At 38.6% G+C, this 129,356-nt stretch overlaps 1 protein-coding gene across 3 annotated transcripts; it reads right to left on the reverse strand.

Annotated features, from left to right (window-relative positions):
* Positions 1 to 53,370: 53,370 nt before the first annotated feature.
* On the reverse strand, positions 53,371 to 116,574 carry HSD17B4 (hydroxysteroid 17-beta dehydrogenase 4). 3 transcript variants are annotated; one of them, XM_027709425.1, is made up of 24 exons: positions 116,480 to 116,574; positions 113,592 to 113,645; positions 109,327 to 109,434; positions 108,904 to 108,963; positions 107,879 to 107,900; positions 107,727 to 107,773; positions 106,971 to 107,055; positions 105,087 to 105,274; positions 101,060 to 101,151; positions 100,470 to 100,494; positions 98,753 to 98,881; positions 91,897 to 92,003; positions 90,978 to 91,211; positions 90,496 to 90,547; positions 89,060 to 89,131; positions 87,667 to 87,770; positions 85,313 to 85,378; positions 75,720 to 75,789; positions 71,674 to 71,780; positions 71,279 to 71,365; positions 68,859 to 68,948; positions 66,218 to 66,356; positions 55,433 to 55,560; positions 53,371 to 53,803 (listed from the first exon to the last, which is right to left on the reverse strand). In XM_027709425.1, the coding sequence occupies exons 1-24, from the start codon at positions 116,538 to 116,540 to the stop codon at positions 53,714 to 53,716; spliced, it is 2,217 nt and encodes a 738-aa protein (XP_027565226.1). In that variant the 5' UTR covers positions 116,541 to 116,574; the 3' UTR covers positions 53,371 to 53,713. The 3 variants fall into 3 exon arrangements, with proteins under 3 accessions (XP_027565226.1, XP_027565228.1, XP_027565227.1); XM_027709427.1 differs by lacking the exon at positions 116,480 to 116,574 and adding an exon at positions 113,894 to 114,009; XM_027709426.1 differs by lacking the exon at positions 116,480 to 116,574 and adding an exon at positions 113,885 to 113,936.
* Between the last annotated feature and the right edge of the window lie 12,782 nt (positions 116,575 to 129,356).

Here is a 129,356-nt window from a genome sequence, read left to right on the forward strand (position 1 = left end):
GGAAGTCTTAAATAATCTGAATAAGCACTTCCTTTTTCCTCTTTTTCTAGGTCAGACATGTCAAACTATCAAGGTCCTATAATTCTATAGCAGCCTGCAGTTCTCAAATACATTTCCAATTTTAACAGTATTTTGTGTCATTCTGAAGATTTGTTTACAGTCCACATTATCTCCATGAAGCAAGTTGATCAAGCTAGGAAATATGGTCAACAATGATGCAAAATAAGCAAAATATTTTTTTTTTTATTACTTTAATGTATCTATTACGACATCCTAAAATTTTACAAATGTCTTTTGAAACCAAGCTTCACACTTGAAGGTCATCTTTTGCTGATATACTATAAGAAACACAATCATAAATGTGAGGTAGTGGGTGAAATGCTAAAGAGGAAATAAATCAAATATATTCATACCACATTTCATGTTCTCACAGAAAATCAAATTGTTCTGAAAAAATATGAAATGTGCCAAGAAAGAAAAAGAATTATTGCAATAACACAGTTCATTAATACCTGGCCTTAGAGGTCATTACAAAAAATGTAATAGAAAATGAAAGTAATTTTCTAGAATTAAATTCTCTTTTTGCAAAATATGAGCCAATACGTACAGATTTAAAAATGTTTAATTTCACAGGCTATAAATCTTGGAGTGAATTGCTCTGCATTGCTCTTGACAGAAGGACTGAGAAAATATATAACATTGAGTTTTTTGATTACTAGTAATGAACTATTTTTAGACTATGTGCAAAATTTTATTTCCATGACTTACACTACAAGCTTCAATCTAGATCAGCAATTGGATGCAAGAGCTGCTCTGATTTCATAAGTGTCAGTAATTTAAAAATACATGACAGAAAGTCATATAAAAAGTTTAAAATTATGACAGTGTTCATACAAAGATGCATAAAAAGATTATGGAAACTTCACAGCTATTTATACTGTCTTTTTGTCATTTAAACTTGCTGAATATAATGGACATTTACATAGTAAGATATTTAGAAATCTTACAGAACCTTTCTGTAGTTATTTCACTATAATTTCAGTTCTTATGCTTTGCCTAAACCATAATTTCATGAAGCAAAACCATTTCACAGGACCACCAAGCCATGTTTGCAAGATCCTTGTCTCCTTTGTTATACTTGCACAGAGAACCTAAGTCTTGTATTTTCTGTTGGCCTTCCTGTCAATGCTTTAACCTGCATGCAAATATTGTATTTTACCAACATTTTTGCAATCTGTACCACACAGCAACCCATTACAAGCAATTGCTTTTGTAGAGTATCCTTTTCAAAGCAATAGGTAGATGTCCATTGAGTCAAAAATTTTCATCACTAGCAGTGACTTTGGGTGTTGAAATTCAGTGAGAGACGAGACTTAGAATCTTCAAAGGAAAATAGACATGGGACTCTACAGAAAGTGATTATTACTGATTTTGTCCTAAAGCTCTGTTTCAGGCTGTAGGGCTTTGGTACACCACAAAGGTTTAAAGCAAGGCTCTACAAACAAGATCCACAAATGTGTTGGCAGGTTTTTTTAGGTGTTGAATCAGCTAGAAATGTTGGGAGTCTTATGTCTACTATGGAATCACCATCTGTCGTGGTTTGAAAGCCCCCCCCCGGGAGATGAAGATGGGTAGCTCCAGGGGGGTGGTTTTGGTGCTCAGCCAATTGAAAGCTTAATACGCCTCTGCAGAAATGGCATATTACACAGAACCGGAAAAGCAGATTGTTGGCATAGTTGGAATTAGAGCCATGAGGTGAGCGAGAGAGAGACTTGGGAAAGGAGGGGTGGCCTCAGACTTAGGGGACCCCCCAAAACTCCCGTGGAAGGAACCTCCATGAAGCAGGGGATAAAGACTTTAAGCTTTAACTCCTTGCACTCCGTGGTGAAGACATGGTGAAACGGGTGTTCCCCCGAAGTCCATGGTAAGACCCTCCGTAATTGTGGTCAAGGGGAGAGAAGTGGGGATAGACCCCCCTGCATTCCGAAGAAGAGAGAAAGAGAAAAGATTTTCCAACTACTGCGAATTAGAGTTGTGGCCTTGAGAATAAAGGACTGCTTCTTTTCCTCCTGAAATTTGTGGGGGAGGGAGGGATAGTCTGTGTAAATACATTGTTTCATCATAGGAAAATTAGTTAGGATTGTTGTATATACATTACTTCATAGTTTTCATTCTGTTAGCAATAAATTTTTATATAATTCCCCATGCTGAGTTTGTGCCTGTGAGAAACTTCTCTCACGTTTGGGCGAATTTGTGGGGGATTTGAAAAATTGGCTTTTGGGGCTCAAACCACGTCACCATCACAAACCTTGCCATGGAAATAGGCTAGCAATTTTATTCCATATGTCCTAAAATGTTTTTGCAATTCCTTTGACTTGCCTTCATAGTTCATTATGTTTGGTTGTCTGCTTGTGTTCAGACTATTTGGGAAATTTGACCTGAATTCCCACAATATTTCAGCTACTCGGAAACATCATTTTTCAAGATATAAATGACCAACCAAAAGTATTGGTGCATTATCAGCTTTACATGTGAGAATATTAACCATGCAGGCCAAAGCAGGAATAGACATCTTTTATTTCATAGCCTCATTAGCCACACAGGAGTGCTAAATGAATCTGAGATGCATTTTTCCCAGAGATGCAGTGGATGATAATTCTGAGAACAGTGGGGAGAACTGTAAAGCGTGTACACAAAACCTCCTTATGTTTTTGTACTGGAAGGAGTCTCTATCTCTTCCAATAAATGCAGGTTTAAAAGCACTACATTTTTTTTCAAATGCTTATCTTTGACATGTGTAACCCAAAACGTGTAACCCAAAACATATAACCGTGGATATGCATCATATGCATGATGAGGGAAGACCTCATCACTGTCTACAACTCCCTGAAAGGAGGCTGTAGCCAGGTGGGCATCGGTCTCTTATCCCAGGCAACCGGTAGCAGGACAAGAGGGCATGGTCTTAAGCTGTGCCAAGGGAGGTTTAGGTTGGATATTAAGAAGAAATTTTTTACAGAGGGAGTAACCAGACATTGGAATGGGCTGCCCACGGAAGTGATGGATTCACTATCCCTGGATGTTTTTAAGATAAGACTGGATGTGGCACTTAGTGCCATGGTCTAGCAACCACGGTGGTGTTGGAGCAAGGGTTGGACTTGATGATCCTGGAGGTCTTTTCCAACCTTGTTGATTCCATGATTCTGTGATTCTATGATTACCTATCACATGGTTCAATTTTCACTGTTCACTGAAAGTCGCTTTATATTATTATATCAGCAATAATATTACGTCACCGTACACAATATACTGAAATGAAATATTGTTCCTTCCAAAAATAAATTGCATTAAAACTGAATATGGAATGAGGATGTTTTCCAAAATGGCACACATGAGGTTTTCCTACTTGCAACCCAAATGCTATTTTTAACATTCTTTGTATTTCCATCTAGCATGTTCTATTGAGACACAGAACTAAAATCCAATCCAGCATTTGCAACACTATCTTTGGTAAATAATGAAGTCTCAGGATGGTTGTAGATTAGCCTGAATTACAGTTAATCTTAGATTATATGACAAGGATCTTCATTCAACTAAATTCAAAACAAAATTAAAAAGTTTGAAATCTGAATGGGAGCCTTACTAATTACTATCTGAACTCAATAATACAGGGACAACCAATAACACCAGCACTCAATAGTAGCATCGACCAGCACACCTATAACAGTACCGGTTACAACAAAATTAGCACCATTAAAAAGTTGTATCAACGATGTAAGAGCAAATATACTCATAATAAAATACTTATATGTATACATATGGCACCAAGCACAGTAAACAGAATCCAGACAAGGGCCAAAACATCTCAAAGGGAAGGACAGACATAACTGACCCCAGAATTAGACGCAAAGGAGGACAAATAAATAACAAAGTGTCATTTCAAGGTGATCTAAGTCATGGAGTTTGGAGTTAGACAGGCACCCCTAGTAGTTGTTCAGAATCTCATAAGAGAGGTCATGCAGAAAGCTCAACCTGTTTATAATAGGAAAACCATGTGCACTAGGGAAAATTCTCAGGGAGAGAAGTTCCATTTTGAATAAAAATTAGGGCATTTTTATGCAATAGAGAAATAAGAGGGAATAAGATACCACCACTTAAAAGCATCCAACAGATGTTAATTTAACCTGAGACATCCAATAGATAATGATTTCTTCTATGCTCTTGGACAAGTTTTTAAATTTCCAGACTGTTCTCCTGTTTTTCCAGTTACAACAGCCAATGGCAGCTACCTATTGCTGCTTCCTCAGAACATTTTTACCTTTTCAGGTGATAAGTAGCCATTACAGTTCTGTGGGTTTGTGTTTATCCATGGTGCCTTACAATGTGTCCAGTTTCCTGGTAGATAGTTGTTGGAAACCTACAAACCTCACTAAATTGTTGAAGATGTACAAGATGGGTTAGAATCCACCTTATTTTCTCCTGGCTGCGCTCACATTGCCTTGTTAGACGGAGTAAATGCAGCATATTTTACTTTTATAACTGAAGTCAGCAGATATGTCACTGAATACAGAAAAGGACACATTTGTTGAATAATAAAACACTTTTCACAGTAGTGAGACATGTTAAGCACAGAGACAGAACTTAAAGGGGTTTCTAGTGGAAGTCAGCCATGAAGGGCGTTGAACTTGAAGGATGTGGTTACAAACTCAAAGGCAGAACACATAAGACTCAGGAATAGTCTGGGACTTTCAGATCTGAACCCAAAGCAAAACCTGGCTTTTGATATATCTCTTTCATCTACACCTCTTATTTGTGGTTGCTCATATAAATGAGTGCCACTAAGAGAGTGTTAACTCTCAGCATGGAAACCTGCCAGGTGTGCTATACAGTACAATTCTGTTTCCCCACAGCAAGTTCCCACAACAGAAATGCAACAGTGGAAAATGAAAAACTGCCTTCAGGAAAAGGACTAACACATAAAGGAATGACCAGTAAAACTAGAAAAGGTCAGCTATGCTGAAAAAATGAGACCGTATCAGTAAAATGCCCAGCAATAAATCAATAGCAGCTGCTGCAAATTGAATTAAAAATGCAGCTCTCTATACAATCTGTCAACAACCAGACAACCAAATTTGGCAGTTCATACCAGCTGAACCACTGTGGTCCCTTCCAACCTACCTTTTCTGTGATTCTGGGATTCAGAAGCTACCAATGTTCTTCTTTGCAAAGCAGGAAAACCAAGCATGACCTAAGCCCAAAAGAAGTACTCTGGGTATAGCAAATGAATAAAAACAAATTGCTACATGATATGAAAAGTTTGTTATTATCTTCCACTAGTATTTCAGAGAGAGAAGTAAACATCTGTTCTCATATAACCTTACCAGCAGCTTTTTCTTTTTCTGTACATACCAATTAAAAAAAAATTATTTAAAAAAATCAATTAAGGATTTGAAGCTGTCAAAATGGCTGTAGCTGTTACAACTAGAGCTATCTAACTTGCTGACAAAGCCGATTCATTATTGTCATACAAAGGAGAAGGCATAATTAACTGCCTCTTGAAGATCCATGGAATACCTTGCAGAGCTCCACGTCTGACAGCTAACCTCAGCAGCAGGTATCAATGTGCCGCAGTCAGAGTTGATACATAACAGCAGCTCACAAAATGGCCAGTTGCCATGTAAAGGGGCACAAAGGAGTATGTTGTTCCTTCTCAGATCCTGTTGGTTCCCGCAGCTTCCTTCACTGGAGGATTTCAGGTGGGCTTAATGCATGTGTCTGTTGGCAAGGCAGACTTCAGTCTCAGCAGAAGTCAATGGCTACAGCTGGGAGCTCAGAAAAGCTGCTCGTGTGAAGCCCCCAAAAGAATTTTAAAATTAATATAATTACTTGGTGCTTGTCCTCTGGGTTAGTAGAAATAATTTGACTGTCTCATAAAACACCTTTATGAATTTTCTTTAAAATATTGTGATTTACACATTATTTAATTGAACAAAAATTACAAGGATCAACTGAGCTTTAAATGTGTTCAGATTAATTCCCTTAACACCTAAGTTCCCTTAAATGATTCAGAGAAAAGTAGAATTTAGGAAAGAAAAACAATACTTACTACAAATGAAATGGGGTTAGAGACTCAGCAAAATTCGATTAGAAGTGCTGTAGAAGTAAAAATAGAATCTCTTCCTCTGCAAACCTACCATGCATAAAATCAGTGGAGAAATACAATGATAATGCAGCTCCCCTCATGTAATTATTTATCTTGAGGATATTTTCACTGTTCTAAAAGAGCAATTCTTTTATTTCCTAAATAAATATTCTTAGCTCATGTGATCTGATCAATCCATCTTGCATTTTGAAGAAAACTACTTCCGTAACCTTAGCTTTTTCTGTCAGACACACTTTTTATCAATATTACTGTGTATCTAGAGATATGGGGTATATGTGTACACATATCAGCATCCATAACAAAAAAAATCTGTTAGAGGTATAATGTGAAAGAAAACAAAAAGCTCGAATACGCATAATTCAACAATTATAATTCAATGCTTATAATCCATAAGAATGGTGATTTCATGGTCTTTATGTAAGAAAGGAAATTTTATTATGAATGGAACATCTTTCCTTAACTGTGCAGACAATCAAAGCAATTGTTGTTGCATCTTATTTTCAGCAGATGAAAGAAAATAGGTAAGCCATTTGAACTCATTTCCCTTGGTGCCTTAACTTTTTTTCTGCCAGCAGCTTTAAAGACTTCTTGCTTATGCAGCAAGGGCTGGAATTCTCTTGCAGCTAAACTTTGGTATTAAAATCCTGGCAAGAAACTGGGATTTTTTTTTCATGCCCATGTTCTGGTGAAAGGGCAGGAGAGGGAGTTTCATGTTTGCTACTAATTTCATCCAAATAGCAAAGGTCGAGAATTACAACGTTCTTGAATTCATTCTAATCAATTCCTCCAGAACTTTTTATTTGTCCATTTTACCACTTATTAGAATTCTTGTAAAATTTAAAACTATTTGAAGTCAGTCTTACTACAATCACAGCTGTCTGGCAAAATGTTGTTTAAACGCTAATGTCATGTTTATTCAGACACTTCAGAGTTCCTACTTCTAAGAGCCTCTCATTTTAATTTTTAAAAAAAGTGAACAACAACAACAAAAAACCCTTTCTTATATTTTGCTGCATTTTAGCATTTTCCATCATGATGACTTTGTTGTTAACTTCTGTATTTCAATAAATGTAGTAAATTAAATAACAAATATATTTGCATGTGTAAAAGGCTATGGATTAGAACTATCAAATTATAATTTAAACAGAGATTATGAGTATTTAAGACAATGGTCAAATGAATATGGCATTCACTCAAGTAAATATTCTGTTTCTCTAAAACGGTTGCTCTCAGAGCAATGAAGCAAAGCAAGTCCTGCCAGGAAGCTTATTTTTTCAGCCTCCTGGGGAGAAAAAAGGATAAAATCTTTTCCAACACAATAAATTTGACTTATCCTGTAAATTTAGGATCCATCCCTGCAGGCTTTAGTTTTCTTTTTCCATTTAGTTACATACAAAACTGAAACAAAAATATTTGCCTTTTATATGTTTATCAGATTTGCACACTGTACTGGAAATTCAGTGATGTTGGTCATAATATAAGAAAAAAAGCCCATCTTCCTGTTTTTCTGTAGGGCTATAAACTCTTTAAAACATGGTCCACCAACATACCTCAAACAAAATAAAATCAGGCATTTCTACAGAATGTCACTGCTGTGCTGCCGGTCAAAATCACCATCCTTCCTGTGAGAAAGAAAGGAAGATTTTATATGTAAAAGAGGAAAAAAATAAGAAAGCTAGAGATTAAAGAAGCAAACTAAAAGAAAAGAAGATACTTTAACATATCAAAACTAGATAATGCTTAGTGGCATAGAGAAATTGCCATGGCTAAACATTTTGTCAATATAAAAAATTCAGTAATAAAACTATTGGATTTTAACAATTAATTTTATTTAAAAGAATCAGTTAATAAGCACAGAGTTTGTTACTAAAAGTTTCTAATATGTCAACAGCTGCAGTCCATACTTTTTTCCAAAAAAGATGTTACCTTGCCATGGATGCAGATGAAGTAACAGCACATCAGTAATTTCATACCACCATCAACATATGGTCATCTTTATGACCAATAAGGTTCTTCTTTCCCCCACTGAAAACTTTCTGACATTGCATGTAGATTCAGTGGATTCCTACAATAGACAAAAATTTACATTTTCACAGAAAGAGCAATTTCTTTCCTGTGTAGGCATACCACAACTATTGCAAATGACTCCTGCCTCTCAGCTGCCTCTGTACTTCCAAAAGGCAGACTGGAGATAATAGCACAACTGTGATTGTTTCTGTGTTGACTTCAATATTCAGTGTGAAAACAGACTTTGACAAAACCTGCAATAGAGACTAATGAGACTAACAAATTCCAAAGACATTAAAATAAATTTGTTTTTTTAAAAAAACTCTCTCTTCAATTCTCCAAATGGGTAACTGGAAAAAAAAATAATCTACCTATAAAAAAATATTTTACCAAAGGAATAGCAGAAACATAAAGAACTAATAGTTAATGGCAAGTTGCCAACTTATAAATCATACAATTAGAATTTTCTACTAGGAGATTAATCATTAATGATACAGATTACCTTAAGTTTGAATTAAGCAAAAATCAAGAGCAGAAGGGATATTGTTTCTGTGTAATTATGACAGTCAGAGGGGGGGTCAAAAAGTTAATATAAGTTAAAATAAGATAAATAACCACAAAGGTTCTAGATACAGCAAAGAATTTTAAATAAGTGTACATAAAAAAGGTCATTTCACTTTTCAAAGATGAATGCAACTTTAAAGAGAAAACACAGAAAGTGATAAGATGCAAAATATTCCATTTTTTTTCCTCTTTGTCCTTTTTTTTCCTGCAAGCCAGTAAATTGCAGCCTGAGCTTCTGTAAACAAAAATCAGGCTTACAATAATGAAAGCTGAGTACTTAGGAAACATTGACATCACACCTATGAACATTTTTGAAAGGTTACAGAACGTTACACTTTATAAGGTTTCAAAACCAGACAACATAAAATCAAGAGTGCTAAATGCCACAGGCGCTATACGGACATTAACAGATATTTCATTGCATATTAGGTGTGGGAGATCTTTGGTACTGAGGTCTCCAGGTAGTAAGAAGATATCATTTGCCTTTGCGTCATCTGTCCTCTTAACCTTTCTGCTCCAAGAAGTGAGACAGGAATTTAACTAGTCTGTATTGATTAGTCAGTTAGTTTTAAGTTCAGTTCAAAATCATGATTGAGAGAGCAAAGAAAAAGCTGGGGAAAACTTTACTTGATTTATAACCAAAATGAATTCCATAGAAAGTCTCACTTTATACTAATCAGGTATATCCATGTCAGGACTTAAAATAAGCAATATATATACATTTATTAATGACATGGCATGCATTATTTTTACTTTATTAGTTAGATAAGAAGAATTTCACATAGGTCCACCTGTATAATTCCTAAAAAAACCAGAGTTTTCTAACTAAAAAAGAAAACCAACAAAACAAACAAAAAAACCCAACACCCTGTGTGAGGAAGCTTAAAATGAAAAACGAACATTTTAGCATGTTACAAGGAAACCAAGGGAGACATAATCCTGTATATTCTGCCTGCCTTTAAAGCAAAAATATGCCAAAACTACTCTACCCAAGATGAAATGAAGAGTTGCTGGAGCAAGGAAGTTTGTCCAGACTTGATTTCACGGAAGCCATGGCTAGATAAAAAGGCAAAGATTAGAAATACATCTACATATAGGCACCACAGTATTTTTAAGTATTTCAGAAACATGAGCAAGCAAATAAGTATCTAGATGTTGATGTATTTTCCTATATCTGAAGAATTAAAGGACTTCTCTATGACACAGCTATCAAGTCAACATAGATCTTACAAAGACAGGAAATGGTATTTGCTGTGTCTGCAGAAGCTTCAGGGGTGTAAAATCATTTTTGATCTCTATCTGTTTCTGGGATATCACCTGGGATAACATGAGCAGGGATATCACCTGGGATAACAAGAACCTCTTTTATGCTCTTGCTCTTCTTTATGAGCACCAGCTGAGCTGGCTGGATTTTATAAATCATCAGCTGACAGCATCCTTCTACTTTGATCCTGCACTAACAAAATTGTGCTTGAGCATTTTCCAGGATACAGCAATTTTCTAGTTTAACAGCAACAAAGATGTGGCTAGCTGCAGTCAAGTCTACACTGGGGAGAACTGCTTCAAACTGCCTCACAAATGAAAGTGGAAGAAATGCACTTAATAGCTTTAAACAAGTCTCGGCAGACAAGCCAATCCACTTGATAAAGACAAGGAAAGGTTGCCAAAGAGCACTCTTCCGGCTGATGAAGAGATTTAAGGGTGTTTGTTAGAGTTACAGTTAGTTCAGGATGTTTTTACAAAGGCAGTTTGAAATTAAGGAAAGGTGTCAGAGAATAGAGGGTCAAAATGCCTGCCTGCCCCACCAACAGCAGTATGTTTTCATCTTAGCCTGAACTATTCTCAAAATTACAGAAACAGAGGATAAATATCAAAGTGTGATGTGGATTTCTCAGAAGTCAGAAGAAAGAATTTTTATTTTTGCATGTGTCCTTTTATTTATTTGCCTGTTTCTCTGAGCTATAATGAGAGGTTAACCTGGCTTTACACTTCAGAAGCCAAAATGGGTTTGGTTTATTCTGGGCTTGTTTGTTCTTTATGAATGATATAATTCAGGTCTGCAAAGAAACTGCCTTTTATAGAATTGTCAGATCAGGATGAACAAAAAGAAAATTACTAAGAAAAATATTAAGTCTTCAGTACCTCATATGCGAAGAACAAAGTCATGTATTTTTGAATTAAATTTCCACTGAAAGAAAAGAGGAAGGAGACAAAACATGCCATAAAGAGATTTAAGGTTCAGTATTGCCTAACTTACACAATTCAGCTGCGAATTCTCTCTCTATACAGTCATCATTGTGTTATCAAACCACAAAACAGCAGAGAATTCATTTACTTCAGAACATTAACAGTACATGAGCTTTAAGCTAATATAGGGTGCCTTGAGGACAGCAACGAAACTATTCAGTCCATCCTGTTATGCAAAAGAAAGAGTAGGAATGAATAGAGGGCTGATTATCTGAGGGCACAAAGCTAGATAATAAATGACCTGCAGGGAGTGTAGGCTGCATCACCCTGCAGTCTTACTGAAGTCAAAGACATCCATTAGGGATTCAAACCAGAGCCTTGCCACATGGCTTGCAGACGGTGATCACAGCCAGGATTTTGTCTCTTGGTTTATGTATAATTTCTTTACTACACTAATAGTAATGAGGACTTCTTCAATAAATCTGATTACTGCTCATAGCACAAGATGCTAATACATATATGTGTGTATATATGTATACGTGTGTATATATATATATGAGAAATTACAATGGAAGAAGTAATTCTGTTTAAACTTCCTATTTCTTCATAAAATGCTTTCAAAATATAATATATTATGAGAATGGGGAGACTGATAGTAAAATATAAAAGTGATAAATGAAAAAGTGAACAAATTTGCTTTTTTTCAGTAAATTTAAGAGCATGTTAAACAGGGGAGGAAAATGGTTCTTTTGAGGAACACACATTCAACTAATATTAAAAAATAAGACAGAATCATTTCATAACTTCGTGTCCTGAAAGATTCTAAGGAAGAAAACAAATTCTATTGTTCTAAAAGCAACCAGTCACAGGTTTACATATATTTGACTTGTTGAAACTCCATAAATGAAAGTGAAACATTTTTGTCACAAGAAATACAGTGCTTCTTTTCACTTATGTCTAACAATATCACCAACATCTTTTCTTTATTTTCGTTTTGTTTCCCTTCTTCTATAAAAAAGCTCATTTCAGTACATATTCCACCTTTTTTTTTTCACCACCAAAGGGAAAAGCTCACTTTTACACTTCATTGAAAAGCTAACTCTTCAGGTTTTCCTTCAAAACTTATTTGATGTACACATTGTTGTAAAAAGTTTCTTCTGTCCTTCTTGGATCCACACATGCAGAAGCTTATTCCATTCTCAATCTGGTTAAGGGAGAGCCTACAATTATCACATCATACAAAGATAACTTCTGCCAAAGAAATTCAAGTATACATGTCATTCATTTTTAGAAGTCATAAATTCAGTCATTTTTCTTTCAACCACGTCTCTCTTAGGTTCACGCTTTTTCCAAATGTCTCATCAATAAGCATCAAAAGCTCCGGTTTTAATTATTATGATTAAACAAGACGTGGTATGTCTATTGTTAAATATTTAGATACTCTGAAAATCACACTGGTAGTATCCAATAGACTATTTTCACAGATTTATTTTGTTTTGGGCTTTTTTTTAATCTTAGTATATCCAAAAATATTTAAATTCTTATATTCAGTGTAGTTAAGAATGATACATAATGAGAGAAAGTAGCTAGCCATACCTTCATATTCCTAAATCTTAACTGTTTCTGAAATTGTCTACTACAGACTTTGTTTTACTTTGTCAGTATAAAAAAAAAAGCACTGTGGAGGATAAGGAAACAATTTCCCAGGGCTAGAAATAACAATGCCATAAGAATGGCAGCAAACAAATGTTAGTAATTGGAATTTAAAAATATTAAATATGATTAACAAAATAATTGTTTAGACGGGTTCAAATACTGTATTTCAGTTGTGAGATGCTTTCTTTATATAACATGGCGTTTATAACTCATAGCAGTCAAATCAAATCTTTTTTTGTTGGGTTATGTGTTTATTTTGTTTTAAACAGCTACAAGGAAAAATTTGCAAAGAAACAACACACCAAACATTTCTGCAAGGACACAGCAAGGTCGAGAAAAGCCATTCACTCAGCCTTTTCATATAGTACATAAGGTTAAATTTCACTCAGCTCTTGGTATGAAGAAAAGGTAATGAGCATGCCAATTATTTTCTCAGGCTCTATGGGAGAGGTTGAAGATTTATTGATGTTTTCAGACATGATGGAGGTGGTCTGAACTGCCCAGAATGTTCATACTCAAGCTGCCTTCTTGAATCCAGTTATTATCTGCCAGAAAAAAAATCCAATTTCTGTAGGGAAATGCACTGTAATCACAGGTGAGAAATTCTAGGCCACATCCCGGAGCACATGTATCACATCCTCATCTTAGGAATAGTAGAGCAAAATCCAATTACATATAGATTGTATAGCACAGTAAGTACCTTTGCCATAATAACTAACCTTTTAATTGCCTGGTGGCTGTATATTTGATCTCTGCTCACAAAACTATGAACGATTTCAGACCCAAGTAACAGGCTACAGGTATTAATTTTTTAAATTCATGTAAAGCCAATCTCAGATGAATTGCCATAAACTGAATTATGTATCATTGCATGGATGTTAATACATTTCTTGTTTTTCTGGGCTAGTTTTTAAACTCAGACATATTAAATAAAAGTTTTCTTCTAGCAAGTGCCTTTTAACTAGACTAAGCTCTTCAGTGCTTCAAAAATATAAGCTAGCATACTACAGTACACAGATTTTTCATCTAGGCACTTGTGACATAAAATAGCAATATAACTGCTTAAATCTATCAATTAAGCATAAGTAGCTGTATCTATCAGCATAAGATTATGAGGCTTTTTATAATGCAAATTATGCAAATTTGCTAACTCCTTTTAAAAAAAACACTAAAATTTTCACTGAAAGACATGAAAGTGACCCAGCTATATCTATGGTTTTCTGCAGTTTCTCAAGAGCAAAAGTTAGGGCTAGAAAACTGGGCTGGCTTTGACAAATTCTTTCACTAGTTTAAAACCTCCTTCTGATAAAAGGATGCATATTCCCTGGGGCCAAGTACTAATTCAAAAGGCACAGTAGCATACAGTGCTTGTACAGTGCCATGCTCAGGTCAGCAAGTCCTCCACTTGAAATGCTCTCAAGCTGCTCTTACATCTTTTAACATCAAAATTTGCAGAGGTTTTTCTTCTCCTTAGACATGGCACCTAGACAACATAGACACGTGTAGCCAGCTATGGCAGAGTCCTTCAGATAATTGAATTGCAACATATGGTAATGTTGTTGTTGCAGATATTTAGCTCCTTCACATCATCCTAAAAACAAGTCAGGAAGGTCCTCTCAGTCAATGCTAGGGTGCCATCTCTGCCTGTATACTGTACTTTCTGCTCCTCCTCCAGTCCTCTGAGCTGCTGAAAAACAATTATAACTGGATTTTTAGTTTCTCCAAAAACTGTTAAGAGATAAACTGTCTGTCAAGGAGAAGTTTTCTAACCTAATAAACTTATTGGTGACTCATTCAATGAAGCAAAGTACTTTTTATGTGCTATGAAAAAAAAAAGCCGAAAGATTTACTATGCTGATAAATACATTTAAAAAAAAAAAAAAAGAAAACACAAACAGCAAACTCCTTAATTCTTATGTAAAACAATATTTTGAAGTAAAGAATTTCAAAGATTAATATGTAAAAATAACTCCAAATTGATTTTCTTCTTTCTGTCCTACTTCAAGGGGTTTGCATGCCAACATACAAAAACATATTAGATTACGGAATCTGTCAATATTTGATTCTCTTTCAAAATCAAGGATGGAAACAGAGGAAATATGTCAGACAAATTAAGGACAAAACTGAGTCAAGCGACATCAACTGTGTTTTATTTTTGAATACATAGCTGAAGTCAGTCTGCTTGGTTTGTTTATGGTAACAAAATTCACAACAAAATTCAGGAAGAGAAATGCTGTATATGGAGCACCACAATTAGGAAAAGTAAATAAACCTTTCCAAACTTCAGAATGAATCTCAGATTTTGAAATTAAGTCACCTGTTGATAATGAAAACTTACAGCAATTTGCAGATTCATTAAGCAAACCTATAAATCTTTAGATGTCTACCAAAACATGTCTATCATCTCAGATCTTTTTCCTATGAAAGAAACCTACTTCAAGAGAGAAATTTGATCTTACTTGTGTGAGAAATTGTCTCCCCCTGGAGGCCAAGGCATTATATCATACTGATAAGAGCACTCCAGCTGTATCATTACATTAATAAAGGACAACCAGGCTATAGAGAACCCCTAAGATAAAATTTCCCTTTCTACAAAACCCTCATGGCCCACTGGACATGAGTATAGCAGAACATACATAATCATGTACTATGCAAGGCAGTCAAGTTTAGCTAATTCAAAACCAGTTCTAGCACCAGATATATTTTAGTGTCTTGCCAAGTCCTAACCATCAACAGATTTACCAGCCTCAGCTTTCAGCAACCTAGTCCAAGCACCATACATTTGGACTCAGCTTGGACACCTGCCCAGAGCAATTTGTCCTGGCTTTCAGATCCCATCAAAAACACAGTGATCATCTAGTCCTCCATTTCATCATACTATTGCCAGGATCCAACTGCGCTGTTGGTGAGATGCAATGCTCCATCACAAACCTGCAGTTTACCAGGCTTAGATTTCCCTCCATTTGAGATCCTACCATTCAGCCAAACAGTCCCAGCCTTTTCTGCCATCAAAGTGGGGGAAGTTTTTCCCAAACAACCCCAGCCTGGTCTTCTTCCTAATCATTACAAGAACATTTTAACTTAGAGCAAGATTTTTCTTTCACTCACACACCACTTGGCATCTCACTAGATTTTTTTGTCCTAACTAATTTTTGCTCTGCTCTAATTTTTTTCCTAAATTCTGTTCCCTTTTCTTTGCTCTTCTTGAACCTGGATGTTGAACACAGTACCGCTCCATGCGGTAGGAAAAGGGTCATGGTTAAGTTGCCAAACTCTCTTCACTTTAATAGCCATTTGAAAGAAAATCATGTTAGTCATACTCAGTCACTGTGTGATAACACTACAGGGGCTTTCTGGAAAATATTCAGAGCTAGGAAAAACCTCGGATGAACAAAGTTGTGAAGTCTCTCTGGAAAACACCATTTGTGGCACTTAAGAAGACAAATCTGGACAGATTTTTGCAGTTATGGCAAATGTCAAATCTGAATCAATAATGCACTCAGTATTTTCTGCTCGACCCCCTGCACAGCTCTTTCAGGAGTCACATGCATTTACTGAGACTTCCCCAGGCAGTGCTGCCACAGTGCCACAAGCAGATTCTGAGGCACTTTTGTATGCTCTGCAGCTTAGAGCTGAGACAAAATTATTATTTGTTCCAAGTGCTTAGGAGACTGTAGGCAGAAAGGCAGGTAGTAACAGCCTGCCAGTGGTAACCCTCCTGGCCTGGGCACAGAGGACCAGAAGTCCATCCCCGCCTTGGGCAATCGACCTCTCTTGGCTGTCAACTGCACCCATCACTCTCCACCACCATGCTTGCCTCTTTATCAGTCTTTTCTTATAACTAGTGTCTTTCCCATTATTCAGTCTGCTTGTTCCCAAGAAACAGCTCTCAGTTCTCTTCCTCATGCTGTTTACAAGCTCAGACTTTCTCCAGGGTGTAGTACTATGGCCTCAAAGTACCGTATGAGGGAATGAATCTGCTCCTGGCTCCAGAAAACCTAAGTGACAGCCAGCCTCCCATTCCAGCATGACACAGCAGGCTAGAAGGGTCTTCTCAAGCACATCTGCTCATTAGTGGTGACAACTATATAAGAGAAGAATAAATTCCTCCATTAATCATTCTGCCTTCACAGTTTCATTTTATATATATTTTTATCTTTGAGAGTTGTTTCCCATATTTTTTGCATATAGCAGAAAGCTGTAATTTGCATAATAAAATTAGACTTTCCATTACTGACTAAGGAACAATAGGAATAAAACAGTAATAAAAGATTTTTTATTCCTATTTGTTGTTATTAATGATCATTGAAGCAAATATAAAAGAGAATGAGGCAACAGATTAAAGTAGCACATTATGTTGACTAATTTAAGTTCTTGGACAATAAAGAAAATTAATGTCAGCTTCAAATTTTAGTGACTTTTTTTAAAGTAATTTCATTAGGGTGTTAAGGGACAGTAAAATGTTTGTCTTAATAGAATCCTGATTAGAGTAATAGAAGAAATATTGATATAACAGCAAAAATACGCAATTACACAGGTTTCTGAGGTTTTCTACAAACTTTGACAGCCCTCCAAGATGCGATATTCTTCACATCATACCCCCTGGACTTTTAAAAGTAAAGGAATTAGTGTTTGTAAGGCTATCCCAGTTGCATTTTTCTATTAATGAGGATAAAATATTGTGGCTAGTGTGCAGTCTCTGTTAATCCTGCTTAAACACAGCAATATGCAATGGGTACATTATGCAAGGGCAGAGCAAAGTAACCTACAGTTACCCAATTTTTTCAGAATTATTTTCAGCATACAATTAATTACCAAGATAAAATTCTATCAGGGAAAAAAGAGAGACTAGCAATACACTTTACACAAATTCTTCCAGGGTGAAGTAAAAATTATTTCTCACCTACTCTGTTATGATTGCTGTTTGATTGTTCAGTGAAGACACAGAATACTAGATGTTATTGGGTGAACGTGATCTAACAAATTCTCCTACATTATATGTAAGAGAATAATACAGTATAATTAGAACTTGAGTTGTGCAGAACTGTCATATAATATCAGCAATATTAAGTGCATATATGGACTTTGCAGGAAAATTTTTATCAAAGAATGTGGCAGTGCTCATTTGAGAGCTAAACTTCTTTCTGTAGTTCGAATTTCATTCTTACTTCTGTAAAATATTAATTTTAATCCATCAAATTTTATTCTTGAACTGTTAGTTAAGTCTTTATAGTTTTCCTACCAAACAAAAAAAGTTTTTATCACTAATGGAATTCCACAGAGCTCCATCTTGGGCCCCGTGCTCTTCAACATCTTCATAAATAACTTGGAGGCAGGACTGGAAGGGATACTAAGCAAGTTTGCAAATGACACAAAACTGGGAGGAGCTGTTGACTACTTCAAAGGCAGTGTGGCCCTGCAGAGAGACCTCGACAAATGAGAGGACTGGGCAATCACCAACCATACGAAGTTCAACAAGGGAAAGTGCCACATTCTGCACCTGGGATGGGGCAACCCTGGTACAGATTGGGGAATGAGATACTGGAAAGCAGTGCCATGGAAAGGGACCTGGATGTCCTGGTCGATGGCAAGTTGAATATGAGTCAGCAGTGCCCTGGCAGCCAGGAGGGCCAACTGTGTCCTGGGGGGCATCAGGCAAAGCATCGCCAGCCGGTCGAGGGAGGGGATTGTCCCGCTCTGCTCTGCACCGTGAATATCATGTGCAGTTTTGGGCACCACGGTATAGGGAAGATATTAAGCTCTTAGAGACCTTCCGAAGGAGGGCAATGAAGATGGTGAAGGGCCTTGAGGGGAAGCGTATGAGGAGCGACTGAGGGCACTTGGTCTGTTCAGCCTGGAGAAGAGGAGACTGAGGGGAGACCTCATTGCAGTCCACAGCTCCCTGGTGAGGGGAAGAGGAGGGGCAGGCACCAATCTCTTCTCTGTGGTGGCCAGTGACAGGACCCGAGGGAATGGCCTGAAGTTGTGTCAGGAGAGGTTTAGGCTGAATATTAGAAAAAGGTTCCTCACCCAGAGGGTGGTTGGGCATGGGAACAGGCTCCCCAGAGAAGTGGTCACAGCATCAAGCCTGGCAGAGTTCAAGAAGCATTTGAATTATACTCTCAGGCACATGGTGTGATTCTTGGAAATGGATACAGGGTCAGAGGTTGGACTCAATGATCCTTGTGGGTCCCTTCCAACTCAGCATATTCTGTCAATCTGTGATTCTTACTCCTTGGTTTATTGCTCTGAGGTTTGGGAAAGCCAAAAGGACTAGAGAAGTGCTTTACCCAAGAATTCCTTCTCCATTTTTAAAACCCTTGCACATACGTTTCCTAACTTTGTTCTTCCCACAATATTTGTATAACCGGCATGGACACTTCAATTCTCTATCTTCAGTTTTATAAAGTATGGAAAATAGAGGTGCAGTTATAGCTTGGGAGAAACCAGACTGAAACTGATAAACCGAAACAGCTTTCATCTGAATCCAAAGGGAATAGCAAAATGTCCCTTTGGATGGTAAAAAAATAAAAGCCATCACACATACCACAAGGTTGTGGTGATGTTAAATGCCAAAGTGGGAGGACTGACTTGGACTTTTCACATTTGTGCACATATGTGGAGAAACTACATGAGAATCAGTAAGGAAAGAATAAGGTGCAAGATATATCAAAATAGACAGGTGGAGTAACTGAGGAAAGTCAGGAGAGGGTTCTGGTGCTGAATACTGGCTAACTTAAAACATTGAACTATGAGAAAAATTGAGCTATTAACTAACTGTTTCATTCCCACCTGTTTAGAGGCACTCAATTGTATTTATTTTTTAAATGAATAGGGTTGCTTTTAATACCTGAGTACATCACCAAATTCTCTTAGCCAGTAACATATTTGACCACATCTTCCAGGCTGTGTGTCAGATCAGATTTTAAAAAGCTTCCTCTCCTCATCACTTTTAAGACCCCCTCTGGAACAAAATGAAGGTCAAGTCATAGAAAGCAACAGCTGCCAAGCACTTTCCTAACTCCTTAATGTCCATAAACCAGAAGTAATGGTGTGAAGAACACAGACTAAAGTGCCAATGAAGAAAGGGCAACCTCTTCAGAGAGCAGTGACAGTCTGCAAGAGATGTCCAGAACTGACAAAGCAGAAATAAGAGGATGTGAGTTTTCACGTTTTCACAAATTCAAAGTATTAAATTATTCCATTACAGAAAAGAGTGCAATGGTACCCAAACAAAGTAAAAGTGGGGGGAAAAAATCAGGTTGGGGTATCACACTATAACTCTGATGCAGAATCTTTTAGGAATTTGACATACCCTTTGGAAAATATTTTGCAAATTTTCAAGTGCTCAGAGCAATTCAAGATTTAAGTCAGGCTTTCCTTACATAAGTTTATTGCAGTACAAAACATTACATCAATGGGTTGCATTTTGTTACTAGAAATTTCAAAATGTTCTGCAAATTGCATTTCTGCCATGATACAAAGAATTACTGCCAAGTAAACAAATGCACTGACATACTTAATTTCCATTTTTTTCTCCTGCAAAGTGAAATACATCTTACTCCTCAACAAAAGAGTAGGGTTGTTTTGTGTACTTTTGTCCTTCCTTACCGTGACTTTCTGTGCCCAGCATTTCTAACAGGGAAAAGAGCATGGACATTTACAGGCTATACAGCTTGATCTGAACTCCGTAAACTGCAACCAATTTACCCCATGGCACTTGCTCTTTGTGGTCTATTTCTAATCTCTCCTGCCAGACTCCTTGCTCAAATCCCCTCCAACTTCTCAACAAAGTCTTTTTTTGTTAGCCTACCCTTTCAACATGCAGTCATTGCTCCAGTAAGCCCCAAAATTACTCCTTTACTTTTCTCTCCCTCTTGCCTGTGTCTTTGCTTCGCTAGGATCTCCTACACCCTGCTGTTGATTTCCAACCATCTTTCTCCCCCAATACAGCATATACTTTTCCAGAAAATGACAGTGATATGATACAAACAGCCTCCTCCTGGTCAGTATGTCCTCTTTTGAAAAAACTACTGATTAGTCCTGTTAAAAGGCCCAAAGAAGCCTAAGCAGTTAGCTCTTCACTATATGAAAAAAATAGTCATAGAAATGTCAGTTTCATTTTCTACAAGCTATGACCATTTCTAAAACTAGAGCAGATGATCCCTTCTGATCATGTTGGCATGTTTTAACAAGGCTGTTATTGCACAAAAAAAAGGCTTAAACCACTGACCTAAGTAGACCAAATTAAGTCCCACTCAATCAGTGTGATCTCACTTTATTCAAGCTTGTTCAGAACATTTTGAAAGAGTTTTGACAAAATGATTGCTTGACAAGTACTTTCTTCCAGCACATATTGCCTCTCCCACAAACATCATGGTGTTACTTGAATTTTTGCATAACTTACAGGAATGCTGTCATGGGTTTAGGGTTGATATAAACCCGATAGTGAAATAAGATGATCTACTAATGCACAAACATAGTATTGATAAGCATAGAATTGTAGCCTGTAGCACCCTTATACCAAAATGCAGTGACAAAGTTTTGCATACTGTTGTGCATTGCAACACAACCAAAACTGAACTAAATTAGTAAAAGGAACTGACTGTGCCATTAAACTAAACTCAGAATAGTTCTGCAATAATACAAGTCAATGTTGTTACTTCTCTAATTTACAGCTGGTTTAAGGCCAATATTGAAATACCAGCAAGAAGAAACCCACAACCATTTCTTGGAACTGTGTATAGGTTTTATTAGTTCTTTTGTATAGAACACATATTTCTAATGTTTTCCCATGTCATCATACAATGAACATTATACCATAAACATCATGCAATAATTAAAATCTACCAGAAACAAGTTCCAACAAAGGTGAGAGAAAGACACAACACCTAAAGATGAAATTCTACTTTGATTTTGTACACTAAATATAACATTAAATATCTCTTGAAAGAGGGTTAGGAAAATGGACTGATAGTAAAAGCCATATTTAGAAAATGGAAATGGATTCCAGAGTGAAAGCAGCAAATGATCAAAGGAATTCACAGTATAATGTTAACAGGGAGTAAAAGGAACAAATTGCTCTTTCAAACAAATGCAAACAGTATCCCATTAAGGGTTAGCCCTGTTACAATATTATAACTTTCTGTGCCCTTGGTACAAATCGATCATAGTGGTTTGAGCATCCTTCACAGGGCTCAGATAAAATGTGTGGAAAATGGAGGGCTGTAAAAATGATAGTGTGATAATTCAAAGCATCTGTGACTGAAGATGCATAAACAACAGTAAAATGGCTTAAGAAACTGGGGCTGCCAAGTAGCTCTGAAGCCAAGAGAGAGGAGGAAAAATCTCAAAAATATGACATTGTCTTTTTTTGTATCTCATTGTAGGGACTCAAATGTTCTGCATACAGCTGTACTCCTCAAAGTCTGAGAGCACACTGTACTTTAAGGAGCTGAGAAATGTCACTGAACTCAAAATAATGGATTCACTAACCTGGACATTATTTAATCAAAGGGCAAAAAAAACCCCCTACAACTACAAACACATCTTGACTTATAATATTACATATACAACTGATGTAATTGTAGAATCAAAGAATGGTTTGAGTTGGAAAGATTACCTAGTTCCAACCCCTAGGGCCACCTCTCGCTAGACCAGGTTGCTTAGAGTCCCATATGCTTGATCGCCCCATAAGCCTTGAACACTTCCAGGGATGGGGCATCCACAGCTTCTCTGGGCAGGTAGTTCCAGGGCCTCACCACCCTCAAAGCAAAGAACTTCCTCCTAACAACGAATCCAAATCTGCTCTTTTAGTTTGAATCCATTCCCCCTTGTCCTGTCACCACATGCTCTTGTAAATGCTCTCCATCTTTCCTGTAGGTTCCCCTCAGGTACTGGAATGCCACAATTAGGTTACCCTGAAGCCTTCTTTATTCCAGGCTCAACAAAACCAATTCTCTCAGCCCTTCCTCATACGAGAGGTGCTCCATCCCCCTAATTATCTTGATGGCCCTCCTATGGACTTATTCCAGTAGGTCCATATCCTTCTTATGCGGAGGACCCCAGAGCTGGGTGCAGTACTCCAGGTGGGGTCTCATCAGAAGGGAGTAGAGGGGGAGAATCCCATCTCTTGCCCTGCTGGCCACACTGCTTTTGATGCAGACGAGGACACGTTTGGCTTTCTGGCCTGCAAGCTGGCACATTGCCAGCTCATGTCCAGTCTCTTATCCACCAGCAATAAGTATATAATAGGTATGTCTTGGGTTTTTGTTGCAAGGTTCCCATAACAGGGGGCTGCAAAGGTGGCTTCCATGGGAACATGCCAGAAGCTGGTGCCACTGGTTAAAGCTGAGCCCATCAGCAATAGTGGAAGCATATGTGTAGTAACATATTTAAGAACAGGGTAAAAATACCTACACAGCAGGAGCTGGGAGAGAAGAGTGAGAAAAACAAGTATGAGAAACAGACCTGCAGACACCAAGGTCAGTAAAGAAAGAAGGGTAGGAAGTGCTTCAGGCACCTGAGCAGAGATTCCCCTGCAGCCCATGGAGTCCCACACTGGAGCAGGGTCCTGGTAGCACCTGTGGACCCGTGTCCATGAAGGAGAAGTTGTGGTGCCAAGACCTGTGACCCCATGTGGGACCCATGTTGGAATAGCCTATTCCTGAAGGCCTCCACCCCCATTGGAGCAGTGGAAGAACACCAGCAGGAAGGAGCAGCTGCGACATGAGTGATGAACTGACTGCAAGCCCCATTCCCCACCCCTCAGTACCGCTCAGTGGGGGAGGAGGTAGAAGATTTGGAAGGGGAGGGTGAGTGGCAGTCAAGGTGGTTTTTAGATTTGTCCATTATTCTGTTCTGATTTTGACTGGCAATAGATTAATTTCCCCAAGGTGAGTTCGTTTTGACTGTGACAGGAATTGGTAAGTGACCTCCCTGTTTCTATCTTGACCCACGAGCTTTTTGTCATATTTTTCTCCCCTGTGCTGTTGATGAGGGGGGAGTGATAGAGTGGCTTGGTGGGCACTGACAGCCAGTCAAGGTCAACCTACCACAAAGTAATCAATGTACTATAATCAGACCTTTATAGTCTGATTATAATACTGAACATAATAATACTGATTATAATATCACTGAACATAACACTAAAAAAAATACAAATTAAAAACTAGAAGGCTACAAAATACAATAATAGAAATTAAATAGATGAAAAAATGAATGACAGCTCATAACATTACAGAGAAAACACTGTTCTGTAGGAATGCTTCACTTCGGATTGCATGAAATCACAGACTGGCTTTTTGCTGCCACAGAGCAGCTACAGTCTGTATTTTATGCTGGCCCAAACTGAAGTAATATGAGAGTGCAGTAAATATTTGTACAACGGGGCACTGTGCTGGGAAGTTGCAACTCCAAATAGGACTTAGGAATCACAGCTAGTAAAAAGCTGAGCACCAGTTCCTAGGTCAAGAGGACAACTGGTCTTCCTGATTGGGTAAACAGAGAGGTCCTGAGGGCTTCAATCACCCACTACAAGCACTCTATATTTTTGTTCAAAGTTGGTGTCAATACTTTAGGAGGAAAATTGGTAAATCAAAGGGAAATTGAAAAGTCCAGCAAAAATAATTAAGTTGTAAAGCAAGCTTTATGAGAAATCACAGTATTTCAGTCTCCTTTACTTCTCAAACAGAAGGGTGAAACGTTGTAAGTACCTAACAAAACTTACATACTCTCCACATAACATTAGTAATATAAACATAACATTATCAAGGGGATGGAAGCTGTTTAAAGTCAGATCACACTGTGCAAAACTGTGTTACAGATCATAATAGAACCTCCCTGACTGACCTTTTTAACTTAGGATGATGTCTTTTCCTCTAATATTTAATTTCTAATTCAGAAAATATGTTAGTCTACTACTGTTCAGACTAGATGATCACATTTTCCAAGGCCTTACAGGCTGTAAATTTACAAGTCAGTGTGGGTAGCTTTGAGTTTTCAATATGTTAACATTTAGGATCCCCCAAAAAGTGGAAGAATATGCTAAGAAAACAGCTATTTATTTCAAGACATTTTCACATAAGCTTTTCTCAAGGATGTTACATGCAGGCCTGACAAAATACATCTCCCACTTAAATTTTCTTACAGACAAACACAACAATACGGGCTTTCACATAATAAATGTGTTTCATTCTATTTGCAGTTCTTGCTCATCTTAAAGCACAAACTCCAAAGATTTTGCCTCTAGAAAAAGGTTCATTAAAATTGCAATGTGGCATATTGTAGTCTCTTTTTTTTTTCTTTGTTTCTTATTTTCTCTTCTGTGGTTATGAACCCCTGAAAAGAAGAACAATCAGAGTGAGCACTTGAAGGTGATAGTTTCTAGACTGGCAAGATGCAGTGAGCAAAGACTTTGAAATGAGGGGAAAATGTGTCAGTTGCAGGTTTCTCTGATAGCAAGTAAGAAGGAGCAGAGGTGACTGAAACTCCTGAGGCTGCTAATATTCTGCTTGGCACACCCTTCTGCTGCTCTGGCTGGACAGAATCTGGCATCAGCAAATTGACCAAAATACTGAAAGCAGAATAAAACACATGGAGTTCAAATTAAAAGAACAGCTATTTAACAATATGCATTTCCAGATTGGAACAAAGCATGAATGAGTCTTTCCTGCCTGGCACATATCTTCATTGATTCTTAAAGAAAGTTTGACAGAATAATGGTTCCTTTTATATGCTTTTAAATGGGTTTAAATTTACATCATAAGCTTGGAGTGCAAGAGAATTATTACAGGCATCTGGTGTTGGTCAAGCAGTTAAGCGAAAAGATAGCTTAAACCAGCTCTCCCTCGATGAAAGTTCGCATACAAAATACATCAGGCACTGCTCGGTCTCAGGAGTTGAAAAGAGAAATCTGGCAGAAAAAAAGCAGTTATGAGTCAGATTTCTTTTGTCCAGCTTCAGCCATCACGCTTGCAGTTGCTTAGATTGAGGATCTTCAAAGCTCTTCTAGGGCTTTAGAGGACAATATTTTGATGAGCAGCACAGCATAAACAGATTTTTTCCTGACTTCTTAGTTGATGGGTTATCAACTATCATTTACCACTAAAACTAATAAATCAGTGCTGATGAAGTTATTTAAATGAGTGAGAATATTGAGAAGCACTACCGGCAAGACAAGGTAGAGAATCAATATAGAAAGATTGCTCAGATTGGCCAAGGATATGATTTTTAAAGACAAACCAGACAGTGGCAGAGATTAGAGGTGGAGAAGGTGAACAAAAGGCAAAAACTAAAGAAAGCTTCAATCCTTTACAAGAAACTGATTGCAGTAAATTATGAAGTCCCCCAAGAACCAATAAACAAATATCTGGCAGGAGATCAAGTTCCATTTAGAAGTCAATGAAGCCAAATTAAAAAAAGCAAAATGATGGAGGCTTTGCTCCCCTAAAATACTTTCCATGGTTCAAAGCGGTTCTTCCCAAAACCATTGATTAAAAGCTACACACACATCTGCTACTAAGCTCAATGAGTAAAGGGTCACTAGGCTACAGTTGATTGATATTCTTCGCTCTCTCCTGCAAAAATCCAATCTCCTCAGAAAAAAAAATGGCTGACATTTAGAGTATACACATACCATGGTATTTGCTAAGGTTTTAAACAGTTGTATCAAATTCTGAGAAAGTGGCTTTTTTTTTTTCTGAATGTCTGATTAGCATAGAGAGGAAAACCCATATTCTGAGAACTCTTGAACACTCTTAACATATTCCAGACCTCACGTATTATACAAAGGAAACCTGATTGCTGCAGCATTTAAGCTCAGAGCTGCATCCTTCCCCCTCTGCACAGAAGTCTAAAAGGCCAGATGTTGAGAAGCACTTCTCGCCCTAGGACTTGAGTGACAAATCTAGGACTTGGAATGGAGCCAGAGGTAAAGTTGGAAGACACTTCTTTTCTTTCATGTGGCTTTAGGTAGTTCTCCTAACAGATGAAAGTAGTAGAAAGGTGAGGGTTTTTTCCCAACAGCATTGGCATTCAAAAAAACCATAGTCAGACACTTAGCTTTATTTTTCTTCAATGGCTGTAAAGCTATTTTATGTAGCTTAGGAAGCATATTTGATCCACTTAAAGAGAGCTTTCAATACACAGATCTCTTAAACTTCACAAATTGTTATATAGTATTGTTAAACTAAGCCTCATAAAACTAAAGCTATTGAATTGTAAATCCGTTATGCCCAGGAATAGCAGTCAATGGAAAGCAGGCAGTGATGCAAAGTTGCCTTCCCTAACTGTGGATGGTGGGAGCTCCTGTACCTTCCCCTTCACTCCAAATTATATTCTTCCAAGCACAGCCCCACAGAGAGCATTAATTACAGTGTATTTGTCCCAGCTGACAGAGAAGGAGCATGTCATGAAAAATGATAATTGAGAGGGAAGGGAAAAGAGAGAGAAAACAAATGGATACTGTGTCCATGGATTTTAAGGCTTTGCTATAGGAGAGAGACAGAGTTCATGTTATGAGATAACTAAAGCAATCACACTTTTTCTCCAGAGTGCTCCTCAGAATTTGATCACGCAATTTAGCAGTTTTTCTCTCTTTGTCCCATTGGTTTTTGCTGTTGTTTTAAACACTTTTTTGTCTCTAATGTCTTCAATCTTGTTTCCTATTTACTCATTCCGATTACTTTATTTCAGTTTATTTGAATAAAAGACTATCATTGCAGCATAGATCTAGAAATACCCCTTATAAAAGTGCAGACTAAAACAAAACCAATTGTCATGGTTTGAGCAGGCCCAAAATCCAATTCTGATTCCTAGCCCCCCACCCACATCTCAACCCCATGTGAGATGGGTTTTCCAGACAAAAACACGAGACTCAATATGGGGGAAGGAATATATTGCAAAGACTATACACATAAATAAATACTATAATACATTGCATACAATCTTAACTCTATATCTATCTCTACCATGACAATAATGTTTACAATGGGCCCAATCTCTTCTCCCTCCAAATAAAAGTCCAGGAGAGAAGAAGAAGAAAAGACCCCTTCCAGTCTGTCAGCAGCAGGCTCTCTCTAGGCAGCAGGCTCTCTTCTTCTCTTCCAGGCAGCAGAAGCAGTTGCTGGCTCTCTGCCAGCACACACGAGGGGGTCTCCAAGCCCCTCGGCCCTCCGTCTTCAAACGGGGGTCTTTCCGTGGACTACGTAACCCCAGACAAGGTCGTTCCACCACGGTCATATCACGAAGCACAGGGGTCTTCGTGACAGTCTGGTATCTTCAGGGGAAATCAAGCCCCTGTGCAGAGCTCCCATGCTCTGACTCAAAGATGGCTGCCAGCTTCTCTGAAGCTGCAGCAAGGAGGGGGGGGAAAGCCCAAGGTCACCCCCTCCACACACATTCCTTTGGCCATCCTGGCTGAGCTCTCAGGAGGCCGGAGCTTCTTAGCTCCTCTCTGTAGTGCATACTGCACTTTAGGACTCCACTCAGTCCACCACCCCCTCTTCTTTCTCGGAGGGGTCTCTAGCGAGTTTGGGGGTTTTGGTTTGTCCAGTTCTTACCCTCCGAAACTCTCTTCCTGCTGCTAGCTCGGGTCTCTTGTCTTGCTTTCTGCTGCTGGCTCTTTTAGTTTCCTCAGACAGCTCTCTGTCTGCTTCAGTTGCATACCAGCATCTGCTGCTTCTCTTGGTTCTTATCAGTTGGCTCTTTGCCACTGCTCTTCGGACACTGCTGTTCTGCTGCTGCTCCGTCACTGCTCCCAGCGTCTCTTACTTCTACTTACAGGGGAGAAACTCTCCCAGTTCCTAGCCACAGGCACTCAGTCCAGTCTGACACTGTTCCGAGTCCCTGCAGCCCCCAACCGGGGCTGGGGGGGGCAAAGGCCCCCAAGGGGCCGGAGCCCCTTCTCCTCGTGGCTCACCACAACATGGCCACCTCTTCTTCTCACAACAAGTACCACTGCTTCTTTTCCGGTCTCCAGAAATATGTTTATATTTTGCAGGAGCACTGATTGGTCAAGCCCCAAGGGTCACCACCCCCTGGGGGTTACCACTTTCTTAGTTTCAGGGGGAAAACCTGGTTCAAACCACTACACCAATCTACAACCTTCTAAATCTAAGGAGAGACTATGTTTAAGGTTCCCAGACAGTTAGATAATAATTTCAGGGAGTAACACTCTGAATATCTCCTAATTTATAGCTCAGAATTGATTGAGTGAAAATTAAAACCTGAAGATTGTTTCTGTTTTACAATATCTTTTAAGTTCCACTGAATTTCCTCTCTTATGTATGTGACTTAATAACACAGTATGATTATTTATAGGGAATGCAAGGACAGAGACATCTTGTGGTAACAAGAAGAGGTTTGCAAACAAATGCGTTCTTGTATACTAAAAATTCACTTTAGATACATGAAATAAGCTGTGGTCCAACTTTTTAAAGTAATTTCAAAACAAAAACTTTAAAATATTAAAATTCTTCACTAATAAAAATGTTTATTATTTTAAAGAATTGTTTGGAGGTTTTATTGACCAAAACAACATTGTTGAAATTGTACATATGGTAAAAGTTTCTGTTGAAAAAGACTCAGCTCTAATTTCAGTAAACACTAGCAGCTGCTAAAAGTTCAGACCACCTAGAAAAGAAATTTGACCAAACAAATATAAATTAAATCACTATCTCCTTACAGAAGAATACTTATAAAAATCTCTAGTAGACAGGAAATTAAACGGTGAATCTAAAGTCCAGCAATGAAAAGTCAGGACATTGTTTCTCTCTGTGGTGGTTAACAAAAAAGAGGAAGTTAACATTAGAAGTGATGGTTGGAAATTACACAGGTTTGTCAAGAATGTGGACTTTCCTCCTATGGTTGGTCTCCATGCTGGACTTCTTTCATTCAGTTTCTTCAACTTAAAATGAAAGATACTTCTTATTCTCTGTGAAACATTTGGAGTTTCTGCAGACAGTATCATCCTCTGCTTTCAATACAAGTTGGATGCAGAGCAATATGAAAAATATATTTTCACTGTTGAGAGGCTCCAGTGAGGTTTATCATGTAAAAATGACTACATTGAAAAAGGCATTAGTGTTACTGATCGATGACAACACTGAATGCCCTAGAAATGGGAACAATTACAGCATTTGTAAATCTTCAGAAATCTAGATGTGTCTATCCTGTTGGTAAATAAATGCCATTGATCAATATTCTTCTAAGTGGAAGGAAGAAAATTAATAAATTAAACCTAGAGGATTACAGGAAAATGTTTCAGTGCTACAAAATATTGCCTAATGCTGAATGACTGAGGGGTCATGAAGTTCAGGGAGATTAAACACTTCAGCTATGACCACAAATCAAGGTCAGACGCCAGCTTTGGAAAAACGCTTCACACCCCAAGCTGCAGCTTTTATCAGCAGCTGACATAGTCTTATATAGCCATATTATCCCTTCGTTTACTGGCATAAAAGTATCCATGCATAAGATGTTAATCATTACAAGCTACCATAAAAATAGAAAGAACTTTCTCAAAAAATATTTGAAACAGATATAGGTCTATGTTTCCCCTGGAATGTGAGAAAACAAATATGCTAGTATTTTCAAGTAGAGTACTAAATTTCTGTGAGTAGATTTATCACACTACATCAAAACAAGATCTCTTGCCCGATACCATGTTAAAGAACAGCAATATTGGTTCTGAAATGCTGAATGGGTTTGCAGAGTTACAATTGAGATTTCTCTTAACTGACCTGGAAGACATCACAGGCTGTTTTGCCAGCCATCTAGAAAGTCAGATATTTACGGAACAGGCAGCATAGAGTCCAGAAAGTTTGTTGTTCCTATTGCCATTTTTTTATTGGTATTATTTCCTGTCTTTTGGAGACCCAAAATCCCATCCTAATGCAGCTTTCCAAAAATTACAGAGGAGGGAGAGAGCAGATACAGACAAGATTACTCACTTCCGCTTTCACAAAGTTGTACCACAGCTATTTATAATGTTTAAAATACAGGTAAAGGAAATATTTTGTTTCACCTCTAAACAGGATATAGACATTTTTCATATCAACAGCCAGATAGTTTGATAGTTTTAACCAAACTCTTGTTTATGAGTACAGCTTTAAGTCAGAACACATTGATTTTTTTTTTTTTAATTAAATGTAACAGCTTTAAAAAAGATGAAACTTTGTAAAGAGAAGGCAAATATTCTGTCACCTACTTCGGCTTGCAAACTATGATAAAAAGGAAGAATGAAACATAACAAAAAGTTCTGAGATCCATCATCAAATTGATAATTAGTAAGGAAAGAAAGCCAAACTAAACACTGCACTTGGCAACACAAGCAGTTTTTGGAGTCATGGCCTCCTTCTTTCTCACAATTGTTTTCAGCTAAATCACACCTTTCAAATTAATCTTAAACCAAAATAATACTGCCTAAAAAAAATGGATATGAATAAGGAGAAAAATAAATGATTAATGAAAGGGCTAGGGAAGTCAAAAAGTTCCTGAGGAGCTCTGACTGCCAGTGCTGCCCACAGCCAAGGAAGCTAGAATTCAAAGGTTTTGCCAGGGAGCACTGCAGAGATGCCTGGTGATAATGAGCTTACCTGGCGTGTATGTAAGTACAAAGTTTCACCAAAGTGGGTTAAGAATAACGATGCTTGTGTTAGAGACAGAAACATCATAAGCCTGTGAGTTTGAAAACTCAGAATACAGTATACACGTCCTGCAAGGGAGTTAAAACAGTAGCTAGTAACTCAGACACATTGAGATGCTCTAAAATTGATGTAATTGGAGTGTTCTGGCTTTCTACTTTCCTCCTGCAGAGATAATCAAGGACAGGAAAATAGCTCATCACTCTTTCAAAGTGTCAGAACAATTTATTTGTGTAACAGAATCACAGAAACACAGTTTGCATAGTGGAAGACAGTGTAACTCAGACCACAGATGAGATCCAAATGTGCACAGCTGAACACAGAGGTACACACACAGCCAGTCAACCTTCATGGGGTGGTTGTGACTCATGTGTGACCATAAGTAATACCCTGAGGGCACCTCAGGTGTGAAACAGTCTCTATCATCCCACCTTGCTCACCAAAATAATCCTTGTCTTTGCTGTGGGGTTACGAGCGAGTTAATACGGGATGCTTGTTGCATAATGGTCATGGTGTATGCTGGGAGTTGAAGTTCTGATGGAAGCCCACGAAAAGTTGACCAATTAGAAGTGGCCCGGGAGGACAGGACTGTGCTGGTCCCCCCGTGTTTTGTTACCGTGCCTTTTTCAAATACAAGACCTTGTTCAGCCATTAATAAAGGATTCTCTGTTGTCCATCATCCCAAGAGTTTCTCATTTATATTCACTGCCACATTTACCTTCAAGAAACAAAGCAGCTTCTTTAGGATGGTGGAGAGTGACCCGGAGAATGGAGACACACTTACCGCTCTTTGGACTATTGTCCTGTTACTGCTTGTGTTGCATGCCCCATTCAAATCACCCTATGTCCACCTGCATTTTGCATCTCTGCAAATCTGCATCTGCAGATTTGTCTGCATCTCTGTCCTGGGTTGCACAAAGACTCTGGTATCCACCTTTTCTTTTCTCTTTTCTCCAAATATGCCTACTAATTTAGACTGTGGAAAGGGACTTAAGATAAGGGTGGTACTCACCTAGGAGAAGGATGTATCCACCAGTGTGAAAAGACTGGAAGGCGGATGACTCAGAGGTCCACTCAGAGGGCGTGCACACCTGCCACCTCAGGCTACGAGCTGGGTGCTGTTTCTTTGTCCTTACACAAATGACTCAGCTGTGATAACTCCCCTGGGGAGACATCAGGACAACTCACTCACATGGCCTGAAGATATTTGTCTCTGCTGATGGCCATAATGGATCCACCTGTGCTTAGAAGGTGTCAAAGACTCTTGAAATGTCCTGTGATCCAGTATTAATCATCCAGTGAAGAACTCCTTGCCCCAGGGGAGGTACCAGAGGTGTTCCCACCCACCCTGAGCCCAATAAAAGACCACACTTGGACTTCACTCAGTTGGTCAAGAGTCTCCTTCCCTCACTCCATGGGACTTGTACCAGCCAGGCCCCTACCACCACCACCACCACCACCACCACCACCACCACCACCACCACCACCACCTCAGTGGATCAGGAGTACAACCACCATCAGAGTTACAGTGACCAGGTCTCATCACTGGACCCAGCGAGTGTCTTGTGGGTCCTTCCAGTCACAGCCCTGCTCCAATTGCCTGTGCCAGCACTGTAGCCTCACTCCAGCACCGACCCTCCAAACCATTCCTGCCAGGTTTTAATGGGGGGGGGGGGGGGAGGCCAGCTGCCATCTCATTTTGGTCTGGTGGGTGGGAGCTTGGGAATTTTTCTGGTTAGCTCAATCCAGTCTTATCAGTATTGTTTAGCATTCTTCTTGATAAAGAGTTTTGTGGGTTTTTTTCACTTACATTTGGACATATGTGATATCTCTCTCTCTCTCTCTCTGTATTGGAGAGAAGCAGGGATATTGAATCAGAGGAAGGAGACTTCTATTTGAGGTCTCTGCACCTCCAAATTCTCTCAAACCACGACAGCCTCCTAGAAATGTTGAGCCTCTCTTTGCTTGTGAATCATCTCCTTCAATGACTGTGTCTCAGGTTAGCAGTCTCTTTCCTCCCCTTGCACCAATAGAAATCCAGAGGGACTAACTTCTTGCTTCTGCTTGAACACAGATTTAAGAGTAAATGATCTGTGTCCTTTCACTACTCTCTCCTTTCCAAGAAATAATATTCACAGCAACAGGCCAGCTGCCTTGAATATTTTTCAGATCAGCAGGGAGAACAGTATCATGCTGCAAGAACTGGACTTACTGAACAGGATTCAGAAGTCAACTTAAAATGTTCTTCACTCAGAATTGATTACATTTACATTTTACTGTAGATAAAAATCTCCTTTTATGTAATCTCTCAGAAATAACTAAAGCACAAGGCAAAAAAGGCTCTGAAAGAACATAATAGAGTCATCCATACACTTCTGCAATGGTTGTAGAGGAACACAAAGTCGTCCTTGAAAAGGGTATATAGGTCTGCAGCTGGACCTATATTGAAAGAAATATTTCCATGCTGATATTTGTGCTGTCACAGATATGCTACTGAAAACCGAATATTTTAACAGGAAATGCAACAGTATTCTGTGTCATCATCTTCCTTAAGCACACCTAATAAAATCTTTGCAGGATCTTTTTGCAGGCATGACAGATGGAAAAAAATTCTGAAATCTGATTATGGACCTCAACAACTTAGGTAAGTACTAATAGTGCTAAGTCCCTCAGAACTGGTGATCAGGTATGTTTAAATTAAAAAAAATAAACCAAATAGCATTTCACCAAATGCATACATGGAACAAAATCATAGCACTGTCAAGGCTGGAGGAAGTAAGAGAAGATGGAGGGAAAAAATGCTTCAGGCAAGAGAGAAAAGCAGAAGACATGAAGAATAATATAGAGGTTAAAACAAACTAACTCTGCCAAGAAAAAATATCTTCCCCCAAACATACTCATTGCTGTTGGCCTTCAGGTAGTGTGTCAATATTAAAAGTAACCTACCAATACCTTTTTCTCCTCAAAGCAGTATTTTATCATTAATGCATCTCTTGCAAATATTGCCCAATATATAATCCCTATGCTAAGCTTTTCATTAAAATATTGTCCATTCTGGTTGAGAATTGGCTCAGTTGGTTGGAGCCTGGTGCCCATTTTGAGAGTTCAATCCCTGTAGGGGCCTTTGGACTCGATGATCCTTGTAGGTCCCTTCCAACTCAGAGTATTCTGCGATTCTGTGGTTCTGAGGAATTAACAAAACTAGTGTCACAGCTATCACGGTAATCCTACAGTCAGCACAAACTTACACACCACCCTTACTGAGGCTTTACAGGAGTCAAGATGTACACAGTCTAACAAGCTGCTTACCCATCCAGGGTTCCCAGTTACCTTTATACAGCAGCATCACCTTGTTGCCTAATATTTGGCTAATATCCTACTTTATCTAACTTCTTTTATGCCGTTTTATGCCTGGCGCTGAGTTTAGAGACAAACAAAGCAGAGGACTGCTGGCTCTGGCTATACACCACAGCCCCTCTCACCTTTTGTTGCCTTGCAAAGGAAAGGATGACTGCACATTCCAATGCACCCAGGAATTATGGATGATTGTATTTGTATACAAAATCAACCCTAACCATCCACAAATATTTTAGAGGGTGATTAGTGAAAAGGCAGCAAAAATAAGAGTGTCTTTCATTCAAAACAGACGTGCAGTGGAAACAGCAGTAAATGCAGCAGCTGGCCCAGTTACCATCTGCCACAGAATGCCTTCTACAGCCTCTGCAACTGTGTAAGAGTCCTCAGGCAGAGGTGTGTAACCCCAAGCTTTTGCACAAGATGTATTATCTGAACCTTGTCATTCCATATACCAGAGAAGGTAAAATGGTGTATCAGGAAAGGATCTGGTTTCCACTTCCGCACTCAGATCCTTCCTCCAGGTTGAAACATGCTGCTTTGCTGCTGGCTGAACAAATTGACCAAGATATGAATGGCACAGAACTAAACAAGCACCACCACCTCTCTGCTGTAAACAAAGTAAAACCTGCCATTCAGGCTGTGGGCAGACTTTCCTCCACAAACCGATTAGAGTAACTGCACATTCTTCATATCACTAGACTTCATCTATCACATTGTATGTAAATCATTGGCTACTGAAGTGCAACTCATTAAGAAAAATACAGAGAAAACTACAAGTATAAAACTGCTCTCCCATTGTAAAAAGCAAATTTTTAAGAAATTAAAAGGATCCCTGCTCATTTTTCCCCAAGCACTTAAGTTGTTGTTGAGCAAATGTCATTATCTAGAAACATTTAAATGCTAGTTTATCCCATATATCACTCCAAATTCCTTGTTAAAATGTTTTGTAACCTTCAAGTGCTTAACATGCACTTTTGTTTTGTAAACAATTACCACAGTCCAGATAATTCTTGACTATTTTTGACAGAGAAGCAAAATAACTGTGTCAACCTACATGCTTTTATAGATCCTTTATAATTAAGAACCTGTGTTTAACTACTGTCAAAAAGCACGGCCACACTATGGTAGGCACAATATAGATAAATATTAAATTACAATCCCTCAATAAATGCATTTAATTTTAACTCAGTTAAATATAGAAGATAAAAGACTTAATTATTCTTCACTTCCTTTCTTAGAAGCTCTTTATGTTGTTCTACAAATACTACTGACAAAATTGCTACATGTTGTACTTAATTTCATGACATAAACTGTTGCACAGGACTACTCATATAAATGTAGATATTTCACAAGACTTGAAATTTCACAAATTAATTTAAATAATTTTTATTATGTGCATTTGACTTCAAGAGCAAAGGTCTGAAGTCTAAAGTATCCACACCTCCTGCTCCCAAACAAACAAAGAAGAGACAGTTTTGGATAAAACTATTTTGGAGGACAGAAAGAGAAAGTAAACAACCATATCAAAAATTTCAACATGAAAACAAGAGATGCCACTAATATCACTCATTTTGGTTTATATTGGGTTTCACACAATCCCCAGACATGGGTAGCTGTTGCTTTAATCATCAGTTTTCGGATCCAAGCATCACAAGCCTGAGACCAAAAGCAACAGGACACACATGGGGAAGACCTAATAGTATAACCACACCTTTTATTTAGTCATGAGGTTTAGCAGCACTAAGCTGGAAGTAGCAAGGTGGGATCACAAAGGCATAGGCAGCAAACAAATCCAGGAAAAGCAAGTCTAGAGGAGCTGACAATCCTGACGGGAATATGGGTGGCACTAACTACAGCTGCCAGCACTCTGCTCTGCTTCACTAAGGTGAAAGGGGCCAAGGTTTTCAAGCAGTATTTATTCTCAGGGCAGTAGTCTGATCATAAATTTAGAGGCTACTTAAACTATCTTTGGCTATCTGAGTAAGTACAGTTTGATGATAATGCATATCAATTAACAACTAGAAAATATGCTGTATATTGTTGACACTGTTGCCACAATTAGAAATATTTCTAATTGTTTCTAAATCAAAAGACGTTATCTAGGCTCACAAAAAAGCAACAGTAGTACATTCTATTTGTTATTATTAAGTACCTCCAACCTAGAATTACATTGAACTCAACGTGCTATCATTTCTTTAATTTAGAGGAAACAAATTTCCACCAAACTGCATTAAACTGAGCAATATTCAAAGACCAATGTGACCAGTGTGAACTAGTCATTATGTCTGTTGGGCATACCTCAAATGTTTTGACAATTATATCAACATCTCTCAGAGTACATTGTCATAGTTAACCATTTTTCTTGATACTGTTCAAGGTTTCTACAATTTAGTTCAGCAGCAGTGCTGCTGGAATGTTTTACACCTACTGCTCCCAAAAAAAGGTGACATTTTCCTCTCCACTGTTTGAAGATCAGAAGACCAAAAGAGACCTTTACATTTATGAGGCTAGCAGAAGGAATTTTCCCCCAGTCCTACCAAAGGTTTCCTCCTTTATGGTTAACATCAAGGAAATAACTAAGAAAAAATTTGGATAGTTAAAAGGCTATGAAAAATAATACAAATAACATAATAAAAACCAACACATTTTTCCCCCATTTTCAGGTCTCTGAACAAATCCCCAACTGCCAGATGCCATATTCACTATTTTGTCCTCCAAGCAGCAAGTAGTAAGTACAGCCCAGTTATCAGGTTAAAGCCTTGCGTTGTTAGTTCACAGACACATGGCTAGTATTTCAGATTCAGATGCATTAATGCCGAATGGATAAAACAGCAGTTTCCACAGTCAAGTGGGAGAGCAGAGCCAAACCACACAGCTAATGCGTGTAAATCTCATTGCTTCCACAGAGAAAAGCTTCATTGTGTTTTCAGAACAAGCCTCCACCGTAGCCAGCATAGTGACCACAGTTTGGCAAACAGACACCAGGTTAGTTTTAACTGAGCTGCCACGGATGCTAGCAGAAGTACAGAGGTCAGCAGAAGCTGCACAGCCCACTCTGAGCTCTGCTTCCCACCAACTCCCACATGCCACTCTGAAGTCCCTGGAAATCCCTCTGCCAAGCTGCTCTGTGGCTGCAGGAATGTCTGCAAAGCTTCACTCACTAAAACCGAATTTGGCTTCCCACATTCCTAGTAGTTCAAACAGAAAATGCAGAAGAAAAGGTTGCTTTGAATGAAAGATATTAAAGGACATAAGGAAGTCTGGGGCAGCTAACGCCAATCTTACTAAGGCTCCCTCCCAGTATCAAATAGCATTAAAATTTCAAAGATGTTTTCTACAAATTCCCTAACTCAAATTTCAGAGTCTCCTCCTGTCTGGCAAATTGACCAACCTAATCTCTTCCTATGACAGAGTGACCCACTTAGTGGATGAAGGGTTATGAATGTAGTCTACCTAGACTTTAGTAAAGACTTAGAAACCATTTTCCACAGAATTGTCCTGGAGAAACTGGCTTCCCATGGTGTGGACACATGTACTCTTCGCTGGGTTACAAACAACAGGAAGGCTGGGCCCAGACAGTGCTGGTGAATGGAATTACATTCAATTTGCAGATGGTCATTAGTGCCCCCTGAGGAAATTTTCAGATGACACAGGCAGAAGAATTCATCTGTTGAAGGCTCTGCAGAGGGATCTGGACTGGCTGGATTGCTGGGTCAAGGCCAGTTGGATGAGGTTCAACAAGGTGAAATGCCAAATTCTGCATTGGGTCATAACCACCCCATGCAGCATTATAGGCTGGGGGTCTTAGCACTTACATCATAGGGGAAAACCCACTTTAACTGGGGGGTTTTACAGGGGCAGTTGGGTATTGGATATACATATGCAAAGGGTTACAGAGTATACACATGCAAGAGGGGAACACGATGGGTTTTATGCAGAGGTCTGATGAGATTAGGATGTAGATTCTTTGACTGTGGCAGGACATGTGATAACATCATGCAAGGAGTCTCTTCCATTCTGCTGGAGAAGGCAGGAAGAATCCACAGTGATGAGGATTGAAAAGGATTTTTCCCCAGCTTTCGTAGTTCATGACTTTTTGCAGAGACTGCTCAAATCCCTCTCTGCAGATATTATATTTTTAAATCCTACATGGGCCCCTCACCACAAGAAAGACTTTGAGGTGCTGGAGCGTGTCTAGAGAAAGGCAACAGAGCTGGTGAAAAGTCTGTAGCACAAGTCTCTCTTCACTCTCTATACAACTACCTCAAAGGAAGTTGTAATGAGGTTGTTACAACTCTTCTCCCAGGTAACAAGTGATATTACAAGAGGAAATTTCCTCAAGTGGCACCAGGAAAGGTTTAGATCGGCTGTTTGGGAAAATTTCTTCACCAAAAGCACTGTCAAGCCCTGGAACAGGCTGCCCAGGGAGGTGGTTGAGCCTTCATCCCTGGAGGTATTTAAACGTTGTGTAGATGTGTCACTTAAAGGCAAATTCTAGTGCATTTGGCAGTGGTAGGTGTACAGCTGAACTTGGTAATTTGAAAGGTCTCCTCCAAGCTAAATTATTCTATGATTTTATTCATATTTTAAAAATGCAAAAACATTAATAAATGCTGAAAAAGAGTCACTAAAAAATTGATTGGTAATCCAGATCAATATCTTAAAAAACCATTTCTAGTGGCTTCTGAATTTTTAACCAAACTGGGAACACCTCTCTGCATTTGAATATGATTCATTCATAAAGATCACTATTTTATACAACCTCGTGTTTTTAAAAAATCCTGCATTAAATATAGAAAATCTATTACACAAAGGGTTTTAAATGATAGAGTAGGAAAGCATGCATAATACTGCAATAAAAATATGCCTGTCATCTAAAGACTTCAAGGCCGCCTTCATGGCTTCTTGATTTTCACAGCAGTTATGAATCATATACATTTTTCCAAAATAAAAACCAGGAGATTTTTCCCTTAGCTGTTAGGAGCTCTGACAGGTATAATTTAATCATACCACCCCGTCCGTGACACACAGTAGAACAAATCTGACCATGTCTACTACAGAAAAGTTCATCATGACCAGCCAGGTTCAGGTTGAGTAATACTTCAGATGAAAAATACAATACCCTAATGGAAATATTTCAAATATGAAGGAGAAAAGCATTCTGAGGGAGCACATAAATTTCATGGTTTCTTACTCCTTCAGACAAGCACCTTTTCTTTCAAGCAATGATGATTCAAGCAATTTAACAGTTAACATAAAAGTAATATTCTATACTTCACTTTGAATCAAAGATATGGCAGAATGTAACTGTTTCTCTATCCTCTGATATGGTCAGCTATGGGAACAGTAGTGCTTTTAGTAAATGGGAGTATAGAAAAACAGGATGATAATAGCACAGATTTTGTTACTATAAAGCCACAAACAATTTCAATTTGATTGTTTCCATTTGCTCAATACATAAGTCAATTAAATTGTTGTTACTGGAGTCAGGGAATATTAATAATTGTCATGTTAGAAGAACAGCACTGTACAGATAACACCAACATGATGTGGCTGCACCTAGCAACTAAACACCATCTCACAACAGCTCATATTGTTATATCCTCCTCTAGTTTACTCTTGGGGTTCTGTAATTTAATTCAAATTTAGGTCTTTCTCTCCTTCTTAATGTAAGATGCTGTCTTGATACAGTCCTCTGACAGCCATGAACTTCCAATGACTTTAAAGTCATCAACATATTTCTTAATCATTGACTTTTAAAACGATGAGAGAAGCCTTCTATAAAAATATATCAATGAGAAAAGCAATGATTTAAAAGGTTCCTTGCAGTTTCATGAGTCTGAGAATCTCCAACCTGGATTTTGCTCTGGAGACATCTCAGCAGGACAAAAAAGTGCATCATTATTCTCCCTTTTCACAAAGAATAAATATCACTACAAAAGGGTAGTGCTAAATGTTGGCAAGATACCTTCAGAACTTATTGGAATACCTTGGGACAGGTAAAGCACCTGATCACATGATTTGCATTGTTCACTCTAGGAATAACAGGGGCATATCTCAAGTTCTCCCAGTTAGGACATAAAAGGGAAGCAAAAACCCAGTCCCGTTCTGGAGATTAAGACACCGTGGTTTTTCATACATCATGGGTTTAGTAAGACATTCATAATTCTGCAACAGAAAGGAGTGCTGCTGTTAACAAAAGATATTTGGAAAAGCATAAGGTTACACGTTTGTTTGTTTTCAGGGCAAGATTACTCATTCCCCAGTGCAGCTTCTACTGTTCTCAGCTTAGTGTAATAAAATTACAGACTGGTCAGCAGATTTCTCTCATACACGCAATGAATCTCAAATAGAAAAAAACAGATGCCTAAGAAGACAAAAACAGAAACATCACAGACTTTGTAAAGGACACTATAAAAGTGAAAATCTTCCCTCTGATCACAAAGCATGTAACCTGTGGCAACTCATCTAGATCTAACAGGAAATTTTTCTGAGTTCATCATTGTGCCAGCTCCGGTTTGACCAGATTACCTAAATTTTATTTGCTTTGGGTGAATGCATATGGTGTTAGTGCACTACTACTGTTCACTGAAGTCCAGGGAAGAGTGAGATATGTTGAATTTCCTGTTGGTATACAGAAGGACTTGCTAATATCCTGATAAAATTTGCATAAACTGCACATCTCAGTGCACCATTTTAACTGTTGTAAAATTGAATAATAATAATAATCAATGACTGCTTCAGTGATAAACCAACAAAGTTTTTATTATCATCCACACATGGCACCTATGATACCACTTGAGTGAGGAGAATCCAGAAATTATATATGCATGAGGAAGAAATCTTGCAGCTCTTTAGCACTAAGACAAAACAGTCATCTTCACTAATACATGTAGATTTTTGCATGTCAATCTATTATTTAAATTACTCTTGAATTATTAAAAAATTAGTCTTTCCAACAAGGTATGTATCATCTTTTCCTTTGCTAAATAAACACTACATTCTTGCCTAACAAGAGAATTTCCATTTAAGCTCTTAGAGGAGATTTAACATACTTGTGTTATTAATGATTTGTAGCTCTTTCCCTCAGATTTCACTCATTCTGCTGCTGAAGATTCTTTTGTAAATTAGTTCTTCTGTGACAGATATCTATCTGCAATTTATAGAGACATTTATACAGGGCACTGTCATCAGCGTATTGGGGACATATTTTAAATATTCAAGAGATTATTACTAATGTAGCAAGAACACCAGAGTAATGAATGAAGAAACACAGCATTGAAACCAAAGCTTATTTTTGCATTATTAGAAAAAAATTGCAGTCCAAGAATTTCTGATATTTTCAGATATTCTAGACCCAGTTTTATAGAAGTTGTTACATACTTTTAGTCTTAAAAGACTGGAATTCTTACACAATTCTGGTTTCAGTATCATTAGACTAACTCTCCTGAGGAAATGGGAAATTGAAAGAGAAAACAAACTCCCAGTTCTTTTCACAGTAGAGAAGGATTTTGTAAACTGAGTTTAAGAACCTGTTCCACTCATCAGTTACACGGCTATGAGCAAATCAGGTAGCTTCCATGTACCAAATTTGTCCATTATTCTGAGGAGTATAAAAGTTGAGAAAATGGAGGCTACATAAACAATACTAGAAGGAAGATAAGTACTTGGTAAGTACTGTCCAAGGAAAGTATTAGTACGTAATCAAAACTGGAATCCCCATGCAAGACCTTTTTAAAAAGAATCACCAAAAAAACCTCTAGACATCGCTCCTTTTCAAGATCTTCTGAAGCCAAATACTGCAGAAAATTCAGGGTCTAAAATAGTTGCTCTAACCAACAGTAACTTTAACCCAGAAAAATAATATTGTGGGTTTAATCACTTCAAGTTAAGAGGTATGCATCTGCACCTTTTTATTTTTGAACTTTTATCTTGCCATGTATGAATGAAAATTAAATTTATCATCATCACATAGAGGTGTGCTGGAGGAACATACTAACATTTGAGCCTCCCAAGGAAAGCTTTCCATGTGGCTGTATTGCCTTACGAATCTGTAAGAAGCACCCTACAGCACTGATGATGATTTTTTTCTCCTTCCAATCTCACTGAATTTTTAATTAAACAAAAACTTCCAAGGAACTTACTATCAGAGCTTATTCTTCTGGTTCTGTGAAACAATTGATTAGCATCACTCCACTTATTTTGTAATAGTACTGGCAATCAATGAAACCAATTACACTCAGACTACAAAGAGACACACAAGATTTGATGACCCTTTAAAACTTCAGTTGTGCCTGTAGCTAAAATAATATTGCTAAAACATTCCATCTATACTAAAGATTTATACTGCTGACCAGTCCTACTGTGCTTAACCACTTACTGCACTAATTAGACAGGCTATCTAGAGTGTCTGGCTTTTCCCTCATTTTGGATTACAGAGCATTGCCTTCACAGGTTTTTTGGTGGGTAACAACGGGTAGTATTGTGCCTGTAGGTAGGGGATTTTTTTTATGAACATTGTGTTCATTATTGGCCATAAAGAATACCATGAAAGCAATATTGATATTCCAATTACATAAGACATAAACAACATTTCTGCACAAGCAGCATCTTCATTTAAATGTGAAGAAGTGATTACACAGAAGGCAGCACTGAGATCTGTGTTCATCTGAAAGATCTATGTCTACCTTTATGGTGGTTTTTTCCACATGGATCTCAAAAGTTCAAGCAATGTATTTGATGCTTTCCATACATCATGAAACAGTGAGAGGACCACAGTAGAGGCACTTAATTTCATGCAGACAATAGATGTCTGCCTGAAATAACTAAACTTCAGCCTCAATTTTTGGTAGAGCCTCCTCCTCCTCCTCTCACCCTCCTCCTCTCCTGCTCCTTCCCCATGCCTTGAATAGATGAACCAGAATGAGTTTTAATTGGCAACCTGGAAATTGCCTGGAGATTATCAGGACTCTTTATATATATTTGAATGCCACTTCTTCATATTAGAAGCATCAAAGAAGGAATTAGTGATTTCAAGATGCAGGATGCACACGAAGTTAATGTGTTGTTTAATTAATTCCAGTCTACATAACAATGCTTGTTACGTGTTAATCAAATCAGAATTTTGAGCTGTGTATATATTTGCATATTCCTTCATGACCAACAAAAGAAAGTAAAAAGTAGACTGTTCAAAAGTGTTGAATATTGTTTCTTGGAGTTAATGAGTGATGATACAGTGTTTGTGATGAGCAAGCCAAGCATTATTTACAGCAGTGAGTTTATTAATTACTGATAACATCCATGCCCATCTTTGTATCAGCAAAATTTCACTAACTGCTAATTACGTTACAGAATTGTCAACTAAGAAGTTCTAAATTGATGTTTCCAAAGTGTGTTTTGTACTGCCACGGTGACTTCAGCTCCTGACACAATGTTTACCTTGCTCCAAAATAACCTTAAAAATCCCACTTAAATGCTAAAAATCCAATCAAGAAGCATTAGAAGTTTCATACTACTATTATGAAGAAGAAACCAAACAGAACAACTTCTGTATCTGTTAAAATCACTGATTACAAGCAGGAAAGAGTGGCATAGCAAAGCTGCTCTTAGAAAGACAGTTCCTGACAGGGAGACAAGGAGGCTGAAATGCATACACAGCATGTCTGGAAACACAATATGTGCTTGAAACACCAATTCACAGCCAGGAACAGAGGGGACTATTGCAACAACTGTGTTGACACAGTGTATGGATAGCATCATTTTTTTCCCCAGGAGAGCTTTCAATCTTTATTGAAGGTCTGTTGCAAAAGGTAGTTATAATTGCTAAAATTCATAGATGAGTTTTCCCTAAGAATAAGATATTATTTGTTCCATATAACATAGGACACTACTCCTTCTGAAAAAGAATTTCAATAAGCAAAACAGTGCAATAATTCCACAAGTCCACCTATGCTGAAACTAATAAATGCAAAGGATTGAAATAGGAAATTAACCATCATTTGATAACTAAGGTTACTAGGAACGTTACATTAGCCAACTAGTATCTGTAGTAAAAGCCAGAAATGCGTCCAAGTATATTTTGTTACCTCATATACAAACCAGCAGTAATTTCATGATAAATGCAGAACATGAATAATTATTCTGAGCTAATGGAACCATGATAATTAGAGCACTTGAAAAAGAATGGTGATTGGCACTAGCAGAGCATAAAGGGGTGCTAGTAAAAAATATTATCTCTGGTGGGAGGGAAAGACACAAGCAATTACTACCTGCAGATCACCGAGGAGTTGTTTGAGCTATATTATGAGGGACATCTCAATGTATTACAAAACCAGTGCTTTTATTAAATCTTTAATTTCAGTATCCAGGTCTGGATACTCCAGTCTGGCTAAAGTAAGGCTCTACACTCCCAAGGGGGGATGTGAAAAGTACTGCCTGCCCAAGGTCTTCTGGGGGAGTAGAAGTAAGGGGCCAGGAACCCCAGAGAAGATTTGAAGAGAAGTGTTTCTTCAGTCCATTATCAGTCCTTCGCAAATTCATTAGAGTCATTATATTTTGCGGTCTGCTTTTAGTTTCCTTTCGTACAACAACTCTAAGGCAATCAAACCAGGGACTACGCCATTGAAGTACAGCCTGATTCTTTCTGCAGTTGCTTAAAAATAAGTGAAAAAACCCATAATGTAGCATGTCTTTTGGTTGTCTCTGTCAATCACCTAGCAACAGAGTGACAGAGTGCTCCATTAAATATACATGTTAAAACTCTTGGAGTACAGAGAATAGCAAAGATGTTTACAGGCTTTTTTTCATGATGGCTAAATTTATATATAAAGAACAGATTTTGCACCTACCACCCAGCAGTGTTTCAAGACCCAGGACCCTAATACAGCTTTCATTTTTGGCCTCTTCTGAAGGGAATGGTTTGGTAAGAGTGAATTGTGTGGGAGTACTGTTCTTCACAGCTCATTACGGGTTAATGTCTCCATTTTGGTCTACTTACAAATAGTATTTTATGAGCCCCCAAACCCAATCATTTATGTAATTTTTCACCTAGCTACAAAATCTCAGAAACCATGAAAGCTTCTTAAAGACTTCTGACATTGAGAAGGCACCCAACATAAATTAGTAATTGGCTGTAGCAATATGGTTACTACTGGAGCTTGGAGTTGAAACACAGTTAGATATATTTTATTCTAAGTTCAAAGCTACCTTATGGTTCTATTATATGAGAGCTATGTAATATCAGATATATTATAGCCTCTGGTGTCTAAACTACTGGAAAAAAAATTTTCTTAGGTCTCCTTGACCTTCACTAGAAAGTTTCCCTGTGTGCTGCAGACTCTCAAGTCTAGCTTAGTAAGAGTGTCTACTATGCTTACAAGAACTGCCATAAATAAATGAAAATTTCTTCACTAATCACAGTCCTGCTAGGAGATAGCAAGAGGCCATCACATGATCTCACACCATCAAGCAGGGACTTGATTAACAAAGCGCTTGACCTCTGGTGAGTGGTTTCAGCAGTTCTTTTTGAAATACTGAAAAATTAAATAAAAGCATGCCATTTGGGCTGTAAATTGGTATCTCCTTGTAAAATATGGTATTTTGATAATAGGCAACATTGGCATCAGATTTTGACAATGAAAACTACTGAAACTGCAGGCTCATTAAGTGGCCTGGAATTAATCACCACACTCCAAGTTGCAAAAGGCATGCATATAAACACATCTTGTTTGGAAACAAAACAAAAACCCCCAAAACACATTCACATGAATTCACACGAAACGCCACATTCAACTACGAATGACCACAAGTGATCAAATGTTTGATTTTCCTTCACACATGAATACAGTCATCCATAAGAAGAATTTTGTAAAGCCAAACTGGACCTTAGTGTTGACCATTGCCAGTCTCAGAGATACATGACTTCTGGGCATTTGCTTAAGCCACCTGAATCAGTGTGGTCACAGATCACACGAGGCACATATCTCCTCATTCAAAACTTTTCTTTTTTTCCTCAGAAAAGGAAAAATAACAGACAAGAGGAGTTTGGTTGGTTGTTGTTTTTACCTTCTTTTCTACATTAATAGTTTTCTTTGTTATGCTTGGTCACATATGTAAAAAACAGCACTGAAGAACCAAATAATCAAAAATTTATTTAAAGTATGTTTTGAGCTAGGAAGGTTGTATTTTCCCTGATATAGTCCTCAGGTGGACTTATTTTATCTTCATGAAAAAAAGAAACACCTAAAAAAATGTTTTACATTCAGTCAAAAACTCTACTACCTTTTATTACAATTCCCTAACAAGATTACAATGCTCTCAGCACCAAAGCTATCATGAGCTCAGATAAGGCTACAGTAGATATCTGGAACTGCATTGCCCATTGTTCATGAAAATCAGACTGAGATTCACACAGCAGAAGGCTGAACTGTGCAGAGCACAGATCAGTTCTGACCACAAATGAAGCAGATGTTGGGGAGCAGGGAACAGAAGGGTCAAGAAGCTTCATGAAAAGGTCAGGTAGCTTCACAAGTCTCATGCGCTTCATCTCAGTGGAGAGACCAGTACGAGTAAAGAACAATTCACTGTGATTGTTTTTTTAGCATTTATAGTAACATACTCTTTTTTTCAGTGGGCTGCAGATAAAAACACGGACCTATATCAATTTATTCCATTTTTTACTTAGTTCACAGTAGTTCTGGAATCCTAACTGCGAGACTTTTATGGCAGCTTCACTTGTTATGACTCAAAATTGAGTGAGATCCAGATGAAATCTAGGTTACCACAATGGACTCTTCTTTCCCATTTCAAATCCAAGTCTTCATAAACCACTGACTGCTACGATAACCTATGCTTGTGCTCCTTCTGACATGTCTTCACAAGAGAACTGGCAAAATGCAAGAGGGCAGAGGCAGTGAAGGGGAAAGAGGAAGTATTTGTTAAAAAAGATGACATATTCAGTATACTGACATGCTGAAACTTTTTATGATTGTATGAGATTATATGCTTCTATAATTAGAAATTTTAAAACATTTATTCTTAACCTAAATATTTATTTAAATGTGAGTGCTCTCAGTTTTTCTTCCAGATTATGTGATGCCCATTTTTGATTGAAATAGTATTAGTTCCAGTGAAAAAAGGCACTTGACATGATCAGGGCATTAGTACCACAGGGAAACATAAAAGGATTAATGTTCTAAAATGGCTCTTAGCAAGATGCATACACCCCCACACCATTAATTTGGACAACTTTAGATATTACTGAATCTTTCTTAGTTCCATCTTTGAGACACAGTGAGCTTTCAATATGTGATTTAACTTAGCAGACTAAGGGAACTTTGATAGTACTCACTGAGACCCACAAAGAGATCCACCTCTTACAGAGCTCAGCCTACTCACTCATCTAAGATCCTAACATGCCACTTCAGTGAACTGATTTTTAGAAAGACTAAACATTTGAATTGTATCACGAGGGTAATATAGAAGTCATAAAAATGCAACTACATTCATAGTCTACTTTATTTTCCCTAATTGACTTCATATCTGCTGATGTCCGATGCTTTCTAGGTCAGTCTGCTGGAGATACAGCCGGTGGCCTAAAGGACAAAATTTCTTTCTGCAGATGAATTATCATGGAGAAGTCGTTCTCACGCGAGTAGAAAGATATCTTCACCAACTAAAGCAGAAGAAAAAAAAATTGTGGAAATTGGGAGATACAGATATTTCCTTTTCTCTTTTTACCCTTTCACAATTATGACCATAAAGAAAACACTGCAATGAGACTTAACCTTTCTTTACACAGATCTTCATTCATGCTAGATGGAGGCAATGTTATATAAAAACAAAGTCATCATCTTCTGAATGCCGCTCTGCCCCCAAGGCTTGTGGAACGAAATAGAAGACATAATTTCAGTGACATAAACCTCTGTCAGGGTATATTGCATTATACTAGAGAACCTTATTAAAAATAAAAGTACATTAAACAATTTAAAAAGGCTTACTTATCCAACTTGGAATACTTTATTTGTAATACCACTGACTTCTTCCATTTTACAAAGCATTTTAATTTATCATGGTGACTCTTGGGCGATAAATACTCCCCAACACAAGTGCTACAAGTTGCACCAACAAACTAGAATACAAATAACTCTCAGAAGTGAGGTCCTTGTAGGGAGGTGGGAATAAGCCTTAGAGGAGACAGCATCTGAGTTCCGCTGTCTGAGGTTCCTCAAGTTTACCACTCTCTCATGCTTCTGTTCCTTCCCCTTTTTACTCATTTAATATTCTCTGACTATGAATGCACTTGTCAACATCTAAAGAGCTGTTAACTGTAATTATTGATGACAGCTGGAAGGTGTATTGAACTCCTCTCAAATAAACTAATTAAGAACAATTCCAGTGACTAGAAAGCATAAAATTCAGCATAGGCTTCTCTGAAGCCAATACTAACAGACAGGAAGCTTATATAACTTTTCTCATCTGTTATTGCTGCTCTCCGCCTTTAATCAGAGGACCCATAAATGACCGAAGAGGACAAATATAAGTGGAACTGCAATTTATTTCTTAAAGGATGGACATAATTGCAGCCAGCAGGAAGACTGTAATGAATATAAGGAGAAGGAAAATGAGATATAAAATAATAGTGAGCCATGATTAAAAATCACACCAATTTACAATGTTTACCAATTTACCATGTTTAGCAGTAACTCAGTTATTCCAGAAGGGCAAACAACTGAATTCGTACCTCCAATGGTAAAAAATCTGGAGTCCAGACAGCACCTTATTTAAATATATTCAGAATTAATCTAAACCCTACGAAGCACATATTTCAATAAAGGACAATCTTCCTCTCCTCTACGTTAAATAGAGTATATGCAGTGCTAAGATGCTTGCAAAAGCCTCCTTATTTTCTACTAAATTTATCAATATCACTAAGGAGCTATCTGAGATGTTTGGTAAACAGGTGTGGCTTTGCAATCCAAGATAAGGGCACTTATCCGTGGCAAAGAAAAAACATTCAAAGCAGCAGCTACCCTGAAAAAAAAAGGATGTAGTGTGTTGCTATTGTCAGTCTGTAGGTCCTGCCACTGTATTGGTATTGTTGCTGCTGCATGACAAGAAAGGTCCCCAAAATGACTCCAGATAAAATAGATGTGGATGGGTTTGAAACACAACATTCCAAAACAGTCTGTTCTAGATGAAAGCAGCTGAGAATGCTTCAGATCCAATCAACCACCTTCCAAGCTGGCTAACATTCCTTTGCATGGATTCTTGTAAAGACACATGGGTTTATTACTCATTTCTGAGAATACTACTCCTAAAAGCTAGCAACCATGAACAGAAGGTTTCCAAGTAGCAGGAAGAAAACAAAACCTAAAACCTCCAAATGAATTCATGTGTATATTCAACACAGCAAACTGACCTTACCTTCAAAAGAAAATAGGTTGTTACTAGTTGGCATCAACTAACTAGAATATTCTTAAGGTAAATACATTGGAGTAGAAACAAAATCAACATGCCAAAATCATCAATAATGGCTTTACAGGCCACAAAGCAGATGAAAGAATTAAACACCTGAATTATGCTCCTACAAAACAGTCTGCCACAATACTGAGAGGCATGTTCAGTTAGCCTAGGTACCGAGAGCAAAAGGAAGAGCTTTTTGCAGTAGAGAAGACTTTCTGTTCCACTCAAGATTAATATCTATGACCAGTGCATGGTGTAGGAAAAAGTCAATGTCAGAGTAAAGTCTTGGATGTACAGATGTAAAAGACTATGTAAGACCCCAAATCTCAAAGTATGAGCTCACTAAGAGAGTTTTACTTTAAAAATATACAGGCTCCTCTACATTATCTGCTCTCTGGACATATTAGAAGAGCCTTCAGTTCTTTTAACACCTTAAGAGAGAGTGCAAATGAGAAACTGCACACATTTTCTCAGGGGATACTTTACTGGTAAACTTTAGGAAATAAGAGATCTTGGCAAAAGTTAAAAGGCCACTCGGGCTCTAGGGTGGGGTGAGGGGTAGTGGTCCCACTGTGTCATCCAATTAGAGGCTGGGTTTGTAAAGGTATTTAGTAAAATGATGTTCTTGAGTAATCTCCAACCTGTTAAATCGCAACAGGTTTCAATATTACCAATTTTCCCTGCCTGAGTATTTTTGCTTCTCACTTAAATATAGGAGGGGAAAAAAAATCTTATTAGTACTCTGTTCCCTCCGGGTGGAGCAGTATTTTCAGATTTCAGATTATCTATGGGGCTGAGGAAAAGAAATCATCTGTTGTGAAGTATCAAGACCACGTAACCTACAATAAATATGCCATTCTTAAATGGTTGTATTGGTACTTCCTAGTCTCAAAGTTAGTTCTTCACAGTTCCTTTTTTTTAATACACATATTTTTTAGCATTATATATACAGATTTATGGGCAGGAAAGATACATGTAGAAAACTGGGGGTTTATGGTGTACCATTGTAGTGGGTTGACCCTGACCGGATGCCAGGTACCAACTAAAGTCACTCTCACTCTCCCTCTGCAACTGGACAGAGGAGAGGAAAAAAAAAAAAAAAGAAAAGCTAAGGATTCATGGGTTGAGATAACAGCTGGGAGAGGTCACTTATGATTACCTTCATGGGCAAAACAGACCCCAAGTGGGTCTGCCCAGGGATATTACTTGAATTTATTGCATTACATTTATTTATAACAGGATAAGAGCCAAAGAGTGAGAAATAAAACAATCTTAGAAACACTTTTCCCCCACCCCTCCTTCCTTTCATGTTCTCCCTCCCCCCCCCAGCGGTGCAGGGGGACTGGGAATGGGAGTTACGGTCAATTGTTTCTGCTGCTGCTTAGAGAGAGGAGTCCTTCCCTTGCTCCCATGGGGTCCCTCCAATGGGAGACAGTCCTTGATGGACCTCTGGCATGAGTCCATCCTTAGGGCACCAGTTCTTCCCAAACTGCTGTTCCCTGGGTCACTCCTCCATGGGGTGCAGTCCTACATGAATAAGCAGTACCAGCGTGGGTCCCCCACAGGGGCCATAAGTTCTACTGGGAAAAACCTGCTCCAGCGTGGGCTTCCCTCTCCATGGGCTGCAGGTCTCCGGCAGGACCCTGTTCCATCCTGGGCCTCCCACGTGGTCACAGCCTCCTTCATGCATCCACCTTCTCCAGCATGGACTTCTCCATGGGCTGCAAGGGGGTCTCTGCACCCTGATGGTCCTCCATGGGCTGCAGGGGCACAGCTGCTCCACCCTGGTCTGCACCAGGGGCTGCAGGGCCTCAGCTCCGGTGCCTGGAGATTCTACTGCCCCTCCTTCTGCACTGACCGTGGTGTCTACCTTGTTGTTCCCATGTTCTCACTCCACTCTTCCCCGGCTGGAATTCTTTTCTGCGCAACAACTTTCTGTTCTTAAATACGTTATCACAGAGGCGTTACTGCTACTCCTGATTGGCTCGGCCTTGGCCAGCGGAAGGAAGTCCATCCTGGAGCCGGCTGGCATTGGCTGCACCGGACAAGGGAAGCTTCTAAGCAGCTTCTAACAAAAGCTACCCCTGTGCACCCCCCCGTCACCAACCCAGCCACAGAAACCCACTACAACCATGTACATGCATAAAATTATGAAGATTGCAGTTAATCTGTCCTTCTCTTATGATTCCTTAAGACAAAGTAACAGAAGACATCTTTACCTATTTGACACAAAGCTGCTTGAAAAATAGAAGCTGGGCAGTAGAGGGTATTATTAGGTCCTTCTCATACATGAAAATGCCATGAAAAAGGTAAATGTTATGTGGTAAAAGGGCATTTTTTCAATCATTTCTACTTGACAGCCTCTTTGAGATGTCAAACATCACACTTGTTGTTTCCCATCTATTCATGATGTGATTTTTGTGAGATACCTGTTGACGTACTTAAGATTCATGTTTCTCTGCCTGAACCAAAGCATGGCTGATACTATAGCTATGAAGAAATAAATTAGTTGAGAATTTGACTTAACATTACAACATGTAGAACTTATCTTCAAACTGTCATACTCAAGTGCAGCCCCACAAAGTTCTTTAATGGCTATGGTCTACCCATAAAGGGAAGGGAAGTACCTCCAAGTTTTGGGACAGAAAAAAAATTAATTAAAAATTCCATCTTCTAAAATAAGGCCTCCTCTGATCAAGAAGAAAAGTCTCAGATAGCCTGAATTCTTTGAGAGGTATAAACATAGAACATGTGTGGAGGAGAAAAAAAACATAACTGAGGGCACAAAATGTTGGTCAAACTGATGAAATCAAATTTCCAGGTGTTCACATGGCTATTAGCGATTAAGAGCATACCTTATCTAGGAAAACATACAGCCACAGCTGCTGTCTCAGTTCTGGCCGTAGGTTCAAAATAAGGAATTCACTTCCATCATTCCCTGCCGCCATGATGCTGGCCCTCATGAGAATGAATCTACATGAAGAACAATCTAGCTCTAACAACAGCCTTTGGGGCAGCATTAATGCCTCCCAGGTGAAAAACTTTCCTCTAAAGAATTAACGTTAATCACTTTTCATGTGATTTATAAGAGTAGCTTATATGAAAATGACTAATCAATCTGGGCAGAGCTAAGTTCAATAGTTTTTCCCATACAGAAGAAAAACACATAATGACAAGATGTAAATAAACGGAACTGATTTCCATCTTCCAGCTGTTTTGATGGGATCATGAGAACTTCAGACAAAAAAGTCAGTTTTAATAATAAACCAGCTAGACTCAGAGAAACCAGACAGTCTATCTAAGGCAATATGAATGAAGACTGACAGACACATATAAGGAGATATCAAAGATGTCTATTGGTTTAATTTTCTTCAGAATTAACATAGAAATATATGCTTCTTTGTAAGAACTACATACATTTTATTCAGATAAAGGTGTGCAATGAGAAAAGTATGATTCTCTACCATTGCTGAGAAACTAAAAAGGGACAATAGTAACAGTTATGTTCATTTCATAACTTCTGTCTTCAGCAATTAAATCAGCTTGTGTATTAGTGGTATAATGAATCAAAACACTGATGTTATATAGCCTGCAAATGTTTCAATCATTGATTCTGAAACAATTAAAGTTTCTGTCTTCTGAAGTTCTTCACTGCTGTGGGAGATGATTAAGCAGTTCAGAGTTTGGCGTAATCTTTCAGGATCATTTCCAGTTTCTGGCTCAGCATGATGTTACCCTTCACTTTCAGTTTACCGGAGAAGAATGCCTAAAAAGAGCAGACGAGGGAAAAAAAGCGTGTATTCAGTTGTTTACACACAAATCAAAGAGTTGCTAGAACCAAATAAGAAGCCAAAGGTTAAGTGTGGTTGTTCAGTACTTAGGAGAAAGCCTTCAGTGCAGGACGCCTAATGGTTATTGTTTATTAATGAAAACCATTCCAGTTCCATTGTAATACCATCCAGAAATAGTTTTCCATCCGTAGTGCAGACAAGGGCAAGCCTATCACTCAGGGGAAAAGAAGAAAATACAAAGCAACTTCAGCAACCTCTATTTCTTTTCTTTGTATAGCACAGAGGACTTCTCCTGCTATAAGACAAATGCCTTCACAGAAGCTGATGGCAAAATTTCAGCAGGGCTCAAAAATAAAGCTCCCAGACTTGTCCCCCCATGCTACACTTATCCATATATCCCTATAACAAATGAAAAAACAGAATGAAAAGGTTATTTAATGAAAACTAAAGGCCTAATGAAAAGGTAAGGTACTCACTCAAATTCATACCAAATGAACCAGAAACTTGCACAATGCATGTACACACATATTTCAAAGAAATGCTCTGGGTTTATACATAGCATACTTTCACTGAAATGCTGGTATATTACATTTTTATTGTCCCTACTTCAAAGAGCTGTATACCCTGTTTCACATTCAGTTCGTATTTTTTTAAAACTAGTTTTGCTTCACTGTGGCTTTGCAGTCTGAAAGCTCTTTGAAAGTTCTTTGAATGTCCTTTTGCATAGTTCCATTAACTTGAAATACATTCAAATAAAGAACAGAGAGAGCCAACAGAAAAGAATTTGAATAGATGCTTTGAGCTTCTTTAGATGAAAAACTTCACAGAAACTCAAAGGAAATACAAATGCCCAAGAATAGATCATGTTCCTGAATCTCAATCACTGTTCTTTAGCATTCTGATGATTACATGTCAACATCTTGTTCATTTATGCTTTATGCCTGCTATATACAGAGGGTGACAAAGGATTTTATTCACGTGGTATGTAGGATTTACAACAAACATTCACCATGATCGTTAGTCTCCAATTTTACAATCAAAGTCTCCAACAACTTCTGCTTGGGATCAAGAAAAGGAAATGTTTGATATATGATGAGCTCAATTAAAGTTTTCATTTGCTCAAGCTTTAATCTGTAAGCTGACATATTAAATTTGTGGCAGTTTAATTTACTTTTACACAAGCCATTTTTATTAGTAAAATTAGTAGTTTTAAGCAGTTGATTACTCCAAGAAGCTGAAAGTGCAGACCAAGATTACAGTCTTAAATCTTTCTCTCCCTGAAAAAATCATCATAGTTTGGGTGAATTTTGACCAGTTTCAATGCATCTATATGCATTCACTGTCCAACCTTTCTCTCTACTGTAGTATTAGCAGTAAATCAGAACATTGCAACAAATACCAACTTGCTGCAACATGACAATCTAAACAGCCTGAATGATCAACGTGACAAACGTATGCTTGCAGATCATATATTGTGAAGTACCAGGAAACAAATAAACTACTAACTTTGTTGCAGATTTTGGAATGTAAACAGTCATGAATCGAAGTTTGATTTAAGGCATATAGTATGTCCCCATGCAAGTGAGTATGTCTGTAACATTTACCTTTTGTGGGTTGGTCTTTTGTTGTACCACATCCATAAAATCCTCATCCGAGAGAGTGAAGGTGGTATCAGGAGAATTTCTGGCAGGTCCTTGATACACTGCTCCAGAGCCATTCTTTAAGTCAATTGCTAAGAAGCAAAAGCAAAGATAGTTTAATTTCAAAGTAACAATAAAATCTTCAGGCTAAAGAACACTACTGTCCTTACCTATTATTATAAAGCATCCAGTCTAAACTATCACCTATCAGCCACTAAAAAAATGAATGGGGTTTAATTCTTCTTCTTTAATGAAAGAAAATAAAAAATTATTCCTGTGCTAAGGGCAAGGGCACTTGCAGCAGGGACTGTCATTTAAAAATTCTTGCAGCAATGGTAAAAACTGTTTTTGAACAACACTAAAGATGCATAAGATATTAATTAGTGCAGCTACTGCACAAATGTTAAAGTTAGTAATGAAGTTTTAATGTTCGAAAACAATATCCTATAGTCAGACAAGGCAGACGTGGTGGCGTTCAAACACACTGCTGCACTTTCCTTGTTCTGCCCCACAGGCAATATAGTCTGTTCTGCTTGAGGCAAAGAACGTTTAAAGCCTTGCCAAGTATCTGTCTTTCTCTTCCTCAAACTGTCTGTAGCTTCAGAGTGTTCTTTTCCCACACCAAATGACCTGCCAAAATAATCTATTACAAAGCTAACACTATCAGGTATTGTGTCATTTGGCTAGAAGAGTATTTTGACAGGATATGCTCTGCCAGATCATTCTCAGATTTTGCAAATTCCCTGTCTTACCTTTACACCTTTTCCTCTTGATCCATCATGCTCCAACCCCACACATTATTCAAGTGCATGTTTCCATAAGGAAGGACATGGCATCTCTAGTCACAGAATCATGGATGCCAGTTGATTGCTCTTCATTGACAAATTTTAAGGTACTTGCTAAATTACGGAGACTTATTTCTGCATAAACTATCTTATGTGGATTCTACATGAAATAATTTTTTGAAGGGATAAGGGGAACCATGAAGACCAGGAGTAGCTTTAGTCTGTCTAAGTCTTTAATTTTCTGAAATTTATCCAGTTATAACAAAACTAGAAGGGGAGCTAAGTTGCTCAGTGAGAAGTGACATACTGAACTATTATATCCAGTTGATTTTAAAGTAAATTATAATTTCTGAAGCAGGTTTCATGCATATCACTTTCATGCATATAACTTGATACAATATGAGAAGAAAGAAAACAATGAATGAGGACTAGATGAATGATGTATAAATTTTTGTTTGTGGGTAGGAGCTGTGTAACATCCTTTTGACCCAAAACAGGTACTATATAGTCTAACATCATATGTGAGCCTTTAAACGTTCTCCTGTAGGTTATACAGGCACAGACTATTATTAGAGAAAAAAAAGATAAAAAAATCATCTACTGAATCATGAAATGCAAGCTTCACAGTGGATTCCAGCTCCTCAGACTAAGTTAACTAAGCTTAACTATCCATGTGCTTTCAAAACACACTGCTACTCAAATGCTAGCAATGTTACAAACCATAGCAATGCAGCCAAACTGAGCTCCCTTTGAGCCAAACAGCATTAGTCAGCAAACGCAACAGATTTAATTCACAAAACAGATATGGTGTCTAGGATGCTTAAAGTTCTCAGTTATTTGTTTTGAATTACTTCCAGACCTTAGAAATCCCTACTAGTGCTTCATTTGCATCCATTTAATTTTTTTCCTGTCCCTACCCTTCCTGGACCGTTCCAGAAGGGACACAGACACTGAAAGCCTGACATAATGTTTCCCAAGACACAACTTCTTCACTACCTACTGACTGGAAAAGCAATTTTGATATATCTTATTGATAAGACTCATCCATCAGTCTCAGCAGTGTAAAGTTTTCATACAAAAAGAATTAAAAAGGTGTAGTGAGTCAGGCAACTTCTAACAATACTTCAGTTTTATTTTGAATATAGTACATACTTAACAGTTGTTAAATTGTTGTACATTCGGTTGTTACTTCACATTGTTACCCTCCTGTTCTCCATTTCCTAGCCAAATCACAGGACCATTGTTTACCAACCAATATCTACAATTAATTGTAAGCTCTCAAAGCACAAACATGCCTTTAAACGTTGCATAATCATGGTACCACAGACAAACCTTTTATGTTTACAGACTCACAAAATCACAGAATCATTAGGGTTGGAAAAGACCTCTAAGATCAATGAGTCCAACCTTTGACTCATCACTTGACAACTAAGCCATAGCACTAAATGCCATATCCAGTTGTTTCTTAAACACCTCCAGAGGGACGGTGACTCCACCCTTTCCATGAAGAAATTCCTCCTGATGTCCAACATGAATGAGGCCACTTCCTGTTGTCCTGGTGCTAGTTTCCAGGGAGAAGAGGCCGATCCCCACCTGGCTACAACCTCCTTTCAGGCAGTTGTAGAGAGCAATAAGGTTTCCCCTGAGCCTCCTTTTCTCCAGGCTAAACACTCCTAGCTCCCTCAGTCACTCCTCATAGACTTGTGCTCAAGAACCTTCACCAGCTCTGCTGCCCTTCTCTGGACACGCTCCAGGACCTCAATGTCTTTCTTGCAATGAGGGGCTCAGAACTGGAAACAGCACTCAAGATGTGGCCTCACCAGTGCCGAGTACAGAGAGACAATTAGTGCCCTGGTCCTGCTGGCCATGTTATTTTTGATACAAGCCAGGATGCCACTGGCCTTCCTGGCCCCCTGGGCACACTGCTGGCTCACATTCAGACAGCTGTTGACCAGCACCCCCAGGTCCTTTTCCAACAGGCAACTTTCCAGCCACTCTTTCCCAAGTCTGTAGAGCTGCAGGGGGTTGTTGAGATGCAAGTGCAGGACTTGGCACTTCACTTTGTTGAAACTCATCCAGCTGACCTTGGTCCATTGATCCAGCCTGTCCAAATCCCTCTGCAGAGCCTTCCCAACCTCCAACAGATCTATAGTTCCACCCAACTCAGTGTCATCTGTAAACAGACTGAGGGAACACTTGATGCCCTCGTCTAGATAATCAAAGATGAAATTAAAGATATTAAACAGTACTGGCAAATACTGAGCCATTGGGAACACCACTCATGATCGGACACCAACTGGATGCAGCATCATTCACCACCACTCTCTGGGCCCGGCCATCCAGCTAGTTTTTAACCCAGCAAAGAGTGCTTTTCCAGGAGAATGACATGAGAGACCGTATCAAAGGCTTTGCTGAGGTAGACACATCCACAGCCTTTCCCTCATCCACTAGGATGGTCATAAGAGGAGACCAGGTTGATCAGGCAGGATCTCCCTCTCCTAAACCCCTGCTGACTGGGCCTGATCCCTTGGTTGTTCTGCATGTGTCACGTGATCAAACTCAAGATAATCTGCTCCATAACCTCGCTGGGCACCGAGGCAAGGTCAGGCTGACCACAACAAATCCTTAACCTACCTCAAATTAAAACTTACTGGAAATTTAAAAAAAAAAAAAAACAAGCAAACAAAAAAGGACTAATGTAATGGTATGTTCTTAAAATATTTGCACTTCCTCTGTATTCTTTGTAAAGACCATCAACATTTTTGATAAAGAACTAAAAATGAAAAGGAATTACATAGCAGCCACAAAAGAAAAGCACTGACAACAAAAACTGTCTTTTCCACAAAAACATGAAGAATCTTCCGTTGTTACTTACACTAAAGTAATTAAATATCTATGAATTATTATCGTTCACAAGATACTGTTGTCAGAGACATAATAAAAAGGGAGGGAAAATCACATGCATAGAAGTTAAAACACTAGACATTGACATTCTAAGACTTAGGATACAGATTTTGCTTTGCCCTTGAGGAGTGCCTTACCTTTTCTAGGAAAGAAATATTAACAATTAGACTAATTTTTTGTTTGTTTTGGTTTGGGATTTGTTTTGCTTTAAAAGGGTAATGGCAATAGAAAACTTTTCCTTAAAGCAAACAAAATGAAGTGTCACCCATTCTTCACTGCCCAAAGTCATATTGCATCATAAAATTATTGAGCAGTTTCACCTTTATTTGTCAGCTGTTCACGTGCAACTACAAGCAACAATTTCTCCTTGGTTCTCATAACAAAGTTTTAATCTTCCAAGAACTGGAAAGAAACAGAAATATCTCCTGCCTTCAGCTGTGTCTTCAGCAGCATGAGGAAAAGCAACAGATGGGTAAACTCTTCTGAGTACTGTTCCAGAAAGCTGTTAACTATCAGCTAACAAATCTCAATGGCAATGCCTTTTCTCTTCTCTGGAAAGAGAAGTTGAAATGAACTACCTTAACTCTAAAGAAAAGATTAATATTTTATAACCATTGAAAACAAAGGCAACTGATGTACAGTAATAAATATGAAGGAGAGAGTAAAGTATGCCTTAGGTAGTGAAGCAAACTAGAGAAATCAAAGCTGGGGGAGGGTGTCAATTAAGAACTTTGTTAAAAAATAACAAAAGATAGCTCCAGTACCACTACACTTACTCCTTAGGTTTTGATACTGCCAAAATCTGTATCTTTATCTTCTTCAGATGATTTTCAGCATCCTCTTAAATTAGAACAGCTTGCTTTTGTATAGAAATACCATTAATTAATGCCAGTTATCATTGGTTACAGTTCAACGTTGTTTAGACAGCAGATGAGCTGTCCAAAATATCACATCCTGAGTGCAAGGTCAATTGTTCTACACCTCTCCACAGCTTCACACAATCCACAGACAACTACATAAAAGTCATTGCTGGTTAAACAGATTAGTGTTACTAATACAGGTGTCTCCATCAAGAAGTGTCTCTGTAACAACAAAAACTAATTCAATTCGCAAATTACACTTCATTTAAACTAATAAAAATCTTGGTTTACTGCAGAGAGTAGAGATCAAAAGGTCACACCTGCAGTTAAAACAAAACATAGAAATAAATGCAAGTATGAAAAAAACCCAGTCTTTTGGTTCCATAAAGTTTGAAAAAGACCAGAATGACTGCATACATGAAAACAAATTTCACAGGATCACAGAATCATTAAGGTTGAAACAGACCTCTGAGATCATCAAGTCCAACCTTTGACTGATCATCACCTTGACAACTAGACATGGCACCAAGTGCCACATCCAGTCATTTCTGGGACACCTCCAGTGATGGTGACTTCACGACCTCCATGGGCAGTCCATTCCAATGTCTAACAACTTTTTCCATGAAAAAATTCTTCCTGATGTCCAACATGAACCTCCTCTGCTGCAGCTTGAGGCCATTTCCTCTCATCCTGTCACTTGCTACCTGGCAGAAGAGGCTGACGCCCACCTGGCTACAGCCTCCTTTCAGGCAGTTGTAGAGAGTGATGAGGTCTCCCCTGAGCCTCCTCTTCTCTGGGCTAAACAACCCCAGCTCCCTCAGCTGCTCTTCATAAGACCTGTGGTCCAGACCCTTCATCAGGTCTACTGCCTTTCTCTGGACCTACTCCAGCACCTCAGTGTCCTTCCTGAACTGAGAGGCCCTGAACTGGACATAGGACTCAACGTGTAGCTGCAACAGCAGCTCTTAATACTGCTGCCTTCTCTCATACGCTTCCCTCCCAGATCTTAGGAGGCTGAGGGACACTAGTAGAAGATGCTGGAGCTGTAATCACTGGCTAAGACAGCAATGGGCTGCAGGACCCAGATTGTTTCCAACATTGTCAACTGCTGCAGTTACCACAAGAGCACAAAGCTGTGCAAAAGTGACAAGTCAAAAAATTGAAACACAATGCAGGACAACTATGCAATAAATTTAACAAGGAGAAGAGGCCTAGCAGGTAGCCCAAGAGAACCAGAAACACTGTTTCTAAAGGCCTGTGAGGTCCTTAAAAAGAGATACCTAAAAAGAAGAGAGATAATGAAATAATTGGCATCAACTCATGGCTTAAAACAAAACAACCCCCTCCCCCAAGTAATATGCCTCCTCTCATTTCAGTTCAAAGAATTTTGACCATACATTGAAATAGTATGTAGTATTAAAATCTAAATTAATTTTAATGTCATATTTTCCCTTTTGCTCTCTTGTAGATATGCACATTATAAGACCTACCCTTCAAACAGCAATTTTACTCAGAAAAGACAGAAAGACAGAATTGTTCTAATCTAATAGCATAACATTTACAAAACTGATTTAAAGTTATTGTAAACAGAAGATCAACTAATAATCAGTAGGTCAAATTGAAGTGTAATGAAGTGCCATTCTACTGACATAGTTGAGTAACTCTGTAAATCTGAAGCAGATTTCAAAATAGCCAAAATAGTGACACATAGCTAAATTCAAGCTATAGCAAAGGTTACAATCCTACTATCATCTTCAATTTTTAAAGTAAAAAATTAATTTGCCAAAGGCTAAAATTTCTAATTATGTACAGAAGCTTCCATTACATTAACAACTGAAAAAGTAAAGCATTCAAGTCAGCAAAAGGCACTGTCAATGTTACATATTCTAAACTGACTATCATCACTCATGTGCATTACAAAAGTCTTACTGGTGACCTATATATAAGGTTCTCATAAAGATCATATAAAGACAGAAATCTTTTGAGTTACTGAGAATATCTTAGCTGCAAGAAAGCTGTCTTCCTTTGAATATAAAATCATAAACTACTCTCTTCTTCCACATTCACTAAGCAAAATGAATTATACCAGCATCTGGTAGAAGAGACAGTACATGATGATGCTCTTGAATACTGAATAATAAAATAACATATGCAAACACGCAAAAAGAATTAAGTTGGCAACTGCTTATAAATCTCCTTTTTTTCTCTTTGTGTTTGTTTGGGTGTGTTTTTTAATGACAGGAACAGTGTTTTTAAAAACTCACAAAATAAAATTTCCGTCATGCAGACACATACATACCTTGCCATTAGAAATGTACCATTAGAGACAGCAATAGTAGTAGGCTATTGATCCATAATAAGGACAAACTGTGATGGTCAACACTACAGTTGTCAAACCAGCTAATACTCTGCTAGTGAGTTTTCATAACTATTTTAATATAACAATTTAATATTTAAATTATTTAATACACCACAGAGTCTATGGTAATTCATAAGCTTGAAGGAACTTACTACACTACACAAATATTCACAGTAACTTTTCCAAGATTTTGGAAATGCTTCATTTCAGCTCTTAAGACTAGTCAGCAACAGGAAATGTTTAAAATATTAGGTTATCTCCTCCACCCTCCGTCCCACAGAGAGTTTAAAGTTTTTTTCCAAATTCGTATAAAAGTACAAATAATTTTTACTGCAACAGAAGCAGAGGGAACACGACAAACAAAAAGTTATGTCTATTTAATCTCTTTTAGCTAGGGAAATATGCATTGGAAGAAAGCTACTTTACTCTTACTGCTTCAGCAGGAAACACAAGAGAGGACAAGCTTTGTTTGAAAAGCAGAAAAGGTTGACTACTGATTTACTTGAACCCTTGCTCTGGGGTTACAATGCCGAAACATCCACTTGTTTCCCCTCTAACGAAACTTGGTCTCATGAGGTAAGGCCACTGCTCATGAGGTAAGGCCTAAATCTATAAATGTGTTTTTTCTGTACTCAGTAGTTTGCGATTCCAGACCTTCTTGAGCGAGAAACTTTATTCATGTCTGGAACATTCCTCAGCAGATTTTTCCTCCATTGCCTGGTCCCTCTATTCTTTGTACACACATAATACTGAATTTAGGTGACCAACAAAGCAGTTCCAAAGTTAAAGACAATGATGAATCATCCTGAAATAGTTTTCCGGCTGTTATTACAAACATGACCATCACTTGTATCACATTTAGTTACACATGACACAACAGGCAGGACTGATGTAGTGTATAGAGTGACTCCCAACAAACACAAGTATTCACTTTAAGTATTTTGGAGTTTAACCTATGCACTTCTAATTATCTTCTAAAAATGTAAGCAGGAACGTAAGAAAGACTTCATAAGCCTTTTGTTGAGGTTCAAAGCATGTCCATAATTTAAATTACTGAGTGTAAAAATGGAAAACTGCAGATAGGAGAAATGATTAAGAGCAGTAATGAATTTTAAGACAGAACATCTGAGGTGGTGTAGTGGTTTGAGCCAGGTTTTCCCCCTGAAACTAGGAAAGTGGTAACCCCCAGGGGGTGGTGACCCTTGGGGCTTGACCCAATCAGTGCTCCTGCAAAATATAAACATATCTCTGGAGACCGGAAAAAAAGCAGTGGTACTTGTTGTTAGAAGAAGAGGTGGCCATGTTGTGGTGAGCCACGAGGAGCTGGGGCTCCGGCCCCTTAGGGGGCTCTGCCCCCCCAGCCCCCGGTTGGGGGGCTGCAGGGACTCAGAACTGGGCTGAGTGCCTGTGGCTAAGAGCTGGGAGAATTTCTCCCGGTAGCCAGCCTTGGGAGACGCTGGGAGCAGACGGAGCAGCAGTAGACACAGCAGCATCCGAAGAGCAGTGGCAAAGAGCCAACTGATAAGAACTAGAGAAGCGGCAGATACCGGTATCCTGCATGGAAGACACAGAGATGTCTGAAGAGAAGGAAGAAGCAGCAGCAGGAGTAGAACCGAGCCAGCAGCAGAAACAGAGTTTCGCGGGGTAAGAACTGGACAAACCAAAACCCCCAAACTCGCTAGAGACCCCTCCGAGAAAGAGGAGGGGGTGGTGGACTAAGAGGAGTCCTAAAGTGCAGTATGCACTGCTGAGAGGAGCGAAGAAGCTCCGGCCTCCTGAGAGATAAGGCAGGACGGCAAAAGGAATGTGTGTGGAGGGGGTGACCTTGGGCTTCCCCCCTCCTTGCTGCAGCTTCAGAGAAGCTGGCAGCCATCTTTGAGGCAGAGCATGGGAGCTCTGCACAGGGGCTTGATTTCCCCTGAGGATACCAGACTGTCACGAAGACCCCCGTGCTTCGTGATATGACCGTGGTGATGCGACCTTGTCTGGGGTTACGTAGTCCACGGAAAGACCCCCGTTTTGAGGACGGAGGGCCGAGGGGCTTGGAGACCCCCTCGTGTGTGCTGGCAGAGAGCCAGCAACTACTACTGCTGCCTGGAAGAGAAGAAGAGAGCCTGCTGCCTAGAGAGAGCCTGCTGCTGAGAGACTGGAAGGGGTCTTTTCTTCTTCTTCTCTCCTGGACTTTTATTTGGAGAGAGAAGAGATTTGGCCCATTGTAAATATTATTGTCATGGTAGGGATAGATATAGAGTTAAGACTGTATGCAGTGTATTATAGTATAAGTATTTATTTGTATAGTCCTGTAATATATTCCTTTCCCCCCATATTGAGTCTAGTGTTTTTGTCTGGAAAACCCATCCCACATGGGGTTGAGATGTGGGAGGGGGGGCTAGGAATCAGAATTGGATTTTGGGCCTTTTCAAACCATGACAGGTGGATTATTCAGTATTTCCCCCCATCTCATTTTGATATATGGGTAATAAGCTCGCATAATTTACATAGGTATACTCAGCATATTGATTAACTGCTATCCAAGTGAAAGTCATCCCTTATTCCTCAAAAACTGCTTAAAAGGCAAAACAGGTAGAACACAAGTATTTTGATCAATCTACATATAATATTTTTCCTGAAACTTAACAGTCTTGCTACCCAGAATCTCTGCTGGTTCACATTAGGCAAAGATAAGGTGAAACTATAGGTTTCTAAATTGCTCTGTAAAAGGACAAGCAGTTTCTTAAACACAATAACCATTTCTTGAGAACAGACATTGTAAAGACTTAACAATAATTTTAAAAAAATCACAGTGTACAGAACAAAACACAACACAGACTTGATTTGACCTACTGTCAGTCTCTCCCCTCAACCTGTCAAAGGGCAGCTCACTCATCTGCATCTCCCCCAAAACCCTTCCAACTTCATCCAACCACAGAGACCAATGAAAATGAAGCAATCTAAGCAACAGACTTGACCCAAAGACTTTCATTTCTCCACAAAATTTCAAAAGCCTGAAAGTTACAACCTGACTAAGCTTCATCCCTTTGCAAAACCTTTACATTCCACTAACAGACCAGTAGACACATGAACTAAAAAATAAATTCCAAAGACAATAAATCAGTTTTTAATTTTTTTTTTTTAAATACATATCCTTAGAAAGTTAGTACAATAGAATTTAAGAAGAAAAGTTTTTTGAGGAAGTAGTTTTGCCTCCATCAGACCATTTCACATAATTCTATAATCCACTTTACCAGAAAAAGTTCTGCTCTGACCCATTGCTATTACAGGCTTTAGCCTCTTTTCATCAACCAGTCCTGTGTTTAAACAATAAGAAATCATGACTGTAGCTCCATTAAACCTTGATCTCAGAAAATCTGAATGGAAACAAATTGGGCTATATTTTCACTGAAGTGACAAGAACAATGCAGTAGAAATAATTACTTATTTGTTTTAGATCAGTTAGCAGGTACATTAGCAGACTAATTACTGTAACACAGAGCTCCTAGCAGGCTAATTTAGCATGCTTTCTTAAGTGCAGTGGCAATCCCATCTGGAAAATGTAAAGAGAAACGCGCTTCAGTTCCAAAGGATATTTGCCTATCCCTGCATCTAAATAGGCAAGTTACAGAAGTATGTTCCTAGAAAGGTTAGTAACTGCCACTATAGAACTTTACCTGACCCCCTTGTCACTTGTGCATCCAGAATGCATTCAGACTTTCAGGTCCCAGTGAATATTCATCTACTACCATACGCTTATTTTCAAGCCATCAGTTTAATTAGAATGAAATAATTATTCTCACTTCATTAAAAAAATGCATCAGGGTATTATATAGAAGCTACAACTTACTCCACTGCATTGCTGTTTTTCCATCTTTAGTGATGTCCCATTGGAATACAGCGTTTACTTTCTTTACCAATTCGTTTCCAAGCTCTTTGACACGACGACCAATTTCTTCAAACACGAGGTCACTCTGCAGCCCTACAGTCTTAAAAAAAGAGAGTATGAAGAACTGAAAATTGAAACTTTGCTAAAAGGTACTGAATATGTCTCTTAGTTTATGCATTGTGTCCAGGAAAAATATCTATAGCAGAATTATTAAATGCAATTGAGATTTCTTCAACCACAAAATAATCACCTCTAGCAGATGTGAGCAGTAAAGAATACATTTAAGTAGAAAATGCTTCATTCCAAATTTTCGTTTCAAATTACTTCGAATCTTGCTTTTGCAGTTTTGTCATTTATCATTATAAGACAGGCTTTTTAATTAGTGTTCTAATAGTTTCAAAATTGCCCTTTATTGCCTTTGGAGGATAACCATTGTCACTTTTTCCACAGTGAATGGCAGGTTAGTTTTTAAAACAAAAAATTGGTTTCACCAGTATATTACTTTAACTTGACACAGAAGTTGTTCAAAACATACTGAACTATGAACACAGTCAAAACTCCAGCGAAGACAATTTAAGAGTGCAAATAGCTACTTTTACATTTTCAACTTTTCCAAACACATTATTGTGCAAACCTTTCATTGTCTTTCTTTAGCAAGACAATGTGCTAGATAAAAGCTACTCCAGTGACATTTCTCATCTAATTGGAACTGGAGCAGAGAAGCTCTCATAGCTGTAGTTGTTCTGCTGTACCCATCTGTACACCAGAATGCAGTGCTCCTCAGGCTGCTATCCTGTCACCTCTTTGCTTATGCCTAATATTTTCTATTATACAACAGGGTTCCTAATGGCATTTAAATTTGCCAATCTTCACTCAGTCAGTTTAGCTTCCCCTGGTGAATGTCTGGCCCTCTCAGCAAATGTCTGTCAAAGCACCTTAATTTCTCAGAGTAAGCTTAAAGAAAAACATCTTTTCTGCCCAAGTTTAAAAAAAAAAAAAAGAAGAAAGAAAATCTGAAAAGTTCTGAAAAGCTCTAGTGTTTGAATTTCAAATACAGATAAGGCAACAGTTCAGAATGTCAGAAGATTAAACACAAGAAGCAAAAAGCAATAGGTTCTTGGAATGCATCACAGAATGACCTGGGTTGAGAGGGACCTTAAAGATCCTCTAGTTCCAATCACACTGCCATGGACAGGGACAGCGTTCACTAGACCAGGTTGCTCAGAGCAACCAACCTGGCCTTGAACACTTCCAGGGATGGGGCAACCACAACTTCTCTTGGGAACCTGTTTCAGTGCCTCACTACCCTCCCAGTAAAGAATTATTTCCTAATATCTAATCTAAACTTACTGTCTTTCAGTTTGAAGCCAATCCCCCCTTGTCCTGTCACTACGTGCTTCTGTAAGAAGTCCCTCTCCATCTTTCTTGTGGCTCCCTTCAGGAACTGGGAGGCCACAATTAGATCACCCTGAAGCCTTCTCTTTCCCAGGCTGAACAATTCTAATTATTTCAGCCTGTCCTCAGAGATGTGTTCCATCCATCTGTTCATCTTTGTGTCCCTCCTCTAGACTCGTTCCAACAGGTCTGTGTCCTTCCTGTACTGGGGAGCCCAGAGCTGGATGCAGTACTCCAGGTGGAGTCTAATCAGAGCAGAGAAAGGGGGCAGAATCACCTCCCTTGACCTGCTGCCCACGCTGCTTTGGATGCAGCCCAATATTACCTATTCTGTGATCACAGGCTTCATATGAGTGTCACTACCTCAGCATTTCATGAACTTCAATGTAACAAAGTTTCACCCTTTACAGGCAAGAATCAATAGGGGGAAAAAGATACAGTTTAATAAGGCAACACTGTCTTCAATGCCTTTCAGATCACATTAAGAACCCAGGTCATCCTCAGCACTGCATGTACAATTCTGTCTCTTGTGGCAAGTCCAGTATGCAAGGCTTAAGGCATACATGCATGCAGAGCATTTTTTAAAATATACACAGTATGAAGTGCATACTGTGTTAGGCCTAATCACATGTACCAACAGCTCTCAGAGTCTCATCTCAAAATGATTCAATGACAAAACTGTTCTTTTCTATGAGCACATTATCTCATTTTCACTTATTCTAATGCCTTCTTGTCACTCTCTCCGTGTCTCTGAAAAAACTGAGAAATGTCGGTCACACACTTTTACATCCTACACAGATTTTGATCTTTAACATCTACAAAATAAAAACAAAATCCTTGTTCTACAGATATAGGATGTAATTTCAATTTTAAGTTAAGCAAGTGCTCAAAACCTGTGGCCCTCACTGGTACATGCCCCACTTGTTTTGTAACATACAGCACAGTGTTTATTCTAAGAGTTCAATTAGCACCAAGCACATTAAACTACATCAGCCATCCTGTGTGTCTTAACTGGAATTTTCTTCTCAAATAGATCAATTAACCTCTGTATCTTAAACATGTGTGTTCACTCTTTTTAACTCACACACTCATCTGTGTATTGCAAATAAGACTAGTGTGTGATCTAAGTATCTTTCCTGTGTTTATCACAAAAATAAAGCCTAATTGTGCTGCTTTGCAAGTTAAGATTTTTATTGCTTCCCCCTACCTTCAGAGGCTCTCGAGCAGTAGGTTTATCCAAGGCTGGTACTATATCCACATAGCCCCCTGCAATAGCAACTTCTCCAGTCTCCTTGACCTGTGGGGGCGGGAGGGGGAAATACATTAAGGAAGTGATGTCATTTGCAAAAAGTCACAACAGAAGGGCATCCAAGGAGTTCTCCTTATATTTTAAAATTAGAGATGAAGAAAAGAGAAAACATAAAAGTTAGAGAGTGAAAAAAACACCTCATAAATGAGCCGTAGTCTTGAGGCAAGTTGTTAGTATACCACATTTTTCAAACAGCTCTTCAAATGAAATAACTATTTGCCTCTTGAGAAATTGCACCAAAATACATTGCTGGTTTTCTGTCCACAAAATAGTAGAAAAATCTTATTCATCTGAAAATTTACCTTCATTGTCATAAGTTACTGTCAATGTTTCTTTATAAATAGTTCTGAGAAAGACATTGTTCTAAAACGTTTTTCCTTGAGGTAGATATTCAGTTGTCAGGAGTCCATTTTGACAATTTCAATATGTCCACATGCCTTATACTGCAACTTGCACTAGAAACAATTTTTAAAGCATTTTAAAACAAGAAAGACTACAACAGAATGATGAGAAATACCTGAATTCCCTTCTGGTTTAATTTTTTGAAATAGTTAAGTCAAAGAAGAAAATGCGTTTCATTTTGGCATTGTCTCTTTGAGGAATGTAACAAACCATTCTGACTTACGGCAGCTAACAGAAGATGGCAAACTGATTCACTGACAATGCATATAGAGAATCAATAAATAACCAAAACAGAGTAATATTCAGTATCACAGCCTAGTTTATTGCACTACTACAACAATTACACAAATTATGCCTAACAGCTTGTCACCCACTGCCACTGCACTTCAGACAATGCCAAAACTGGAATCAAATCAGCTTATCAAAGTTGTATGTCCACTTTTAGTATGATTTAGTCAGAGTTTATTTCAAGCACAAAGATGCTTTTAATTAGGATAAATCAAAAATGGAATAAGAAACAGAATTCTGCTCAACTCATAACTGTTCAAACAAGGCAGCTTTCTTTTATCCTGTTAAACCTTGTAATTTCTCTCTAAAATCAGCTACTCCAAACTTGTGGAAGGAAAAAAACCTGTAGAAAAATTCAGCTTTTAAACAGAACAAAATAATTCACAATTTTTACAAATTCCAAAGGGCTTGGAAGCATATCATGAGTTCTGTTGATTTACACTGTACACACAAACCTTCAAAAGTAAATACCTGAATTCTAGAAATTCTGTCAGGACTGGGTGGTAGTATCTTTTATATATAGCTACAGTAATCTCCAAAGCTCATTGGAGGTACCAAACTACCTCAGCTACTACTATTAATCAGAGATGGACAGTATGTACATAGCATTCTCTATTTTGTTAATATTCTGAAATTCTATAGCTGCTAACACTCATCAGGTCTGTAAACAGAACTTACCTCCTTCAGCCAACATATACACCACAAAGCTCTATTCCTCAGGAAACAGCAATCATGTGTCCCTATGATGACTCCCCTTATTTGATTTTGTGTGCCAATCCTCTCTGCCGCTGCAACTGTACCTGCTGCCTTACTCACTAATCAACAGCTGGTTACATTTTTACAGAGATGGGGCTGCAGAATTTTGACCAGCCAAAGTAATGTAAATTCTATCCGCATGAGCCAACACAAACTGACAAATACCAGTATCAAATCATAGTTTAAGAAAGTGACAATGTCACACAATAATACAACAGAAGCGATGAATGTCTATTTTTTGCCCTTTACTTGAAGCATTTTACTCTTAGCTTCCAATAAGGAGCCTATGACGTGTAGGCAGGATTATAGGTTACCCACACAAAATGCTACTAGCCATGTCAAAGAAAATGGAATAATGCAAGACCAGAATTTAGAAAAGTGCAAACTCTGTTTTATTGTACTCACTATGTCCAACTGCTATGAAATGTCTGTTTTTAGGTAAGTTGTTCTGTGTTTAACTCAATTTAAGCTAAATTTGAAGCATGTTTACCTGAAAAAACTGTCAGGAGTTGATTTAAGATAAATCAATACTAAAAAAAAAGATACACATGCGAGGTTATGAGTAACTGCAGAAAATAAGTGCAAACTATGATGACCTGAGTATGACTGCTTTTTGCTCTTCCACAGTGGACAAACACAGAAAATGCAACACAATGAAATGAGTTCTCATTTAATATGAAGGTATTAAGCCCTATAATGGTATTTTGATTGAAATCCTAGTGACACCACAAAAGAAATAAGAATATTTCATTCTATTACTTAATTTCTTTACAAAAGCATGGTGTGCTTTTTTTTTTGCTTCCCCAAAACCCCAGATGTGTTTTAACCAACACATCTTTCTCTAAAGCCCATAATGATGAGATTGTTCTGACCTTGGTCTGAAAATGGATTCTATTTCCTTCCTTCCACATTTCTGTCTGCAAAGTTTGCCCCGGAAAGACTGGTTTTGCAAAGCGAACCTAAAAGCAAAACAAGAAAAAAAAAAAAGTGGGACTGCGAACAGATCTGTCATAGGTACATGCAACACTTAAAAGCACAGGCTCTACTGAAATTATAGAGCAAAGAGGAAAATTAATCAACTATTAATGTAGAAAGCCTAAATATTTAAGTAAACATAGAAGACGGAGGCATTAAAATCCACGCAGCAGTAAGTAAAAGCAATTCTGGAAGTTAAGACAGTGCAAAAGCCTTTTCCCCACTCTAAAGAGTTTCTTTTGTCTCTAAAACAGAAAAATCAAGATTAACTGCAAAGAATGAACACACAGACCTTGATTGCCTTGAATCTGTTCACATCATTATTTGCAAACTGCTTCAAAACGTTCCTAGCAGCAAACCCAAAGGTGCATAGTCCATGAAGTATAGGCTTCTTAAATCCTATTTAAAGAAGTAACATTTTAACACTTTTAAAATTAGGACCTTAATGTTGCTTATACACTTTATTATATTATGAATATCTACACTTTATTCACAGTATTTTCCTCCAATAACATTCTTAATCCTTTTTCTTTTTAACCTAATTTATCTCACTGAAAAAGTATCTGTTACCATTTATTGTTTCCTCTACTTTTAGGCAAAGGAAAGTGCTTGCTGAGAACTGGCACTTCAACACTGCCTATGGTCCGCAAGACCCACAAGTAGGATTAGTCCCTGTCTGTAGAGATGACAAAACATGGAGATTAGCTGTTTTAGTATATGTGCATAGGCACACCAGACACACAGTTACACGGAAGTATGCATATCAAGGGTAAGAGGTATTGTAATTATTAAAAGGTGACAATACTAAGATTATTTGATGCTTCCTGTTTTGAATTCCTATTCATGGTTGCCAATACAGTGCACACTTCAGGATTAACTTTTATTTAGAAGTGGAAAAAGCCCTGAGAAGATTTCAGGAATTTTGCAACATGCAACAAACAAACAAACAAAAACGGGGAAAAAAAGTGCAGTGTTTTTCCTATATGGGCATTTTTTGGCAAGTTTCCTTGCACTTCTATGCTTTGGAGTGGGCGCTCAACCTTGGCAGAGAATAAGCTTTACATTAGTGTTGAATCTTTTTCCAGTACTGTCAAAGTCTGACAAAAAAACCCTTTGAGAACTGGCCTCACATTTGTTAAAGTGCAACAGTTAAGTTACACAGATGCTGCTTTTATGCTTTGATCCCTTAACAGGTTGCTCTGACCTGACAAGGCATGTAAACAGTAATTGACCACACTTGCAACAGCCTGTGGAATCCAGATACATCTGTCCAGCTTTGGCTCTGAAACCACTTGCTTTGCCCGGAACTCATCTGCCACTCTTGTCTGCCAGTGTCTGTTTTTCCTCAGCTCTAAACAACTCCTGATAGCATCTACACAGCATGAAATGCCCAAAGGGACAACAGCTGGGAGAAAAAGCAAAAGCAAAACCAAACGAAAAAGAGGAGACAAGAGAAAGTGTAGCCTGCAGAGAAATGGAAGATGTAGAAGAAAAAAACACCTTCAAGGCAAAGAGAAAAAAGCCACCACTGGTTTTGGCTGGGATATAATTTATTTTCTTCCCTAGTAGGTTGTACAGTGCTGTGCTTTGCTCTCACTCGAAGCCTAGCCATGAGTGTGAGAATAATGTTGAAAATACACTGACGTTTTGCGTGTTGCCTAAGTAGTGCCTAACCTAAGCCGAAGACTTTTCAGTGTCTCATGCTCTGCCAGCGAGCAGGTGCACAAGAAGCTATGAGGAAGTATAACCAGGACTGTTGACATGGCCAAAAGCATATTACATCCCACAGAACGTCATGCCCAGTATATAAACTGGGGGGAGCTGGCCAGGAGCCACTGATCACGGCTCAGGGATGAGCAGGGCATCAGTCCAAGTAGTGAGCTATTGTGTTGTGCGTCACTTGTTTCTCTTGAGGATTTTTGCTTTCATTTTCTCTCTCCTCTTCATTATTATTATTAGTAACATCACCAGTATTATTAGCATAATGTTTTACTTTGTTTCAGTTATTAAAGTGTTCTTACCTCAACCCACAAGTTTTACATTTTTTCTCTCCATCTCTCCTTCCCATCCCACTGGGACTAGGGGTGGTGGAGAAACGTGAAGGGAGGAAAGGGGGAAGGAATGTGCAAGCGGCTGTGCTGTAATTAGTTGCTGGCCGAGGTTAAACCATGACAAACTCAAGGCTGGGGAAGATGGGAATTATGAGAAATGGCCCAAAGGAAAGACAAGGCTATCAGGATCAAGCATGAGAAAGAGAAATTTTGATTCATTAGGTTAGAAGAGAAGATGTGACAGAAAGACAAGCTAAAAGGAACATAAGTCTTTTTTCTCACTGTGTATTACACCCTGATCATTCTGCCATTTCCTTCCTGTAAAATATTTGAGTATGAACACTTTTAATAGCACTCACTTTTGTGTAAAATGTGCACTGTTCTGAAAGCACAGACACCATGCAGTCAATTTTAAAACAGATTAGTAGTACATCATCAGTATTCAGCATCTTTCATTCAGAATGCAATAGTGACATTTAGCTCTTTAAAAACTTAGTTCAATTCACAGTGCAAGAACCAGAAACCACCACTCTTTTTGGAACTCAGAAATAGACAAAATATACGATCCTATTTTCCCTAATGTTTTCTTTGTAAAACTAATGCCCACTCAAAGAAAAAGGTGATTTCGTAAGGTGATCAAGTTACTTTGTATATAGACTAAAACACAACCAAAGTAAATGTTGCTTTCACTTTCCAAGACCTGGAAATACAAGACACAGGAATAAAGGCACAAGAACATAAACAGGTGTTTCCAAGTCGTATATGTCCTCTGAAATATTACTCACAGGAAGGCTTAACAATAACCCTGGAACAACCTGAATGCACTATGCTGAATGCTTCCTTCCAGTGCATCCTATGAGAGCCAGTTAAAAAGAACAGTCACAGAGACTGTTACAAGGCAAGAAGGTGTGTGAATACGCCCAAAGAAAAAAGCTTTTGCAGAACTAGAAAAAAATATTTGTGCAATATCCCTACAGTAATTTTTTCTTTGATTATACTTACATTTAGTATAAGTATTAGAGTAGGGTACTGCCACAGTTCCAAAATCCAGTGAAGCAGTTTTATGTACGTCATCTACATAGGTAATTTCATTTTCACTGTGTCTAAGTGCCAGTGTTCTTTGTATGAGCAGGTAGAAGATTTCTACTCCTCTTCTTTTGAAGGTTTTTAAAGGACTATCATAATTATTCCAAATACTGGGGTTTCAGTTCCAAACATTTATTTTTCACCTCCAGCATCTTCACAAGGAAATATTTATCCAAAATCACCAGATGAACAAACAGGGAAAATCTCTTTATGGACTCTAGTGACTAGCATTACTTATTAACACTAATTTACACAGAATTATACAAAACTGAGTTAATCAAATTTTGAAAGATCATTTGTGAAAGTATGTTAAGCATGATCTGAACAAGAAAGTATAGCTCTGCTCTGTTTGTCTTGATAAGAACACTATGCAATGATACTTGTATATTAAAAAGAAATTCACCAGAAAACTGCTGACCAATTATTACAGATCAGTATTTTCATGTAATGTTTATGACAATGGCATACATCATATTCAGGATATTCAGGAAAATTTCATAAGTAAATCAAATTGATGTCTGACTGAAGTAAGTAAACTATACTACTAGCAAGGTCTGAAGAGGCCTCCAAAATAACTTTAAACCAGGATATTAAGCAAACAGATCCTTTTTCAGTAATTACATCTCTTCAAGATTCAGTAAATGCAGCCTCTGGTCTGATGCTTTCACATGTAGAAGTATGTAAATAAACAAGCTAATGTGCTAGCAAGAGGTGCAGTTAAGCAATTTCATGGGAAAGAAGTGTTAACTCCCTCTCTCCTGCCCTCTTAGATTTATTGGGATTGAGAATACTACACAAAAGAACAAAAAACTCCACCAACTCAGAATTATTTAGATGGAAAGAACTATATATCAATTAATTTATGCAATTCCTTCTGAAGCTTTGATAGTCACTTATTTCTCTTTATGAAACAGAGATTGTGAAAACAGGATAGTGGCAACAAACAAGCTCTAAAGGAAAATAGGTTAGGAGCTATGTTACCATTGTAGGTAAAGTCCAAGCACAACTCTCCAACACTTCCTAGTGAAGTGTCGTGCAGAACTTTGAAGACAGTTAATGGTGATTTTAAGAACAGCTATAGAACAAGCACTATTTTCTCCAGGTTGTCAAAGATGTACAGACAGAGTGAAAAAAAAAGACTAAAAATACATTTACACCATCTTTCATCCAAACATTAATACAATGGCATCCCTCAGCTCACCTCCAAGAGCAGCAAAACTTGGGTCAAGATGTAAAGGATTCCAATCCCCACTCAGTCGATATAAGGCAGCCTGCAGAAACAGAGAAGGAAAAATGGGAGACAGAAACAAGCATGAGTCACCCAAAAATTCATGACAAGTTAATAAACCTATCACAATCTATGTTACTAGTCCTTAGTTAACATACCCTACAACAAAGCAGGCAAACCAGAAATTAGTTATTACTGTGCAGACAAACTGTCAAAGCTCCAGGAAAATGTGATAAGAGCCATGTGTGGTCTTTGTACATAAGAAAATAATAAAAGTGCTTAAAGGGAGGAAGAAATTACCTACTCTGCTGACAAAAAGATCCAGCTTCACTAAAATTTGGCAACAGTGGAGTAATGCATTTTCTACAATTTTCTTCACAGGTTCTTCAGCTTGAAGTCTAATTTTAAAGAGTCTTTTCCTTGACAATTTTATCCACAATGTAAAAAAAATTACATACGAAAACTTATTTTTTAAAAAACATGCACACACTACCATCTTTTTCCAGCAATTGATTCATCTTATAGAGATCAGAAATATCCTTATTCTTGCCTTTCAAAAGTACCACGACTGACTAATTGTGATACATTTCTCTCGTAGCAGATTCATGGGTAGCTGATCCCAACACTGAAAACAAATAAAACCCCAAAGTAACATTACAAGCTTTCTAGAAGACTTCATGCTTCATGATAAATATTCTCTTTCATTAGCAAAATACAGATTTAGCGTGTTTTATATATCGTGAAGGTGAATAAACCTGAAAAATGATGAAGGATATGGCTACTGTACTTGAGGTTGCCGTCCCTGTGTAGCCTTAGCATTTCCATTATCAAATCTTCTATTTGCTGTATGTGTACAGTAGCCAGCATTCCATATTATGAGAGATATGACAAGACACTCTGTGCATCTTTCTGGACTAAAACCATTTTTCCCTGGTCACAGATTCCAATGAAATCCAGTGACTAAATGCTTTCCAAAAGTACAGAGAAAATCAATACATCACATTAACTAATGAAGATTTCAAGAATTTAGCAGCATAATAAGATGACATGAACAAATTGAACACAGATATAATGGAAAAAAGCTTTTAAACTGAAACAGATTTTATTTTACTCAAGCACAGTATTGACTTCTAGAACCCCTTATGTTTTGAACTGGTATGTGTTTGTCCAAATGAGAGTAAACTGAACTAAACTCTGTTGGAAGGAAAGAACCTAGTAGATTTCTCAAAAGGAAGGATTAAAAAAAAAGATTCCCCAAAGGAAGTATTTTCTAATATATATGCATAACACAGTTTCTCCTATCAAATCTGAAGCAGACAGTTTAACTGAAGAGGTTCTGAACTCATATTATCATTTTAATCCATAATCCATTTGTTTTATTTTTTAACCTGTTAATACTCAAGTCTATTTCTTCAAGTATCTACAGCTTAAACACTAAACTCTACCTCTCTCCTATTTGTTGTGGTAACCTTCCTCAATACAGCAAGTGTTTTGAGCCTCAGTTTAAGTGGAATGTAGAAGAGCTTGTTGCTGCTTTCTGTGAGAGTTGGAGACATGCACTAAAAATAGCAAGAGGAAAATCCTAAATTGCACCATGCCTTAATCATGCACATCTTAGAAAGGCAAATTCTAGGCTAATACTTCTCAATGGCTGTTTACATAGTTGTTTACTCTTTTGAAACATTTTTCATTTTGAAAACAAAGATGTATCAGTACAATGACATCACAAATCTGAAATTTCTAATTGTAATTCTATCTTTGCCGAAAACATGTATTTACTGTAATTTTTTTTTGCAATTATCTTCTAATTGATCCTAAGTAATGTAAGTCTAAAGTTCAAGTAGGTCTGAGTTTGATGTTCTGCAAAGGATAAAAGAGAGAGCAAATAATTTGATGAATATATCAAAGTTGTAACACCATGAAAGAGAGAGACAAATCGTTACTTTCTGTTCAAAAAGGTAGATTTAAAACTGACAATTCAGAGAGAATTCCTCAACAGAATTCTAGGAAGTAGGGTATCTCCCTTCATTATCAAAGTTTTCTTTCAAAAGCATCTAAAATCTAAAGCAAATTGCCATTGAGAACTAGAAAAGAATTGCCACATACTAAATAATTAAATGGCTTTTTAACTAAATTTAAATTCTATGGTTTCACTTTCATTCTTCAATTAATTTGAATTTTTATGAAAGCTGTCAGGAGGCTATTTTCACAAAGGAGATGTTGTAATAAATTTTAATTCTAACTAAATAACATTTAGTTGCACTACTAGAAAATTCAATTTATGTGGCATAAAAAAAGACAAATTTCTGTTTTAAGACCAAATCTCAACTTAAATCTAGCTATGCAGATGTTGCTTACTACAGCTGTAATAAGAACTAGCAATTTGTTTAGGGTTTTTATTTACTCGGGAGACAATACTTGTACCAAAGGCTTTTCAAAATTACTGTAGTAAAAAATACTTGTGCTTTGCTAACAAAATAAATGTAGGAAATTATTAGGTTCAAAGAATTAAATGATACCAATGTATTTTACTAAAAGTCTGACATATGAATGTGGGAAATGATACTTGTCTTTTTGTATTTTCAATAACTACAGTGGCACTGGTCACAGTTAAAAAACACAAAGGCTGAACTGAATACAACAGTTACACAGTAGGTTATTTCAGATTCAGTGCAGCCAAATCAGGTCTGCCAACAAACTTCATTTACCACAATCTTTGGTGTTACTTCATTATATAAATTACATTCCACAGCAACAGAAAAGAAGCAACAACAAAAAGCTCCAAAACAAACAAACAAACAAACAAACAAACAAAAGCCCAAAACAAGCAACCTTGCAGGATGACAAGAATCAATTGATGTGGAGCATTAGATTGAAGTCAGTCATAATATGGTTAGATTGTTCTCCAATTAATAACACAAACTGTCAAGTCTCATTTCCTAACAATTTAGGAATTTTGCCAGACCACAAAAGAAAAGGCGATATCCAACCTCTCTGTGCCAATTTTTCAGTCTTCCTGCAGACTGCAATAAAGGTCAGTGCGAAGCCAATGAAAAAGGAAGCTAACTATCTGTATATTTTCTCTTCTAACTGGCAGAAAAAAAGCTCTGCCCAAGAGCTTATCTTACAAAGTATACATGTATATATATGTATACATGTACTTATGTATATGGACATGTCTCTAGGCATACTTTATCTAACAGCCTATTTAAGAGCAGCAGTCAAGCAAGCTCAGGAAGAAAAAACACCACAATCTCACCTACACATGTCAATAAGCTCTCATTTACATTAAGAACAGTGGATATTTCCAGTCAAACTGGCAGTGTTGATGCTTCAAGGGCTCAAATTTAGCACAGTACTTCAGTAATTCACTGTACATAAAACTTCCCCACCCCACACTATTTACATATTTACTGTTTGTCCATACCAAATATTTTTCAAATTTAGTATCAACTTATTTATTCTGACACAGGCTTCACAGACATTAGTCATTTTTCAGTAGCATGGCAAATGTACAAGAAGCCTTTCCCTTAACAATGCCTCTCTTAATTAAAAAAAAACAAATCACTTCAGCTTGGGGAACTTCAAATGGAATAACAATTTTTATAGCCTTTACTAAGATACACATAGATAAGAGGAGGGGAACAAACTTAGTAAGGAAGACCACCTTGTTTAAACAAATTGACTGTCAGACTAGTACCTTTTCTTATTTTATTATCTTAACACACAACATTCTAGCATAATCCAAGCCCTCAACTATTTTTCCAAATTGATTCGAAAATTATCTTCTGATCTTCCCAACTGGAATAAGGACAGAGGACAGGAGATTATATAAATATTACATTACCATCATAACATGTAACAAACTTTTAAAGCAATTACTATTACAAATGCTCACTCACTATACAACGGTTCTGAGACTACCATCTCTGCACACTGAAATCTCTAGACAAAGGCTTCACATCCCTTTGTTTGGCTTGTATCCTCCTTTTTTGCTTTGTAATTTTTTTTCTGTCAATTTTTTTCTCAATATTTGTGAACCTTCTGCAACACATCATTTTCTCTATCATGAAACAAATTATTTATGCTACAAGTAGAAAAAAAAATCACTGAAATCTCTCAGGAGGTTCTCTTGTGCTATTGTCTGAAGTTCATTTAAATGTACATGTTTTCAAGCAATGCTGTACTACAGTCTTTACAGAAAAGGATATAAATTAGAATTTGTCCTGCATATTTTGATGGCAGCTATGTCATAGCTTTCCTGTTGCACAGTGGTTTCCAGTTCCTCCTGTTTGTTGCCCATGCTGTGTGCACTGGTGTAGATGCACTCCACTTGGGCTACTGATCCCACCACCTTTTTTGGAGGGGAGAACCCTACATTACGTTCTAATTCCTACATTATGTTCTCAGGTGCTTCCATGGTTTCTAATACATCAGTAACCTTTGTGTCTCTGCTGACATATGGATTCCATCTCCACTGAGGTAGCAGACTGAAGGACCTCACTAGCACACCTTTCCTCAGACATTGGCATGCTGCCCCATATGTATCTCCAGTGAGACTAATTTTATCATTTCCCCTTTCAAATCTCGTTCAAAACTCTTTCCTTGCGCACTGCTAACTCCTGTGCAAAGATCCTTTACCTCTTTGAGATGCATCCCGACTGTTGACAGCAGGCCAGCTGTTGTGTAAACTGATCCAAAAAAGCCAAAATTCTGCCAGTGACAGCAGAGCCACCTATTGATCTGTTTGGTCCTCCTGTTTCTTCCCCCATTGTTCCCTACATTTTCTAAAAACACACACAAATATTTACATATGCTTAGAATGAAAACACATATGAAAACTGCGTAGAATAAAAGATGACTTTCCACAGGTAAGGATTCGCATCCCAATTACACAGAAGCTTTTAAAGGTCTTATCACACCATCCTCAAAGTAAAGCAAAGCCTCGTAATACTGTACATGTTGGCGACAGGCAGAAAACATTTCACAGCAGATTGTAGTTTAATAATTCATCATGCTGTGAAATGCTTCCCATTGCTTTCCAAGACATCTTTTTAATAAGTTTTTACAGTAAAGTCCACTCTTTTACAAAAACTAGATTTTTGCATAATTGTCTTCACAATTCTTTCCTGTTACCTTAAGAACTGTAGTTTTAACTGAACTTGACACAGTGAGAAACTAAACTCAGGTAGCTACCGGACAGCAGTATGAGCAGGAGGACTGCAGGACTGTCAATGACTCAGGAAGAGAAGGTCACTCCTGCAGTCTTAGTCACAGGATCCTGATAACAAGATGGCAGAAAAGAGTGTAATTGTCAGCAGCACAAACCAATTCCAGCTGTCCAATGTAACATCTGAAGGCCTAAATTTTCAGAGTACCTCACATTTTTGACGTACAGTGGGCAAGTTCAGAACACAGCTCCTACAGATTTCAATTACAGCCTGTGATGCTCAGACACCCTCCTGCTAGTCTGACTTCCAAATTCCATCTTCCAAATTCCATCATCTAATCCTCTTCTACCAGCCCCTGATTAAGGAGCACCCATGTCTGAGTACTTTGAGCTATCTGGATAACAGCTGCCCACAGACCATAAAAACAAAGCAAAGAAAATCCATTGTCAAACAACTGCTGTTCCAATCAGTCACTAACCATTAGATCATTGCAACAAGTAACATAGGAAAACCGACTTTCTACACTGTCTCAGCTCATGCCTAGTGCCCCCTCTTTGCATGTGGAAGGAGTTCTTGAAGAAGAGCAAACAAACACACCATTAAAGCCTGCATGACTGAAAACTGTATCATAAAGCATTGCACATAAAGCAGATGAAGACTACAAAACCAAAACCTTTATTCAGAATTTTTATCTTTTTGGAGACTCTGCAACATTTAAAACTTTATCACAGTTTTCCAAATAAAAATAACTTACAAATGACAGCATACCAGAAAGCTATTAGTCCAAGAGACCAGTATCAGGCTCAGTTTTATCAGCTTTAAAGAGGAATTCAAAAATTCTTGAAAGCAAGGTTGGCCAATTTTCCTGACCCTGGATACCACGGAGTAGAAGAATCATGTGCTTGAGATACTCAAGTGTAATGGAAAAGAAGCTCTGACAGAAATTCACGTGTGATAGCTCACATGACACTGCATTGCAGAGACTTCAAGGGGGCAAAGCTGCACAACTAGTCTCAAAGCATGACAGGTTGAGACACCATGTTTTTCAAAATCTGTCTAAATGGTCTTATTTACCTTTTAGTCATGCCTATTTCTCCCTATTGATATAAGTAACAAATACAAAGAGTCTGAATTCAATGGGGGAGAATGCTTTAGTGAAATATGACACTGTTGCAAGCAAAGAGAATTTTTCTACTAAAAAATATTTTGTAAAATTATTGTATGATTTACTTACATGACCTTACCAAAAACTTGGAAGTCCTGCAAACTCCAAATACTACAGCTTTAGTTTTTCCCTATAGCAAACAAGACAAGCAGCCTTCAGAAGAAAGCAGGAGGAAACAGAATAGTAAAACTTAAATGACTTCTTGAAAAATTCTATTCTATGGACTATTGTTATGATGTTTATTCATTGCTACAACACTGTGTATTCCGAATATTATTTCTGGTATTTGAAGACAGAGAACAGTTTGCTTTCTGGAAGGAAACCTGCAGAGTACAAGAATGCTGTGAATTTTTCCATGAGCAAACAAGAAAAAAAAACCCTCAAACAAACCACAGAAAGTCCCCAATGAATGCAAGACTCTTTATTTGTTTCCTTCCTCAAAAGCGGAAACATTATTTAAGATATCATCCACTTTAAATAACTACTGAAGCTTATTTTGAGTATCATCATAAAATGAATTCCCAAGAAATCAACACATTTAGGAAGAGAGTGAAAGCTCTACATAGACAAAACTCTCCAGAGATATAGGCAACTCCCTGCCTGTGATTTTTCATTGCATTAGGAACCATTCAGCAAAATCCACTTGATTGATTAATTTAAGCTCCTGGTTCAAAAACCAGCAGGACAAAAGCTCTGTAACTACATTAAACATTCCCTACAGGGTTGAAATTGAATGATTCATTCCTTGCTAAATGGCTAATAGTCAAACACCCTCTAGACTTCTTGACCTTCTGTCAAAAGAACTATTTTATTCAAAAGACTTATGGCAGTGTATCTAGTAAAGCATTGTTCAGGTTATAGAGAGAGAACAAGCTAGAAAACTATCACTGCACATGCACAGCTCTACTGGGCAATATGGAAAAATTGTTCTAGTTCTTTGTGGAAAAGTTCCTGAACACTGAGGAAATATCTTCTATTCTTCTTCAGCGGGATGCAAATTTGAAGCCTTAAAGCATTTTTGAAGGTCAGATACTCGTAAATTTTTCTTAACCAATTTTCACCTTTAAGCAGTTTACATGATGGTACTGCAAGTCATTCATAAGCACTGGCTGGTGTTTAAAGGACTTCTCAGAAATGGGTACAGATTTGAAAGGGACAAACGTATTATACCACCTGCTATTAGTTTTTGATACCACTAACCAAAAGAATTACTTTGTTTCGTCAATGGTCATTGACATAACTATTTTTCAAGGAATCGTAGGTGGCTGTACCGTCTCTTCTGCTGAACACACGGTAAAGGGCAAAACCAGTTATTAGCCCTCTATTCCCAGTATCTTCTTCCCTAGGCAGTGCTTCATCTGGTCTAAAACATTCCTCCTCTTGGAAAAAAAAACAGTGCAGTTAAGTGAGAACTGACTAAAACGCTCAAGGTAACCACAGTCATTATCTTCAACGAAAGACAGGTGTGCCATTACTGTAAGTATTTCTAAAAGAGACAGGAATGTCTATTTATCAGAAGCTTTACTACAAGATCATGCCACGTAAAGTTAAGGGGGAAAATAGTCATTATGAAGAGCACTTTATTCATAGAATTGTGGTAACACAAAAACTGGATATTAGTACAGTTTAAATTAAATCAAATGCCATCTGCAAACTGACTCTTCCAGTCTGTCTTATACTCTGTACCAATTCAATAGCTGAATGGCAACAGTCATTTCTGCCAACACATTTTTAATTTAAACACTAAGAAAAAGAAATTCAGAACCTTTGATGCAATTTGTGTGCCAGCTTCCGTTTTTTAAAGATTTTAGGCAGTCATGTGTCATTCCACAGACGCATAAATGTAAAATCTTGATAACGTTTACCCAAGCTGTCCTTCACACAAAAGTCTGTATTCCTGCCCACAAAGTTCCCGAGTTCTGCAGATTCCCCCTCCTGTACACAGTCATCATCATTGAAGCATAGATGCTACTGAATAATTTGGCAGATCAGCCTTCTGACAACTATCAAAGTCCATTGGCTGTGGCTCCTGTAAGTTCTAACTGGAGAAGAATTCTCTTTATATATCTACATGTCAGAGTAGATCTTAAAACAAGTGCAGTGGCTAATCTCAACTACTTTCTTTATTTCCAAAAATCAGTTTTGCTTTAGCCAAGTTTTCCAACTGCTGCATTATAGGCTCACTACCCTTTTCTTTTATCTCATGAACTTAACATTTTATGCACAATAACAATTCCAGACATAAGAGCTTAAGGCTCAGAAACTAAGATTACTGTAAGAAAAAGGGGATCATAAATATCCTGTGAAAATTGATGGGCCTGAAATCAATTACAATATAATCATGCACAGGAGAATCTGAACTAGGGCTCCAACATTCAAAGTAAATACTTTTAAAACTACCAGGCCATTAGAGATGAAGTATTTTATCTAATAAAATGGGTAGGGTTAACTTGAACTTCAAGTACAGGAATCAGCTGGATGGACTTAATTACTCTGTATATAATCAGAGAGAGGCTAAGTAGACACCACAGTCACCACAGTTAAGCTAATGCTGAACATTTTAATTCTATCTCTGAAAGCTATAGCATCCTGCCATGACTAAGTTGCTTTTGAAAATACTACTCAGTGTCTTAATAGTGGTAGCTCCAGACTTTCCTTTCCTATTTGTTTGACATCTGTCTATGTTTCCCTTGAGTGGAGGTTACATTTCTTTACTCAGGTTTCTCCCCTGGAAAGTAGATGTCTGTGAACCAGTGGGAATGCGGACAGATGAAACACACCTGGACAGGTACCTGTCAGTATTTCAGGTTTCCCTGACTCCTCCTAATACAGAAATTTAATTTTTTCAGAACTGTGAACTACGAGCACTTCTTTTTTTTGTCGCAATGTGTTTGCACCATGGGCTGTAAATTTAAGGAAGTCTCAGCCTTTTTTTTGAAGTACAACAGAATACAAATTTTAATTTCCTCCTATGTAAAATTTGTAATAAAACACTACAAATTTTATCAGTCTTAAGAAAATAATGTTTATACAGTACATTAAGCACACCGTCATAAGTTAGGAGAAACTTCAGCTTTATAAATATATACACATGCACCCATATACACATAAACATATATATACAAACACCTGAGGTACATCAGAAAACCCAAACTATAAGTAACATCATTTAAGACTCCTTTCTCCAAACCAAACAAACATTTTCACACCTAAAGCATACAAAGCTTTACCTGATCAGATGTTGTGACATCAGAAATTACAGCATCAGGAAGTCTCTTCGGTGGATTTGCTGTTAACTAAAGCAAAAGTAATAGTATTATTAACATTTCACAGCGAAAATCTTTTATTCATACCCAGTGCCAGAATATGTCAAGTATGTATAAAAAGAAACAACAGTACCAGTCTGTTAAGGTTCCTCCTACCCTTTCTACTTTTATGGACAAATAAAAAAAAGATGTTAGTCCAGAAAAAGTCTCCTATCAAGGTTAGCTTTACATAGGTAGTGATCCTGAGGCATCAGATCTTGCCTTACATGTTACAGCTGATGAGTTTGGTAAAATTTCTTCAAAACTACCCAAAAAAGCTCAAGGAAGAATTATTCACTCAGAAAAAATAGTTGTCTCATTGAACATTAATGCTTTGGAACACAGATTAATAGATATTAAAATGAAGCCTTTAAAATAATACTTTAACAAAATTATATACCACCTCACTCGTGGACTATGTTACATCATTTTTCCCCTTTAAGAAATCAAAAGAAACCAAGTTCTATGTAGTTTCATATTTAATAAAAGTAAAAGCTCTTTCCTGTTTATTAACAGCAAAGACACTCCTTGGGTAGAAGAACACCTTGGGTGGAAGTGGATAACAGCACTCCTCCTTTGTCCCTTTAGAGAACCACAATGGACTTACACATTAATCAGCCTGATAACAAGAACATTACTTAAACATGCTTCCAAAACAAGAAAGGCTTGCCAATCTATTTCCAGCTGGATTAAAGAAACTCAATCCGAGTCATTAAAACTAGCCACCGTACGAATAATCTGCCAGTATGCCCTCTGCCAGTAGGCCAAGAAAACCTCAACTCAAGAGGAGAGTCCTGATTTATATAACATGTTGCTCATCAAAGATTTCACTTGGAAATTTGTTCCTCTTAACTCGCAATACACTTTGCAAATACAATGAAAGTGTAAATTGACAAAGAGACATATAATACAAGTCTGATCAGCCTGGGATTCCTTTTTGGCACAGAGGGACATGGAACTCTTTTTAATTGGGAAGGTTTGCAAGGAAAAAGCATGAAAATTTACCATTTGAAATTAGCCTCTGGCATGCAGATGCTTCTGTTGAAAGTGCTATAGCACTGCATTGTCTTAATGAGACTACATTTTGGTTTTTTTTCTATCACAGGAGGGACTACTGCCTGAAACAGGTATTCTTCATAATTTAAAATGTAAGATCACTTCATTTTCATAATTCACTAAATAGAGTGAAGAAGTTGCAGTTGCCTAAATGTTTAACTAAAAAGTGCCAAGGCACTACACTGGACTGACTGATGTCATCACTATAGGTTGGTCACCTTTCCTTCGAACCACTGGGATTTTTTTACACGCACTATTATAAAATCTGACTGCAGAAGAATTAAGGATTCCTTCAAAGACCTCTCCACACTGTCTGCACTAATATTCTGTGAATTTTTTATACTACACAGAGGCTTTTCCCACTTCTCTTTCAAGCAACAGGCATTTCAGGATGTGATTTGCAGAGTTACATATGGTAAAACTTCTATATAATTGATACATATTTAAGTAAAAAAAACCTATAAGTTTACATGCAAAAATCACAAAGAACATTGCCCACAGTATTTCAGATGTATAAACCTAGGTATTTCGTTATAAATTTTAAAAAATACTGGGCTTAACAGACACTCTATTAAATTGTTTATTACTGTACTGCCTCAGGGCTCTAGTTCACAATGAGAACACGCAGTCACAGCTGACACTACCCTCAAACACAGTATTGAAGGAGACAAAGGTTATATGTCAGGTACCTGAATAGTTGCTTGATGCATCTGGACATACACACTACATGTTCATGTGATATTGTTTGATATGTGCTCTCTCCTTCCCAAAACACAGAAGTTCAACTCCAAACTATAATGCTACTTCTCTCTTCCTCTTTATACTTCTTGTACACAACACATAGATTTAGAAAGGGCTACACCTAGAGATCTTTTCTAGAAACTGCAAGTTCAAACTTAACACTGCTTTCCATTAGGATATTCCACGTCTGTAATCACAAATATTTGAATGTAGGAATATCTAATCCATTGCATATTTATTACTTCATGTTTCTCCCTAATTGTCAAAACAAATCCACTGCTTTCCCAAGCCCTGAAGAGTACCTTTTCACTCAGGCTCTCCAGTGAACAGAAGTACTTAAATTCCATTTGAGTTCATACTTCCACACCGCCTAAATGCTAGTTTATCCTTCCTGGTTGGTATAGCAAGTATTTTTCTTGCAGTGCTGACAGAAGTTCTTACATGTTTTGGTTTTTTTTAAATATGAATATGTGAGAATTTACCTTGGCCTTTTCTGATGTTCGTTTTCCACCAAATCCCCCAGCTCCAACAAAAAACAAAGAGAACTGATTATAGCACACTAGGTCCTTTCCACAATAGGTATTCACTGAAAGACAAAGGAAGAGGAAGGTCATATATTGTCTTCAGTCTCTTTTTTCATACAGCTTGCATGTGTTCTTACAAGAGACAAGTTCAGATTCAAACATGACGAAGCTCATTTTAACAGCTGAAGGGGGAATGGTCACACCTTCACGTTGCACTGTTGCAAGTCACTTCCTGACCAGGGAAGACTAATGATCTGTCAAATAGCATAATGAATTTTATCTATATGAAAGCATTAAATTAAAAACAGAACTATCGAAATGGTGATAACATTCAAGGTGCTAAAATTATTTGACAACAGAGTGCTGAAATTAGATTTATTTCAGCATCTCACACTACATTAGCAATTTATTTAATTATGATAGACTTGTAAAATATGATATATTAGAAGCTATTAAGAATACCCAGTGTATAAAAGAGATTATAAACTCATACAAAAGTGGTACTAGTACCTTGTATAAAAAGACTTCCAGAGGTTAAGGTCACCTGTTCCCCCTTCCAAACAAAGTAGACTCCTTACAGTCTAAATTGAGATTCAGCTTCCTATTTCCAGTTCGTATCTATTCCACTCCCCTACACTTCAGACTGAAATTTACAGTATAGTTTGTTAATAATGTTCATTTCCAGTTCCAGAAGAAATTTCAAAAACACTGAGACTTTGCTCACAAAAATAACTTTTGCATGTTGCAGAAACAGACAGGCTTTGTATTAGCCCAGTATGAAAGCAATACATAGCTAGGAGGAAAAATGGTCAGTAAAAACTTGTTTACAATTTTATCTGTCCACTGAAGAACTTAAAGGTTAGAGATTCACTGCCTATTAACCCTCTCTTTCTGCCTAATTTCGCAAAGGACCTTGGTATAATCACACCTAAAGACAGCAAAATCATGAAAACTACAAGTTATCAACTTCTGGAGACATTCCTTTAACTACCGCACAAAACACATGCAAACATGCAGACACACACACCTTGCTGGTAGAATGTAAAATAGCTGCCTTCTGGCAGGACTAAGTATTATTATTATTATTATTATTATTATTATTATTATTATTATTGTTAAAGAAATTTGATCATTTTTTACAGTGCACTATTTATTCCACTCACACAGGAAGAGAATGTTCTTATTTCAGGATGTTAAGTGCCCAAGAACAATTACACAGCCACATCTCACTGAGATTTAATAAGCTAACTGTCTTTTCTGTGGAAGGACTGCCAGTTATTAGTAGAGCTAGTTAAAAATGGAGCCTAATAAATTTTACTGCATCCCCTTCAAAAATCATAAACCTTTTTACCATCTATTAGCAAGATTGCTCCTGATCCTTTGTCGAGAATATCAGCAACAGTTGAAACTGAAGTTAATTCCCCTGTAAGAAAAGAACACCACACACACACATTGTAAGTTCTTGCTTCAGGAACAAAGCTTCACAGATCCCTCTTTACACTTCCTTACTAGCTATCTTACTTACTGACTTACTTACCCATACTTATTACCATCACGATCATCACAATTATAATACCAGTGTCTGGGTATCTTTGCAAATCTTTGTTTGCAGATGGGAAGGGGTTTTGTGGTTTTTTGTTTGTTTGTTTTCTTTTGTTTTGTTTTTGTTTTGGTTTTTGGGGTTTTTTTGTTTGTTTTGTTTGTGTGTGTTTTGTTTGTTTGTTGTTTTTTGGTTTTTTTAATAAGTTTGGGGAGTTTTTTGAACAGAAGTTTTTGCTATAGTTCAAGCATTTGGAGCTAAATACAAATCACATTTCAGACTTAAACTCCAAAAATAGCTCCATTCACTTAAGGATTGTCCCCAACTTTCAAGAGGGCTAAGGCAACCACAGTTCTGTAGAAGACAAGCTCAGCTCAGAGCCTGGCCCTGGGGGTTCATGAAGTTTGTCACTGAAGAGGTTATTGCTCTAGACACACATATAACCACATCTGTTTATAAATCAGCCTATGGAATGAAAAATAAAAAGTTTTATGAAGTCCTGGTAATCTATTACTAATTATCAGACTTCTTTGAAGTTAATATAACTTTCACAGATCTCTTTTTTTGTTTTAACAAGAAATTCTGCCATTAATTTGTGACTTTTATTTTGTGACATTTCATTCTTCTACACGCTTGAAAACCTAATTTTTAAAAAACTACTAGCAAAGAAACCCAGACACACGCATACCTATCTTGAATGAGCCTAAAGAGCATTTCCCAGGTGCTGTAATCTGGGAAAACACAGCCATCTGCTTGCTACTGCAGTAACTAATACCTTAAATATTTTGAGGGGAAGAAAAGTAATTGTTTTTTAGCCTCCTTGCAGAGATGTCAATTTGTTCTTTACATATGTACTTTAAATCTTATCCTCTTACAAGAACACAGATGCAATCAGTGTCGAAGAATTTTTAGGTAAACAACCCAGAAGTTTTATGCTACAACCTTAATGAAAGAATGAAAAGTATCAAATTATATGAATAATATAGGCATGTAGTATATTTGCTTATTATATGAAAGATTAAGCAGACTTTACTAACTATACTATAGAAAAGCAACACATGATCCCAAGGACACAGTTTCAGAATTCCTTCAATTATACAACAGCTTGCCTCCCTTCTCCCAAACTCCTTGTAAAAACAATATGCAATAATGCAGTCTGAAACAGAGCTTCCCTCTTACCATTTACAATATGGCTACAGGAACTGTTGTCATAGAGAAAAACAAATCAGCATCACAAAAGGACTGACCTGAGGTTGGTAACGGTTTATACAGCTCCAGATATTGCTCACCGTGTAGCATCTATGTAAAGAAAGACAGGGCTCTAACATCAATCAATATATTGTTGTCTCCCCCAAGTCAATAAACAGTTATTCCAGAAAGTGTTCAGAGCAAAGAAAATTTAAAAAAAAAAAAGCGCTCTTCTTTGGTTTTTCTAACTTCATCCCCAAAATATTTTCAAAGAAAGTTTTAAACTTTTGTGATTTAATAAAAACATAGTGAACACAAACTAAAATTTAATAGAAAATGGATCATTCGTATTATCTTTGGAAGACACATGTTATTCAAGTGAGGTAAATAAATAATTTCTTAGGAGGTAAGAATAAAAAACGCTGTATTTTTATTTCTAGAACAAAAGGAACATAATAATATTACACAAATAGTACTTTAAGTCACTTTCTATCTAGTTATATGACACACAAACAACATTAGCTACTTAACTCTTCCATACCTTTGCAAGATCAATATTTAGTCCTGGAAGAGAAGGAACACCATCAAACATTGAAGACTGAGCAGGAATTACTCCAAAGCTAGGTAAACAGCAGAACTCTTCACTTCCTTCGAAGAGAAATTTTAGGTGATCAGGATCCTTAGTTGACATTCCCACACCAAGGGCATACAGAATAGGCTCTAAGTGAGTGTATTTATACACGTTGGTAGCCAATTCACGGCCAACAATGCTTGCCTGGAAATTAAAAGTAAGTATAAAATAAAGATTTAAAATAGTTGATATTGAACTTGCACTCTTTCTGTAATTCTCATATCAAACAAACTTTATGTTTGAACATTTTCTTTATAATCACATGTAAACATAAAGTATGACTATTAAATACACCATAAAATATTAATTTGTTACAATACAAGCAACCCAAATGTAATGCATTATGCCTTGCTGAAAGCAATTTACTTCAAGAGTAAGTAGTATAGCTTCATACAACTGCACTCCCAGAAGTGCATAAGACCTTTTTTAAAACAAACCACAAATGAAATAATTAATACCGTAGTAAGACTGAAACGAGGAAAAAGTACCTACAGAGAAGGAGGTACTTCAAAATGACACTGCCCAACAATGTCCAAGCCCTTTCCCTTTTCTGAAAAATATTGTAATTAAAGAGGCTCAAAAGAACTTATAAGCATTTAGATTCTGCATTATCCAGTCTATGCAGCTGTTAAGTTTTCCAGTCATCATTAAGAAAAATAAAGAGTCGGATCTGGAGATGTTTCTTATTCTACTTCCTCACTTCACAGTTTAAAACTCATCTTTCCTTTTGCAGACAGCAAGTGAGAGGAGAAGCTGATCAGCAACACAACATTCTCTGCTCAAGGTTTTCATCTAGCTTTGAATGCATCTGGTAGACAGATGTACTTACCGTGTCAACAGATGAAGAGGCCACTGATCCAGAGCTTGTGGAATTCATAGAAACATTCCCTTGAGACTCTATCTGACTTAGAGCATCACTCAACACACTTATGGACTCTAGAGAAAGGAATTGAAAAAAATACACTTATAAATATCCCTAAATGAGACACTCCAGTTAGACACACAACAAACACACCAGTAAGAGAGATACAGCCTGGTATTTCTCAGTTCATTTTTAAACATGATAAATATATATCTGCAAATCGAGCATTTTACAAGTATCTCTAAAAAAGTTGAGAATAAGTGACTTCTACACCAGTTCCATCAGTTCTGTACACACCAGTCAACCATGACACCTATCTGAAGGTCTTAAGGAGAAGATGAAGAGCACTATATGTTTCAACCTTCTGAGAAGCAAACATCTGAAAATTACTACTGCTTTTCTTATCTTGAAAATTATTTCCAATACAAGTAGCAGGTCTAATCTCCTGGCTGTTACCCTCTTTCCTGAATCAGATAGATAGACAGACAGACAGATAATCAAATAAGTCTGAGACCTCAACAATGACAAGATTACAAGTGAGATAATGCATGGCTGAACTTGGCTTATGGTAAAGGTAGGCCATCAAGAACAGGTTCTTCCTTGAAGCTCAATATGGCTAAAATCAATATTAAATGCTAGAAAGAATCAAATAGAAGGTGAGGAGAACATGCACAGAAAAATAAACATGTGTTTATATCAGAGGAGTGCAAAATCATTTTTGAACTACCTTAACCCAGAGTCACTCCCCTCCACTTCAAAACCCCTGTGCCCATCCTTACTTGCACTGCTACTTGGACTAACACTCTGTTGCTCTATCATGCACTACCCTAAATAGGGTGTAGTGCAAGGTACTTCATGACCTCTTGTAGAATTCTGATTTTCTAAACCATCTCTTGCTTAGTAGTCTCTCTGCCAGAATCATCATTTTTTATTTGTGACCTGAATCTTGTGAAGAAAAAGGAACATCCAAGAAACAAACACATGCTGTCACCTCTCTTGCCAAAGACAAGCCTTCTCTTTGGATGCAAGCTCTGCCACAATATGACACGAGGTTATAACACTTACATAATGTGAAAATGTGCAAAACGGGATTTGTAATGTTTGAGAACCCTTTAAAAGGTAATCCCTTTTATCCCTTTGTTCATTCATTAAATTAATAAAAGAAAGGCTGAGAAATAAGAGAAATACCTGAGCTGCTAGCAGAAGTAACACATTGTTTCTACCTTTTCGGCATGAACCAAATGAAAGTTTCATAGTGCTTCAAAACCTTCACAGGAAAATACAGGTTTGACCTCCAAGTAAACCCAAATGTTTCCTCAACTTGGCATGTTCACAACCTATTTCTATGGAGGAACTAATGATCAGTCTAAGTGGTGAAATCCAAAGATTAACAACATGCATTTTACATGAAATATCATACTAAGACCAACACCATAAAGGTAACCTGTAAATTAATAATGGTGCAGAATGCTACAATCTCCTTTCAAGGAGTCTTTGTTCCAGAATGTATGAAATTACTGGACAATAAAATTGTCCAGTGACCCTGAGCTGGTTAGTTTCTGGCTGAACACTAAGGAGACCACAGAATCATAGAACACTTTGGGTTGGAGGGGACCTTTAAAGGTCAGTTAGCCCAACCCTCCTGCAATGAGCAGGGATACCTTCAACTAAATCAGAACCCTGTCCAACCTGATCTTGAATGTTTCCAGGTTTGGGGCACCCAATACATCTCTGGGCAACCTATGACAGTGTTTTACAGCCCCCATTAAAAAAAACCTTCTTCCTTCTATTTAATCTAAATCAACCCTCTCTTGGTTTAAAGCCATTCCCCCTGCCCTACCACAACAGGCCCTCCAGAAAGTTCTGAGCAACAATAAGGTGTCCCTGAAGCCTTCTCTTGTCCAGGCTGAACAAATCCAACACCCTCAGCCTTTCCTTATAGGAGAGGTGTTTCATTCCTTTGATCATTTTTGTGGTTTTCCTCTGGACTTGCTCCAGCAGGTCTCTGTCTTTACTGTGCTGAGGACTGCAGAGCTGGATATCATACTCCAGGTGGAGAAGAGACCTCCTGGGGCAGAATTGCCTCCCTTGACCTACTGGCCATGCTCCTTTTGAGGCACCTCAGGATACAACTGACTTTCTGGGCTGTGAGTGCATATTGCCAGCTTATGTCCAACTGTTCACCCTCCAGCATCTCCAAGTCCATCCCCAAGCAGGGATGTTTCTGATGCCTTCATCCTGTACTAGTGCTTGTTGCACCAGCCCCAGTGCAGTACCTTGCACCTTGCACTTCATCTTGTAAAAGCTCACGAGGTTCCCAACAGCTCACTCCAAGTTTGTCCAGGTGCCTCTGGATGGAATCCCATCCCTCTGGTGTGTCATCACTCAGTTTGGAGTACCCTCAGCATGTTTGCAGAGGGTGACTCGATCCCTCCATCCTTGTCATTGATGAATATATTAAACAGTACTGTCACTATACAGGTCCCTGAGAGACACCACTTGTTATGATCTCCACATGGACATTGAGCCACTGACCACTACCCTCTGGCTGTAACCACCCAATCAACTCCTCATCCATGGAACAGTTCATCCATCAAATCCATCTCTCTCCAATTTAGAGAGAAGGATGTTGTGGGGGACTGTGGGAAAGGCCTTACAGAACTTCAGACAGATTACATTCCTAGCTCTTCCCTTGTCCACTGATGGAATCACTCCATCAATAGAAGGTCACTAGGTGGATCAGGCAGGACTTGCCCTTGGTAAAGACATGCTGGCTGTCTCAAATCACCTCCCTGTTCTCCATGTTCTTCACAGCCTGACAGGTCAGTAGTTCCCAGGGCCCTCCTTTCTACCTTTTTTTGAAATGTATACATGGTGTTTTCCACTCTTGACGTCAAAGGCCTCATTTTGGTTTTTTTTCAAACCTTGGTCTGCTGTTATATTTGTAATCAGCAACAGCACTTGACCTGCATCATACCAGAACCATTTAGTAACATTTACTGATTTTCAAACATTCAAGAACTCCTGAGTTTATTTCTTTATCTTCATGACAGACATCAACTGTGTGAGATATGTCTGTGGTTCCAGGCCCAAACTTTTTGAGAGGTTTCAGCAAAAACTATATGTTATTCTTTATATTTCAAGGTGGATTTCACCCTTGGATATCAAAGCTACTTTTAAGATGCTGCTCTTTTGGGTTGCCTCAAAATATTTAAGCAAATTATTAGAACACCATCAAATAGAAGGCAGCAAAGCTGGTTTTTTTCTGTCATTGTTGTTGTTTTTTATTTTTTAATAAGGAAGGGAAAAAAAATACTCATTTGTTTTTTCTCCCCCCTCCCTGAATTACTATGTTACATAACTTTTCCAGTTAAGAACTCCAGTGCTGACATATTGCTTTCATCTTCCAGGCACTGGTATAGCAGCATGCAACTGAAATGAGTAGTCAACATATTAATTTGTCATTGCACTTCTGCTGCCTGGCATAAGAAACTGGACTAGTATGGTGTTAGATTTACAGCAATATTTTAGCAGATATGAATCTTTCATGCAGGGTTACACCTTCAAAGAAACAGTAAATTAGATTACTGCATTAAGAGGTACAAACCTTATGATCAAATACATTGTTATAAGCTAACAACGTAATGTGAGACTACCAAAAAAGAAAGATAAAACACTAAAAATCACTGATAAGTGAAGTTTGGACACTGATAAGGATGTCTTTATTTTACATTAATTTTGAGTACTGCAAGTAAAAGATGAAGAGGGAAGCATGGAGTGGGACATGAGTGTTTAGCCAAGTAAACACAAAGGATGTCAGAAATTAATGTTTCAGCAATGACAATTTGTACTTTGTAATACTCCACAAGCTCAGGAAGGTTCTTTTTAAGATCCAAGAAATATATAATTATACCAAGGGGTATAATTTTGGCAGAAAGAAACCCAGTAAGAAACCTTTTAATTAACATAATTATTTTAGTATTGGTATAGGGGTACTTTTTACATTGTTATACTCCCACTGAACTCTAAAACCTTAAATGTCCACCACCCCAGAATGATCTGCTATTATGCAGCAAATGATTAGCAGACTGCAGGAAAAGATTAACCTGCAGAGCAAAGGTTGAAAATAATCACAACAAAGGCTGTCTTGCTCCAAAAGTATTCCTCTCACTTTTCAACTAGGGAACATTGCATATGAACCATATCCCTTAACAAAGGAGGAAACAGCATCAGCGTTTAAACCCTTTCTAAACATGTATGAAGAAAGCTGATATTGAAACTCTTCCTCTTATGGAAATATTTTCTTCATATACACACAAAGTATACACACATATATACACACCTTCTATGTGTTCTACATTAGTTTGCTCCATGCCAGAAATAAGCTTTTGAAATGTGCCAGAAGTCATGTTATTTTCTGTACATTGATAGCTTCTAAGAGAATCAAAAATGCACATGAATCCAAGAGCTGATTACAGACCCCTAAAATATTAGATTTAGCTGAAACTGGCTCACATCTTCACAGTTGAGGAGAAAAATTGAGACAGAGTGCCTCATACAGGTAGCAGACACAATGAACTCTGTTTCCCTACACAACGAAACAAGTAAACATACTAACTGGTGTGATAAATACTATGGAGTGCTGTATAGGGTATACAATCTGCAGGACATGGATGGTTGTCTTCTGCCTATATCACAATACAGTCTGATTCCTTTTCCACAAGAGGAAGAATCAGACAACGACACAAGAGCAAGTAGTACACTGTGGAGGCAAGGAGAAAACACACCGACATGCAGTGCAATCTGCAACTGTGACCTACTGCACTGTGCACCACATATTGACAAGCTTCTGTATCACACTTAATTTGATCTTTCTAATTCCTCTTTTGGTTTTGGTGGGTTTTTTATTAGACATAGTGTTTAGTACATGAATGCTCTTCACAGCATCAAATTACTTAAATCAATGAAATCTTCAGGAAGAGTTTTAACTTGTAGATATTAGGTATTGTAATTTTTAATTTTTAATGCAAGTACTCTCATTAGTTTCCCTCATTTAACAGTCAAATAGCTTCAAGCAAGAAAGTGGAAACTTTGGCAGTAGAAAAAACTTTTAGTAGTACTAAATCAGATAACTTCTTCAGAATTTCCCTCAACCCTTCTGCTGATTCTCACAACAAATAATTGCAAGAGTTTTTATTCAGCCTGGCAGTATCTGTGGCTTGATGTCACTGAAAGGAAAATGCCATATTTTGGCTAAGTTCATAACAAAACAGAAGCTAAGGCATGTAGACGGCATGGAAGACTCATACCAATGTAACTACCTGACTGTAGAAACCTACTATGCTGTACTGTGGGCATATTAACTTCAGAAGTTCAAAATCTTATCCATTTTTTCCTCCTGATAGCATCAAGTGGTAGATGAGGAATATCATACATAATGTTGAAGCAATTTTGAAAAGAAATTCCTACGTACAACTGTTTCTTTGCAACACTTTTCTGCTAGCAAGCCATAAAAATAACACACTACGTGAACAGGTTGCAGAACAGTTCAGAAGCTATAAAGCTGGAATTACGTTGTTATAAATACTATTCCATAGCAGGACAGAGAACATGTATAAACTCACATACATTTGAAAATAGGACATCTGTAAGTCAAAGATCAGTTAGGTGATTTACAACAATGGATGGTTACATTCCATTGACAACATATGAGGGAAAGGACAAAGTGTATCCTATTCTAGTTTTGGTTTAGGCACCTAAAAACATATCCCTAAGGTTTTAACAAAATGTCCTAATGGATATCAGAACCAACACCTTAAACATCTACTGTGTAGCTTAGTATCTTTGAAATTCAACTGATATTGTACATAAGCATGCCTCTTTCCCTCCTACCCCACACACTTAAATGCTGGCAAGGAATAAGGAGAGTAAACAAAGCATTGAAGGAGAAAATCATCTTGGTCACCAGCCAAGTGGGTGACCCAGGAACACAAGGCACAGTAAGAACTTTTTTGCTGTGATGTATCCCATGACTTAACCAGAGAGCTTTTTGGTAGAGAAATGTTCACCAAAAAACAAGATTCCAGGACCAAAAGTAAAACACAATCTCTCTACTACACTGTTACTGCCTGTATGTAGGTGCAATCAATACAACACTATCATTAGTCTGACCGTAATACTTACAATAACACTGATGTTGCTCCTCTCTTAAAAAAAGATAAAATTATGTCTTAATTCTATAGGCAAGAACACAAAAGACTCTTTAGAAAGATTTGACCATACTGACATAGTACATTGTTAATGTTACACACTTACAAAAGAAGGCACTGGTTCTGTAGATTTAGAAGTAAAGTTTCAGCAGATGTCTGAAAGGAAAGCATTCTCTTCTAAGCTTTGCTTACCCAAACTATCCACATAGAATCAAAGAATAGTTTGGGTTGGAAGGGATCTTTAAATGTCAGCTAGGCCAACCCCCTTACAAATCCCCTGAGCAGCGACATCTTCAAGTAAATCATGTTTCTCAGCACCCTGTCTAACTAGACCTTGAATGTTTCCAGAGATGGGGCATCCAACATCTCACTGGACAATGTGTGTCAGTGTTTCACAACCCTCACTGTAAAAAACTTCTCTCTTACAACAAATGTAAATTGACCCTCTTCTAGCTAAATGCATTACCCCTTGTCCTATCTCAACAGGTCCTGCTAAACAGTTTGTCCCTTCTTTCTTATAGGCCCCCTTTAAGTACTGGAAGGCTGCGATAAGGTCTCCCCAGAACATTCTCTTCTCCAGGCTGAACAACCCCAACTCTCGAAGCCTCCTTTACCTTGGATGGTTCTGGGCTTGCTGGCGTTTTCAAAGTCACACACCTTCTCCCATTTATCTCTCACTGCTTCAGGGCTCATTGGCTGATTCCTTCCTCTGACAATAGCACCCAAGGATCGCTCCCAGCGCACTAATGGGAAAAATGAGTCAAAGAGTTCAGTAACAAACAAAGAAACTTTTCAGTTCTTTAGATAACTTTCATCTAGGTCACTACTTTCAAGATTCTGTAACAAGGGAAAGGTTCTAAGTACTCTGATGTAACTCACCAGTACAACTTCAAGCTGGACTAAAAGGGTTCACTGCTTTTAACTAGCATTTAGAAAGAGAATAGCATTGGTTTTAAATTTCATTGAAGCCACAAGAAACTGGCTGCTCTCCAAAAATATTACATCAATTTTAGGACTCTGTCTAGTGAAAACAGGTAGCTAGTATGTATCTACAGACTTTCTCTTCTGACAGGATTTTGACTACTAATTCTTAGGAATCTCCTGAAAGCCATGGAAAACTATAGGGAAAATGTGAAAACCACTTGCTATCTATGAAAGAACATTAATACCAGTAGCCAGCATCTCCAAATGGTCTTTGAAGTTTTATTTCAGTACTGTAACCTGAGAGAAACTGGTAAGGCCAATGTGAAATCAGTTCTGTAAGGATACACACTTCCCGGATTGCAACTACTACCTAACCTGTCATGTTGGTTTTGCTCTTAATTAGCAACAGACAATGAACAAGGCCATAATGATACCTCATTAACTACACGGTTTCATTTCAATAACTTCAACAACAGCCATTATAATGATGAAAAGTGACACTTTCTTTTGATCAGAGAGACTTCCAGCTGTATTGAAACTCAACTCCTTGTGCAGGGCAGCAAGATGTTTTATGCTGCTGTCTTGCTTCTTTTAAGCTGCTTACTTCACTTCTTGGAAAAGCTATTCCAGTGCCACCAGAACATTTACAGTTAGTTAGAAGTGTACGAAATGGTTATCAAGTAAGTAAAAAAAAAGTTTTAAAAGAAGGGGGAATGCATTCTTCAATTAATGGCCCTACTTCAATCCACTGGTGATATTCACGTAGGCTAAGAAGTTAAACCTTTAGTAATGCTGGTATTAGGTTCAACACACTCAGGAAAAAAGTTCAGACATTTCACACAATTCTTTCTTCTCACAAAGTCCTTAGTATTGTCTGTGAGTTTTCTTTACATTCATATTTAAGCTAGTTACTGCAGTTACTCAAGGAAAATACAGCTAGCATAGCTATTGATTATTAAGAAGACTAATTGCCTCAACATGTTTAGAGGTATAAATAAAGGCGGAAAGCAACTAAAAAGCTGTCTGTTTACCAGCATGTGCTACTTTCATATCATAGAAAAACTGAAGTTATCAAGAAAAGGCAGCAATGTATACCAAAAATGGAGATTCTTCTTGACGTCAAATTACATCTGGGATTCAAGAGCTAAGGTTACTTAGGCAGATTTTCAGTCATTATCACTCAGCTCAAAACTATAAAAATGCACACACCTAAGTTACCAATTTCCTCCATGTGAAGTTAAATTTGTGACTTTTACTAAAATAAGCAGTTTCCCCAGAACCCCAGTTTTTGTTAATCTTCTCCCCCTGAAAAAAAAGTCTTGAGCAAAGGTTAACTGCTTAGAAGATCTGCATAGTTTTAATGTCAATTCAAAAAACAGGATCAATCCTGCAACAAAAAGTACTTACGTTTTCCAATCCATCCAGCTCCCACCTGCCAAGAAAAAAGAAAATCATCAGCTTTGCACATGCCACAAAGCAAAGCTTTGGTAGTATAGGGAAACAAAACTATACTCCAGAACAAATACAAATGTAATAAAAATTTCTGAACTACTGCTGGTTGCATTTAACAGCTCAGTTAAGCACCAGAATGTCATCAACATAAAACTCTAAGTACAAAGTAACAGCTTCCATCCAACTTATGAACCAGCAGTTTGATGACAATACCTATAATGAATATCATAATTAAGTAATTTATCCTGCAATTTTTCAAGTTATTTTCTGTATTTGAATGATTTAAAAAACAAGTATCTTTTGAAGTAGTTTCTTTGGTATCTTTTCAACCTTAAAAGAGAATAATAAGAATTGTAACAAGTTGGTGGTATTTTGAGCACACACCATAATTTGACCAGGCTGTTACTGCCTGAAGTACTTGTCAAATACTGCACAACATGGTCAACATTTCTTCCAAAAAGCTTAAGACTAAAAAAACTACTGATTTGGGGGAAAGGGATATAGGGAGGGAAAGAGAGGGAATAAAGGGAAAACTTAAAAATTACCTCAAACAGACTGCCATTCTCTGCACAGCTCTCGTGGCAAAGCCAAACAACTAAGGGAGCAACGTACTCTGGTTTGAAAGCATCTACCAGATCTAGAGCAGATTGGAAAGGAGAATTATAAAATACAAAGAAAGTAGAAATAAAAAAACCTCTACATGTTCACCAAATTATTCTTACTTTAACACCTTCTGATGAACAGCAGAGCCAGAATTTAACCAACAGTGTTTTGTCATGAAAAAAAAGGACAAACAATATGAAACTTTGAAGATCCATTAAATACAAACAACTCGTGAGACACACATATGCTGCCAAACCCCACGACATTGCTTCTCAGAGAGAGGAAAGTCTGTTTAAATGTTGGGAACACCATTACATGCAGACTGCAAAGCCAGAGACCTTCCTAAATTTCCATCTGACAGGCAGCCTGAAACAAGGACAAGCCAGCTAGACATAATCCTGATGGAGATGTACCTGAGCAATTTTCCTTTTAGTCTGCTAGTCAGTTAGAAAGGCAAGGCATTATGAAAATAATTGCACCTGCTGAATGTTCAGGAAACATCTCATCTGTAAATGCTGATTTTTCCAAACGAGAGATAGGGAATATCAGCCCTGCTGAATTTATATAGCAATTGTATTTTGGGATTTCTACCAGCATCTGGCACAATAGAAAACTATTTCAAAATTGAGACGCTGTCATGGAGCAGACTGTGGTTGTCCAGACAGCTCTTTATCACTTATTTTATCCACTGTCTGAATAATAACTTTGTTTAATTTCCAGTTTCAGCTTTTAGAATATTATTCTTTCAACAGCAAGAGATACATAGCTGTTCCTCAATTAAAGGTCATCAAGCATGATGGAGCAGGTAGGAAGAGCTCGCCAAGCCACTCTCCATCATCTACCAACAGTCCTGGCTCACTGGGGAGGTTCCACATGATTGGAAGCTGGCGAATGTAACACCAATCCACAAAAGGGGCTTCAAGAAGGACCCAGGAAACTTCAGGCCTGTCAGTCTGACCTCAGTGCCTGGCAAGGTTATGGAGCAGAATATCCTGAGTGCAATCACACAGCACCTACAGGATGGACAAGGGATCAGACCCAGTCTACACGGATTTAAGAAGGGCAGGCCCTGTTTGACCAACCTGATCTCCTTTTATGATCAGGTGATCCACCTGGTGGATGAGGGGAAGGCTGTGGATGTGGTCTATCTGGACTTCAGCAAAGCCTTTGACACCATCTCCCACAGCATTCTCCTGAAAAAGCTGGCAGCCCACGGCTTGGACAGGGGCACCCTGTGCTGGGTTAGGAACTGGCTGGAGGGCCGGGCCCAGAGAGTGGTGGTGAACGGGGCTGCATCCAGTTGGCGGCCGGTCACTAGTGGTGTCCCCCAGGCATCAGTGTTGGGCCCAGTCCTATTTAATATCTTTATTGATGATTTAGATGAGGGGATTGAGTCCACCATCAGCAAATTTGCAGGTGACACTAAGTTGGGGGGGAGCGTCGATCAGCTGGAAGGCAGGAGGGCTCTGCAGAGGGACCTGCACAGGCTGGAGAGTTGGGTTGATTCCAACAGGATGAGGTTTAACAAGGCCAAGTGCCGGGTCCTCCACTTTGGCCACAACAACCCCATGCAGCGCTACAGGCTGGGCACAGAATGGCTGGAGAGCAGCCAGGCAGAGAGGGACCTGGGAATTTGGATTGACAGGAAGCTGAACATGAGCCAGCAGTGTGCCCAGGTGGCCAAGAAGGCCAATGGCATCCTGGCCTGGATCAGGAACAGTGTGGCCAGCAGGACCAGGGAAGGGATTCTTCCCCTGTACTCAGTGCTGATGAGGCCACACCTGGAGTGCTGTGTCCAGTTCTGGGCCCCTCAGTTTAAGAAGGATATTGAGGTGCTGGAGCAGGTCCAGAGAAGAGCAACGAGGCTGGTGAAGGGACTCGAGCACAAGTCCTATGAGGAGGGGCTGAGGGAGCTGGGGCTGTTAAGCCTGGAGAAGAGGAGGCTCAGGGGAGACTTCATCACTCTCTACAACTCCCTGAAAGGAGGTTGTAGCCAGGTGGGGGTTGGTCTCTTCTCCCAAGCAACCAGCAGTATGACAAGAGGGCATGGTTTTAAGTTGTGCCAGGGGAGGTTTAGGTTGGATATTAGGAAGAAATTCTTTATAGAGAGGGTAATCAGGCGTTGGAATGGGTTGCCCAAGGAAGTGATGGATTCTCTGTCCCTGGAGGTTTTTAAGATGAGACTGGATGTGGCACTTAGTGCCATGGTCTAGCAATCACGGCAGCAGTAGATCAAGGACTGGACTTGATGATCTCAGAGGTCCCTTCCAACCTTGTTGATTCTATGATTCTGTGATTCTATGATTTTCAATTATAGCAAGATTTTCCCAGATGAATAGCTGGGAAAATTTATCATGAGTACTTCTTTAACAGTAAAACAGAAGCAAACAGAAGTTCATTTTCAGAAGTTCCACAAAACCAAAAGAAGCTGAATTCCATTTAATATGGTATGTTGTTAGTGCATAACAAAACCCTTAGGCTTTTCCAAAGTATTCCGCTTTATGCCACACACAATTTAGTCTCAAAAATTAGGCCTAGACTGCTATGGTAGAAGTTTAAAAAAAAGCAAACAAACAAAAACCACACGAAAGATGCAAACTATATTAAGAGTTCTAGCAAGACCACCACCACATAGGCCAAGCTGAACATACGTAAGTGTGGCAATGAAAAATCATATGTGCTTGCAGACAGCTGAAAACAAATAGGAAAGTACTGACTAAGATAACAAGGATAATTTGATATGAGATTTTAAAACATTTTTAAAGTTGTGGAGATGTTCAAATCTTTTAGGAGTATTTGAAAATCTGGACAGGGAGGAAGGGAGTGAGATAACAAATCAATTATCAGAGCTCTAAGTATCTTATAGACAGACCAAAGGATCTCACTTTTCTTAAAATTACTAAGAAAGAAAATAATGAGGTGTTTTTAATAATCCTTTGTAACTTAAATATCTTCAGAAAATTCCAAGTACTGTACCCCATGCTACACTTCAGGAACTCATGGCTGCAAGCTTAATGTATTTGGCTCTTCTGTAAATAGTTGCAATAAATCCCTGAAAACTACAACCTATAGAACTGCTAGATTTCATGACTACCTGGATTATTTAGACCTAAACCAGCATACTTTAATCAAACAAAATCAAGCACTTAAACCATGCATAATGTACAAAATATACTATTCTCCGATTCCTTGTATATCAGTCTGAAAAATGTAATTATTTCCTTGGCTTTGAAATCTGCCTATCATCAGGGAAAAGGAGGGTAGAAGGGAAATGAAATAGGCTAATCTAGAAGACTACCTGAGAGCAATTTCCTTTTACAGCCCCTTTTTTTATCAAATTATTTTTCTTTTTTCTAGTCATTTGCCAAAGTAATTAGTCGGGCTATTTATCCCAAATTTACACTTTACACACAGCTGTCTCCTAAAATGTTCCTTATACTGACTTCCCAATGCAGTGCTCTGTTAAAACCTGTTCAAACATTCTAAGATTAGTAACTGTGCAATACAGAAAAATTAGGTAACTCAGTTCACTATTATGTCCTGCTGCTGATCATGAAACAACTAAGTACACACATGACACATTGTGCAAAAACTCAGTATTTTGCAATCAGACAATACAGTAACAAGTGCAGACACCTTATGCCCATACCTGATTGCACATCTGATGAAACAAACAAGCCTTTCCACTACTGTAGGAGGATCTTGGAAGAGATTATCATTAAAGAGCCTTGTCACATGAAATTGCTTTTGTAAATTAGCAAACTTGCTTCTTATCTTGTGGCAGAAAATAAGAATTCCACACAACAAGCAAAGCAAGTAAGTTGACAGTTCAGAGACAAACAGACAGTGGGAACAATGACTTATCAGAGTGTGAAGTGTGAACAATTTGCATTTTCTGAGAGATAAGAAAATTTACTGTGCTTCAATTCACTGAAAAATATCAGCACAGGTAGACCTTAAATGATTCACCTTGTGGCATGACAGTCTGGGTCAGCCTGGATCCAGCAGTTGGAGCAATTGTGTTGCAGTGGATGTTGTATTTCCGGCCTTCAATTGCAATTGTGTTTGAAAGACCCAAAAGGCCAAGCTTTGCAGCACTGTAGTTTGCCTGACCAAAGTTTCCATATATTCCAGCAGCTGAGGAGGTCATAATTATTCTTAGGGGAGAGGAGAGGAAAAAAATATTAAATTATTTCTTCAACTCATTCGATTCTACACAACAGCATTTTCCAGCTCTGACATTGTAGTCTCCATATTCCACAAAACAAAAGGATGCAAGTAAAAAAACATTATTTTTTGGTTTTGTGCACAAACATGTCTGATGGATAGCAAATATCTGACAAATCCTGAAGCACTGTCAAAGTAGCAGAAAACAAACAAAATCATGAGCCTTTCTGAGTTATACTGCAAAACTAGAAATGACATTTTTTGACAACAGGGTACAGGATAAAAAAAATAATTTCGTGTTCTCACCGCACTTCAAGAGGCATTATTCCTACAACTAACAAATGGTTTCAGCGTTCAGAAGAAAATTACTTTACTGTAAAATTACTTCACTTCAGTATCTCCCTGGTAATACATGAAGATCCATTCTCACAGAATTCACATTCAAAGAATCCTAATGTGCGTTAAACACATGTCAGTAGAAGACAGGAAAGTCTTGCCCTTTGCTGTCCCCACTATTGCTGTGGAGGTGACTGAACTGCTCACGTGAAAGCTCTAAAACCACTGCAGTTCATAGCTGGTTTGAGGCAACAAAACATTGTGCTGCATGTCTTCTCACAGGCATGAATTCAAAAGAAAAGAGCCTACACCTTCAGTTTTAAAAGAAGCCCTATCAGATTCAGTTCAAATCTACTTGCAAACACACTGCATAGCTGGGATCAACATCTATTTAATTTTTATTATCTGCCTCACTGTGAATAATCCAATGTTTTTTAATCTAACTAAAGAGATGTCTTACAAGCACTGGCTCAATACGATCAAGATGAAAGAAAGCTACAAACTGTGTAAAGCAGGCATGTTGTAGATGGCACATGTCTATTAAAAAACTGCAGAAGCACTGACTACCATTGTTATCTGAGCAAATACAGAAGAGGAGCCAAGGGAAGCATTTTCCCAAATGGATGCAACTCCTAGACTTAAGCCATGTGTTCTGCCTGCTGATCTTTCCCCCTGTCCTCCCAGTTCCCTGGATAAGAATAAATGTTACTTAGGTCATGGGATGAGAAAACACCTCACGCAGTTTTCAACACGTGGGTATGGTAAGACTAATAAAATCATATTGGGGCACTTTGACAAGGAAAACCAACAAAATTGAAGAAAATTAAGAAATCTGATTTCACTGCACTCTTTGCGCTAGTACGTACCAAGACAGACTAACAACACTCCCATAACTTCTCAGACAAGTACTTTTTGTCCAAAAGGTTAGAACTAACAAACCAACCATGAAAACCCAACCGCAAACAAAAAAAACCCACGACCTATGAGCAGAACTGCATGTACCAATCATTTGAGTAAAAAGAAGCAGGACCAGAATCCCGTGGATTTACAGTAACATCCAAGTAACAAACACTTCTAACCAGTCTCCATGAAAAGAAATGGTACTTTCACAGTTCTACAGCTCCTGTCTTGAATATTCAGAAAAATACATTTAAATACATGGAAAAAACCCCTTTAAACTTTTGGCTGGGGAGGTGGAGAGGGGGGATCAGAACTGAACAGGCTTAACATTTTAACTGATTTTGCTTCACCTCTGGGACAGTGAAAGAAAAGAGTGCAAAACTCCTTCACTGTCATGCATCAGTCTCTTATTCCCTACTGAAAAAAACAAAACAGAAGACAAATTTTTACCTCCCAAATTTCTGGTTTTTCATGTGATTCCATGCAGCTCGGGTGACAAGGAATGATCCCCTCAAGTGAATTCTATGGATTATATCTAGGAACAAATTAATACCAGTTCAATAATTCCAGGGTTTTTTTCTCCCAACTTGAAATAAACCATGTTTCTTCTTCATGACAAAAAATACACTCTCTTCACACTCTGACACTGGTAATAAAAGACTAGTGCACTCTTTTTTTTTGTTTTGTTATTTAAAAATTCCTGCAAATAGGCAGAATTAGACAAAGACTGACAGCAGACAGACCATCTTTGCAAGAGTCTTCTCCACTGGCCTATCAACACCATCAATACCATCTCACTGAAGGTTTCACCTTTTCTTCTGTCCCTTGGCACATCAGAATGCTTTCCTCTCTAGTTAGTTCTGGGTCTTTTAAGCCCGTATAGTATTCAGGCACTCAGTGCTGGTGCTGGGAATGTGTTCTGCTCACAAAAACTATTGTGTATCATTCACATGGCTTTTTTGTATTCCACTCAGCAACTAGGAGTGGTAAGTAAAGCCTTTCTTCCCCTTTGGAACTACATATACCTACCATGCATTGCAGCACAGATCTGTTTTGCAAGTTAAACACCAGCAGCTTACCTCTAAGCTTTCAGGGCAAAAGGTAAGTGTTCCCTGACTTTTCTTCTTCCTTGCTCCAAAGGGAGGAATGTACTTTTCATCTTTCACACAGAAAGCACATTTTCAAGTCATTTTAAAATCAACTCACCCCAGTCTTCATCACTTATCCGAACAAATGAACGGTCTCTTAGGATCCTAAAAGGCAACATTAGGAAAACAAAACAAACAGAAGATGAACAGTTGTTGAAACAAGAGTGACAGTCCACACTCAAACAGGACAAAACCCTCAGGTATACTCACCCAGCATTGTTTATAACAATATCTGGGGAAAAAAAAACGGAAACCAAGTGAATGCACTTATAAAGTACAAGCTTGTTTCTACTTTTTCTCCCACTTCTAAAAATGTATCTAGACAAGAACACTGCATATATACATCATACTACTATTCTATAGCTCCTTGTCTCTAATAGCGAATCCTACCGTTGGACGGTAATTAAGACACAACACTTCGGGACAGTTAAGTCTCAGCCTGCCAACGGGACAAAGCCTGACAGGGAGCTATAGCTCTGAAGTGCCAGCTACCTGGGAATCCAATACCTGCAGGATGCAGCCACCCTGTACAGTTTGAAGCTTGCTTTGAATGCAGAGTGCTCCTGATTATGCAGTTTGTGCCACCACCTTTGCTGCAGTAAGCCCAAATGATAACCAGAGGAACCACAGAGTCACAAAGCCAATAAAGCAACCTGGATCACAACAATTTTTTGCCAAATATTTAATGAGGTTCCTGTTGGGTTTGATTGTGTGTACTTTAAGCCATCTAGCCCTGAGTTAAAATCATAATTAAACAGTGGCAATCACATGGTAAAAAAGAAAAATTAATTGTTAGGTAAAATACCTCAAGCTTTTTTTTTTTTTTTCATTTCTGTTAAAGCATTTTGACTTTACATAAGCAGGAGAGCTTCCAAAGCATGACAGTTGCTTATGCTAATTTTATGCAGCTTGTTATAACACTTGATGGACTCTGTGCTTTGAGACAGAAACTGTTAACCATTACTGAAGTTCCAAAATTCTGAAGGGCAGGAAAACAAGTATCATATATTAATCCTTAAACTTCTGCTAAAAACACACCAGAAAAAAAAATCAGAAAAGTTGTCCATTCAGATTAAAAGTTGAAAGCCCCTTAAATAGATTTCCCTGACCAAGGGCATCAAGAGTTGGTGAGTATTATTGTTGTCATCCTGTGCTTCATATACTTGTTGTCAATTGCACTGTTTATAATGGCTTTGCCTTGCAAACAAGTTTCGATATGAATTAAGCAACTGTACCTATCCTCCCAAAAGCTTCAAGGGCTGTCTTCACAAGCTTTTCACCATCTTCCACCGAATCTGTAAGAAAAAGGTACAAATTTTCAAATAAAATTAACTGAATATATGGCACTTCCAAGATATTAACAACTAACTCCATGGAGCTAAGAAAAATCAATTGTGTACAATCCCAATACAAACTAAATTCAAATTCAGCCACTATTTGCATGTGTCCTACAGCAAATCCCACACAGTAAGTCTAAAAGGCACGACATTTGCCATTGCAAGAAAAACATGCAGCAAAGCAAGTAAGAATCATCCATCTCCAACCCACATCATATTACATCTATTTAATTTATGTTACTGGCAAGCTAGCAGTAATCCTTTACTAAGCAGTGTCAACTTTTCATTAAGGCATTATACTTGTCTGGAGAAATAACATACCATAATTGGGTACTGCTTTCCCTCCTTTTGCTCTGATTTCGTTGACAACTTTGTCAGCAGCTGAGGAGCTCTTGCCATATCCCTTGAAATCACCTCCAAGATCATTCACTACGCATGACAAAGAAATGAATTTTTCATTGTTAAAACTCAAGACTTCATGCTCTGTCCTTACCTCATTATCATGCCAGAAGTTATAAGGAGTATTAATAAAGCCTGCTGTACCTGGATATTACTGAAAATCTCAGACGACTAGAGAAGAATAGTAGGACATACGATTATTTTTTTAAAAACTAGTGTAACATACATTATCTCTTTTTTTTTAATAACATGGAAAGCAGAACATCTTTCTTCCCACTGCTGCACCACACATTCATCTTGCCTGCCCGGCCCAGGTTACCTGTGTAATTGTGTTGTAGTTCAGAGATTAATATCTAGAATACATACCAATTCTGGTCTTTTGTCACACTGCTCTAACTATCGCATGAACTGTAAGCGAAACTGGGAAGACTTTGTTCCTGTTTAATAGAGTAGCTAAATTGTTACTAGTCAGCTTCACTATAGAAGAGATCAAGCAGTCTGAACAAAGCAAGAAGTGCCTGCTCTGGATCTTCAGATCCTGCTCCTGTGGGATAAGAGGGCCACCTGACACACAGAGATGCTTTGTTTCCAGGCTGTTCTCAGTACTGGGACACACGTCATTAATGGTGGTAGTCGTAATGTACCATCACCACTCGTTGCTGCACTGCTGCTGTATTTGCACTTCTCACCGACTCACAGAATTCGGCAGGGGGCAAAAACACTCCCCAAACCCCCAAACATTACATTTGAACAAAGAATTTCAAAAAATTTTAAGAAGTATGTTTAAACGGGTGCAAAATGAAATTGTAAGAAAGCCAGAATTGACTGAATTTACATGCAAAAATGGTATTTTGCTAAACGGTCTTTCGCTATGGCAAACTCCAACTTTGTGCCTTCTAACTTCCTAGAAGTCTTCAAGAAGCCAGACACAGTGAAATCCACAAAATATGCAAGATATTCTTGCTAATTTTGATGGCAAACAGCAATTGCAAGTCTGCTGTACCATCACAAAATGAAATAAATCCATTTTTTGCCTTTTTTTTTTTTAACTCTCCATATAAGCAGGAATATAGCTTGCAGGACACATGACAAAATCATTCTTTATTAGCCAGACAAAGAAAGTCTCGTATGAAATCCTGTGTTCATCTTTGTCTGCAGCACAAGAGAAATGTAGAAACACTGCAGAAAATTTATGAGCAAATGAAAATGCCAAAGCCCAGAAGAAGTGAGCATGTAGAGGGGAGGGACACGACGACAAAAAAACCCAACCAATTAATAACAAACCAAACCCAAAACACACCTAGCCTGAAGTAGGAAGAATTAAGGCAGAACACCACGCTATGCTCAAGTACAATAACAGATTGATGCAAAAAAGAAAGGAGACAGAATCTCCCAGCTAAATAGATCAATATCTATAACAGTCCAAACATGCAGCTAGCACAATTCAGGTGAGGCATTAGGGAAAATTTCCAAGCGTAGTGAAGCTTTAGGATAGGCAACACAGACAGGCTGCTCAGTTTGCAACATAACAAGCCTTTAACGTGGTATTAAAGGAAAGCGAGTCAGGAACAGCACTAGAATTTCTAATTTCTCCTGGGAAATAAGAGCGGACAATTTTGTGGTAAACATTTACACAAAACATTCAGTCTTGTTAAGACATTAAAACCTAAAATAAAACTTATATGTGTTTACCCTTCACTCCATTAGCAGTTTGCTGACAAAAACTTAATTAAATATTTCAGAAAATTTTCAGAGGCAGCAAAGTACCTTCGGCTGAGTGCAGGTACCAACAGAGTTGAAGCAAAAATGAGTATGAAAGAAAGAACTAAGCTATTCTACATTTTTGAAATAGACCAATAACAGTATTTTAAGCTCAAGCTTTCCATCATGTAATTTCTGGTTGAAAACATCCAGTAGAAAAGAGCTGGAGACCACAGCAGCTGTGACCACAGCTGTGGTTATAGCCTGAATCTCAGAGAAGAATTCCTCTAAGGTTATGAGTGTGTTACCAGCAGAGCAGCAGAAGCAAATCTGAAGTGTGAAAGAGTTGGTGCTGAGGACCTGACATCTACAGTTCATATTTTTTTTGCAAAACAAGCCAGTTCATTTCTTGCTGTATTCTGGTGTCACAAATCTAACACACATATGGAACACTGCAGATGTGCTGCTAAGTTGTGTCTTCCAGTCTGTTTTTTAAAGGAACTCCATTCATGCAATCCAATATCATTCCACAATGATACAAAAATACAAATAAGATACATATCAGGGGAGATGCTTCAAAAGCATTACTCTAAACTAAACTAAAACAGCAACACAGAAGAGCTTTCAGATAGACTGGACGAAACCACAGGTCGGGGCATAACGCAGATTGCAAGACAAAAGCAAAGCATCCCTTCCTCCCTCTTTCAACTTTTTCTGATGAGAGGCATGAAAGAGACAAAGTGTGACAAAAAAAGGTGGCAGCAGGCAGCCTTTGGGTGATGAGAAAAGGAGTTTTTCCACCTGGGTTGCTCTTGTCAGTCTAACCACACCAACAGCAAGTCACTCAGAGATGAGATGTGGGACTGGGCAGATAAGCTGCCGTGTTCTCCCAAGGTATTTAATCACTGTTCTTACAACATACCTTCATTTCCAGAACTTAGAACATGGAACTTGTTTAAAGAGACATGGCATGAGTCTCTCAACTGCTTGAGTTTAACAAAATCACATTTATACAAGTAACTTCTCAACTCTATGAAGTCAGAATCATAAGAAAACAAGAGACAAATACAAGCATGTAGAGGTAATTGCAAAGCTACACTGTGAGAAGAGGTGAAGTGCAGTGCAGTTTCTAAAAGGAAACAAGAAGTTGCCCTTACAGTCAATTCTTAACTTACTGATATAGCTATTATGCAATAAGGCCAAGAGATATAGGATTATTAGCTGTGGTAAGGCAATACAATACATTTTCTTTCAGATCCTTCTGGTTCATCAGAACACCACTAGCTACACAGAGTCAATCAAAACATTTGGGCTGCTTTAGTGACATAATTTTTGTTAAATGAGAACTCAAGGTGAAGTACTCACATCTCTAGTAAATAAGACAAGTATCAAAGATGGTAACTACCACAAAAAAAAAAATTACCTAGATTTTTTTAAAGTTGTCTATGCACATATATTGATATATACACATATATGATATTAAACCAATGAAGTAAAACCAAACAATTTTTATGAAATTTTGTAAACAAAAATTGCAATTTTCATTAGAAAACTAAACACTAGTCAGCAAGTCCTTGTCCATAATCTCTTTAAACATTTAACCTTGAACTTATCAACAATACCTGTACAAATTCATTCACAAGCAGCCAAATCATAAAATCATAGAATCATTTAGGTTGGAAAGGTATTTTAAGATCAAGTCCAGCCATTAACCTAAAATGCCAAGTTCAGCACTAAACCCTGTCCTTAAGTGCCACATCCACGCATCCTTTAAATACGTCCAGGGGTGGTCACTCGACCACTTCCCTGGACAGCCTGTTCCAGTGCCTGACAACCCTTTCAGTGAATAACTTTTTTTAACAGCCAAACTAAAAATGGCAATGCCGACTGCCAGCAAGTGCCCAAGAATATAACTTTACCTTCAGAATCACCATGTGATGCAGCATTTTTCACAACTAAACATGCCCTGAGAAGGTTCAAGCAAGGGACTACAAACCCACCAGAAATCCTTTTACTGAGAGCTATTTGGCATTGTCACTGGGACCAGATGGCTCTTCTGTCCCATGAGCTGCAGAAAGAAACAATGCTACTGATACTGAGTTACAGTCCAGTAAATTCTTTCTTGGGAGAAGATACTATAACAACTTCACCTACTCAAATGGTCATATTGGAAGACTCTAAGCAATAGTCACCTAAGACAACACACTCTGGCCACAAATCATGGTACAGACTGGTATGCATAGGTGAAAGTCAAATCTGGGAAATGATCTGACTCAAACTGGCTTTCCAGCAAAGATAAGCCCATGGAGAAACTTGGGCAGCTTGTTTCATAAGAAAGTAAGGCTTAGAAGCAAAAGTTAAACAGCAAAAGATAAGATAGAAAACCATTAAATAACAAAGGTTAAAAGGCCATGGACAGTTGAATGCAAGCTATGTGAAAAGGCAAAGGTTATTGTCTAGATCACATTAGCTAGCATAAAACTTACCAACTACTGAAGCTCCTCTTTCAGCAAAAGCCAGAGCATAGGCTCTGCCCAAACCTAGGTTAAAAAAAAAAAAGTTAAAAACAAGTGTTTTCTGGATTACAATTCAGACAAAAGCTAAACAAAAATTAATTGCATCAAGAAAAATGCACCAATTCGACACAAACACCTTCAAGATTCAAAGTAAAACATTATTTCCCCTGGGAGTTCAAAGCTTCCCATAAGTACAAAACTTGGAAGTATACAAACAGGTAAATTGTAGACAAAACCTCCAGTCAAAAGAAAAAAAAACAAACCATGCTTACTCCTTGTTACTGCATTCAACAGAACCATCTGGGAAAGCTGCTGTCGAGTTTGTGCTTGTGACAGAAAAATACATTTGAAAGAAAGAATGTTTAATGTCCTGATTTAACAGTGAAGAAGGAGTGGATGTTTCAAGTTAATTAATTACGCTCTAAGTGAATAAGATACTTCCCTGGTTAAAGTTAGGATTTGAAAAAGAAACTGAACAAAATTTAACTGTGATTCAAGATGTATTGACAAAATCAATGTATGCAAAGGAATGCCTAATACCTCAATTAACCAGACACATACACAGTTTGCCTATGGTAACAGAAGACTGTCAATTCTGTATTACATACAAAACAAGGGTCTTGCACCTTTACTCTGGCCTAGATTCTAGTTGTGATAGACGTTAGTTATTTGTTACAATACATCATTTCTAGATTATATCTGTACCAGTCGAACTTATTGAGATCAATGACACTGATCCTTTTCTTATTAGTTTCAAAAGAAAAAGAGATTTGAATGATCAAGTGATGATCAGTCAGAAAAAAGTTTATCAGAGTGCAAATAGTGTCTACTTGGCCCCAGAACATTCAAAGCCAGTTCTAAAAAGAAGAAATGGGGGGAAAAAATCAGAACTGTTTAGACTGTTTTGAAACACACTAATCTCACACCAACAAATCGAAAATTCCTTTAAGACTCTCTTGAGCCTCTGCAGTGGAGAGTAACACATGCGAGGTGCATATACTTCCACTGCCTCATGCAACCCAGTTCCAAGAAAACTTTTTTTGTTGTTTTGAAAAGTCACAGAACTGAGAAGTGAACAAAACCCAGACCATGTTATATGTGCTGGCATTCTCAGTTGATCAGCAAGGACTGAATGTTTAAGAATCAAAACTAATTTAAAAAAAAACAAAAAGGTTGAATTGCATAAACAATGACAATGCTGCATGACAGGCAGGAACAGTAATTCACAAGGGATTTGCCCAACGTGAAAAGAAACTACTGTATTTTAGATGCCTGTGTATGTGAAAACAGGCTTCACTTTAAAATAAATTAGTGCTCCAGATGTTTACATAAATTCCCAGCTCTGATCTGTGCACCATCATCCAATCCAAAAATGAGTGTTGAAAAATAATGCTAATAGCACTAAAGTCTAACTACAGTGTTGTGAACTAAATAAAAGCAAAACAAAAACTAATCTGAACTTAATAGGGTTTCCCTAAATTTAAATAAACACCTATTAAAAAGCTATTATGAAATAAAACATACAAGATGAGTTTTTTCTGTTAAAAAACAACTTTCAAGCAGTCTAATACTAGAAGTACAAGGGTAACCACACCCACACTTATGACAAGCAATTTTTACTCAATGCAGTGCTTTTCAGAAGCTTTGTTATTATCAGAGTGGCTTTGTTTTGCTATTATCAAAGGTCTTAACCTGTTTTTTCAGTGAGACTTGCTATACAGGGAGAAGCACATAATTACAGGTCTGGTAAAAGTGTGAAAACACCATAAACATCTGGCCTGAATTATGCTCACGCTAGACACTTTCAGGTGCATGGACTGCTCAGTGCTTTCCACATCATCATCTTCACATCACCTAAATAGGCCCCCAAAATGACAACTCTGGCTATGTGCAGCTCCACAAAATGAGAGCAAAACTTTGCTGGGGGAAGGGTGGAACCTTCTTAGAGGATCGTAGAATAAGCTCCTTTACCAGCTCATCACAAACATAAACTTTGCCTCTCGCCCAGCGGATATACCGACAGTTCGTATATTTGCTCAAGTCTCACAGCAGACAAAGGTCAAGCATGCGTGCAGAGGAAGAAGAAAAAATAATAGTAAAAGGGGAAAAAATAAACAACAAAACCCCAAACAAACAGCCCCACACCACAACAACAAATAAAAAACATTTCGCTGGCAAAACCAAGCATTCTACTGCAAATCCACTTCCCTGGAGAGGCCAGGCCTGTAGACCACCAACAGCGCAGGCCCGCCCTGCCGGTGACAGAGGGCTCTCCCCACCCTATCCCCTCTCTCCCGCCCTCTCCCACGTGCCTCCAGGCCGGCTCCCTGGAGCAACGAGGGCAGGGAAGGCACAACAGGTGGGCGGCTGTTTCCGCAGCACCGCTGGCACCCGCAAAGCCCCGCTGCAACAGCGCAGAGCCAAACCACGCGGGGCACGCCGCCAGTCACCGGGGCCAAGGCACAACTGGAAGGGACCAGGATACGAGGACATCTATGACCGACGGGGCGCTGCTCCCCCCGTGTGTTTAAAGAGCAGAAATCACGCGTTCGGGCGCAGCACCGACGCGACAAGTTTCGGCGGTGCCGGGGCTCGGCTCGAACCGAGGGCAGCAGGAGCCACGGCGGTGATCCCTGTGCAGCCTTGGCACGGCCGGGATTGGCGCTTACAGCGCCTCGCCCGCAGCCCCGCTTCTCTTTTCTAAGGGAAACAACCCGCCTGTCCCCGGCCAAGCCCGACCGGCCGCCCCGGGGGCACCTGCGAGAGCCGCGGGCAGAGCTGGCTGCGCGGAGCCCGCAACGCTGGCCCCCCCCGGACAGCCCCTCCCGCGGGTGCGGGACCCCCGGGCCGCCGCTCACCTCCTCCGGCGCCAGTCACCAGCACCACCCGCCCGTCGAAGCGCAACCCCGCCGCCGCCATCGCTCCGCTGCCCCGGCCCGACTGCTCTGCCAGCCCCGCCTACGGTCGGGACGAGGCGAGACACGGAGGGGAGGGACCGCGCGTGCGTCGGCATCCACTGCCCGCTGGGAAGTGTAGTGTGGGACGGAGGGAAAGGGAGGGAGAGCAGGGGAGGGAGAGCGCGGCCGCGGTGCGTGGGCGGTGGTGCCCGGTCCAAGCCCCGCCCGGTCCTGCTTTCTCACGGCGCTTGTGAAAGGCGGGGAAAGATCCCGCCGGTCCTGCTCCTCCCTCAGGCACATCCACGTGTGTCTGAAGGTGCCACAGCCAGGCCGGGTGGATTGCAAGACACTGGTGCCCTGGTGTAAGACATCACGCCTCCGTTTAGAGTTAATCTATAGTTACTTCTTGTATGTGAATCTTACGGTTTGTGTTGTGTAACTATTTTTTGCTCTATTTACTATTTCCCAATCCAAATCACTGTCTGTGGGAACTCTCTGTATCGAACCATTAGTGTGAAATACGCCGCCCTTTCCCGCCCCATATTTTGGCAGTCCGTGTGCGGGAGGAGGTGCTGGGTGTGGCTGTCCGGGTGTCCCCCGTGAGGAGAGGCCCGGGCTGCCCCGGGCCAGGCACAGCATTCCCACCGGCTCCCATGGATCCCCGCTGGGCATGGCTCAGACCCTCGGGTGCTGGTGCCTCTGTGGGAACGTGTTTAAGAAAGTATAAAACCCACTTTGCAGCAGTTGTGGAAGAGAAGAGAGAACGCTGAGGAAGAAGCAGCCCTGCACACCCCCAGGTCAGCAAAGGAGAAGTGAGAGCAGGTGGTCCAGGTGCAGGAGCAGAGATTCCCTGAAGTCCATAGAGAACACTGTGGTGAGGCCACCCGTCCCTCTCCAGTCCATGCAGGTCCACGCTGGAGCAGGTTTGCTGGCAGGACTTGTGACCCCACCTCCCGAAGGAATGCACCTTGTGGGAGGGACCCACGCTGGAGCAGTTCATGGAGAACTCCAGCCCGTGGCAGTGACCCCATGGTGAAGCAAAGGAACACGAGTAGCAGAATGCATTGTATTTTGTCGAACCAGATAGTGGGTTAAGTAGAATGAACACACTTAACCATTATTGCAGGCGTGGTGTAGTGTGACTGTTATTCAAAATGTCATTGTACTGGAGTTTCATAGGGCCACTGCTCTATATCTCAACAGTAGATCTAGTGAGGATTTTCCAGTATTACCCACCAATTCCAGCAGTTACAAGTATTGAGGCCATGTTGCTGAGAACACAGCTGCGATGGGCAGGGCACGTCTCCAGGATGAAGGACTACCACCTCCCTAAGATCGTGGTCTATGGTGAACTTGCCACCAGCTGCCGCAAGAGAGGAGCCCCGAAGAAAAGATACAAGGACTCCCTGAAACAACATCTCAGCCTTGGCCACATTGATCTTCATCACTGGTCTACTCTGGCCTCCAATCGGGAGCTCTGGAGACACACCATCTATAATGCTGCCGATGCTTTTGAGAAAGCACGCAGAATCACTCTTGAGGAGAAAAGACAACGCAGAAAGAATCGTGTCTTGCCAATACCACCTAAGGCGTCCTTCTGCTGTGCCTTTTGCAACCGGACTTGTCTATCTCATATTGGCCTTTTTAGCCAGCAGTGCGCGTGTAACAAATGTGAGTACAGCCCTTCCCAAATCTTCGTTTGTGAAGCCTAGCCATGAAAACCCAACAATTCAGATGATGACAAACTTTATCTGAACTAAGGAGAGGGATCTTATGGAGCTATTAATTCTTACTCTTTCCCTCTCCTGGCTGACTGCTCATGAGACCAACGTGAGCCTGTGGGAGCTGTAAACTCCCTGCTCCTTTGCACTGTCTGCCTTAAATCTAAGGGGTGCCCGGGGAACAGAGGATCATGTAAGGAACACACAGAATTATGTTGTTGGAGAAATCACCTACATACTCCCTCTGCACAGATGAACTTTAATTCATGATTAACCTTTCTTGTAAAGTTTGGAATACTTCTGGAGCTAACAGAAAGAAAAATTACTTCTGGAGCTAACCAAAAATAAAACGGTTTTTGCTGCGTGGTTATCTTCTTGGCTGTTAATGCTTTACTAAAGAGAGGTGATAGGTACCCGAGTACAAATAGCTATTTGGCGACTTCCAAAACAGAATAAACTGTCATTTCTGACCTTAAATGTAGCATTCGCTCTTCAGAAATAGCAGGAACAGAGACACGTTGCCTGTGATTTTTATGACACAGTTCGGCTTGAAGGGGGAAGCTGCGTGGTCTTGAATACTCCAGCTGCAACTTACACTTTGGGCACTGGAGGGAGATCGTGCTACAGTAAAACTGCTCCGCGTAACCCACGTCACAGGTACCGCCCACAGGGAAACTACTGGAAACGACCAAAAAAATTTCTGGAGGCAAGCAAGGGAACATGGATCAGATGAGTAGTTTACAATAAATCACAAGCTTTAACTGTGGGAAGTATCGTTGAATGTGTGCAGAAACAACCCATTGTACTGTATTGTTCTGTCACAGCACAAAATACCCTCACAACTAATTAAACTTCTAAAGTTTATCTATTTCATTTGAATGCAGCTCAATAGAAGAGCAAATTTCCCAGCAGTGAGAGGCCCAGTGCAGTTAGCTGTGTATTGCAGAGAGAACATTACTGATTGCGGTTCAATGCTTGACAGTAGGAGGAAGCTGTTTCCCTGAGGTGGGCAGAGCTGTGAGTCAGTTTGCAATTGCTCTTCCTGAGGAAATAACAGATTGAGCTCACAATCATCTGTGAGCTTTGGTTCAGCCTCAACACTCAATATTTTGTTTATTGTTGCTACAGTGAGAGATTGGGCTCCCACCTGGAAGAAGAAAGGGAAGTCTCCAGGACGAGAGTGGTACTAGCTGCTTGAGAGTAGCACCTAGTTCAAACTGGAAATATCCACAGGGACTGAGTGGTCATCTTTACAGTACCAATTTTACTTGCATAATCCCCTAATAGTCATATCAGTCTAAAGCAGCATAGTCCTGTGGGCACTTTTATAACCAAATCTTAAGACAAACTGGTTTATTTTCAGTGCTGCTTTGTCCAGCACTGCATCTTACATGACCTTGAACAAGCCTTTTCAGCTCTAGCCTTTCACATTCCATAGTCTTCTATCTTCTGGTTTTTTATAGATAATAGGACAGGACTTATTCTTGAATTTGCCTAGAAGCTAGTGGCAAAATCAGTCCCTGAGGTATTTCTATAGCAGAATTTGTTCTTTAGATACCTAATAAACAGGCTTTGTTAACAAGTCATGATCTTTTATAGTTTCCTCATTTTTATGCATAGACTGGGATTAGAACGAACAAAGAGCTCACACTTAAAAACAATACAGAAAAAAAAGAGTTTCCTCAATAGATTGCAGATTTTTTTACCTGTAAAACACAAAAGAAAGTGTAGAGGAGCGATAGTATGTCTCTTCTATATTTTATGTTTTTAAAGTGAAACTTGTCTGTATTAAAAAGATCCAAAATACAAAGAACCACTCAGAATTGAAAGGTTTTGAACCTAAAATTTCCCTTTAACAGTCAGTAGTGCTTTGTTCCAAAAGTTATACAGCTATCAGAAAATAACTGCATCAGTCTGAAACAAGGTATGAGGGTGTTGCTGGCGGCCAAAGTGGGGTGATGGCAGGTGGAAACACGAACAGAGTAGGTGTCAAGCCACAAATAAATAGGTGTCATACCGAGTTTTCAGTGAGTGAGCCATAGTGGGAGATGAATAACAGGATATCCACAGTCCAAACTCAGCCAGAGAGGGTTTACAGTGGTTGAAACTGGTAACGAAATAAGTGAGTTCAAAAAGGAGGGCCAAATTTATTTTGTCTCTTAGTGAGCAGTGTGAACTAACATACATTTGTCACTAACATTCTTATCAACATATGAGACATTTTACACCAGGAAAAAATTGCCAAAAACCCCATGCAGTACCCTGTAATACTGAATGAGATCATGGGTTTTTTTCTGTTATGCTTTAGTGCCTAGAGCAGTAAGTTCTTTTATTAATAGTGAATTTTCATGTTGTGCACTGAAACAAATTTGGTGTATGTCCTAACATCATTCTTTTGACTAACAGGTTAGATAATTCGGTTGTGCTTTTTTGAGTCTTTTATAAACTAGGGGTTGCATGTATTGTGGATACTGCAGGAGTCTTAATTCCATTGACAATGTATTCTACTGTCTGCTAGTGGGGAGATGGTGAGCACCTTGGAAACTTTTATTCAAGGGGAATAAAAGAACTATCTGGCTTGCTTTTGCTCTGCATTTTTTAATATTGCTAAAAGAGCTGTTTGTATCATAAGGCTCCTTTTCAAGTACTTTATTTGCTTTCTAAATGGTTTTGCTCATGGAGATTAGCAAAGGCCTATTCACTGGGAAAAAAGATTTCTTTACAAACATGAATGAAGGGGGCTACCAGATGTTTGTTGCCACGACCAAGAACTAGATATTGAATCCATGTTAAAAACCATAGCACCCTTCACTGAACACTGCAAAAGCATGGCCTCCAACAGATGGTACCTCTCCACAGCCCTCATGGCTAGGCCTCGCAAACGAAGATTTGGGAAGGGCTCTACCCACATTTGTTGCAGGCGCGTTGGTGGCTAAAAAGGCCAATACGAGACAGGCATGTCCGGTTGCAAAAGGCACAGCAGAAAGACTCCTTAGATGGTATATTCTGCAAGGCACGATTCTTTCTGCGTTGTCTTTTCTCCTCAAGAGTGATCCAGCGTGCTTTCTCAAAAGCATCAGCAGCATTATAGATGGTGTGTCTCCAGAGCTCCCGATTGGAAGCCAGAGTAGACCAGTTATGTTGGTCAATGTGGCCAAGGCTGAGATGTTGTTTCAGGGAGTCCTTGTATCTTTTCTTCGGGGCTCCTCTCTTGCGGCAGCCAGTGGCAAGTTCACCATAAAGCAAGATCTTAGGGAGGCGGTGGTCCTTCATCCTGGAGACGTGCCCTGCCCATCGCAGCTGCGTTCTCAGTAACATGGCCTCAATGCTTGTGACTGCTGCTTGTTCAAGAACAGACGTATTGGTCACATAATCTGACCAGTGGATGTTTTAGGATTGTAGGATGTTTAGGAGGCATCGTTGATGGAAGCGTTCTAGGAGACGCAGGTGGTGGTGGTAGATGACCCATGATTCAGATCCGTATAAGAGAGTAGACAGCACTATGGCTCTGTAAACACTGATCTTTGTACTTTTCTTCAGGTGTTTATTTCGCCAAACTCTTTTATGAAGCTTTCCGAAGGCACTATATGCCTTTGCTAACCTGTTGTCTATCTCTCCGTCAATCTTACCATCCGAGGAGATGAGGCTACCTAGGTAATTAAACTGCTGGACTGATTTGAGTTCTGATTGGCCAATGGTGATGTGGGGATGATGGGGGACTTCCTGAGGTGCAGGTTGATGAAGAACTTCTGTCTTCTTTAAACTGACTTCCAGCCCAAAGAGTTCAGCAGCGTCTGCAAAGCAGGATGTTAAACGCTGCAGGGCTGCTTCTGTGTGGGCAACAAGGGCGATGTCATCAGCATAAAACAGCTCCCAGACAAGATGATTTAAGGTCTTGGTGTGGGCCTTCAGTCACCTTAGGTTGAATAGGCTTCCATCAGTACGATATCGAATGTAGATACCGTCCTGATCATCGAGGTCTGCCGTGGCCCTTTGGAGCATCATGCTGAAAAAGACTGTGAAAAGGGTAGGAGCGAGAACGCAGTCTTGTTTCACACCACTGGTTATTAGAAAGGGCTCAGAAAGTGCATTGCCATATCTGACTTGGCCGTGCTGATCCTCATGGAGTGAGATGATCATTTTAAGGAACTTGGGGGGACAACCTAAACGTTCCAAAATCTGCCAAAGACCTTTTCTGCTCACAGTATCGAAAGCCTTGGTGAGGTCGACAAAGGTTACATAAAGACCTTTGTTCTGTTCCCTACACTTCTCTTGCAGTTGTCTGAGAACAAATACCATGTCTGTGGTGCTCCTGTTGGCTCTGAAACCACACTGACTTTCGGGTAGAATTTCTTCTGCTATAGCAGGTATTAGTCTGTTCAAGAGTATTCTTGCCAGGATTTTGCCAGCAATGGAGAGCAGAGTAATGCCACGGTAATTTGAGCAATCTGATTTAATTCCTTTCTTCTTATACAAAGTGATGATGACTGCATCAAGAAGGTCTGATGGTAATTCGCCTAGTTCCCAACAGCGCACCACAAACTCGTGAAATTTGGTATGGAGTGCAAGGCCCCCATCTTTCCAGACTTCGTGTGGAATTCCATCAACCCCAGCTGCCTTGCCAATTTTCACCTGCTGTATGGCCTTGAGGGTTTCTCCTAAAGTGGGGGGAGTGTCCAATTCATACTTTACCAGTTGTTGTGTGATGGACTGAATTGCTGTGTCTTGGACTACACAGTTGGTACTGAAAAGAGTCTGAAAGTGTTCAGACCATCAGTTCAGAATGGAGGTTTTATCTGTTAGAAGCATTTGACCATCTGCGCTGAGTAGTGGGCTTTGTACTTGGTATGTAGGCCCGTATGCTGTTTTCAGGGCCTCATAGAATCCTTTGTGATCACCTGAATCTGCACATAGTTGAGTTTTTACAGCTAGATCAATCCACCAATTGTTCTGGATGTCATGGAGTTTCTGTTGGAGCTTGCTGCATGCAAGACAAAGGGCTATTTTTCTGGCGTGACAGGATGGCAGTGCGAGGTGTGCTTGGTGGGCGGTTCTCTTCTTCCTCAACAATTCCTGGATTTCTTGATTGTTTTCATCAAACCAGTCCTTGTTCTTCTTGAGGGAGAACCCTAAGGATTCTTCGGAGGATTGCAGGATGCTGTTTTTAATATGGTGCCAATTTGATTCAGGGGAGGAATCTGCAGAATCTGTGGGATGGTTTTCGAGCCTAGTTTAAAGGTTAGCCTGGAATCTCTCTCTTACTGTCCACAGCCCTAATGCTTGTAGAATTCCCTGAGTTTTGGAGACACGTGTTTTTTTGCTGTGACTGAGGGTGCCTTGTTTGCAGTCAGGTCATCCTCCCATTTCCTCTCTCTCTGCAGCCATCCTCTAGCTGCCAGTGCAGAGAGGTCATTGAGAGGTCTCAGCACTGAGCTGGTCACATATGTTCATCTTAAAAAACCAACTGTATGGCCCAGCTCACTGTAGTAACTACTCTCTGAGTAAAAGTGTTTAGACAAAACTACTGATCTTGATCAGGTGTACAGTCCAGTGTGACAGAACCCCCTGCTGTGGAATTCTTGGTAGCTAGAATACAATGTTTCTATTGATTCCTTTCTTCTGCAGGAACAGCATATAGTAGTTTCCATTCCAGCTTGCATTTTCTTGTGTTTATTTTTCTGTGACCCTATAGCAATTAGTAAGTGGATTTTTTTCTTGCTATTGAATCCATTGTTTGTCACCCTCAGTACTTGAAAAGCAGCTTTCCTGATGATGAGAAACAGCCTACTGTGTAGTTAACAGTGCACGTATTCTTATGCACCAACTGCAAATGTAAATGCAAACATTTTTATAGCTGTTGTCAACAACCCACATCACAGGAGGTCTCATATCCCTGTTTTGGCAAGAAACATTATTTTGGCATTTGTTGCACATACCACTCAATCAAGTGGAAAATCCATGCAGGGGGCACAAACAGAGCACTATGGAAGCTCTCCATTTCATTCCATCAGAGACTTAGGATTTAAGGGAGACCGAAGCCCTGGGTCAGTCAGGGCTTGGGGGACTGCTGAGCAGGTATGTAGTAACACAGTAGTAGAACAAACTCGTGAAGCAGAAACTAGTTGTGTGTGCACATCTACAGCTTTGAAAATGCATCCTGTGGAGAGATATTAGGGAGGTGCCAGCAAAAGGTTATGGTGTTACTCCCATAACACAACCGCTCTATTTCACCGTAAATGATTCTTCATGAAAACTCCATTACCTAGGTCTCCTTGGAAAAAAAAACAAAAAACCAAAACAGAGAAAAGAGAGAGAATAAAACCCCACATGGACTAAAACAAAAACTAAAACAAGAGGTAAAAAGACTAGCAAATAACCATATGTGGCATTCTGTGGAAATCAGATGCATATTGGCACTACTACAAAGTTACAAGTAAACAGACTCTACAGATGAACCGAATCTTTAATGAATAGATGGAAGACTTGAAATGCCTCTTGAGAAAACTGATTTGGTGGAGTTGCTTCTGAATTAACAGCCATATTGAGCTTTAGAATAGCCAAAAATTCCATGATGTTCTGCTTGTAGAAAAAAATCCAGGCAGCTTCTTTAATGACCACAAAGTGTGCACAAACAATAAGCTACTTTTGTGCTTATCTAAGCACAAATAGGGTACTTTTATATATATAGAAGGTGCTTTTGTGCCTTCTAAAATGGCCTCTTCTCTCAAGCTACTACCAAGAACATTCAACAGTTCTTACTCCCAACGTTACAGAAGCTTTCTCTGTGCACAAAAGTACATATATACTCATTTCAGTCTAGTTCCAGTTGTCTCTCAGGAATACCCATTCTGCCAGCATCCACTCTAACCATCCTAAAAATGCAAATGAAAGCCAAACAACATGGTTTCAAATTGACTATATTCTGTGATGAGAATTCCTCCCCAGCTAGCAGTAAAGAGCAATTTTACTCAAGAACACATGAAGTATGGAATAGCCCTCTAAGTAGGAGCAAGATGGAGATCAGCCAGTCAACGAAGTAACAACATAAACACCTTTTCCTGTAGTTTGCTTGTGCTCCTCTCCAGCACTTGCTTTGCTAATCAGAAATGAGGTGGGAAGTAGGAATTCCCCAGCCAAAGTTCTCCCAGTTCCAAACAGTAGCAAAGACATTTTCTTTGATAGTGTTGAATAAAGGGCCTCCTTCCCTGTTTCCGTATTTTGTAGCACAAGTTTCTCAGTTCTAGCTTTGGAGTAAACTGTAGATTGCAGTGTCATAGGATACTGAAACTGTAGGCTTAAACATATTGTCTTATTTAGCCAAAGTCAAATGTCTGTGCTTACAGTAGGCAGTAGTCCTTATCACAGTGTGGATGGCAAAGCAAACTTAATGAGACCTTTGCCTGATCATAGCCCTTCCTCCCAGAAAAGTGCTGAGCTTTCGTTTCCACTTTTCCCTAATAGTTTCTCATTTGATGGCACAGCAAATGTACCTTTGGGAGTGTCCATACCACTGAAATCAAGTCATGCAGCCTGTCACTGAGACAGCTTTTTAGTTGGTTAAAGAGACTCACTTTAGTTCCAAGCATGAGATAATTTTTCGGTTGCTGAATTATCAAGATCCTCGAGATACAGAACCAGCTCTCTTGAAATTAACAGCTGATCTCATGTCATGTCCTGGGACCGATGCACTTACTCCCCTCTGGCTCAAAGCCTCGAAGGATAATTAACCAGACAGCCTCAGTCTCTTTTATTTCTGCAATCTCTTAGCAGGCCTAGCAGATAATACACAATTCTAGGCCGTGACTCTTTACAAAAATAAAACTGAACCCCAAACAAAGCTAAAAACCATAGTATCTCAAGTCTGGTCAGTGAAGTAAGCTGAAAGCATCGGCTGAGTGCTTCTGGAATGGGGAAAGGCTGTCCTTTCATGTCACACGAACCTTTAATTAACATCAGGCTATCAACAGCCATAGGACTTTCTTCTCAGAACCCAAGCCAAGCCCAGCTACTGAAAGAGATTCCCAAAATAAAAGATGTCTAAATCCTGCTCAAGAAAGCCAAGTAGTTTTTCAACACTGTTCTGTAATGGAGTATAACTGGTGGAGTATAACTGGTGCATTTGTATTCCCACATAAGAAAAGCAGGGTTGGTGGTGTATGGGCCCTACTTGAGCTGATTTATTCCATCTACACCACCATACTCCCTGCATTAGAAAACCCTCACGCAATTTAACTGGAACAATATTTTTCACCCACCATGAACTGTGGCTTGGCCAGAACAACCAACAATACATGAAACCTGAAAAATGTAATTCAAAATGTTCCACAAATGTCTTGCCACAAATGTCTTGCTTTATGTTGCCATGTTTAAAGACCAGTAGGCTGACACTGAAAAGGTGCCAGCAGGAATTGGAGAACAAGTGGGTGAAAAGCCAACAATTTTCTCATAGAACAACCTGAATTTATGAAAACTTTCAGAATTATATCGAATAAGAAGCTTCTTTATAGCACACAAAAAACTTACTAATGGAAAAAACCCAAGGAAGCATAATATGATGCACAAGGCCAGCTTCTAATTTGTTTCACCTCATATTTAAGTGCATAATAAAAGCATATTTTAAACTCAAATATTTAGTACAAACTGAAATAGGAATTAATTTGTCATTAAGCCAATGGAACATATGATTGTAAAATCTAGTGTTACAATTTTTAGAGTAGTGGAACGTCTTACATGTGATGGTAATTTATATCTAAGTCACAGTAACTGTAGGAAGCTCCACCTTTGTCCTCCACCTACCACACCAAAACTTTCCCACAGGGGAGAACAACAAATAGCAAATAATTTTTGATTGCTTGGGAAAGCTGGGTAAGTAAAGTACCTTCTTAATTACATTATTCTTAATCATTATAGACTGCTTCTTTGCCTGATACTGTGTAAGTATGGTACATCCCAAAGGTATAAGCTGCCTCTTTTCAATTTGCTCCCTAATAGAAAGAAATGCCGCAAGGGATATTCCTCCAGAAACTGGTGTTGTGCTAGCAAATAGAAATTTACAGATTGTTAGAATTTATATATCAGCACCTGTATTTCCCAAGCTTTCAAGACAAAGTGGGTATTGATTCGGGAGAGTTTTGCTCGTAAATATCAAATTTAAAACTGGAAAACAGAACTCTAAATAATAAAACTGAGTACTAAGAAAAAAGAGGTCACTTCAGCAATTTGTAGTTGAAACACTAAGAAATCTTGATTTGTTATATAGACTGAGCATTACTGTAACTGAGAAAGCTCTTCAACACAGCCTGTATGGAGATACTCCTTTATTTTTATATATGGAAAATAAATCACATGGTAACCTAACATATTTAATGCTACAGATATGAATTACAAATTTGTGATATAATTTCAATTGCAGGATGCAAAATTCAGCATGAAAAGATTGGTAATTTAGAATGGATTAGTTTTTCAGAACTTCTTCAAAGGCAAGGGTTTTTTTTCTGTTTGTTTGTTTTTGGGTTTTTTTGAGTAGGGTTGTTTGGGTTTTGTTTTGTTTGTAACAAACTGGAAATAACTACATTACTTAGTCTAAACTTTCTGAGTAATAGTCACAGTATGATTTTGAGTAGCAATTTTGGTTTTGAGATAAGTAGGACACTTTCCTCTCCCAAAAGAAGTTTCATTTATGTGAAAAACATAAAAATAAGATACTACAGAACTTTTCTGGACAAATATGATCTCCTTTGACAGTTGTTTCATCCAGAGCACAGATGTTTGCCACTTAACCATGAATGTTGGCTGACCTGCCCAAATCTCAATAAAAAACAGTTGTAACAAAGTTTCTCTGCAAATGGTTATGCAAACAGGAATTTTCATTTCATGGTCATGCTGAAGTACTCCCTCTGTAATGCATTCAAAAGCACTTAAAAACAAAAGCTCAGAAGTATATGTACTGAAATCAGAGGTAAATGCTTACTACATTGATGAGGGTATAGATTATAGCCAAAACAGTATTAAAAACTAAATCAAGATGTATATTATTCAGAGATCAAATTACATTGCAAAAAAACCCCAGGAAATTGGTGTTTACCACTGTTTTTTTTTCATCAAGGGAAGTGGGTAACATAGCCTACCTACTGTTCCCCTTAGATGCATACATAACGTAATATAATTTTGTGGTAAAAACAGTAGGGAAGGAGTTGACCTGTGTTAGGGGTAGTTCAGGTGCTCAGCAGGGCAGAAGAGGCATGTAAGACCAAAGGAAAGCCATGGTAGCAGGTCACCAGACAGCCAATGCTGATCCATAGAGAAATCATCCAAGCCCATACAGTGTACAACTTATCCATCCTTAACACCCTCCTCTGACAGTGATGTGGTGTGGATTCCTCTCAGCTAGGCCCTGAAAACAAGCATTCTCTGATCCCTTGAAAATTTACAGGCAGAAGTACAGTTTACCTTTAAATAATCACAATATAGCTGTTGTAGCTACATGGGGCTGGAAAGTGACTGAAGCCAACTGCCATCAGAATCAGTTCCTTATTTCCTTGGGGAGAGATATGAGAAAGCAGTTGGCCATCTCACTCCTTTATTTTACAGGAATTTGCTTAATGGGTGGGTTGAATCTTTTTTTAGAAGACACATGACTTGGTATTTTCCTTTCAGGAAAAAAACCCCACACATATCACCCTACATCAGTTGCCTAAAGCTTCCAGATTCCTGATAATCTCTGTACCTTCTAAATGGAAATAAATCTCAAGAGAGCTCAAGGACAAGAATAAGGTTGTAACTAACCCAATTGAGTCTTTTTGTTTGTCTATACAAACATAATTAGGGGGTGGCCAAAAGCTCTACTGAATCCCTTCTAAGGTGGTCCACACAAAATGGCCGTGATAACCTCCTTATATCTTCTTTTCATTGTATGGTTGAGATTACATTTCTTTATGTCGTGCAAAACATACCCAAGGTCTGAATTGGCACTTTTTCAGTGCCTCTAAAAGGCTATAAAATTAGTATTAACTTCCAGAACTTCACCAACATGTATTTTAATGGCATTAGACATGACATATTAACTAAGCATTGAAAGGACATTACAAATATGAAACACCTAAGGTACTGAGATTTAA

This window comes from Neopelma chrysocephalum, unplaced genomic scaffold (genome assembly GCF_003984885.1).
Source record: "Neopelma chrysocephalum unplaced genomic scaffold, ASM398488v2 Primary Assembly neopelma1_96778, whole genome shotgun sequence".
Taxonomy (NCBI): domain Eukaryota; kingdom Metazoa; phylum Chordata; class Aves; order Passeriformes; family Pipridae; genus Neopelma; species Neopelma chrysocephalum.

Excerpts from the sequence above, each read along its gene's own strand:
- HSD17B4 (XM_027709425.1), bottom strand. The coding sequence starts at position 116,540 with ATGGCGGCGGCGGGGTTGCGCTTCGACGGGCGGGTGGTGCTGGTGACT. Across the intron at positions 68,949-71,278 it reads GAATCCATTTTCAGACCAAG|GTCAAGGAGACTGGAGAAGT; the intron begins GTCAGAACAATC and ends CCGCCCCCACAG. Across the intron at positions 53,804-55,432 it reads AAAAGACCAACCCACAAAAG|GCATTCTTCTCCGGTAAACT; the intron begins GTAAATGTTACA and ends TGCTCTTTTTAG.